The 121,924-nt window shown below is 41.4% G+C and overlaps 2 protein-coding genes and 1 non-coding gene across 3 annotated transcripts; 1 reads left to right on the forward strand and 2 right to left on the reverse strand.

Moving 5' to 3' along the window:
• The first annotated feature begins 25,111 nt into the window (after positions 1 to 25,111).
• On the forward strand, positions 25,112 to 93,673 carry MATN2 (matrilin 2). The gene is made up of 26 exons (XM_075706315.1): positions 25,112 to 25,244; positions 39,225 to 39,794; positions 44,074 to 44,196; positions 48,383 to 48,505; positions 55,438 to 55,560; positions 62,364 to 62,486; positions 66,369 to 66,491; positions 68,608 to 68,730; positions 73,695 to 73,817; positions 73,976 to 74,098; positions 74,461 to 74,583; positions 74,665 to 74,787; positions 75,000 to 75,122; positions 78,148 to 78,270; positions 78,365 to 78,487; positions 78,578 to 78,700; positions 78,868 to 78,990; positions 79,195 to 79,317; positions 79,460 to 79,582; positions 79,749 to 79,871; positions 82,004 to 82,417; positions 85,005 to 85,157; positions 89,247 to 89,318; positions 89,894 to 90,004; positions 90,237 to 90,332; positions 93,394 to 93,673. Exons 1-26 carry the CDS (start codon positions 25,112 to 25,114, stop codon positions 93,444 to 93,446), a joined length of 3,816 nt encoding a protein of 1,271 aa, XP_075562430.1. The 3' UTR covers positions 93,447 to 93,673.
• A 1,628-nt stretch (positions 93,674 to 95,301) lies between these two features.
• On the reverse strand, positions 95,302 to 99,357 carry RPL30 (ribosomal protein L30). The gene is made up of 5 exons (XM_075706318.1): positions 99,303 to 99,357; positions 99,144 to 99,194; positions 98,012 to 98,157; positions 96,764 to 96,894; positions 95,302 to 95,469 (listed from the first exon to the last, which is right to left on the reverse strand). Exons 2-5 carry the CDS (start codon positions 99,162 to 99,164, stop codon positions 95,420 to 95,422), a joined length of 348 nt encoding a protein of 115 aa, XP_075562433.1. The 5' UTR covers positions 99,165 to 99,194; positions 99,303 to 99,357; the 3' UTR covers positions 95,302 to 95,419.
• On the reverse strand, positions 95,718 to 95,852 carry LOC142593078 (small nucleolar RNA SNORA72). Its single transcript, XR_012830880.1, has one exon. It is a non-coding gene; the product is annotated as a small nucleolar RNA SNORA72 (small nucleolar RNA).
• Positions 99,358 to 121,924: the final 22,567 nt, after the last annotated feature.

Here is a 121,924-nt window from a genome sequence, read left to right on the forward strand (position 1 = left end):
GCATCTTTCGCACTCAATATGCAAATGTTTTCCCATTGGAATGTGCCTGTAAATATCGCAATGTTCTGCTGAGTGTGAACTAAATTATGCAGATTCTAAGATATATGTTCCCAACCTATGAGAAACTTATGCATGTAACTTCCTCAACTGTTAGCAGATATGTTTTGCGTGTTTCTCATATACATCAACATGGGGATTTTAAGACTCCTTTTATGACTGAACTGGTTGTGCTGAGAATCTTTCCCATGGGACTCATCCATCCATGAATGCTTGTGTGAGGTATTTATTTCTTCCCCAGAGAAGTGCCTCCTGCACATGTAACTTTGTTGTTCATGAAGGTTCTACTTTTAATTGAAAAGGAACATGAAAAGGGAATATAATGTGTGTGTCTACCTCTCATCGTTTCCCCCTGTGTTGTCTCCTCTGCATTTGGGGTGACTGAATAGGCTGAAGCTAGACTGATGCCATTGCACACTGCTCCAGGTAAAGGGCAGTGCAGAGCTGAGCCACAGTTTGGAGGGGCACCAGAAGAAACCAAGGTGCTGTCTCTCCTGTGACGGGGCTGGCATGTGAGTCCACACCCTTCCTAAGGAGGACACCCATTCTCACCCTCAGTGCATTGACTCCATTCTGCAGATTGAAGAAGAGTGGAGCTTTTCCTGCTTTTTTCTGGAAAAGAGCTTTCCAGGGGAACACAGGATGAACAACTTCTTTTCACGGAGGTTGCTGTTGTGACCTGTCCTTGCAGAGGCCAGGGCAGGAAGGGACAGACTGTTTCTGCCTGTCTCTTCCACACCCCTGAGAAAAGGCAGGTCCCCTTCTGCTTGTTGGAATTTTATTTCAGGGTTCATCTACTCTGAGATCAACCCAAGCAATGCTTTTGACTGAACCAATCCTGAAGTCCATCCATTGATCTCTGTCACAGTCCTATTGCTTCCTTCAGAATAACTCCATGTATTATTATCTCACTACAGTTATCTTCAGGAATAAATCTGAATTTGGGGGTTGGGCTGGCTGGCTGGTCTTCTGAGCTTCATTTTCTTTCATTCTTGACAGATTTGTGAAGGATTTTAAACAGTCATGTGTTTGAGAAAAGCCGGTTGTAAACACATCACATCTGTGTATACAAACTTCTCTACAATAAAAGGGTGTTTCCTCAAGACTATGGAAATAATTTTTGCTGGTCTTCCAAGCATAAACATACACAAATTCCTGTACAATCAATCTGACATGGCAGGATTTTCTCTGTAAATGACCTAAACAATAGTTTTGCAGTCCAATCACCAGTCCATTCACCAGCTTTCCCTCCATACTGTATAAATAGAGAATAGAACAGTAAGTTCTATAAATTATTGTACAATAAAAACAAGAGATAATTCAAGCTCTTAGTTCATTGTCCAGAAGTGCAGGCAGTTTTCCAGGTCTGATGAAGTGTGTGATACAGAACAGGGCTATACTGAGCTGGGGCTTCTCTTTCTCCACATCATTATAGGGATAATGTTATGCTAATTCACATTAAATTTCTGTAGATTTTAGCTTGTCTTGCTAAAGAGTCAAGACTTCTTCACACACACCATACGTGCATAAGTGCGAGTACATGTGTCCTGTCAGTACTCCTAATACCTTTTGGATTTTGTCCAATTTGAGATAAAGAGGGTAGGGAAGTTATGGTATCAAAACCATGACATTCCTACACATACTGTAGATAGACAGCTGGTTCGGAGGGAGCAGATAATGTAATATAAGTTCAGCTCTGCTGATGTATCAGAGGATCCAAGTGGGAGACGAGTTCCCCGGCTCCCAAAGAAAAATTAGATTCTCTGGGTTACATGAAGAGACACGAACTCCAGCTGAAGGTCTTTTACTCCGAGATGTTGAATTCATTCTCTATTTCCATGTCTAATACTGGGGAATTCACACCCAACTTTTCTCTAATTAATTTTTAATAGTCAGTCATCTGTGACACAGAAACCCATTAAAAACCTGGCTTCTTAAGTTTCTGTGCTTTGGGAACTGCTTGCTCTTAACAGTGCTTTTTCACTATTCCTTCCATTTTTTCCCTTCTCCCAGATATTAGGAGCACGTGCTTACTCAAATTCTCTCCTGTTTTCTTATCTTAAACTCTAATATGCCAGTTTATTATTAACAATTTCTAGTAACTTAAGAGTGGAAAGAAAATATTTTCAAGGTATGTCGACATGGAACATCATAAATATGGGGCCAAAACAAGCAAATAGGAATCTAAACCTTGATAGTACCAGAAATATAACTACCTCTTTTGCTGAAATCTTCTAATTTTTTGAAACACCTGTTATAAGGCATTGCAGGCTTCACAAAGCCTACACATGTTAAGGCACAAATCCCATTTCTCTCATCTGTGCCTGATGCTGTTATTCCTGACGGAACAATGCAGCTTCCCTTCATTCTACACTCATCCATACATCATAGTGGAGAAAGCAAAGAGGAATTCGTAGTGGTAACCCAACAGTGTGGCACTCGTGTTTGTAAGTACATTGAATTTTCTAAAACAGTTATTAATGACAGTTATTTTAGGTGTTAGCCTGTCTGTACTTCTTTGGGAAAACCTCTGGTTGGTAAAAACAATCCAGACTTGATATGTTACCAAAGGCCATATCAGATCAATTTATGGCCAGAGAAAAACTTGGCAAGGAAGCAGAGGAAACAATAACTAGTCTGAGACAAACTCCAAATTCTGTGCTTTCAGAATAGGGAATTCCTCACCACAACCCTGTTAGCCAAAGTAAAGCAACTAGGGATACCATGGCCAGTTATAACAAATTTTTGCCATTATCAACAAGTCTGCACACTGATGCTTGGAATAGGCAAGATGGAAGACTTGGCTACCGGTAAGGGCAGAATGGAGAGAGGAGTGGCAACAGGGACAGAGCAAGGGAAGGCAACATTCATGTATGTCCTTTAAACAGCACAGAGAGACAGATGATGTTGCAATGACAGGGTTCACTGCTACAAACCTGGTTGGCTTATGTGCTCTCTTTCTCCTGTGCTGAGGTCAGGAGGAAATATAATTGCTCCTGTAACCTGTTACATTAGCTGTTACACCAGCTCTGTTTTGGACCTTTATCACTGGAGTGGATGATACCTTGGTCTTACTTGTTGTAAGGCAAAGACATCTACAGATTTATATTTCTAAACCTAAAAGAGTATTGGTTAAATTCCTGCCAAACTGTCTAGTTTGACAGAAAGGCTCCAAGCTACTTCTCTGGAGCTAAGTTATATCCTTAGAGGCTACTCTCCTTAGAAGCTCTCTCCTTAGAGGCTTCTCTTCTTAGAGGCTGCTTCTCTGGAGCTAAGCTATATCCTTCCATTTACATGTCTATATTAGCTGCAGAAATTGCAGTCAGGTACCACAAAAAAGCATTTCTTGCAAAATTTCAGTGCCTATGGCTATGGAGATGTTCCAGCACTATCTCAGTTCACAGCTCTGAGAAACCCAGAACAGCAGCCATAGCTATCTAAAGGGAGGCTTGGCTCTGGTAAATCAGGATTAGAGTTCTTTCAGAGAAGGACTCTGGTATTTGTAAATGATGTCTCCACACCCATGGATTTGACCCAAAACGGTTCTGCAACGTGGCCAGTTTTTCAGCTGAATAGCTCAGCAGGGTGTGGAAGCCAGATCTGTGACCTTCTGCCTGCAGCCTGTGTCTACCTCCAGCAGAATAGGATAGTGAAGCAATAGGAGTGAAAACCTCATTGTCACCCAGCCAGCAGATATAATGTTATTTCAAAGCAAAAAGGCAGTTCTACAGCTATAGCCTAGACAATGAGCTACAACATTAGTTTATTTTAACGAAGAACTTATGTGAAATTTAATGCAGTAAATTACTTTTTTTCTTTCACATTATTCAAACCTTTCAAACAAGAAGGTTTTCAGAAAGTCATGCAAGGTTTGTCCCTTGTAGCCAGAGCTGGACTTAACTAATTAGTCTGAGCGAAGGACACAGGGTCACTTGGAAGGCTGAATAAACAGCAAGGAGATGAATCAGGCATGTAGCAGGGCTGGCTACTTGGCTTACAGGAGAAGCTTGCTAGCCAGCAGAGGCAGAAGAGCTGTAAAGCTACTCTGGGAGATGGAGCTGCAGTACAGCGGAGTCTCTGCAGCCATTTCAGAGGACTTCTGTTTGCTCTTTGAGCTCAACATGACCAGCAATGGCAGGGATGAGCCACACACAGCTTTTTAGCCCAGAACCTGGGTTCCATTACAGTACCTAAGCGCATCCTGCTAATAACTCTATCAAACAGGTTTCTGGTTTTGTATAAATTTTGCCCAAGTATCCAAATACTTCTGGTTTTTGGAGGGGTTAAGAGATTTTTTTTTTGAGATTCCTTCTACTTCATCATCAGGAACTCTGGGGAGTTGATCACCTGTAATTTTGAAACTGTTTCCCCCTCCGAAGTGCTCCATTTCAGGTCCCTTCATGACAGCAGAAGCAAGGATGCAATTAGAGACAGAGGTCCAACTTTGGTAGACTTTTAGCATCAAATCATCTGAGCACATTCAGTGTCAGGATGGGCAAGGTGTTCTTAAAAATACAGATACTGTCCTAATAAGACAGATATGTTCTACTTTGCGGATGGCAGATATTTTGGACTCCTCTCTGGGCCAGAGGCAAGCACAAAACAGGCATCCTGTCTCTTATGAAGAAAAGATGGCTGGACAGACAATTACTTTTATAGTTATATTTTGTGTATCACCAGTACACCAGCTTAAGACTGCTAGATAATAAATTGGTGGGACACTGAGAGATTGTTACTATTTGTATGAATGTGGTCATTCTTGGCAGTATCAGATGCACTCACCTGAGGGCAGCAAGGGCAATGAAAGTAAAGGAACAAAGGCAAGAGCTGACAATCAGTTACAAATACTTATCTTTTGTGAGTTCATAAAGTCTTTTCCCCTTCAAATCATTAGAAAATTGGAATGTGTTTCATTTCCTTCATTGCATTCGAGCTGAGGATGAAATTAGCTTTATCAGTTGCACAGGCCAGCTTAAATTTCCTGCTATTGTGTGATCCTGCTTCTTTGCTTCTTATAAAGAAAAAGCAACTAGAGAAATTCAAAATGCTTTTAATGAACCAGACTAGTTGATACAGTAGTTTTGGGGTTTTTTTTTCTCCAAAAATATTGACGTTTCCTTCTTTTTTTAATGCAAATGTTTTCCTTTTAAATATAGATACTTAGTAAAGGTATCTGTGGCCACATTTTCATCTTAGGAACTGGCTGCTTTCTGTTTCAAAGGTATATTTTCTTTGTGTTTTTTTATCTTGTGAATTAGCAGCAAAAAAAGCCCAAAGCACAGCGTAATACATCATTATCTTTCGGTTGCTTTTCCTCTCTTTGCAATTCAGTTTTTTTCAGCCTGGATAAAAAGTTCTGACAGGTAGTTTGAAAAAATAAAGTATAATAAAGGCAAAGTATCATTATGCTAAACAGACACTGTAAATGCTCCAGGGGTCTAGAAAAGTAGACACCCCCCCCCCCCCCCCGTGAAAAAGTGAAGCTCAGAAAAACTTGTCTGTAACTGTTGTACTCCTAGTAGCACCAAGTAACATAACATATGTTTCCATAATTGCCACTGTGCAGCTGTGCAGCAGCAACATTTAGATGTGCACTATGTTTAACTGCTAAAGCTGCCTTATCCATGGCCCTTGTACAAGGGGCTGCACAGACAGCACAGTCCCAGTTGAGCTGGGACCAGTTCATTTTACACGAGCAGCCTGAGCTACAAAAAGGGGTGTCTGAGAAAAGGAGGGAGGTGAATGTTTGAGGAAGTGTGGTCTTGCCTCAGGGTTTATCAGACCAGACAGAGTCACAAACTGGGAAAATTTTGAGATGTGATCCCTGATCATGTGTGTAATGTCTACATACACCTAACATATGATGTCTTTTCTGGACATGTTTTTAGTTTCTAACTAGCATTCCTGCATTATACTTATCACAGATAATGGAGTAGATAATTTGCTCTCCTTTGCTTTTGAAGCAAAAAGAGTTTATTCATCTTATTTGGAGTGTAACTTTTCCATTTGGGTTGGATTCAGTGGCAGTATTAGCAGTACTCTTTTACTATCTAGCCAGGTTTAACTCAGCTACAAACTACCAAGGTTACTACAGATCTTCCTTGGCATCACATACTTTTTCTTTTACCACAATTTTGCTCTGATGCCTTTTTCTGTGAAACATCGTCTTATATTTGGAGGGATTTTCCAGATATTTGGGGGCAGAGGGGTTTGAGGACTTTTTTTTAACATTACTACACATTACACATTAAATTATTTAAGATATTCTATATGTACAATATCTACTACTATATCTAGTATTATTTTCAAGAAGCCTTTCATCCTTTTGCCCTTTCACTACTTCTTTTTTAAAGTTTTCTTCCTCTTCAGTCTTTGAAAACACAGTGATCTGGTGCAGAGCCAAAACATTGCCAAATGCCACCACTACCACCAGTGGTGGTACTCAAAAAGCATGTTTTGGAGAGTTCCTGAATTAAAATTTCTAGACTTCAGGTATAACAGAAGATTCATCATACAAGGCTGTAACTTAGAGAGGCTGAACACCATCCTTGGGGATGTTTTTTAGGTCACTTCCTACCTAAATTTTTCCATAATTCTGTCATTTAGCGCATTACTCAGAAAACAGATAATAGAACACAGGACTGCTTGGGGAAACAGACTTTGTCAAACTATCCTTTCTTTTCTTTTTTTAAAGTGGTTATGAAATGGATCAATATGGGGTCAAGTGTAAACATTATACACTTGGGACATTTCTCAGGCACGTTACCTGGTGCAACAGAATATTTTGACTAGGGAACTAGAATGATATAGCAACAGCATTGCACATATGAAATAGATTGCAAAACAGCCAATAAATCTCAGCTGTATGTGAGCAAAGAATACTCAGTAAGTGAGTGTGTTTCAAAAGAAATTCTGCAAGGATCAATTTTTGACTCCATGGTGCTTAAAATTCTTCATCCATGACTTTAAAGAAAGCATAAATCATCAATAAAGAGGGAAAAAAAAAAAAGATTCTATTTTGCCTATACCTTAAAGCTGTGAATAATTCAAGCAGAACGTTTAAAAAACCTTGGAGTGGGTTAGCAAAGAGCTGAAAGAACCATTAGAGAGCTGGAAAATATGCCATCAAGCGAAAAACTCAGGAAATGCAATGCCTTTAATAACTCAGATTTAGGAGGTGACTTAAGGACACCATATAAGTAAGTACATAGGGAACAAAACTTCAATAAAAGGTGTCCTCAATGCAGCCAACAGAAGTGTAACAACACCTAATGATAGAAACCTGCAGACAGAAAAATCAGACTAGAAACAAGCTGTTTTCTGCTATTCTACATCTCCATCCTTCATATTTGATAATGTTTTGTAAGGGAGTTGTTTCTCCTTGGCAATTTTTTGAGTAATAAAGGATGTTTTTTGTAAGGCAATCCATAAATTAATTTATGAATGAATTAATTCAGGGAAATTCTGTATCTTTTGATATGTAGAAGGCTCAAAAAAGAACTTGGATGTTTAATTCCAAAACTGATGTCTAGACAGCATGTTCAATGGCTGCTGAACCTTTCAAATGCTTCAACTTGCTCGACGTTTTGCTGCTCCCTTGGTGCCTGCAGTTCTGCATTGTGGACCAGGGTTTCTCCAGCCTGTGGATCTTGACATTCACTTCCCGCCTTGGTCCCCAGGGGATCTGGTAAGGAGAAAGATCCGGTGATTAGGTTTAACACACCACCAGTTTGGACAGGGCTGAGCAAGCTGGTGCCCAGCTCATGCACAAGCTCCCTGAAGCCGTTCAGCCACCTGAGTCCCACTGCGTGCTCTTGCAACACACCCAGCACAAACCAGCAGAAACCTGCTCCTCACAAAATGCAGAAGTGGCTCCTAGTGTCTTTTGCAGGACAGGGCGGGGTGTGGGTGCGGCTTGGCTGTTGCTAACCGCTGTTTGCACAGAGGCTTGGAGCTTCTGCCCTGGAAGCCTGTCCGACAGCGAGCACAGGGTGACCGGCACAAGGACTCACGGAGAGCCAGGGCAGACCTGCTGCCCTTTCTCAGCTCCTGAGGTCCTCTGCACAGCCCTGGCAGCAAGCAGCAGACTTCTTGTCTTACGGGTGTTGGAACAGGATTGGCAACAAAGGGAATTAGCATCTACATTTCCTTATGCACTTCATGAAGCACCAAGTTTTCCCAGGGCCATTGACACAAACCTAGGTGTTGCAGGGCCAAACTTTCAGGAGTCAAATATTTTTTAAGGAGATGACTTTAAGAAACAACAAAAACCTCTGAACACATGCTTAACTTGAAGATCGTGAGCAATCTCCTTTAAATCCAAGTTCAGTGCAGGCTTTAGTGCTTCCTATTATCTCCTCAAGATGATTCACGAGCCAGACTTAACTGGGGGTCAGCATCAGCTGTACCATAGCCAAAAAAAAAGATGTTTCCAGTATGCGACATTTAATCAACACCAAACTGGTTCATAAGTAGCCACAGTTCTCTGTATTAATTAATATACATTACCATAATAGCCTTTTAACAGAACATATTTCAGTTGGGTCATTCAGAGGCAGGCAACTTTCACTAATCATATTTTTTGTATTAACTTTTTTTTAAAACACAGACCAGCATATGTGTTTAAGTTCTGCGGTTTTGTTGATACCTGCTACGAGACAGTCTGCTTCCTTTTTAAAGTAGTAATATCTAATTAATCTAGTAATATCTAAGTAATAACTAATTTCGCTAAAGATGAAATCAGGGTAAATCTCAAGTCAGGAGCCACAGCAATGACAGATCAGTCAGGCAGGTATTTCTGCTGCAAATGATACCACAAAAGCACCCAGGGATCCGTATGGATTGGTTACCATTTGGTTGCTTGGCATCTGAATCACCAAAATTTAAATGTTGATGTCATTTGCTTTTTTTAATCTTTGATCTATATAGTTCTGTATGTACACCATTAGGTCAAGAGCCAGACTGTCTAAATTCTGCCAAAGTTGTAGTTCAGGTGAAATTTGGGTGCCTATTTTGACCACACCACAGACATTGCCTAAGATTCATGAAGATCCTTGTTATTTCACTTAAGATCCAGACACGGGTGAAAATTCAAACACATCGCTACATTTAGAATATTTTTCGTTTGCAAGGACTGATTTAGAGCTAGCAACTCGCGTGCTTTCTGGATCATGTTGTAAGACCTAAGTTCAGCTCCTTGTGTATGTGATCTCAATTTTGTCCCAAGAACTGAGTAAAAAAATATTGTCTTGGATTCTGAAGGAGAGTTGAATTTAAGTATGGCATGGCTTACATTACCAAGGGAAATGCTGAAAATGCAGTTTTACTGTCCACATGTTGAAAGTTACAGCAAAAGTAAAGCCTGAGAATATACTTGGCAGAGTGGCAATCCCAGGACAATTTTTCAGCTAGTTAAAGTAGGTGAGTGCTGTCCGCAGATGAATTCAGTATGTATTTTATAAACAGCATATAACTTCATTGAGTCCTGCCTCTGATGATATCATATATAAATTTTTTTTCACCAGTAAACATTGTCCACTCTGGACAGTAATCATAAGCTACCACGCAGTTGTTCTGAGGAAAACGAAGAAAAAATGTAATGTATATATAATGCAAATGCTTGCTTTGCAGGTACCAGCTGCAAGAGTTCTCATTTTCTTCTTCCAAAATATTTTAAAGAGTCAAATAGAGTTTCCAAGAGAAATTCAGTAGGAAAAACTTTGTTAATTGCAACATCTGGGCTTCAATAAGCAAAACTTTTCCCTTTTACCCAGTTCTCTGAGGTGACTTTAGCTGCTATCCATGGCAACCAGAAAGATGGAAGTCTGCAGTGGTACAGAGACAGCAAACCAAAAAGGGCTGAACTGAGGCTGTATATTGTCTGGCCATGCACACCAGTGAGTTATTTGCCTTTTTCAGATGCCTTAAGAATATGAAGTGATTCTTAGAATTAAGTACAGAGCCAGACAAGATCCTAATCCTCAAACATCTGAAACTAAAACACAGCAAAATCAACACAGAAGTGTGGGCGAAAAGTAAGTGCACGCTCTTTACAAATTCATAGTCCTTCAAACCCTTTGACCTGTTTCAGTTCCCCTGGTTTTATAGATATATAATGAAGTTCACAAACCGTAAGCAGTGAACAGAACCGTGCAATTCATGTATCTTCGGTCCATCACTAACACTCAGGTGAGTCCTTTTTACCACAAGTGAGAAATAAACACTTTGTCATTACATCTGTGTTTGAATCTTTACTGAATTTGCTTTTAACCAGCAGCATGTTCCTGGAATTATGGAAAGTGTCAGCTGAACAGAAAGGATCCATGTAAGAAAACAGCATAGGTTTTCAAAAAATCTCTCTCTTCATTTCTTTTTACAGGCTCCATAGCTCTTCCATAAGAGATGCTCAAAACAGCAAAGAAGTTAAGCACACACCTGAAGTAGAAAGGGCTTGTGGACATAGCAGAAGGATAATGTTTTGGGGGGATGATAAGATGTAGCATATTATCTAGCTACTTCTTCAGGAAAACAGATTAGATACAGCCTTGAGCCCTACATCCTTATCTTCTATTTAAGTGGTTTTAAGTGGTAACAATGGAGAATCATAGAGTAATTGACAACTACTAACCAACTGTAACACACCTGCTTTACATGACAGTAGTTTCAACCACAACAGACATCTAAGCCAAAAAAAAAAAAGTTTTGTCTTTATTTAGGAAGAATAATAGAGAAAGAAAAGATTGATACAGTTTTACTTTCAAGCTACTGTAGGAATTCGAAAATCCCGATGTAACTAGAAGGAACTTGCATTGCATGTTTCTTAAGGTACCAAATACCTGATGATCTGGCACTTCAGGATTCAGTGGAGACAGCCTCATTTCAGTGAGCACTGGACCCAGGAAAGGGTCTAATTATAATTACATAATAATATAATTATTATTTTTATTATTATTTAACTATTATAATATGATATAATTATAATTAAGGCTGGTGCTTCCATTGATAGACTCCAATTTGCATATGCATTGGAAACTCTGCTTGATTAATTGCAGTGCAGTGTGGCTTATAAACCCTATGAGTTAATACATTATAACATTTCCAATCATAAGGCTGTCAGATACAAACTTCTGAAGTGATTTAAAAAATATAGTTTGATTTCTATATAGACTAATAAAGACACTTAATAGTACAACAGGTTTATGATCTTGTTTATAAACATTTCAAACCTTGCATGTCAATAAATAAAAAGCTGAATTCCTCCACTGGCAAAAGCCATAGACATTTTATTGCACTAGCAACCATTTTTATGTATTTATTTCAACCTTTTTTACTAAGGTCTAAATATTTTATTGTTTGCAATAGAAACTAACAAAATTTTTATCTAGTCCTTTGAGAAACCTGTCTTGCTTCTGCTTGTCTACCCAATGCTAAAAACTTTGCTATCTATAAATATTTTATTACAGTCAACAAAGACAAAGGCAGGATAACAAGTAAGAGCAGCAGCAACTACAAACAGAGGAGACATGAACCTTAAAACACATTCACGTCAAGGGAAGCAGACAATTTCCATTCCAAATGACAGCGCAAGTATCATACGAAATTTTCTTAACAATTGGATTGAGTCAGGTGGTGCCCAGTGGAAAGCAATTGATACCTTAGAGCAACTTGATGTAAACAAATGCGATCTCAGCTTTTATTCTGATCCAACTAGTACTAAAGACTTCAGAACAAATTTTGAAGCAAAGAATAATTAAAGATTTTGCAAAACATGAACAAGTGATAAACGCAGGATTAGTTTCCCAGCATTAGATTGTGCTCACCTAACCTCATGCTTTTTTTAGGCAAAGGAAATGCAGTATATCTAATCTGTCTGCACTTCAGAAAAGCATTGCCACAGAGGAAATTACTAACTGAAACAGGAACTAGGAGAAGGACTACCAGCTAAGTATGCACCTAGCTCATGGCAATAGGAAAATGGGATGAGGGAGTGTTCAAAAGGGAATGTTAGAGAAAGAGTTATTAGCAATTACTAAAAGATCAGTTTGGGAATCTTATTAACACTTAACTTTTTCATTCATGAAATTGGCAGGCAAAAGTGGAAGTTTTCTGATAAAACATAGGAGCATCAATAGGCATTGTAAAGGAGAAGGAGGATCTTGTTTGAAAATAACTGAATGATCTTAAGAATGAAAGAACTAGAAGAGATGAAATACCATAGTATAAAATGAAGGATCATGTATTAGGTAGGATTTATCCACTGGCAAACAGGTGCAGCTGCATATATAAACTGAACACAAAGATAACCATCAGCCATCAATGGTAATGTGGCCACTGAAAATTAAAATTAAATCCTAGACCACATCAGGCAAAGTATTTTCAATAAATAGAAATGTGCTGGTGAGAGGTCATACAGCATATCATGTTCAGTTCTGCCACACACCCACAGGAACCAGCTCAGCACATATGCAGTAAGAACTTGCTTGTTGAGCGAAACAAGAGTGAAGGCTGAAAGAGAAAACAATTCTGACACTAAATCCACTAGCTAGGCAAGCCTTGGAGAAGAAAAAGAGCTGCTTAGGTTGAAAGACAACATTGGTACTAGAAAACAAGTATAAAATAGCCATAAACACATTCAGGCTGGAAATCAGTAGGAAGTGCCTAACTACCAGGAAGGTGTGAAACAGCCCTCTAACAGCCGGAAGAAAACCAATTCACTGCTGTTTTAATAAAGCACCTGCTTTTAAGATGGAACGTACTTTCTAAAATGTGTTTTTTACATTATATGGTTGCCTGTGATAATTCAAAAGCAGCCTACATCACTGGGAGTTTCTTCCAGACTGAGAACTGTCCTTCCAGGCACTGAGAGAAGCCAAGAAAGGAAAGAGGAGACTCAGAAAGCCTCTGGTATCCAGTTAGCAATCTTCAAGAAGCTTAGCTTAGTAATTGTCTGCAGATCAAAGCATGGCTTAATAGAAGCCTCCAGCTTTTTCTAATTTAACATCTTCCAACTTTCCTCTACCCATCCTCCCAAATGTTGACAGACTGAACAATGTCTCTCCCAAATTGGAAAGAAGTCACCCCATGGGATGGGAGGACAGAAGCTCATCATTTGAGAAAGGACAAGTAGGGAAGAGACAGTGAGACTCTGTAATGTGGGGAATACACAGAACTTCTGGTATGGTATTACATAAATAGCAAAGTTGATTAATGAAGCCAAATAAAAATCGCCCCATCTTCTAAGCTGTCTCTTATGAAAGAAGTAAATGCCTTATCGTGCTGACTCACTGCCATCATACCCCTTCCTCAGATCTCCAACTGAGATACCTTCTGCATGTTCAACCTGTCAACAGCAGCAGACTGCACAGCCTCTGGGAAGACCTAGCGCTGGGATTTCTTACACATGAGTTGGAGCTGAAGCCACCCACCCCAGCCTCTGGGCGCTCACATCATCTTCTCACCACGCTTTCCCTCCTGCCTTTTGTCTTCCTCTGGCAATTCAGCTGGTGCCTCAAGCCACAGCACAGTGAAGTCTTCAGGGGTACAGACTCTGTATTTTGAGACAACAGAGCATTAATTGGGACCGTGGCTGGGGCCTTGTCCTATGCTACATTACAAAGGGTGAAACAGAACAGGTGAACTGTTCTGCATTTGGCTCTGCTGGGTGTGCTATAGTGTCTATCAATGCTCGTCTGCATTTTTATTTTTTCCCTTTCCTCTAGCTACAGAGAGGCTCAGGAGCCACTGCTCAGAATGAAAGATGGGGTGAATACAGCCCCTTTCAGTTTGAGATTTGCTCATCATTGACACCCCCCTTTTTATGGACTAGATTTTGTACACCCACCTCACAGAATTAATTGTGCCTTACAAAACTTACCCAAATTAGCTCTGCTGATTTCCAAAGTTTGCTCGCTATCCCAGCAACTCTGGGGGGTATGGATCTCCTTTCTCGGACCCCGCTGGCACCTGATGTACCGGAATTGGCATGGCTCGGTGATTTTATCCCTTTCCCGTTGGACGTGACAGTGCGCCTGGCTCACCTCTGCCGTTTGGAATGGCTTTCACTGTTGTTTTTTTCCTGGAAACAGAAACCGCAATTGCTTTGGAACAAAGCAGGAATTTTTATTTTTCTCCTTCATACATAGTAAAACTGTAAGTCTTGCTATAAACCTCACACTCGGCTTTTTCCACCTGGACCACTGACGGCGCCGCTGCCGTGACGGCTGAGAAGCGGCGGTCCCTTCTGCCTGGCCCGGTTATTTGGGGCCTCCCTCAGCCTTTTCCCCGACGGAGGCTCCCACCGGCTGGCCGCGGTGGCAGACACCCGCATGATTCACCAGGGACTGTTTGCCTTGGCCCGGAGGATCTCCGCGCGGGGAATGGGATTTCCATTCCCCCACGTTTCCCTTGGTCGGCTTCCCTGGAAGGGAGCGCGGGCCCGGCCCGGGCAGCACGGCGCTGGCCGGGGAAGGATGCCGCCGGCCCGGCGCTGAGCCGCCACACCAAAACCGCACCGCTCTGCTCTAGCGGGGTCCCCCCTCCTGCGGGGAGAGCCCCCTCGGCCGGGGCAGGCGCTCCCCCTCGGGGCTGCAGGAGCTCCCCTGGCCGCCCCCCTCGCAGCGCAGGGCCAGGTCCGACAGGGAGGAACCGGCGGCGGGGCCGAGGTGCGCGGCGGGGCCGAGACGGGGCCACCGGAGGGGCGGGAGGGAGCGGGGCGGGCAGCCCGCGTCCCTGGCGGGGCTGCCGGGAGGGAGCGGGTCCCGCGTCGCTCGGGGGGCAGGCGGGAGGGCGCGGGGCCGACGGCCCGTGTGCCCTGAGGGCCGTCGATCCCGTTCCCTCCCTCACGGGGCAGGCGGGAAGCGGCGGGACCGCGTCCCTTACACGGGGCAGGCGGGAGGCAGCGGGGCCAGCCCGTGTCCCTCACGGGGCAGGCGGGAGGCAGCGGGGCGGCAGCCCGTGTCCCTCACGGGGCAGGCGGGAAGCGGCGGGACCGCGTCCCTTACACGGGGCAGGCGGGAGGCAGCAGGGCCAGCCCGTGTCCCTCACGGGGCAGGCGGGAAGCGGCGGGACCGCGTCCCTTACACGGGGCAGGCGGGAGGCAGCGGGGCCAGCCCGTGTCCCTCACGGGGCAGGCGGGAGGCAGCGGGGCGGCAGCCCGTGTCCCTCACGGGGCAGGCGGGAAGCGGCGGGACCGCGTCCCTTACACGGGGCAGGCGGGAGGCAGCAGGGCCAGCCCGTGTCCCTCACGGGGCAGGCGGGAAGCGGCGGGACCGCGTCCCTGACGGCGGAGGCGGCTGAGGAGAGAGGGGCCCGGCCACCCGCCGCTGCCTCCCGGGGAAGAGCCGGCTCTGGAGGTGTGGGCAGGGAGGCCGCTGCCTCCCTGGCGGGACCCCCCCTTTGCCTCCCCTCGGCACGGCTGAGCCGGGCTACGGCCGCTCGGGGCCGGGGCTGGCGGGAGGCGGCGGCTCCCCTCAGCCCGCGGCGCTCCCGGGGGGGCGGGAGGGGGAGCGCCGTCCGGGGCCGCGCCGAGGGGGGAGGAGGCGCTCCCGCGCTCGCTCCCGGCCGCCGCCGCTGCCCGCCGCCGAGCGGAGCGGCCCCGCCAGCCCCTCAGGTAAGCCCGGCTGTGCCGCCCTGCCCTGCCCTGCCCTGCCCCGCCTCGCCTCGCCTCGCCTCTCCCGCCCGCCCGGCGGGTCCCCGGCGCCCCTCCCGGGGGCACCGGCAGCCCCGCTGCCTCCCGCGCCGGCCGGCGGGGCTCGGCATCTCTGACACCTCCGGGGCGCGGCACAGCCTGCGGGCACCCCCGCCCCGCCGCGCCGGCTCGGCGGAGGGACGGGCCTGCCCCGCGGCGGCGGTGTCCCGGGGGCCCGTCCGGGTGAGGGGAGGGCCGCGGAGGGCCCTGCGGCCGGCGGGGGCTGCAGCGCGGGCGGCGGGGCCTGGCGGGGAGCGGGAGGCCGAGGCGAGGGGCCGCGGCGGGGTCCGGGGCTGGGTTAGGGGCTTGCTGGGTCCTGCCGGAGTGGTTTGCTGCTCGTGTTTCAGCGGCAGGAGGAATGGTACCCTTTCCTTTGGACTGCATGGGACTGAGCAAGCTCCCCATGTGCCCTCTTCCCCCTGCATGCCTCAGTAACCCCTTTAACAATGCATGTGCTGTAAGGAAAAAAAAACACCGTATTTTAAAATCAGTGCAGAACCGGAGCCAAACTTTACCTAGAAACATTTGTTAGCGAGTAGCCTGCAGGTGTCTTTCCAGCAGGACAGGATGCGGCTTATCCCCGTGCAGCGGGTACAGCCTTGCAGGTAGCGCTGCGCTGGAGCAGTCACCTCTGACATGCAGCGTGGGAGCTGCCCGGGCTTCCTGAGAGCAGTGCATTTGTTGCAGATGGAAGGAGTGGGGAACGGTTTGCTGCGTGTAATATACTTATCCTGAAAACCCAACCTAGATGGTGCTCTTTAATCTTATAAAAATTGTGGCATCTTTAATGACCACATATTCCTGTTTCAGAGGAGAGTTCTTTCCATGTCAGAGTGGCTGCTGTCACTGCTTAACTGTGGGTTAGTGTTGACTGGGAGGGAAGAATGCAACCTACTGATTTATGTAATACTTCCTAAATGCTTGGGTTTCCTTTTGGGGCCATCATTCAAGGGGTGAATGATCCCGACTGAGATTTGAAAAGGTGACATGCTGTGTTACATGCTATAGCTGTGCTACTGTCAGGCAGCTGACTACTTCAGAAGAAATTATCGTACTGAATCCCATCATAAATTCTCCTGAAATCAAGAGCTTAATAAAATACGCATTTTCCATAAAATCCTACAAAATCTGCAAAATAATTTTTGAATGATACCCTTTTCATATAGGACTGTCAGCTTTAAGCACTGGATTTTTAAAACTTTTTTTCTTGTACTGTATATCAATATGATTATAACTATATTCATCAAATTACATTTGATTTATTTTGTATCTTAAGAGAATGTAGCACTCAGTTACACAAGGCTGCAGCTAAGACCCTAAATCCTGCACTCAATATTCACACCTAATTACTTTACGTGAGTCTTTCCATTGACTTCACTGGGATTTCTCACGAACAAATGCACACGCTAGTGTGTATGAGCTGGGACCCTGGGACCCAGCTGTAATAGTAAAAGAAGTTTTTGTCAGTCCAGGCAAACTAGGGAAAGGCTAATCAGGTCTAAATACTCTCCCATGACTTATAAACTATCTCCATGGGAGGGTAAAACACTAAGCACTGCTATTTAATTATAATCTGGACTTCATTAATAAGCTCCTTTTATGTAGCATACTCATTGTTAGATTGTGTTTTCATGATGAGTACAGAGTATTTGGAATGGAGTGGTTTTAATCCCCAAATTACTGTTTTACACTTGTGCTGGGGTCAGCGTGGGTTTGCAAATAAGTGTCAGAACTACTGTACCCTTTTTTTGGGGGAAAAAAAAGGTGCTTTTCTGCTTGCAATTAGCAGTCTGTTATGGTTTGTGACTACTTCACAGAGACAAAACTAAGCAGCCCACTTATATATTATATGTCATATAATATATGCTTTCATATAAATACCTACTCTTCGTGGAAAAGTGAAGCTTCTCAGTTTTGCCATGCTACTCGTCTGGGAACTTTGTGGAAACTCTGATGTCTAAATCAGATTCAGAACCAGAAAGTGCAAATGAGTCTTCCCCAAAAGAACAAGATAATGAAAAGGTCTATTGTCCAAATGGCAACTGAAGAAAATCATAACATGGAGATTGATGCTGTCATAAAATAAGAATTCCCACTGCTAAAGCTTGCTGTCTGACCACTGGAAACTATGCAGAGTAAGCCATACTATGGGTGTACTGTTCTACAACATCACCGTTAACCTTTATATGGCAAGTTTCTGAAATTACTGAAATGGTCATCAGCTTCAGCTCTGCTGGGGTTGGACCTGAAGACCTACAGAGCCTCTTTGTGACCTCAATTATTCTATGATTCTATGATTTAGTAGTTACTAGTTTTACAACAGGAAGTCTACATGTGATTTAGATGAATGACTTAAAAATAACTAATAGATCCTGTAATGTTCCTTATTTCATTAGATTTGTAGAAAATTAAATTATACATGTAGTGCATATACTCTGAGCCCTTTAAATAATTGAGTCCGTCGTGTAAAAGTCCTACCATGATATTTACACCTCACAGTAAAATTTAATGCAGAATTGAAATGCTGATCTTTGCTTTTTCCCATATGTTTTATGTTTTGGTGTGTATACTGATCAAGGTGTGTGTGCTTATCTGACCTCTGTGCTTGGACAGGCAAGCTTCTCTTCCCCCATCCCCAGTGCTCTTCTGATGGCTTCCAGAATGTGGGTCCCCTCCTGTATACTGTAGCACCTTCAGCCACACTCTGCGTATGGGTAGCCACTCAGAGTGCTGGGTTTGTGGGAATATTTGGCTGACTACCAAATATCATTCACCTCCCTTCTGTGAACTGCTCTATAATGCATTTTAGGTATTCCTTTTACTGTTTCAAGATGTAAGTTGAGTCCACTGTAACATTTGCTTTTATTACTCCAGGACACAACTCAGCTGTGGGCATTTGTAGCAGCAGTCAGAATAGTAAGCTACTGATGGAGTTCCTTTCAGCTGCAGCCCAATTGCTGTGGAAGGCAGGGCTATCGCTCAGTACAGACAGCACTGGAATATCCTTTTAGCTGCAGAGGTAGGGATATGTGCTGGATGAGGAGGACCACATGAAAGCACGGGAAACAAATCTGGGAGACTTCATGAATCTGTGGTTGTCATCCTGTCCCCATCCATGTGCGGACATATCTGGAACGGGCAAATTGCCGTCACATCCTAGGATCGTGTCCTTCTGCAGACACAAAACAATGATGTGTGGCCCTAAAACCTCCTGTCAAGGAAGTACCCCTTCATGGACCCATGCAAAGAATTTGTCCCAGTCTTGTGCTGGAGTTCACAACTTCTGGTCCTAAGCCCACTGCAGATTTGGGTTATTCTTACTGTCTGGACACTCATTATTTTAGACTGATAAAGGACTGTTTGATGTTTTGAGGTCAACAGTCAGTTTTGCTGTTGTGGTTGCTTGCTGTGCTATTATGAAAGCTGTTTGCATTTGGGTTGTCTCAGAATACACCTGTATTACTAACTGACTTTTAGATAATGGGCTTCCCAGATTCAGCTGATACTACTGACAGCATGAATAGCCAAAGTTAGCCTCTTAAAAGAAGCTGAAGAATGTGTTAACAAGGAGGGTACCGCTCTGCTGCTTTGCAGAACTTGGTGCAGTGGTGGGTAGGTTCATGTGGTCTTATGCACATAGTGCCTGTAGTCAGGGTTGGGGGGTGGATGAGGAATCGACAAACTCAGAGCACCTGCAACCTTGTTCCTTCTTAATGATTTAACCATATCAGTGAGATGCAGTTGACAACCATGATTTTAGGGGAGTTCTACCTGTCCTATGCTGCTGAGCCTAGTGAAGCCCTCCTTGTGCATTAAGGAGCTGCAGAAAATCCAGTGCCTCATTTGGTAGAACAGGCTGACAGTAAAGTGCTCCTTTGTAAGGATGAAGGCAAGGTGGTGCTTCTTGCTGATGTGTAAAATATCATCCTCCTGATTGCAGCCAGCTGCCCCCACACAACACCTGCATAGCTAGGGACAGATATTTTACAATGTTGGACTCTTGCAGGACTCTATAGCTATTTTTCAGAACTGGAAAATGCCTGTGTCAGCAATCTGGTTCAGAAAGATGGAGGAAATTACTAATACTCTGTGTCTTGACACCCATGCCACACACAGTGATTTCAATGAGTAATGGACTTGTAATGCATGTGCTGGCTTGTGGATAGTGAAATACCTTGGAACACGTTCTAACTGATAGTTAACAGGGCTTTACAGTGCCTGGTGTTCTTAATTTTTTTTTTAATTTCTGAGGTGATGGGATTGAGAATGAGGTATTTTGTGGCTTTCATGTAATATGAGCTCATTGGTTTTCCACGTAACTCACTGTGCTTGCTAACCTGGGGACACGGACTCTGATTTTATTGACTTGCATAGATCGCTTGCAGTTTCTTTTCAGTAAAAACTTCTGATTTGATCGCAGTTTCCTGTTGTCTTAAAAATGGGTAGATAGTAAGGAGTACTGAAAGAACTTCTGAATGTTTTCCCTTTTATGCGCTTACATTCTTTATAACTTAAAACCACTGAAGTTAGATCTGCTGGCAGCTCAATGAAAGTAAATGGCTGTCTCTTAACTATCAAACAAGGAAAGCTGAAGGCAGCCTCTGTAGTAGTAATAACTTCTGCCTTTCCTTCCCATCTATGATGAAACATTATATAGGGTTCTAGAGAGTGGATATTATCTTCAGTTATTACAGATGTTGATGTTCCAGGTAGCTGCTGAGAATTTCCCCTTCTGTGCATTGTGCCAGTTCTGGTGGCAGCTGGAGAAGGTGCAGAGGTAGGGGTTTGTGGAGTTTGTTATTCTGATTTAGCCTTGGAAGGAAACTTGTACTGCAAGATGAGGAAGAAGACCACATAGAGGAGCAGGAGGCGTAAGTTGAAATATTTTGCTACCATGTTTTTCCAATTTCTTTTTCATCATGATCTGCCCACCAAAGACAGGTACATTTTTAAGGTATCTGAATGAAAGAGGTGACCTTCCAGGCCAGTGGAAGGGTTTCCCTATTGTGTGTGGAAGAAGTTTCCCTGAAGTGGGGTAGGAGATGGAAGGATACTGACTTCAGCATAAGCCACAGAACTTCTCTTCTCTCTTGACATAATTTAAGAGTTATCACAGGAAAGAGGACAAATCTTAAGAACATGGAGCATGCAGTGGAGAAGGTCATTGATTTATCATGACTGACACTGAATATTCAGTAGTGTCTCTGTCCAAAACAGCCATCAATCCCTTATGAGGAGACTATGGAAAGATATTTAAAAGGGTAGAAATAGGCTTGTGTTGTTTGAGCGCTGTCCAACAAAGGAAATAGGTATTTTAAAGATGAAGTCCCGGGTTCATTTTTCGGTATTCTTACACTGTAGTTCATGAAAATTGAAAATCCGTAACAGTGCATCAGAAAAATTGTTCTGTTGCATGTGTATATGGCTAAGCAAGCACAGGTAAAATTGGTAAGAAAACACTATGGAAATATTTAGCTCTTGACTAACAACCAGTTAGGGAGCAAGGGAAGCCTGAAAAGAACAAGAGAGACTGTCTGTTTACTTGCTGTCTTCTAGGAGAATCTCCTCCTTTATACCAAACTTCTTCAAGACAGCTGCACATATTGCAAGCAGACCTCATCAGACTGTACCTGTGTGAGCAGAAGCTGCCTGTTCACTGTTAGGAGCTTCTTCACATGTCCATTGGAGCACTGACTGCTCCAAGATTGCTGTGAAAACCCTGCATAGGACCCTCTTCTTCCTCTCTCCATGGGCAGAAGAATGGAGCAGTGGAAGCCAGTGGATCTGGTGCTCAGCCTGGTTGAGCCCCATGTATTGCCACACTTCCTTTTGTTGTCTTTTGCTTTTGAGGTGTTTTGGGATGTTTGTCATACAATGACTTGGTCTTGGGTCTGCCCAGGGGAGTTGGCTCCCAATGGTATAATGCTGCATGCTCCTGCTGCAACAGCTGGAATCGAAGTGCTTGAAACATGTGTTCCAGGTAGCCACAAAAATATGTGTCTGTAAGTTTGGTACTTTGGGAGTATGTTCTCAGCTGGTGGAGCAAAGGTTAGCCAGCAATGTGAAGCTACAAAGGGCTGTGCCAGCAGCCTGGCTTAGCCTGCTGGGAAAATGAGGTGTTAAATACCAAATGTGGTGCAATAAACACCATCCATCTTCTTGAGTGAAGACAGGGGACCTTGCAGAAGACCCAGAAAATAAACAGAGAACCATGGGAGGGCTGTATGTGGAGAAGCCACGCAACCACAATACAAACTGGTCATGTAAAAATGCAAGCAGCAGTGGACACAAATATGTACCTGGAACTAGAGCAAAGCACACAAGTCCAGACTGTCATCACCTCAGGAAAGCAGCACAGAAGCTTTCAGTGTGGATGAAAGGGTGGCAACAGGCTTGGATCAGTGGTAACAGCCTTTGGCTTTGGGAACTTGTTGGGTTTTTTCTCATTGAAAATGGATGCAATTTTACTTTAATTTTTATTTTAGATTATCTTATATATCAGAACTTGTAAGATGAGGCAACGAAAGCTCTCCTCTGTTAAGCAGTGCTTACTCCTGAAACATTTTAAAACACTGTTTGTGAGGGTAGGAGTGTGTTGTTATTAGATTTTTTTTTTTTAAATGAGAATTGGATCATTTTTGGTGGAACTGTAAGTACGCTTGTTTTCTGGTTATCAGGCTGGTAAATATATTGAGACCAAAGGATCTAAGGTTTTTGAATCAAAATGAAATACTACTGGACAATAGAAGTTATGTTAAGTTTGAATAAAAAGATCCCCAGAAAACTAGGCACTGTTATTCAGTGCTTCTGTTTCTTTAGTACCCCCAACCTTACTTTTCAAAGGGACTGGTAAAATCACATAAAATTGAAAATTTACTGCTTTAATACATTTCAGAATTCAGTGACAACTAATGAATTATTATGTAGGCATTTTGGTTTATATGGTCAGCTAATCTTATGATATCTGCATGCTGTATAAGCATGTTCCTAACAGAATTCAAAGACTTAAAATTACAGCAAACAAACACTTTTTTTTTTTTTTTCTTATTTCTGAAGTTGCTTGGGGATGTTTGTGAGCCTAGTGAATCTGAAATTGTGACCAAGTATCAAAAACTGCTACAAAGGTGTGAAATATGCTAAGTGCCAGAATGTAAGAGTGTTTAGTTTGGGGTACTTTGCAGAGCTGGTAGGACTGTCCTGAGTCACTTCTTTCTCATAGTTTCCTTTGGCGTCATGCTGTTACTGGATGGTTCAGCAATGCGTTGTGAAAGGTGCTCTGCCACAGTATCCTTGATTCTCCGTTAACATGCCATCAGGAGCAGGTAAAATGGCTTTACTTAGAGATTAGCGCAATCTTCACAGCTGTTGAGGATGGATAGGAACGAGGGATGAGTTAGGCCACTGATAACTAGGTAACAGCCAGATGTCCCTCTTGAACAAACTGTTCATGCGTGGTTTCTGTGATAGCCTTGTAAGGAGCACATTTCTCTATGCGCCTTAGCTCTCTGAGCATGGCTTCTATGTTTCTAAAACATTGCTGCTACAACTGGCACGTATCCTTGAGGTCCATTTGCCTTGTGCTGAAGGAACAGGCCAGAGAGAGAGGAGGCCCCGTTGCACAGCCCTGTGTTTGTTGACGATGTTCTGAGAAGTGAGGAGACAACCTGGGAGAAGCTTTCATCCGTAATCTCCAGCAATAACAACTGTTGCCTCCAGCAAAATTTTGTTCCATTTTCAGTGGTGCATGCTGTTTGCAGTGTCCATCTGTTTCTGACTAGAGCACTGGAAATACTCTACCGATAATACTGTCCAGGTGTCCATGCTGCTAGGGCTCCAAAAATTTAATTTTTTGTGGCACTATTATAAGCACCAACTATTTACATCTGTTTCCTAGTTTGAATGTCCTTAAATTATGTATTGCCTGTTACTGGGTAATATTGAACATTTAAGCAAGGCTGGGCATTTTGAGTACAAAGACTCAGTTCATTTTGCTCTCTGGCATACACACCAAAACATTGTTTTCACATTTGGGGATGCTGAGTAGGATACACAAAAGGAAAAATAGATTGATAGACAGTAGATCAATGTGTAATGGTTGTGTGGGACAGGATGAACAATAATGTATAAAATCTCTTTATTAGAGAGAAAATACTTACTCAGAATTTTCTTTTCTGCCAGTGAGTACCTCATGGTGAGGAAAAAATCAATTCTCTTTCTGAACTCAGGCATTTAGTTGCTTTCTGTTACAGATCTGTGGCTCTACGTGCTTATCAAGACCCTATTAAAACTGTTTTCAACATCTTAGTTACTTAACCAAGAATTACTGTTAAAATTTGCGCTGCTTGTGAAGTTTCCACTCAGTTTCAGGTAGAACAGTTCTTTGTTGTGGAAGTGGGTAGTTTTACCCATCTCTTGCGCACCGAGCTTCACCCTATCACCAGTTCCAAGGCTGAATCTAGCTCCTGTGAGATGCTCTCTTCGCAACCCACAATAAAGTTTTGGGGGAAGATAGATGGAATCTCCATCTGAGGAAGCCCACCAACAGGGGACGTGGCCAGAAGATGAGCCTTTAGCATGTCAGTCTTAGCTTTCTCTTTGTGAGCACAGCCATGGCTTTTGATCGTGCCTTAACAAACTGCTGGGCAGGAATCATCTCTTAGTGTAGGAATTTTGCCTGTTAATTTGTTCTTCTGTATGACAAAACTTCTCCATAACCTATGGCAAGCTCCTTGCCAGTCCTCAGAAATCTCCTTGAGTAAAAAAGATTCATTCTGCACTGTTATCTTCATGCTAGCAACTACAGACAGTCTTCTGAAAAGGAAGCACAAGCTGTCGCCTGTTCTCATTTATAGTTGATGTTTCTGGAATATATTCCCTTCTCTCATTTTAATTCTCCAAGATTTTCTGAAGCAAGTATCCCTCAGACTACAAGAACCATTAAAATTCTGAAAAATGCAATGGAATGCTGAGCAGAATCGTTAAAATATATTTGTGTCCTCCTCGAACCTGTTTATGCTGACAGGCTGACTGAAACAGAGTTTCTTCTCTTGCTTTAAAAATACTTGACTATTACAAATGATTGTAAAAGTCAATACATTTTAAACGTTAACTATGAACTTCAACTAACAATACTTATAAACACTATGTAGGGTCTGGTAACTGCTACTATATTATGTAGATCTTCTTTCTTGAAGATGTAGGTATTATTCCATGCCAGTATATCTGCATGTTTGTATGTGATGGGAGGGAAGCAGTGCAGCTGGGTGTCTGACATGGTTACAGTGTATCTTTTTGTGTAATCAAAAAGGTCATCTCCTTCTTTCCTTTATTGCAGTTTCACATCTTTGAATGTCCCTCTATTTCTTGAAGATGAAGAAAATTATTGCGTGCTTCTTTCTGCTGTTTGGATATACTCTGCTTTCCACTGTCTCTGTCATGGCAAAAGATCTCCCTGGAGGACATTTCATCCGAAGAAGGGATGTTAACTCAAAATCTCTACTAGGTAAGTTACTGTCATGGTTTAACTCCAGCCAGCAACTAAGCACCACGCAGCCGCTCACTCACTCCCCCTACCCCGATGGGATGGGGGAGAGAATCGGAGGAGTAAGAGTGAGAAACACTCCTGGGTTGAGATAAGAACAGTTTAATAATTGAAATAAAGTAAAATAGTAATAACAATATAATAATGATAATAATAATAATAATATACAAAGCAAGTGATGCACAATGCGATTGCTCACCACCTGCCAACTGATACCCACCCAGTTCCCGAGCAGCGATTTCTGCCCCCCGGCCAACCCCCCCCAGTTTATATACTGAGCATGATGTCATATGGTATGGAATAGCCCTTTGGTCAGTTTGGATCAACTCTTCTGGCTGTGCCCCCTCCCAGTTTCTTGTGCACCTGGCAGAGCATGGGAAGCTGCAAAGTCCTTGACTAGCATAAGCAGTACTTAGCAACAACTAAAACATCAGTGTGTTATCAACATTCTTCTCCTACTAAATCCAAAACACAGCACTATGCCTGCTACTAGGAAGAAAATGTACTCTATCCCAGCCGAAACCAGGACAGTTACAAAAAAAAATAAAACCCCAAACCCAAACACCACCACCAAAGGCCTTTTTAAATACCAATGATAAAAGGCATGAGCAGCTGACCAAACCTTGGCCGAGTTAGTTTATAATAAAAAGCAGATTGCCATTTGCAAGCAGGAATATGACAAAGTTTAGCAGCTGTTGAAAGAAGGTGTTTACTTTTGGAGTACTAGATCTACTTTATGTAAGTGGTATGAAATAAATATTTGCTACAGGATTGTTGTCTTGGAAAAAAGACCTTGTTTTCACTGTTTAGAGATATTATAGATAATATAATGGAACATATTGGTTCATGGAGGTTCTGTCAAAGCTGCCTTTTACCATGCCAGCAAGTTTTAGCTGTCTATATGTATGTGCTGTGTATAATGATGATTGAATGGAAATCAGTGGCTATTGAAGTGAGGCTTGTCATTACATTACTTGATGTTTATCCCTTCATTTTGTCAGGTTAATTTTATTTATAATGAGTAGCTCATTTTTCCTCTTTTGCCAAAAATCTGAGGAGAGGATCTAGCAGTTTTAGCTTGTAGCTGTCATATTTTAAAACATAAAGTTCATGTCTCTCTTGTTGATCATTGCCTGTATGTCACCAAGCAGTTTGCTGGCCAACTTTTTCATCTGCTAACAATTCGTGACTTAAAATAATTTTCTTTTGCTCATTAGTTAAAGTAATTGTCAGATTATGAAAACATAGCATGGATGGGGCTTTGGACACAGCCCGTCATTAGGGATTCATGATACACATCGACAGTAGATCTAGTCAGATATCTCTCTCCAGCCACTGGGAGATGTTAAGTGGCCTGCCTCCCCATAAAGGTGACTTAACATAGGTGAACATGAGAAATGTGAAATGTCCTGCAGAAAATGTATTTGGAACAAAGAAGAAGAAACAAAGCCAGAACATGGGAGAATGGGTGACAGAAAGTGGAGCACTCAGTTTTATCAGTGAAACTCTTCTCCAAACAAAGGGTAATCCTTTAAATATGTAAAATTCCATGAAGTACCTTTCACAATCTGTCCTTTGTTAACTCAAAACCATTGGTTTCCGATTCCTATAGAACAAATTCAAGCCAAATGGCAACAGATTTCCCTTTCTTATTCATCTTTCTCAAAACTAATAGATGTGGTCTTGAGACACTTGGGGTTCTGCAACTGAAGGCTGAAAACCACAGCTCTGGAGATCTAGTCCATCAAAAAATAGGGATGTGGAACAGCAAAGAGAAATACCCACATTCACACCTTACTCAACAAGACTCTCAAACTTTCTGAAATCCTAAATTCTAAAATGTTATTAAATAGCAGCCCCTCCTGAATATTTTAGGGTCCCCGGCAAAGACCCTAAGGGAGCTTATTACTTTAAGAAATACACTACCCATCTCTCTAGAAAATTAAGGCAGTAGCAAGGTGTTATGTGGAGAAACTGAAAGATGTCACGTTCCCCAGCTTGCCTTTTTTCCCTATGATTTTTTAAATTGCTTTTATAGCCTCTTTTTCTTATTTTAAATGGTGGAAAATATACCAAAAGAATTAGCACTCTGTATAAATCAAAATGTACAGATTGAATTATTTCTTTCTTCTTTCAAAAGCCAAGCAATTTGTGGTCACTGCATTTGGAAAATTCTGGATCCCTATTCAGTTTGGCATGTGCCAGATGCAAACAATTTTGGCAGCTCTGGCTGAAGGAACCTTTTCAAGACATTAAATGATGCAAGAAACTTGGGACATTCTCTGGTCCAACCCATAAAAGTACGTGGCAGTTTGGAGTCAGACTCTTGGGCCTTGCATTCTGTTATAATAAATTAGGTCACCTGTTTCAAATTCAGCAGCACATATAAACAGCGGCATGGTTAAAACATGCGTCTCTGTAAAGAACAGAATGTGTGAAATGCATGCCACTCTGCTGGAAAGCTGTAGTGTTCCTTAAAAGACATGAGAAAAAATGGGGCCAAAGCATGATCTCAGTGACATGAAGCCTATTGACTTAGTAAAATCACTCCAGAATTAACAGCAATTTAACAGGGATTAGAAGCTGTCCCATTCTATATAGTATGTATGTTATAAACAGTGGTGGCGATGACAATTGCAGCTGTTGTGGAAAGACTTGGTTGGCAGGCAGAAGTGAACAATATAGCTGCAAAGAACCAACAAGATACCTGGAAAGGTAATAGAAGTTCAGTTTGGGGTTTTTTGGGGGGGTAGAGGTCTCTATGTTTTTAGGACTAAAATGAAGGATTATGCTATGTAAATATTAGTAGTGTTAAAAAAATTTATTCCTTTTTTCTTTGTTTTACCAATTTTTAAAACAAAAGTGTACTGCTGTGCTATTTACTCATAAAATACTAGTAGTGTCCATGTACAGAAATAAAAGTCCTTGCTCCAGGAAACTGACAACATAAATAAGCAAAATGGAATGGACAAAAAATCCTGTGGGATTGTCCACATAGAGATAAAAATACTTAGGGATCCAGCTTTAGGGGGATTTTATTTTTCAGCAGCCGTGCACTAATACTTCACAGATTTCTTAATTGTCTTGTTAGGGCTCATAGCCTGTACTTTTCAACAAAGGTTTCAGAAGGAATGGGCTATTTCTTTTCTGTATTTTTCTTATCCCCAGTCTTTCTGCTAAACCTCAATGTGTGTTGTTTTAATTTGGCAGATCTTTGCATCGTTTATTGTTGTTTAAAATTATTATTGCTATAGCTAATATTTTCTATTAAAGATCTGACATCTTTTGTGCAAGGATCGGTTGGCCATAAAGTTTTTGGAAGTCTCTCTGTGTGGTCCTTGAAAGCCAAACCGCTTTGCAGGTTTTTCTTTCTTTAAACACTGAATCAAACTTCAAAGTATTTAAAAATTGTCAGTTGTGCCAATTTGATTAATTTTTTTAGCATTTTCTTAAATCTTTCTTGCAGCATATTAGTTATAGAACGTGTAGTTGCTTTAGAGATAGAAAATGTACATGTATTTCTTGTAATAACAGAATTTGTATTAGATTGGTGGAAAATATTGTTTTAATGTAGGTGTATTTATGTGTTAAAGGATTGTTTCCATAGTCCTGCAAGATCTTGTGAAATAATGGAAAGAAAGAGGATGATCCATTTGTCTTTCCTGTAGCAGAGGGCGGTCGCCTCTCCCCTTACGTGATATATGAACTAAATTTTTCCTTCTCTTTCCCCTCATCAGTAATTTGATCCTGAGTATTGGATTTTTGGCCTTATCCTGTTTCCTTAAAGGAAGTTAATCTTTTGTTTTAGAATCTTCTCTTTTAAAGGCTTTATCAGAGCTCTGAAGAGTTTTTCCTTAGGTCTCTGACAAAATCATTGTGCCTGCTGAGCGCAGCTGCTTTCTCAGATTACACACAGATCACTGAAAGCACAGTTTGCCCACTTAGCATTGCTTTTTGGATACTAGCAAAAAGCAGTAATGGAAATATACTTGGCTACATGGTTTTAAAGATAAAATTATGTCTGTTACATTAGCTAATTCCCTTGAGATATAACTGAAATGGACTTTTGCACCTAAACAGGCTGACAAAGAGCTGTGTCAGTTGTCCAGAGTGGTGATTTCTCTACTGTGATTTCAAGGCCACGGTCAGAGGTCCACAGCACCTTTCAGCATGTTGCATGTTCAGAAGCAACATGTGCCCAGTCCTTGCAAGATGTAGCTTTTTTTGGTGTTCGATGTTGTGGGTTTTTTTGGTGGAGTGGATTTGGGACTTATGCCCTACTGCATCTTAGTCATTTATTATAAAACAAACCAAAGCAAAATTTCAACATTGTAGAAAAAACACAAGTTTTTGTGTTGTTTTTTTTTTCTTGGTGAACTCTGTTCTTGTAAACTGGGCATGTGTTTCATGTCACATGGGCATATTTCTTTGGAGAGCTCTGAAATGGATGCATGGGAATAATTTAATAAGCTGTAGAATAATATTCTAAGCAATAACATTGCTTCTGTTCCTTAGGAATATAAAACATGCACTTACCTGTTTTTGAAAATAACTATTTATGTGAGGGGAAAAGCTAGCTTAGGGGGTATTCCTGTAGATACTACATGATACCAGAAGAAAGAAACTACAAGAGATTAACTGATACTGTACAAAATGGAAACAGAGAGGGGAAAGGAGGCCAAGAAGGAAATGTACTTGGCTCCTGTTCAGTAGAAACTGCTGCTAAACGCAAATGTCCTTGTCTGTGTTAAATTATATTTTGCAACAAAATATATAATGATTTATCTCTTGGTTGTATACATATGATTCCACTAATAATATGAAGGGAAGTAATATGAAGTACCCAGGGTGCTCACTGAATTTATGAATCACTCGCTACAGTCAGTTACAATTATTCCAGATGCTCTTATATCCAACCCAGTTCTTAAACTTGTATGTATGTAACTTTAGGGGTCAAGAACATTATCAGGTTTACCATTCCGGGTTAAATTTTAGCAGCAAATCAGAGAAGAAAATATGTGACAGAAGTGAGTCTGGTCCATGATGCTTCTGTGGAGTGCAGATAAGATTTCTGTTTAGTTTTGATTAAATTCATTGCACATTTATACACTAAGAGCTGGCCAGAGATCTCTAAATCCTGCTAATGTGGACTGCTGAACCACCATGGGATGATAACTGCTGTAAGAAACTCATTCACAGCCTCAGCATATGCATGTATGTGTTATTTCTTCACATAAATGCAACCCTCAAACATGTTAAGTAGACTGATTGTAACTGAAGTCTGCATTGCAATTAAGTCAGAATTGTGTCGTGATAACTACATCATGTGTTTGACATACTATGCTGGTATAGTATTTGGGGAGGTCTATTCCAGGCAGTAGATAAAGGTAGAAAGAGGTTGCAAATTATAGCTTTTGAATTACCACGTATTTAGTTAAAATATAAGCAAAATCCTAGCCAAACTGTTATAAATACAATGTAATCAAATACATATCAATTTAGACTCTCTAATCAAAACATAAAATTGCCATATAAATAGAGATGTGTTATATTTGGAAAGAGAGAGCAAAGCATTTTACAGTCTGTGAAATCACCTGTTTCTTCCTCCTGAGCTGCATAGGCACATCGTACAATCGTTGTGGCTTAAGGCAATATTAGCAATTGCATGCTTTGCTTCCCAGTAGCGATTGTCTCAATAGCTGAGAGGTCTCCTGTGGACTTTATGTGAAGTCTCGAAACTTCGGCTTTCGTCTTAATCTTACGCTGTCAGCCTCTCCCCTGCAATAGCTGTTGTCCATTATCTACCTGGCTGGGGTCTAAAACAGTAGCAGGAAGGTTGTATTTGCTCAGACCACCCTGCTTTTTCAGGTTTCTGGGTTTTGTTTGCAGTGGGAGACGTGCTCTCTGTGTCTGTGAGGCTTGGTAGCCTGGCTTGTGCTGAGGCTGTGCCTCTCCAGCCCCTAACAGGGGTCCTGAAGTCTGAGAAGGTGAGATCTGAACAGCGATCATATCCCTGCCCGGACAGTTGTTCCCTGCAGAAGCTGTTATCCCTTAAGCAGGCCCAACTAATGAGCCACGAAGGCTAGCTGGGACCATGACAGACCCCAGGGATTTGTGTCTTATTCTGAGTACGCTCATCTGCAGCCAATTATCATGGAGATCAGAAAGTTTGGATTTTGGTCTGTGTTAGCAATTTTTAACCACATAACAAGTTTATGCTTGCCAACTGTTGTATTTAGTACTCATTATTAATTTTCAAGTCATGTATCAAAATAGCATTCACTTTTAAGCTGCTTAAAGGGAAGTTCAGTAATTAATGTTATATGGGATATAATTCTATTTCTAGCAGCACAAGAAATTTTCTTGTATTTCTTTAATGTGTATTTCCTCTAGCAAAGCCTTTTCTTTTCCCTCCTTCCTCTTTTCTCTCTTTTTTTGTTTTCTTTTATCTTTTTCCTCCCTTTTCCCTTCTTTTCCCTTTTCCCTTTCCTTTTTTTTTTTTTTTAAAGTGATTTGTAAGTCTTCCACAAAGAGGAAAGAGTATCTGCTGCTACAGAAAAAACTGTCATGTACTAAACTGCAAATGCTCCTTGTGTTTCTGAAATTGTTTGTTACAACCCCCACAAATTACTGTGAAATACCATTTCTGTTTGAAAAAGAGTTTGCCTTGACAGTAATTCACTGAGTAAAACTACAAACTGTTTTTATGTGTATATTCTCAAAGAGCTCAAAGCATTCTCTGTATTTTGTCTTGAAGGAAGATCACACCAAAAGAAAGAATACTGCATGTTCAAAATAGTGGTGTTTTTGGCTTCATTGTGAGTACTTTAGCTTAATAATTAATAATTAAAAAAGCACACGTGCAAAATTAACTTGAAAATCCTGGAAACAGCATTTGCATAACTTAAGGAACGTCTCATTTTGTAGGCATGAGTGGGTAATCGGACACTATTGTGAATGAAGACAACATACCTTTAAATTGCTTTGGAAGCTAGAAGACACTGTCTATTTAAGTACTGCTGAAGTGGTAGAACTAATGGTTTGCCAGAGGGCACCTTGTCCCACATATTTTTGGGGGCAAGGAGAAATGGTATATGGCACTATCCCATGGTGCTGTTTCTGAAACTATTCTGGAAAAGAGTCTAATACTTAGACCGTTACCAACAGATTGAAATATGTGGTTTCAGGTCAGCTGATCAATGAGTAATGTTAAGGTTGCTAACAGCTTTCCCCATAAACAAAGACATGGGCTACTTTAAAAAAAAGTATGGGTCGGAGTTTTTAAAACATTAAGCTCATGTCCTGAAAGCAGAACAGCACAAACTCATTAAAGTCACATTTTTTCACTCAATTTTCTACACTGCTACTAACAGTTACTTACTTTCTCTACCTGTTCCATCTCTAATAATTTCTGTGCCCTTCCAACAGCACCCCAAGTAGCTCAGGCAAGATAGGAGTTTCAGATCTTCAAGGAGAAAGATATGAAGATCATCTTCTTCCATACAACCACCTTTTTTTGTGTTGGTTGTGATTTGTTGTTTTACAGATGTGTGCAGGAAAAGTCAGTCACAGGCAGAGTCAATGCCTGCAGGTTGTCTGCAGGAACTGGATTCAAAGTAGCATTAACTGTGTGTACAACAAGGTTTCTCCATCATGGCTCTGAAAATTAATTCCTCCTCTCTCAGGGGTGTGAGCTATGCTCAGCTGAGAGCACCTAACATTTGTTTCTGTCAGGAAGTGGTGGGTAGATGTTGATGCTGCCTGGACTGACATGGGGATATCAGGATGCTTCATCCCTCTGTCCAGGAGCACCCCTGCCTGCAAGGGAAAGCAACCCAATCCCTGGTCCTCCTGACTGAGAAAGAAGGATTGACTCCTATCAGGAAACCCAGCTGAAATATGCAAAAAGAACTAAGAAACTTGAGAGTATCCTTACGCCATGCTTTGGCTTCATGCCAGAGACAGCACCAGTCTCAGTAAAGAAAGGGAGAAATATTAGGAGTCAGTTCGGGGAATCTGAAATTAGAGACTTTATATTAATAATGACCTTGTTATTTTGGAAAGGGTGACAGGGAAGGAATAGAAATAGTGAGGTGAAATGAGAACAAGGTAATGGACCCTCCTGCAGTGACTGATAATGAAGCATTTGCATGTAGAAGGAAATGGAAATCTGTGGACAAGAGCCTACTGCTGTACAGTTCTCCCAGAAATTTTGAAAGTTCAGAAAAGATTTTGTCAGAGGCAATAAAGAAATGTCTGGAGGCTGTGTTGCATTTAGAAAGTGTTCCCAGATGAAGAAATTTGTAAGGAGGAATGAGTGAGCTGCCAAACTCATAATGAATCTTTGGGTTAGGGCCAGAGGCCTGTGAGGTTGGGGAAAGGCTCAGAGCAGAGATGGGGCCAGGGAGTACGGGGGCAGGTCTTGGACCCAGGGTCTGTCTCCGAGCCAGTAAGAGGTGGAGTCACCTGCAGAACCGTGTGCAGCACGTATGTGTGTCAGGAAAGGGGTACTGAGGAGTTTCTAATGTTTACTTGAGGAACTAGGTATGATTATATCTGAAATGCACCATACCATCCTTTGCCCTTCCTTGAATTAAAATGAGAAAAAAAGAAAAGGGATGGAAGTTAACTTGCACAAAATGTCTCACCAGAGCCAAGAAGTGCTTGGAATTACTGCTATTCTCCATTTACTCTTGGCAGCAACCACAAAATGTGTTTTCCAAACAGGAACAACATTACATTAACTGCTATGTACTTCACGCTTGATCTTTGCAAATGACGCTACTGCAGTTTCCTAGAAGGTCTATGTAGGTAATACATAGATATGTCTTTCTTCCCATCAGAGCATTTTGCTCTTGGTATATTTATGAATGAATTGCAAGTCTGAGTATTCTTTACTTGTATGATTGTATGGCAAGAAGATTAAACCTTCTTGATGAACTGAGAAATCTTTTGGAAATATCTGAGAATTTGTCAAGCCCAGTCTTTCTAGGGAGAATGAAACTTAGCTAGGGAAAACCAGAATTCTGGACTTCTTAGAACAAATATTTGACATCCAGGAAGTTCATACGTTTTGAAACAAATTTGGTAGGAGTTATACCAAAATTTATAAAGAAAGAAATTGTAAAGAAAAGAAAGTCAAGTAAGGTTGAGGGCTAGAGGGAAAATGAAATAATAAAATGGCAAAGAAAGAAGAGACATTTAGGAAGAAGTTTTATAGTGTGCTAGCTGGGAGAATAGCTTTCTCCTCTTTTGTTTAATTCCGAGTGAAGACTTTTGTTTTGTTACTCAAAGATAAAATCTAGAAATAAACCTGGTGTTATTGCTGGCAATGTCACAGGACATGTAATTTTTTGTATATACATTACTGTGGAGTGAGCTAAGAAACACAACATACTGAGTCTTAAAATTCCCATTAATGCTTTGCCTGCGCAGGCAATAATTTTTCTATGATCTCATTTTTTCTTAAGTGATCTCATCCTTCTTTTTTGCTTAAATTGTCTTACTGTATAACAAACATCTTCATGGAACTAATATTTACTTGTTATAAATTACTTTTCCAGTGTCTTAACTTTGCTGTATTATTTACCAAATTGGGCTAACCTCCTTTTGCTTTGCCTACAGCAATAGCCTTCTTTAACATTTATCCATTCTCATGTATTAGGATAAATACCTACATAACCAAATAAGTAATATCCAGATTAAAAAAAGAAAGTATTAAGGAGTCATAAAGATGTAGGACAACAATAGAAATTAAATAACTAATTTTTAAACAATCAATCTTTTCAAGGGAGCTGACTTGCAAAAGCTTCTGAAAAATCACCATCTAAGACTTGGGTCCTTTGAATGTGTTCAGTTTGAATATCCCAAAATAGAAGCGTTTGAGGAAATTAAACAGTGCCAGGGGACATTCTTAGGCATTGGGACTCCACCATTATTGTTGCTGTTAAATTGCTGGAGCTGTTTCTGGCCCACAGTGATTAGCACTCCCCAGGCAATCCCTGTGTGTGGTTCAGAGGCTACAGGGGGACAGGGATTATTCCTAGGAGGCAGCTTGCATACAGCCACTCTATTTTAGCGGGAAGGTGAGTTTAATACTGTGGTTGCAGGACAGCTGGCCTCTGAGCTTAGCTTGTGTCTTAGATTGCTCTCTGGCACTGAGACCAGCAGTATAAAACGGCCTGCTTCTGTACTACTAAATACTCTGAGCTTAAAGAGTGGTTGCGTCCACATTGCTTATTAGGATGTCTCCCTGGCTCATGCTACTTCCCATATCATGCCTGAGGATTGTTTGAGAAAATGTTAATTGTCCTAGGGCAAACAATACCAAGAACTGTTCTAATGATTTAACAGCCTAGAAGAGTCAATTCCAATGCTCAGGAAAACTCCCTGGCACTGCTTTAGTTAAGGCAATGTAGCATTAGTTAGAAATAAGCAGAGAGGGTACAAACACACTCTCAGACAGAGAGCCTGGGTGGGTGAGCAAAGTCAAAGCAGTGTGAGCTTCGTCAAAGCCAAAGTAGGGGTTCAGGCCTGAGCTTAATTTGCTTTGAGAAAGGAGTAGAAGGAAACCTGCAGGGATCGGAGAAAATAATTTAACAGAATTTTCAGCTTTAGAGGAAATTAAGATGCTCAATGTGAAATATTCTTTTAAGCTTTGTTTTATGTATCTCTCAGTAATTGGATCCCAGCTGGATTCTTCCAAGTAGAACTGAAATTTCCTTGCATTGTTAATTCTGCAAAGGTGACATCACTGTAACTGTCATTTATAGACAAACTGGATATTGAGTGGAGGAGGAGAACATATTTACTATTGACTTGACCTTTCCTTCCCTTGCCTTGCCTGTCCTTGTCTTGCCTCTCCTGGCCTCGCCTTTGGATAATACAACTCACACTGAGGGTTATTTAACTTTTGTGTTGGCAATACAAAACCTCTGCTGACTTAGAAGCAAGTTTATGGATGAGTAGCTCTCTTCAATGAGTATGTCACTTTTCATAAGAAGAGTGGAAGGGAATTGCTTTTGGGTATGAGGACTTTTGCCAAAGTTGTGAGAAAGTTCCCTGTTTAAAATGAGAGCTGGTAAGAGGAAGAGGTTATAGTTTACAGGGCAAATGCAAAAGCATACATCTGCTAAAAAGGTATCACTGAAAGTTTATCTGAGGGGATGAGTGTTTGGATCTGTTAGTCATTACTGATTGCCACTCCTCAAAATACCACCGAGACAGAGTTTTGCTTAGTAAAAGAGTTACATTTTATTTTTCACGGAGCCCATCTCAGCTAAATCAACTTTAATAATTACAAGGTTATTAAAAATTCCCACCAAGTCAGAAGACAAAGGTTTTAAATACATTTTAATTTGGAAATGTTTGGTATTTCTATAGATAAAATTTTGCTAGGGAAAGTAGTTTTGAAATATACTGTATTACATTCAGACTGATAGATTTTTCTTAAGTAATTTAGCACAAAGAGGTGTGTTTCTGGTAGTACTGTCCACTAATGCTGTCCAGGTTTTTCCCACCAAGATTCATGCCTGACTTCAAAATACCTAACTGAGTCTCTTCAGACTAGGATCCAAATCTTTATATTCAAATTAAAAGGATTCAACACCATGGCTCTAGTTTTGACTTGTTTTAAGGGAAATAAAATAGCAGTCATTTTACCCTTCTCCCTTCTCTGTCCTTCCCCTCATACACACACATATTCTTAGCCTTTTTTCCGTAATTATCTTTCTTTCCCCTTGCTCTGCTCCCACAAATCATATCTTAGCGTTATCTTTGTATTACAACTGTGCTGGAATATTTCATATTAGTAAAAATAATTAATAATTAGATATGCCACTAAGATAATAAGATGGAAAATAGTTAATGCGTCAGGATATCTGTATCCCATTAGAACTGGAATTTTGTTTCTGCTCAATTTGGCTTGCATTCAACATCCTCTGATTTTGAAAGAATAAGCAACGCGAGCATATTCCTACGCTTATGAATAAAACCATACTATAGACTGCACATGAATAAATCCAGGCAGTCATTTTTATTGTCATCAAAGAGCATTTTTATTCTATGCCCACAAATGTTCTTGGTAATCTATGAAAGAGGCCTCTGAGTTAACAAGTGAAAACAGGCATCTTTCTCACTCCTTGCCTTGGCAGAAGTACATGATTAGCATTCATCAGCAGTCACAAGTGAACTCATGTAAAGGCTTGTCTACAGACAGATGTTTTTCCAATTGAGTCTTTGATTGGCCCACTTGTACTTGTGCAGTATGACATGACCTTTAATTATACGGTCAAATACTACATTTCCACCGAGCATTTGCCTCATTCAGTGCACAAGATGGGTGAGAGTGCAGTGGGAATTGAATTGGGTTGGGCAATAAGGGCAATTACTGATTAGAGGTATCACAACTTAGTAAGATGAGGACGCCACTGCAGTTTGATGAGCATTCTTGCCACCTTTAATCTTTCAAGCCAAGCAGACAAACAGGCAACTAGCTACCTCCCAGGTTTATTCATAGCCACAGGAATTCAAGAACATGAGCAGACACACAGATTGAAGCCATAGGTCTATCTAACCCAGTGTTCTGTCTCTGACAGCAGTCAAAAAAAAGTGGATGCATATGAAAGAGTTTAAGGACAAGACCTGCAGGTATTCCAACAATTGCCATGTTTTTGTGGCTCAGCAATTTCCTAATCTGGAGGGGTCTTTAATGTAAATATTAAACCTCAGTTGACTTGTCTTCACCAGCATCCCATTAAGCCCTTTGAAGTCCTTTTAATCTCTTGCCATATGCTGCCTTCTGTGGCAAGGCTGTGGGTCACCTCCCCCTGCTTGCCATAAGCCTGCCATGTGCCGGCTTCCTGTGAATGGTCAATCCCTATCCATTCTCATCATGCAACTCGTGTATGTCTCATATTCTTTCAAAAACAAAGGATGCTGAGAAGCCAGAGGACATACCCAGGGTCCCAGAAAGATTGTAGCATGCCCAGAAGGAAGCCAGCCTTCACTTCTGCTGTTATCCATGGTAGCTTGGCCTGCCCGCCTGTGCAATTGTCAGATATAGATATAGATACAGAAATACCCTGTGGTATTTCTGCTTCAGCGGCTCTTGGAAAAAAAGACTGCTGATGGCTGAAATAGAAGATTTCAGTAAGTGTATGAGTGGTCTTTTGGCCAAGTTGAGTGCCACTGTAGACAACAGGATTTTCTCTCCAGTGCAGCCACAGAATTTCTGTGTAATGCTGAGCTAGTCCAATAGACGAGACTTTTCCCAGACGGCCATTAATTATGCATTTGAAATCATGGGGTTTGATTTGCAGAAGTGCTGAGCGCTCACAGCTGCAGTTGACTTCATTGAGAGCTGTACTTTGTACATGCAAAGTGTTGCTTAATGCCAAGTTCCCTGAAAAATCAGTCACTTCACGTCTCATATTGGTCACTGCAATTAACAGATGCTTTTGACCTGAATTTGTCTTCTGTTTTCCCTGTTTGTAATGGAGGACTGATACCACCCTGCCTCATCAGGGTGTTAGATTTCTGAATTCTCAGGCACTACCACAAAAAGCATCACACTGCAGCCCACTCAGAGGCAGTTTCCATCCTGCATGGCATATGAGGTCAAAATCCCCATAACAATGACAAAACAGGGTACGGCACAAGTATCCACCCATTCCACTGCCATTAGCCATTCTGGGCACTGATCTCTCTCAAAAAAAAAAAAAAAGTATACTGATCGTGTAACAGGCAGCTTTTGTTATTTACTGGAGGCCAAATTGATATTGCCCAAGTAGCCTTAGTTCTGGCATCTCCTATTTTTCCTGTATTTTCCCAGCACTTGTCAGGGTGCTGTTTAGACAGCATGTCTGAGACATCAGGTCAACCTGAACCAATCTGCACTTTGAAATTCTTGTAAAGTATTTTTGTTTGTATTTTGCCTTCCAGAAAAGACTTGCAACAACAAACGTCTGGACCTTGTCTTCATCATTGACAGCTCTCGCAGCGTACGTCCTTATGACTTTGAAAAAGTGAAGGAGTTCATTTTAACCATCTTGCAGTTTCTGGACATCAGTCCTGATGCCACCCGCGTAGGTCTGATTCAGTACGGCAGCACAGTCAAACATGAGTTTTCGCTGAAGACATTCAGGAGGAAGCAGGATATCGAAAGAGCCGTGAAGAGGATGATGCACCTGGCAACCGGCACCATGACTGGACTGGCTATTCAGTATGCAGTGAACATCGCATTTTCAGAGTCAGAAGGAGCTCGACCTCTGAAGCAGAATGTACCCCGAATTATCATGATAGTGACGGATGGGAGACCTCAGGATCCAGTGGCAGAAATTGCCACTAAAGCACGTAACTCAGGAATCCTGATTTTTGCCATTGGAGTGGGAAGAGTAGATATGAACACGCTGAAGTCCATTGGGAGTGAACCGCATGAAGAGCATGTATTTCTGGTTGCCAATTTCAGTCAGATTGAAACACTGACCTCTGTCTTCCAGACTAAACTTTGTGGTAAGGTTTTATCTATAGATTTGAATGCATAGATGAAAGTAAAACACAGAAAAAAATTATGCATTGTAATTAAACTTTTTTTTTTACACAAAACCTTATCTGTTAGAATATATATATTGAAAAAAAAGGACACTAGCCAGACAATATTCAGAACAGCAGTCATACATATGGGGAAAAACTAATTCTACTGCTAAGTGCCATAAAATGTGATCTAATTCCTAGTGGTCATAAGCAGCGAGGCAAACACTCATATCATGATTTTCCTATTCATTGCATAATAGCAATAAATTTACAACCCTCTGCTATTTGAATATTAGATAAGTTGTTTCATCTATTGATTTTAAATGTGATCTCTCTTAGTACTGAAACTTCAAACTGATAAACAGTCTTCTGGTTATTTAAAAAATTCTATGGAGTTCATGGATTCCTCTTCCAAAGCTCACATATTAGTTCTATGCAAACAATTATCTCTGCACATGCCTTGTGACTGGAAGTGAGATACAGAGACATAGTAGTGTTTTTATTCCATCCATTTTAAATACAGAAAGTTAGGAAAAGCCATTACAGTGATAATTCATACAATAAAGTAAATAATATTTTAATAGGTATTAATTTACAACAGAGGAATTGCTTCCATCTGTAATTCCCTGATAAGAAATTACCTTTTACAAATATCATGGCATACATAATGCATTGTTTTCCAATCTGTGTACTTAATGTAATTTTCTTTTTTAGTTTTTTCCTGAGGTAAAGATGAAAGACCTTCATACAGATTTGGCATTAAGCTGAGGCATTTTCAGCAGAGTCCAGAAAAAGAATGCATGGTGAGATTGAATGCTCACTCATCTCTAGGGATGCTTTTGCCAGAAAAGAACTGAGGCTTATTGTCAGGATAGTCTGGAGAATTTTCCTTACTTGGTCTTTTCCAAAATTGTTTCAAAGGGCAACAGGGCTCCAGCTGAACTGCATCAGCACAAAACACCGTCACAGACATTCATCAGATAATAGATTTTTTTTTTCCTCTTTCTTCCTTGCTGTATTATTAGCTGGCGTAGTAAGATACATTTAAAAACCAAGAAAGAGTAAACTAAACATGGACTGAGAGTTTAAATGGAATGAACAGCAAATGCCTCAAAACTTCATCTTAATGGATTTTTTAATTGCATTTTAGAAACAAATCCAGTACAAATACCACTTACTTGGCTTTTTCCTGACTAGGCAGTGTCCAGTAGATGTATTAGAGTCCTATAGCTCACTTTTAATCCAAATACGTGTGATCCTCAATAAAACTACCCCCTCTGTGGATGGAGCAGTATGGAGGTGACAAGGATTGCTGCTGCCTCCTTCTCTCAGGGAATGCCTCCGCAACATTTGCTGTGTCAGGAATTGAAGGTGAGATCCAAAAACACACTTAAAAACCCAGACCCAGATGCAACAGAGAATTTAAGCTGTTAGATTCTTATGGATTTCAACTTAAGGGACTAAACTGCAGATAGGCCTCTTAATATTTTATTGACTCTGGGCTGTGAAGCAGCGTTCAGCTTTCTGAATTTCAAGAGAGCAATCTAAGCATCCGTAGCCTCTGCGTCCTAGAGCACCTACATTCCTCCCGGGAAATGTGGTTAGTTTTTTAGAGTCCTCCCCAGTGTGGACCCAGAGGCAATATCATTATAGCTGAGTCAAACATCTGGACACCTTGTTTCTTTGCTAGAGCAATTGAAGGCACCTCTCTGGTCAAGTCTCCTGGCATGCAGTCTGCTAGGCTTCATGCTGTGGGAAAAGATTCATGCTGTGTCTGGATTGCCCTTCTATCTGTGGGAACGTGTCTTCATGGTTCCTGTGAAGATAAGAGAAAAACCTGGCCAAGTGATGAAGCTCAGTGGAGGAAATAAAAAGTAAACCAAATGAACCACGGTTTACCCATGAACATCAAGAGATTACCCAGTGCCTAGCAGCTATATTCTCAGAAGAATCCATATAAACTGGCTGGGTCCATCCTCTGCTAAGTCAGACCTTCCCTACAGTTGTTGTCTCTGGCTGCTAAAGATTTGGGGGTGTCAGAAACAGCAATTGAAGCCAGGGGCCTCTTTTTATTACCAATCAGCAAGGTAGAAGAGAAGAAAACAGTATCCTGGGAAATCAGGTATGAGGAGTGAGACAAGTTGGAAACTCAGAAGAGGAATGGAAATGGGGACAGGATCCAGGAAAGGAGGTGGAGATTGAATAGAAGAAGAGTGAGAAAGACAGAAGTTGGGATGGAGCAGTCAGGAGAATATAAAGTCTTTATTATTCTCCTGTAAAGTAGATAGTGGTGTCATCCCCATTTTACATTGGAGGAATGGAGGCACAGAAACAGGGTTAAGACTGTCAAGATCACATCTACAGCCTTCATTTGCAGCTGAGAGCACCCTGCATTCTTGCAAATCCAGATTCAGGTGTGTCTAGCTGAACACATACAGTGTGAAGGTTGATGCTTGCTTGAAGATACTGATATGACTGGCTTGCCCAAAGTCAAGTAAGGAGCCTGTGACATAGACAGAGATAAAATCTAATTCACAAGGCTCACATTCGAATTCCTTAACTATGAGATCACCCTTTCTATTACTTCAGTCCCTGGCTGTCCACCAAACACCTCCTGCAACAAATGAGGTTGCTGAAATCATACAGACAGCAGCCTCCTTCACCACAGAAATCTGACTGATGACCAGAGTACCACTGATTCTTTGAAATGGGTGCAACAAAGACACTTTGGAAAAAATTTTATTTGATAATATATTGGAAGATTGGTAACAGATGGTAACAATATATTCTCAGAAGGGAATGAGTTATTGGGATGCCTATCATTTAATGCTTTTTTCTTTTTTTCTTTTTTTTCTTTTTTACTGAAATGAGTATATTTTTCATTTGTCATATTTGAAAGTGCTTCTTTGGTCATAACAAGCTATACTTGATATTGAAAGCTAGAGAAATATAGCCAGGAGGAAACTTCTGTTTAGAAAGTATCAGAGGTCATAAACTTCATTTTTAGGATGACAGAAAGATGAAAAGACAAGAAGTCCAAGCAGGTCTGTATTCACATAAAAGTACTTGAGAAGTTTTATTACAGTAGAAAATTATGAGATCCAAAAAGCTGATTAAGAGATTTGGGAATTGCGGTGGTTTGTATATTAGTAATAAGTGCCTAACTCTGGTAACCATGCCAAAGACCAGATACATAGTTTGTATCTCAAAACCACATTTTTTTCCCACAAGTACCACACATACCACATGTTAAGTTATTTATCAGGCTTCTGTTGGGGCTGCTAAGATATTACTATTCCATAAATTTTGAGCTTTGTCGACCTAGCACAATAAGGAGCACATTAGTCCCTAACTGTTGTTGAGCAAAAGAGATTATTTTCCACACAACGTTCTCTGAGAAGTAATTCAGCTGTATATTACAGAAATTACACACAAGCAATGCTCCAGTGGAAAGAAAACATCAAGGAGATTTCTTAATTCCCAAATACTGATCTGGAAAAAAATAGTTCAGCAATTAATTTGACAGAGTGGGCCCTATTCTTTTTCTTTCTTCCTGTCTCAGTCTGTTGCATTTTACTACTTGCTATTAGAGACATAAAATACAAACAGATTAAAAATAGACTCAGAAAGACTTATACTCTGGAGTGTAGCTCAGCTCAGCTCCCACTTACTGAATCTTGGAGATGCCTGACCTCAGTGTCATCATGTATTATTGCTTGTATGTTCCTCAACTTTAATAACTGTAAGCAAGCAAGATTCTTCATCAAGTTGTTTTCTAGTCATTCTTCTTTAGCATTGTGCTGTGTGGTGGTTTTCTTCATTCGAGAAATTGAATGTCCTCTAGAACAGTTTGTACTTAAATTCCACTTATTTTCTGAATTGGAATGTGGTAAGCTTGTTTCATTGTCTTCTTGGGACCACCAAGTAATTAGTGTTTCCAGATACTCTATTGTATATTTTTGTTTTGTTTATATCTCCATTCTACATGTAATTTCATGTCCAAAAACATGCCACCAATGTCAACGAGGCAGAAAATATCTAAATTCCTACTTTTTTTAGGAATAAATACATAGTACTGTTTGTTAAGGGTTTTTCTACAGTCTTATAGGCTTAAGCTTCCATTTTTGTCTTTACTGTCAATGTTTCGTTTGAAATTTCTAAATTACTTCAGTAAAATTTCCTATACCATTTTTTCTTCAGTTGTGACCACAAGTAAGAAAGACCAGCAGTAAATAACGTTTCACTTTTTTTCTTTCAGTGCCCCATATGTGCAGTACAGTTGAGCATCATTGTGATCACTTCTGCATAAACACCCCTGGCTCCTACATATGCAGATGTAAGCAAGGATACGTTCTGAATGCTGACCAGAAGACTTGCAGCAGTACGTTATTTTTCTTAACTTTTCTCTTTCATGCTCCAAAAAAGTGCTTAATGTCACATACCCTTTTTGTTGGGCTCATAAAGAAGGACTGAGCTCAGTATATAATTGATGGTAATGATTAGAAAGAGTCTGAAAAGATGAAGTTGTAATTCTTTTTCTCATTTTGTGTAAATTAAATTCTTAGAAACCTTTCTGAAATACATCAAGCTAATTTTTGTACACAGCTCTGCAGAGGTACACTGTAAGTATATAAAATTGCATTTGAATATTATTGGTGTAATAAGTTCAACAATGAAGCAACAATCAAAGAAAGAACTGTTTTATCATCTCACATGAAGTGAATCCAACTACTTCAGTAACTTGTCTAGATAGCAACCAGTACTAAAAAGTACAGAAAGGTGCAATAAACCCCATACTAGAGAACTGTAAAATAACTTGCCATTCTGAAAAGCTCTTCCTACTGCTGCTTGAAGTATAAGGGTTTGCAACCACTCAAAGAATAGTTTCAAAAGTCTTGCTTATGCTCTCATTTCCTTCTTTAAAAGGGTTGACTTTTTTCAGTTTTAAGTAATTGGCTTTATAGTTTATAATAACAAACTGTATTTCACTTTAATTGTGATCTTTGTAAGCAGCATTTCTTTTGTCCATTTTAACTTGCTTCCTAGTAATTAACAGCAGACTGCATTAGATAGGTATGCCAAATTTATTTCTGTATCCACCATTATTTTAAAGAAATTATGTAATACTATTTTTAAGTACTTGTGGAAAATGTACTTGCTAAAAATGCAGTTTCTTATCCCACGACAGTGCATGGATTCAAGTGAAATTTGCCAAACTGATTTTAGCCAGAAGAAAAATTTTGGAAAACGTCTTTTCAAAAAGCTGGAGGAGACAGTCATGGTGAGAGCATAGGATGTACCCCTCACAACTGATAATTTAGAATTAAGGTGAAGGATGCAGGCTCAAATCCTATCCTTGTGTTTGAACGCGGATGTTCCACATCCCAGGAGAGTGCCGTAAAACAATCGGGTAGCTTGGGATTAGAGGGTTCTTAGTCTCTCTTGCTTAGTGTTGTATTTTATATCAAATACTTAATGACCACTGAAACAGCGAGTGTATGTCAATATCTGAGGCGACTGCAGCTTGGGGATTAGAGTCCTTACATGTGCAGCGGGACACATGCTTTCAGTCAGAGCCTCAGTAAATAGGAATGGCAACAAAAGCATGTCAGCACCGGAGTGATTTGCGCATTCTCGCTGCTGCATGGAAGCGTCTTCAGACCCTTTGAGCTACAGTGGGAAACTGCTTTTGGGCTATTCACCTCCTATGCTGTCAAGCTATGGGATGAGTTACTTTTAGGAATCTCTGTTTTCTAGTCCTTCTCACCAGCATCCTTCACCAAATGTAGACATTTGTCATATGCATGTGTTTGAATTACAGGCGAATGATTCATGTTAAATGGAACAAATTTAACACTTTATTCATGTTTTTGTTTCCTCAAGAAGACGCAAAAAAATTCAATGAAATTTGGAATATTTCCTAATTATTATTTGGTTTAGCAGCTGAGCCAAGACAAGAATAGTGACAAGAACAATTTTTCACGTATTTCTCAAAGCCCATTGCTGCATTGCTTTACTTTTTTTTTAGCTATGACTCAGTCTTATATTAGTTTTCCCCACTTACCTGTCACACATGATTTGCTTGACTGTGCACTTGCTTTGATCATCAATCACATGATACTAGATTGCAGTTTGCTAAATATGAAAGGGAAATGAGTCATTCAGTGTGTTTGTAATGGACTTTTTTCTGCATCACCAAACTATAAACTAATTTGAGCGATTAGCACTGGAAATCTAATATTGAGAGCCATCAAACTGGACTTAAATCTGCTAGGATGGTGCAAATCATTGGTGAAGGAGGGAGATGATACAGTATCAGTCTAGACAAGGTCAGACCATTATGTCAAAAAACTCCCCAGAGAAGTAACAGAATTCATGAGAAAAGGGGACCAAGCCTGGACAAGCTGGACAGCTTATTTCTGGAGGGGAGGGGAAGCATGACAATAGAAAAAACAACAGTCTGTGACCATTTTAGTTACCTTCATTGGCTGTTGACTGTCCACAAGTGCACAGAGACAACATATTCCTCACTTGACCTCTAAGCAAAATAAATCTTAGAATCATAGAATCATAGAATCATTTAGGTTGGAAAAGACCTTTAAGATCATCCAGTCCAACCATCAACCTACACTACCAAGTCCACACTAAACCAATCAAGGGTAGACTAGACTAAACCATGTCCCAAAGTGCCATGTCTACCCTTTCTTGAATGCTTCCAGGGATGGTGACTCCACCACCTCTCTGGGCAGCCTGTTCCAATGCTTGACTACCCTTTCCGTGAAGAAATTTTTCCTGATATCCAATCTAAACCTCCCCTGGCACAGCTTGAGCCCATTTCCTCTCATCCTATCACTAACTACATGGGAGAAGAGACCAACACCCACCTCACTACAACCTCTTCATCATATTTATGTTTAGTGCAATACACGATCAACATAAACCAGATGTATTTATCTGAGGTTTGGATGTACTTGTCAGCTCTTTCATGAACAAATAAGTTTCCTTACATACATATTTTAACACTTTCTAAATTAAACAGTGCAGAAAAGGTGAATGGTATGCACCTAAAAAAACATCTCTTTTCATTCTTCTGTACCTGAAGTTATACTCTTTTTTCATTCTTCTGTTCCCTTTTTTTTAATGTTGTGGGAGTACACCATATCAGTATTCAGTTCTTAAAAGCCCTCAACCAAATGGCTTCAATCAGCAATGAATTGACAACTTTGCTTCAGGCTGGAAAAGGGTGCATTTCTCTTTTGAATAGATGACAGTTTTGTTCCTTGATGCTTTTCATTATAATATTATTTCTAAAAAAAATATTTCCTTGCATTGAAGAAAGAAAATCTGCCATACATGTGATTTGTTGCTTTCCATGTAAAAAAAAAAAAAAAAAAAAAAAAAGGCAACTCGGCTATCTTCCAGAACACAACTCAGGAAAACAAAAAGCTCTCTTGTTTAACTTGAAATATTCTTACATTTATTTCATTAAGGTGGTTTTGTATCCATGCAAAGGATGCTCCTTTCACATACTCTGGTCTAACTTTTCTAGAGAAGAGTGTTAGTGTCAGATAATGGCTATTTTTCACTCATTACACTGTATTTGTTTGTTTCACTTAGTCTCTTCCATTCTTCTCTAGAGATGTTCAAATCTTACATTAATACACAAAATAGAACAAAAGAGGAAATGTAGCTGAAACAAGCTGGAAAACTATCTGTTTGTGGGTGTTTATACTGGAACAAGAGAGTTAAATGACTGTTAATGCTGTTCATCGTGCTGCTTGATATGAAGCAGACAGCTATAAAAGAAAATTTGTATTTGCTTGGCTAGTTTCCTCAAACATGTTCCAGAAGCCTTTTTTGCAGCTGTAAGTGATCATTATGTGTTGAGCAGTCTTTGGGCCTGATCCTGAGCAACATAAAGTACTCTGCTTTCCAGAGATTTCACTGGGGAAACTTGGGGTTCTCAGAGAGCTATTGAAAAGAAGGCCCAATGTGCTTCATTTGGCCAGGTGCTGAACTGACCTCATTTGTTGTAGTAATTTTTCTAATGAGCTTTTTTGCTTGGGAGCAGTAACTTGATACGGTATTTTGCACAAAACTGAAAAATTATGAAACTCAGAGATGAAATATGCCCAAGTCTTTTAGTAGTGTGTTTTCCTTTTCTTTCCCTTTCCCACCTCATCATCATTTATCTGGGACGGTTATGAAAAAAAAAAAAAAAAAAAAACCAAGAGACACAAATAAACACTTTTAAAAAAAAAAGAACAACCTGAAGAATGCCCTTCAAACTTTTTAGAGAAACACAGTCAAGCAACTCTACTAGGCACCACTGGCCCATCCATAGTCATTGCCTTCAGTTGAAGGAGTGAGTTCCTCAGCTTTGAGTGATTGTTCCCTACTGGCATAAGACTTTTACTGTTTGACAGAACATTGGCACGATCTGTGTTAAAATGAGCTCATCTCTAAAGAGCTGTTCATAGCTTCCTGAAATTTATTTTTGATCTATAGTCTACCCGTGCATTACAGAAGGTCAAAGAATTTCATATTCATGCAATTATGTTTTGTAGCTCAGGACCTTTGTGCTGTGGAGAAACATGCCTGTGAGCAGATTTGTGTGAACACACCAGGGTCTTACGTCTGTCAGTGTTACGAAGGTTATGAGCTTGATGCAAACGGAAAGAATTGTGTTGGTGAGTATGAGTTTAGCAATTCACATTTATCTCTTGACAAAAACCAAAGGGAATTCCAATGTAAATTAATATCCAGTTTAGCCATAGACAACGATGGGAAGCTCTCTTCTCCTATATGCATGGTAGATAAGGAAGAATACATATTGGCATGTTCGTAGGCCTTTACTGATAATGAATGGGGACTTGGGAAAATTATTCCACCTAATTTCACACAGAAAGTAACATTGCTGTTTTGAAACAACACACCAGATGTTTTATTCTAGATGCATGTAGGTGGCCAGCAATGTACTGGCATGATACATGTGGCCATTAAAAAACAAAGCCAGGCAAACTCAGTAGCTCCTCCTCAGACAGAAGTTATACATGGAAAAACTTGAAAGTGGAAAATTTCTTGCCATTTCTGACTTATTTTTATGGCCATGCCAGGAGAGATTTCAAACTCTTTTTGGGAAGATGACTTTAAGGAAAGTTTAGCCCCCCCTCAAGAACCCATCCACTATGTAGCTTTAATTTTTGCTATGGGCAGTAAAGAAGCAAACATCAGGTCTAAGAATTACAACTCAAAACAGTGAGTGTGGAAATACTGTATGATAATTTTTTGTCACAAAACATACTTCCCTCTCTGTTACCATATAAGTATCTCACTCTTCTTCCCCATTTATACACAGTAAATACTTTTAGGATAATCTTTTTCACTAGCCTATTAGTCTTCTTGTAAACTTTTCATCCCATGCTACAGTTTGGGAAAATATTGTCTTCTGGTATCCACCACAAAGAAAACCTAGTGAGTCCTTAAAAAAAATTGCCTTATTTGTTAGGTATTCTTTTCAGGCAAGCACTTAAATGCATGCTTAATTTCAAACACATGCTGAAATCCCATGGAAGTGAATCCAAGTGAATCCTTGGCCCCAAGCCTGCCACAGGCCACCACAATGCTTTTGTCCAACAGATTACTCTTTCTTGTCAACTCTAACATAATATAATCTGTCTCTTATTATGTTCACAGAACTATTACCTTGCAGGATAATCCTATTTTGAGATGCAAAATAGATGACAGTTTATGGAACTGAACTTTGTGCATGTAGTTTCACATGGGACACACAAATGAGGTTTTGAGGTTTTTTAGATGTAACATATAGATATAGATATATAACATATAGATAACATATCCGGTTTTGAAGAACATTCACTCTGTACTTACTCTTCAGAAATGTTTCCCTTACTTATAGCTTCATGATCTCAGTATAGGAGTGTTTAAAATTCTCAACATAATTTATTCTCAGCATAATTTGGCCACTAATATACCATTTTAAGAACCTGCTTTCTGAAGTTGAATCATTTTGAAAATGCAGCTAATAATGGCTATTTAGGCAAGAAGGCCTGTTAGATGGTCTGGCCCAAATTTCTACATCTAACACTCCACAGAAGTTCATCCAATAACTTTAGCTAATCCTTATGACCTTTACCTGTGTTAGGATAAAGCATATTTTTCTCTGCTATTGATTTGACTGTATCCTGAGACAGAAAATCCATGACTTCTGTTGGTAGGTTCTTTCATCCCCAATTCTTTCCTACCATATATTCTAATCCGAAATATTCATGCTTAGTGTCCTCAGCTGTTGTTACTATTTTCTCTCTATTATGTTGAAGGGTCCTTTACAGCCCAAGGTATTCTTACCAGGAAGGCAGCTACCATAGCATCATAGGGATAAAAATAAATTTTGATGAAATTCTTTGTATGTCAAACCTTGTATTATCCTCTATAATAAATATGAAGTCTATTTTTCTTATTAAAAGCTTCAAAATATTTCTATGCCATTTATTAAATTTCTTACAGTGGCACTTTTCTTTTGCTTGTTAATTGCTCTGCAGTCTGAAGAGTGATATTTGGAGGTCTGATACATCTTTACATTTTTTTTCTTCCTCCTCACTGACTCTTTTTGGCACGGAGAGATACAGGCCTATTATAAGCTCTGTTGATGAAATTTGAAGCTTTCATATTCTCAATTATTTTCAAAATACAGTTCATTCATGGGTTCACTATGGTATCTTCCATTTTATCGCTGTCTTTCCTCTCCACTTGATTTCTATTCATTTGTACCTAGTTTAGCAAAAAACATGAACATACACTATTCGTACCCCTGCAATAATTAGCAGTATTAATTGTGATTTTAAAGCACATTATTAGCACTTATGTTTTTCAATTTTCTTTTGCATTTATTTGACCATTTAACTTTTTCTTTTCTTACTGATGCACGTGAATGGTTCAATATATATTAATTATGTTTCACCCATGCAGAACTTAGGCTCCCTACACTTCCTGATCAGGAAAAGGTTGCCTGGGTAATTTGCGGTTTTGATGCTAATTTGTCTGCAAATCCTATTAGCTGTCAGTCTCCAGAATTTGACTTTTCAGATTTGAACAATTTGAGATTTTTGAGGAATATGCTACTACCAAGGATGTACAGCTTCTGCAGATGTGATCACCAATGAATAATCATCCTTGCTGGAAAATCTTGTAAAGCAGACTTGTACAGTACTGAATCAGTAGTGATAACTTTCAGGTTTTGTTACTCTTACTCTAGTTAACCGTTCCTTTCTGTGAAGTAGTTATTATCAAACGAGCAGGATCAGAAGAAAGATCTTGATGTACACATATACCAGAGACCACTGAGTACAACAACAATTTTGCAAAAAGCAGTGACTTCATTAAGGTTACTCTCTCCTATTCATCCAGAGAATGAAGAGAGAATTTCAGTAGGATGCACACATCGCGGTTCTCTCAAAGAGCCAAAGGTTTCTCCCTAAGATACCTAAGACTTCTAAAATTTTAACTCCAGCAAAAGTAAATGAGAAAGTGCAGAAAACTCATTTCACAGGCAGGTTTATTAAGTTCTCTTCCTCCTTTCTGATGGATTAATTTCTCTAGTTAAGGATCAAAGACAGTACTAACTGCTTTATTGACACGTGTCAGCCAGTTACCTGAATAGCAATAATTAAATAAAATCTCACCACGAGCAGCTCACAACGTATCCATTCAAAGTGACCACAGAATGGCCAACCACTCTGAGTGTTTGCAACACATAGTTTATGAACAAATTTGTAGACTAAACAATATTTGAAACCATCTGTTCAGTGATAAGTATGGCTGGCACAGCACTATCACTTTGCCTTTTAAAACAACTTTTCACGTTAACTGCCCTCCTTTCACATGAACAAAATCCTGTCAGTTAAAGTTTGGTGGTAGTGAGGCATTCTTTCTCCATCATGTTGCTGGACACTCAGTCTCTGCACCTTCTTGGTGTTGCTGGACATGCTGTCCTCTCTTTCCTGGCACTGGTGCTAGACTGTGTCTGTATTGCTGCAGCTGTTGGGCTTGGGACCTCTTCTCCTGGCAGTGGTTTGGCTGCTGGCACCTCTCTGCAGTCCTAGCTCCACTAGACATTTTGGCTGCTTTCTGGGTTCCTTGGAATCATCCATGAGTCTGTTCTACTCTTCCCCCACGTTCTTTTTCATCCTCCTTATGCTTTTACTTATTCTGTCACCTTTTCTTCCTACCCTTTTCTTCTAGCCTTCTCCTTAACTTACTTCATCCTCCTAAGCCTGAATAACCTATATAAACGTCATAGGAGTAAAACAGCAATACAAGAGGAAGGTGACCCATGGTGTCCACAGTTCAGAGAGGGCAATGTAAGCACCCAGAGTGTAGAACTGGTAACTGGAAGTAAAAGATGGCTCTCATCACTTACCAACTAATTCCAAGCAAGAAAAACAAGGTGGAACAAGTATGGGTAGATGACAACTGAATTAATTGCTTGCTCACCAAAAAAGTAATTAATTCATCCTTTAGAAAAGTTTCTTATTGAAATAGGCATGGGCTAACATTAAAAACGGTGAGATCTCTAAGTGTTCACAATCTAGTGTATCTCTCATGACTCAGTACAGAAATATGAAAATTTCCTAAAAAAATTAGGAAAATATTATTGTGATCTTATACAAACTGTGTATATATTCTGCATACCAACTAAGGATTACAGTACTTCAATATAACAAATATAGATTTATAATTTTTCTCAGTCTTTTTAGGAAGATTTAACTCCATGGACAAATTATCTACTTGCTGACTGGAATGTTGTTGACAGGTTTCCCTTCTTAGCATGAAGCTAAAAGTAAAATGAATTTGTAGGTCAATTACTAGTGCCAGTCTGCAAGGCTAAGTCTGCCTGGAATTAGGGCAATTTGTAAACAAAAATTATTGAAGAAAGGGAATAATACTTATCTCTGGAAGCAACTGTCAAAAGAACATTCTCACTTCTTAACTGTATTAGTGGAAAGGCATTATTTAAATTGATGTGCTTATTATTCTTACAGGCCAACAGACCTAATTCTGTAAGTAAGAGGTCCCCAGAAGGCTATAAATGGAAAAAAGCAAGCTGGGAAATTTAGTTCTTTATTTCATTGGCATTTTTTCCTTTCTGTCCACAGTACATTAGCAGCTGTGTAGCCACAAGAAGGCACAATTCCTCTCTCAGGAGACTGTCATCTGAAAGTGCTTAGGGTCATAGTTGTTCAGATGTTGATAATAAAGCATTCTAAGACCTGTTTAGTTGTCTCTCAGACAACAAAGCTGGTGAAAGGGCTGGAAGAAATGCCCTATGAGGAGCGGCTAGGGACTTTGGGCTTGTCTAGTTTGGAGAAAAGGAGGCTGAGAGGCGACCTCATTGCTCTCTACAGCTTCCTGAGGAAGGGAAGCAGGGAGGGAGGTGCTGAGGTCTTCTCCCTGGTATCCAGTGACAGGACGCGTGGGAACTGTTCAAAGCTGTGCCAGGGGAGGTTTAGACTGGACATTAAGGATCCTTTCTTTACCAAGAGGGTGGTCAGACACTGGAACAGGCTTCTTAGAGAGGTGGTCAATGCCCCAATGCTGTCAGTGTTTAAGAGGCATTTGGACAATGTCTTTAACAACATGCTTTAACTTTTGGTCAGCCTGAAGTGGCCAGGCAGTTGGACTAGATGATCGTTGTATGTCCCTTCCAGCTGGAACTGTTCGGTCTGGTCTGGTCTGGTCTGGTCTATTCTATTCTATTCTATTCTATTCTATTCTATTCTATTCTCAACTTTATCATCATTAGTTGGGTGGTTGCAGGTATTGTGGTAGAAATGCATTTCGTTAGGGTTTAAATGCAGAGGAGGAGATGACTTTATGGAGCAATCCATATGGGCTGTTTTCTGGGTATGATGCTAGGTAGAAAAAAATTATATATTCTTTGGCCTACTTATTTCTCAATGTGTCTTTTAAAACACTCGAAAATGTGCATGTGGTTAGAATTAATTTAAGAGGAAAGCTGACTAATTGTATGACACATTATATCCTTGAAATATATATTCAGTAAGTACGTTTTTATATGAAGCTATTCAGTCTGGAAACAAGAAGGTGCTTGCCAGGAAAATGGTCTCCCATAGTAGCCAGTAAGTAGTCTAATTTGACTTGATTCAACACAATTATTCTGAAGGCTTAAAAGAAGCTCTTTCAAAGTAACTAAATGGATATTCTGCTTTCCTGACTAGATGACCTTGACTGAATATCTTCGCACACCTGAGTATACACATAATTTGCAAAGGCAGGGCTATTGAAGAAGGAACTGATTTAATTAAAACAAATTACTGCCTCTTAAAGCAGTTCAGGAGGCCAGCAGTATAAAGTAATGTAAAAATTACTCAGTTGGCAAAGAAGGGGAACCTGTCTCACTAAATGTCTCTGTGAAGCTGAGCACATTGCTGTCTTCTGCAGAAAGAATCAGGTAAACTTGCCTAATGTGGGCCTGGCAGCTCTTTGGGGACAGAACACCTGCTTTATGACTTATCTTTAATTTCTTCTAACAGTTTCTTTGCAAAGAAACAGCTTAACCTGCAAAGAAATTAAAAAAAAAAAATCATTCAACTTCTTTAGCACTTTTGAATGGGCTTGACTGAGTAAACTCTAAAGTGTTACCTTATTACCCTTTGGCAATCTATCTTGTAAATATGGGTTTGTGTAATAAATGACTGGACTTATGCTATAAGTGACTGGACTAGCTGTGATATTTCATATCTTTCATATAAAAGGCATTATATAAGCAATATACCAGTGGTGAATATCAGCCTGAAGTTCTCAGGCATCGTAGCTGCAGCTGCTTTCTACAGGATGAATCTGGAGCACGTTAGAGGAAATGAATGTGCTGTGACAGCTCTCAGTGTAGAAGGCATTGCTATAGGTCTGCTATATATTTAGGCTACGGGAACAGCTCTTAAGAACTAATACAGCTGGGAGGGAACTAAGGAAAAGTAGAGCAGTTCCAGGACTGGACTGGAGAGACAGAAGATAGAACTAAATCAGACAAACTTTTCTACACCCTGATCTACAGTGTGAACATCTGGACAGAGTTACTGACTGAAGCATGGTTTCCAGATCTGACAAAACATGTTGAGAAGGCTCTTGACAATCTGAGAACTGATAAATGTTCAAAGGGTAGGAGAAATGATCCAGGATGCATATCAAATCTGATTTACCAACTGGTATTGAAAGTGGACTACTTTTTGCAGAAAGGCTCTTCAGGACAGAAATTAGAATCATAGAATCATGGAATCATCGAATGCTTTGGGTTGGAAGGGACCTTTAGAGGTCATCTAGCCCAACCTCCCTGCAGTGAGCAGGGACATCTTTAACTACGTCAGGTTGCTCAGAGCCCCGTCCAACCTGACCTTGAATGTTTCGAGGGATGGGGCCTCCACTACCTCTCTGGGCAACCTGTTCCAGTGCAGCTTTTTTTTTTTTTTTATGTCAGCTTTTCCTTTTTTTATAGCTACTGTGTGTAACTAGTACCATAATATCTATGCATAATAGTTGTAATTTTGTTTTTCTAATTGTACATGTTGGTCTTGTTCTTTTTCAGTTGTAGACTACTGTGCTTTGGATAACCAAGGTTGCCAACATGAATGTGTTAACACCGAGGACTCCTATTACTGTAGATGCCACCCAGGGTTCATTTTAAATCCAGACAAAAGAACTTGCAGAAGTAAGTTGTGATAAGGTTTAATTATGAACAGTTTGTACTTCTTCTGTCTTCCAGTTCTCAGTAGTAATACTCCCACTGGTCCTGGGAACACTGAATAATGTGTCAGGTATAGAAAATGTTGGAGTGCCCTGGAAGCCAAAGCTCTTGAAAGCAATGCAAGTTGTTTTGGGGGAGGAAGTTTGGCTTTTTGGGGGAGGGGCAAAGGGTAGGGGTCCCTTCTATGAACAGGAAGCTTTTAACATGAAACCAGGCTCCTTTTCAACAGTAAAAGCCCAAAGCTTTGTCTTGCATAGTCTCTTTGATTATCCAGATTTTTCAGTTAGAATATCATCTTCCTAGCTGGGTAAACAAACAAGTCTGTACAAGACAATTTATAATCAGCTTAGTTTGTAAGACAAGCTAAAATTAGAGTAGTTCCACAATCAGAGGAAACGTTGCAGCCTATTTTCCTATGGATTTTTCTCGAGAGTGAGTTCTTGATTGTGTGCCAAAGCTCTGGCAACATCAGTATCTTCTACCATGCTTCCATGTTTCCACCAGCTTATAATAACTTTATGGCTTTGCTTGTTTGTTGTTTGTCAAATTTGATTGATACCAGGCTAACAAGCTCAAAAATTACCAGAGTTAGGAGTGGATATTAAGTGGAGGGGAACTGACAGACCAGAAAGTACTCTCGCCAAGGCTTCCTGTAATTGGGAAAAGAAGCTAAAACTTCCACAGTGTTTAAAGTCATAACTCACTTCCAGGAAGTATGAAGGGAAGACCTTAATGTACCTTCCTAGTTACCTTTCTTCATAAATATGGGCCTTCATAAAGAAATGTTACTATTGTGTCTGTAAGCAGACAAACTCCACTACTTTTAGGTGAGTGGAACTGCTGATGCCAGTGGTGAATTTAGCCCATAGTATTGAATAATGTGTTCAAACATTATTTCTCAAACAATGCATCAATATAGCACTGCATTTCTGTGCTTTTTACAGCCTTAGGGGTATTTCAGTCTTTATGATGGGAGACTATGTTAACCTATAGACTGTATTGTGTATTATGCTTTGTATCTATTTCACTTAAATTTCACATTTAGAAGGAAAGCATCTAATCCAGGCTGTATACCTGACCTTATGATCAAGGGAAAGAGACAGACACTTCTAGAAGGCAATTGCTCACAGCTCTGACACAAATTTATGGAAGTGCCTGTATTTTCCTTGACTATGCAGGGAGCCTGGATGACTTGCCAGACTAGACACCTAATTTTTAGATGGTCAGAGTCAGGGGAGATTAATTTCCTGCCTCCCCAAAGGTCAGAGTACAGTTTGTACTGGTTCATGTTGCTTGTAGATTGTATGAACTCACCCATTTGTCAAGTATCTGTCAGCTAAGGGCTGGCTAAATTCTCTTGCACGTCCACATATACTTCCACATCTATATATTTTTGAAATCTTACTATAGGGTGCTTTCCACTGCCCAAACACAAATTTTTGTTAATTCCTTCAATTTAAGAATGTGGATTTTAAGCAGTGTTTTCTCCCCCAGTTTGAACTGAACAAAGACCCCAAAACTGCATAAACATTTTATATGTCTTGAGTGATTTTTAGCTTATGGTCTAACTGCATGAATTATTTTAGCCTGTTTAAATTGATGATCCACAGAATGCTGGAAGCTGAGAGAGTGTTCTGAGGGTGTTCTGAGTGCATTTCAGGCTTGTCCTGTCTCTATCCTCCAACTTAGGTGTCTATTGCTTGAGACAGCACATTGGGCTGTGTAGACTGTCAGTCTGACCATGTACTGGTGTCTTTATGTTGGAAACACGAAAGCTTTCAAATGCTGGTTGGACGGGATCGCTGGAAGTCATCTACTCTAGCCTCCTCTTCAAAGTGGAACAGCCACAAACTGTGGATTGAGTCAGCTGTGGTTTTGTCTAGTTGACTCTCAAAAAGCTCCAGTGGAGAGTCCACAACCTCTCTGGGCAACCTGTTCCACTGCTGTACTATCCCTCTAGTGAAAACCATTCTTCTCATGTCCAACACGAATCACCCAAGCCACAGGTGGTGACCATTGTTCCTTGTTACATCATCTGGCACTACCAAGAAGGGTTCAGCTCCATCACCTTTGTAATGACCTACAAGAAGTAATTGTAGGCTGCAGTTAGATACCTTCCTTTTCACCAAACTCAGTAAGACCAGATTCCTCAAGTTCTCTGCACAAGTCAGGTGCACTGTTGTCCCAGCATTAGGTCTCTGTTGAGCCCTGTTCAGTTTATTCCCTTTAGTTGGGGGGAGAAGGGAAGGGATTGTTCCAGAATTGGACAGAGTATGTCAAGTGCAGTCTCCAGCTGGGCATGGCAATAGCCCTTGTTGATCCAGAACCTGACCTGCAGACTGACTTCCCAGCTTGACCACGGCCTTGCCCTGCCAACGTGGCCCTGCTCAGTGATCACTGGGCTGTGTCAGACTCTGGCTGCCCTCAACAGGAGTGGCTTCACCTCATCCTGACATGCAGGCTGGCTTCCTGGCTTGACCTCAGACCTGCCTCAGCATCATGTATTTGTCTGATGATCTGGACTTCTGGTTAAAGCTGGCTACCATTTCCAGGCCTGCCCTGCTCACCTTGCTTGGGTATCGCAGGGCAGTGCCTGTCTGACAAAGCCCCTACCCTGCTCAGCTGTATTATCGCCCTTGGCTCCCGGCTCCCCTTCCCTTAGGGAGCAGCTGACCTGTGCTGCTCCCTGACAGCAGGTCACTTCCCTGTCTGTACAAACTATGGGGTGTTTCCAACCCAGGTGCAGAACTTTGCAATTCTTCTTGCTGAAATTCCTAAGACATCTTCTGGTCCAATCGTCAAGTTTATCAAGGTTCCTCTGTATTGAAGTTCTGCTATTTGCTTTCAGTCACTGTCCCTAATTTACTGTCACACACAGATTTGCTGAGGGTGCGCTTTATGTCATCATCTATGTCACTGATGAAGCTGTTTAGCAGTGTGACCCCCAGTACTGTCCCCTGTGGTACTCTGGTCATTATCAGCAAGCAGCCAGACATGAAGCCATTAATCGCTATCCTTTGAGGCTGGTGGCCTGGCAAATTTTCACCCCACCTAACAGTTCTTTCTTCTAGCCTATACTTCCTCATCTTCCGAATGAGAATGCTGTGGGAGACAGCATCAAGAGCTTTCCTAGTGCCAAGGCGTATTACATCCACTGATCTTCCCTTGTCTACAGATGCAGTCATTTCATCATTGAAGGTGAATGGGTTGGTCAGCCATGGTTTGCCCTTGGCAAATCCATGTTGACTATTCCCGATAATCTTGTCCTTCATATATTTGGAAATTGATTCTGAGAGGATGTGCCCCATGATCCTGGGACTGAAATGATGTGATCTATAGTTCCCTGGGTCTTTCTTCTTGCCTTTTTTAAAGGTGAGTGTAACATCAGCATTTTTCAGTTATTAGGGACCTCTCTTGGTCCCCATGAATTTTCATACATGATAGACAATAGTGTCACATCACCTAGCTCTTTCAGCACCCACAGGCAAATACCAGTCATCCCATGATCTGTGTATATCCAGTTTCTCTAAGCAGTCTCTAACTGATGTTGCTAGCCCCTCTCCCTCCCAAACTGTGCTGGTACACATGGAAATCTCAGAGCAGGCTTTCTCTGAGAGAACCAGGAATAAAAAGGGCGTTATTTTTTTCAGCTGTTTCTGTATTGTTCATCACTTGGTTGTTCCCCCAGCCAAAAGACCCATGTTTCTGTGACTTTCTTTTTGCTACCAGCATGTTTGGAGACTCCCTTCTTATTACCCTTAGTGTACCTAAGTAGTCATAGGTCCAGCTGGGCTTCATTTTTGTCCCAAAGTACTTAAGCAATGCTTTTATACTTCTCTTTTTTTCTTGGTCCTTCTTTCTCCCTCTGCTATTTTCCCTCTTTGTATTTCAGTTCACTGAAAAGCTCTGATCTTCTAAGCAGATTTTCCAGTACAATGGCATCATTTGTTCCTGAGCTCTTAGCAAGTTTTCTTTAAAAATCATCTAGCTCTCCTGGACATCCTTTCTCTTCTTGGCTCTTTCCCAGGGGATTCTTCCTAGCAATTCCCTGAATAAGTTGAAATCTGAGCTTGTAAAATATGGAGTCCAAGTACTGCTGTTTTCCCTCCCAGCCTTCTGGATTGTGAACTCAGTCATCTCACAGTCACAGCAGCAAGTCAAGAACATCACCCCCTCAAGAATTCACGTTAGGCAGTTGTCACCAAGTCTGTACAGAAACCTCCTGAGTTGCCTGCACAACGGTGTCTTACCCTCCCAGCAGGTGTTTGGCTGGTTGAAATTTCCAATGTGAACAAAAGCCTATGAGTTGGAGACTTCTGCTATCTGTAGAAAGCCTTATTCACTACATCCTTTTGGTCAGGTGGGGTAACAGACTCCACCACCACATTCCCAGTGTCATTTCCCATCTGATCTTGACCAGAAACTCTCAGCAGGCACATCTGTGGTTTCATGTTGGATCTCTGTGGAATGGAGGAGGTCTTTAACATATAACACAAAAGTATACTGCTCCACAAGGGAGAGCAAGCTGGGAGCTAAAGATAGCTACAAGGCAAGCAGGGTCAGTAATCTCTCTGACAAGGGAGATTGGTCTGGTCTGACTGGTCCCCCAGTACCCAAAGAAGAAGAAAACAGGTCCTGTGACAGTAACCAGGCTCATCCAACAGTCCAGTGATCACCAGACAAGTCCATAGAGTCAAGAGAGGTCTAAGGTCAATTCAGGAAATGAAGTCAGCCAGTCAGCAGGTCAGGATCAGCAAAATGCAAGGCTAGGCACAGGCGTAGCTACACCATAGCTCAGGCAAGAATCAAGGGTGAGAGCCTGACATTAAGTGCAGCTCCCAAGCCAAGGAGCAGAGGCCACAGACAAGGCTTCTCACAGCTCTGTGCATCTCTGCCATGTTAACTGCATTCTGTTTTGTTGTAAATGCTTTAAATTAGTTTAAAATTAAGGGAGAAAATTCATCAGGTTGCAATTACAGAAAAATTAAAGTGACTGGACATGGTAGGCCATAGAGATTGAATCAGAAGGAGTAGTCAGGGAGCAGTGAGCAAACACTATGTCAAATCGTTCTCTCTCCAGATGAATGTCCTGAATCTAAGCGTAAATAAAACTCAGTAAGCCACTTTTCCTTACACTTGATATCTTCTGAACCTTGCTAGTAAAATAAAGCATGAACGAAAGAACTGTGTAGGTCTTAATGCTGCAAAAGTCAAGAGGCATGAGAACTCTTCAGAGCAAAAGTGTCCCCTAGCTCCCACATGTTATGAATCATGCTGCCTGTGAGTCAGCATAAACAGTATGAAGAAACAAACTTCACTCGATTTAAAATGTTTGTAAATTTAAAACCTTTAACATAAATTTCTACATACTTGGCTTATGTACTGAATCTCAGGGATGATTGCCAACTAGCCAAGACTCATACCCATGCCAGACCAGATCTCTGCATCAGCAAGCAGACCTGGGCCTGGGGCACAGGATCTTGAGATCTTGTGATTATCTCAGAATCCTGGCTTTCCTTTAAAAATAGAAAGTAAGCTTTCATGCTCATGGCTACAAAGAAAAGCTTGAAAATGTAAATGTTATCAGTACGGTCATGCATATGTGACAAATGTTTTCTCTGGGAATTACTCCAAACTTCTTAGAATGAAATACAGGGAACACAGCTCATGAGGGCAACCCTGCCAACAGAGCAGAGTACTCCGTGTGGCTGGAAGAGAGCTTTGGTAAAGGAAATGTTCTATAAACATATGAAGTGGAGTTCATAAATGATAAAATACTCTTCTCAGGTTTTCTTAGAAAGTCACATTCCACTTTGTTTCTCCTGAAAATATAGGTGGCTTATTATTGCTAAGGGCTTTCATCACACATAAAGGTTCAATTGCAGTAGGCCACTACATGTACAAGGAAAGAACAGTTGCTGCCTCAGGAAGCCAGTTACGTCTGGGAATAATAATTACCTCTGAATGTCAGTTTTCAGGTTGTGTAATGAGGTGTTCAAAAGTGCCTGGATGTCTTTAAAAATGTGACTTACTTGTTTTGTGACTTGCTTATCTATTTTTAGCAGTGCTGAGGGGTTAAGACCATTCTTTCACTAGTATAATTAACTCCACTGATATAAAACTGAGTGGTGGCCAGACACTGCATCTAAGTGAATGTCGGGTTCTTTGACTTCATCAGTGGTAGTAAACACTACGTGGTAAATAATCCAGTGCTTACTGCGCAATTACTTTCCTTTTTAAGGTCCTTTATACGCAAGTAGTAGCTGTTTCTAGACTTTGCTTGTCTTCCCTTTCATGAGCATTTTAAATGGAAGAGCTATGTAGCAAACGCCCAGAGCTGTTAAAACACCAATGCTCCTGATGACCTGATTGTCCTGCTTTGATCTAATGAATGGCATTCAAAAGCGTGTTTGTGTATCTATTACAGATCATATCTAACTTGCTCTGAGTAAAATAAAGAGGCAATGTATAGGACTTAGCTCCAAAACGTTAAGAAATATTTTAGATTCTAACTTCTCTACTGCGTGTAGTACATGTGTTCTCAAAGAATTAATTGAAGCATACACATCAGGAATACCTAAGTATAGCAGATATTTGGAAAAAAGAAACATTTTCTTTTTGTAGTTTGAAACAATATGGTAAAAAGTCAGAATGGTGCCTAGAAAAAAAAAAAAAAGGCTAAAGAAAAGAAAACAAAGTAACTGGTTTTTACCAAGCTTATTTCTGAGGAATTATATTCCTCACTGACACAATTTTTTCCTATTTAGGACCAGACTATTGTGCTCTTCAGGACCATGGCTGTGAACAGGAATGTGTTAATACAGATGATTCCTATTTTTGTCAATGCCAAGAAGGGTTTAGACTTAATCCAGATAAGAAAACATGCAGAAGTGAGTAATCCTTTGGACATAATAAAGTTCATCTGCTTTTATTTCTTAAACCTGCTGTGAATGGTTTCCCTTCTGAAAGGATGAAAGTTTTCTCCATAATTAAGGTTGAAACAAATGTTTCTTTATAAACTTGAATTTTAACTGAGCCAGTCATGCTGGAAAAATATACTCTTTGCTGTATTGTAGCCTAGATTGTATATTAGATGTTTTATGAAGAGATTTATGGAAACCTGAGGAGTAATATAGGAACCAGAGTGGCTCAAAAACAGTAAGTTCATTACTTATTTGAAACTTTCTGCCCTTGTCTTGTAGTGACACAAACAGATTTTAAAAAAAAAAAAAAAAAATCACCTTGCTTTGCCCAGTTGGTTTAGCCAAGGACAGATGTATTTCATTAGCTTGAGAAAGTACTGGGTAGGTAATGTAGCTATTAAAATCAAGTTAAAGTCGCACACAAAACCCTACAGTTTCCTAAAAAAATTGTAAAAACAGCCTCAGCAATGTCTGGGTTGTAAAGCAATCACACACGCTAAGACTTTCATGTTACAACTCTTCTTGAGTGGGGGCCTGGAATCACAGCAGATTTTCAATGTAATGTTGTTAAACTTTAAGGAGAATATATTCAGCAAAATGAACTAGCCTGATCTGGTGACTCAGTTCTTGGGGGGGAGAATTGTACTGCTGATATTTTATGAATAAGAAGCTTGCCTGGAGCAACATAATTATATTTCTAGACGCTCATAAAATTTATCTGGTTTTGGAACTTTCAGTCTTAAAGATGTGTTCTCATAAAGCATCTTTGTCTACACAGTGCTGTTTTATAGCAATCCATGCTATTCTGTTTTTTATTATCTATATGGTATTTTAATACATTCAGGTTTTCATAGATTGGATGTGCCTTGGTGAGTATAGGAGCAAACGAACAGCATTGTGTAGAATGCTTATTGCCAAGGATGTAATTGCAAATTAAAGGCAAATTGTAATTCCCATTTAGGGTATTTTTCCTTAACCTTAGGAGACTTTGGATTTGGCTGTAAACCTGGTAATGTTTCCAGGATTAAACTCCTATTCCAAATCTTGTTATAACAAGGCTCATGTTAGATAAGCTCATAAAATAAAGCAGAACATTTGCATATATGCCCTCTTTATAAGTCAGGGAGAATGCATCACTAGTGACTGGCACCAGGCATTCCTCCTTCACCACGATGCATGACTTCTGATGACTAAAGGAGAAAGCCTGTGGAAGTCAAAGTGAAGTCTTGCATAGCCAAGTATTTGCAATCCACTCTCAGATCCTCAGCTCACTGTCAGCTTTAACAGGTGTCCAAAGCACAGAATCCAGTATCGTTTAAGAAAAGTGAGTTTTTCTAAGTCATTTTACTTCAGAAACCCTCATGGCTGGCTTGAATTCTTCACTGCTTTTCTTTCCACAGAATTAAATTTCTGTGCTTTAGGTCAGCATGACTATGAACATGAATGTCTTAACTTGGAAGAGTCATTTGTGCGCAAATGTCATCCTGGATACACCCAACAACATGATGGCAATACGTGCAGAAATGAGTGTGTCTCTTGAACTGCAGCGACTAGTTACTGCAGTGGGGCGAGGTGTGAACAGAATGAGAAAACACTCCTGGGTCCCTTTCGAGATCTTTCTGAGCTATGCAAACCTATGTTACTGTAAAGTCCACCATGAGCCAGGCCTAGTGAAGTAATGCTATAGTGAGATCCCTGATCCAACAGAGAACTCAAGCATCATCTTCTCCAATCCAAATAAGTGGGAAAAATGTGTTCAGCCAATGTGTCTAACACAAAGGAAGTGCTTACTGTTGAACATCTGTATCATTGCTATGGGCTATGTAAACTGCAGCACACCTGATACTGAGGTATGCTGATATGTGGAGATATGTAGAGACTTCCCCCTTCTATATGTTTACACTTTCAGTGATCTGTTTGATAAAATGTCCTCTTTTAATAAGAATGTTACTAAATGAAGGATCAGTGTTGCACCAGAAAAACCCAACAACATTGCCCACTTGATGTCACCCGGTTTTTAGAAAATACTTTTATTGCAGGGAACCATTTTGCACACCATCTAAAATATTGGCAGCGTTTTTCCATCATGTACTTAAGGCATATTTTTCCAAAGGAACACTCAGTCACTGAAATTGAAAAAGTTGATTGGCTAGGGAGTAATTATTTTTAAATAAACTGTTTGTGATAAAGCCATATTTAAGGAAACTTGGATGTGTTGCAAGAGCTCAGAACTTTTTAACAATTACAGTTTTTGACTATCGCAAGTTGAATATCTAAAAATTAGTATATCCCAACATGTTCTTTTTTTTAAAAAACACTGAGCCTTCCCCTGTCCCTTCCCCTTCTTACATTTTTTTTTACATATGTAATGAAGCACACATGATGACCAAATTTACAGTTGTACTAATTTCTAAAGCCTGGTAATTAGCAGGCTTGTGATTACTCCACTCTTTGAAAGAGTGTGTTAAAAGATTCTGCATGAGAACCCAATGTATTTAAATGTTAAAATTCATGTTAGTGTGTGTGTTTGTATTGTAAAAGATGGTGCCAAACAGATGCAATTTTTCACAGATAAAACTGGGGGGAGGTACTTTCTTTTTTTTTTTCCCACATTTTTTGTGTGCTTTGAGAAGTTACACAAGCTTCTTCATGATGATGTAAACTCTTGGAAAAAGGAGAATGTTCCAGCTGGAACTTGCTTTAGCTAGTAAAACCCTTTTTCAAGCCAACATTATCTCCATCTATGTATAATGGTAAATCTGGACCAATTACTGCAAACCCGTTGCTTAGTTAAATAAACTAATAAACAGCAGTATTTTAGAACTAAGTAATTTTACATTAAGTACAGATTTTTTTCAGGTAAACAAATAGCTGCAGACATGCATGTTCACATCTGTAAATGATTTGCAAATGGAGACATATGAGACTGTGTTTGTGTCTGAGGGAACTCCACTATTTTTGATCAAGTTAAGCTAAAGTGATTTGGGCCTATATAACTAAAAATAGCCATGTAGAAGTTGGCAATAAAATATTATGAGGAAGTTCAGTATAAAGCTTTTTTCCTAAAATGTGCTTTTCTATACTTACAGAGTCAGCAGATTACATAGTACATCTGCAAGTGCACGTATCTCACCCTACTGCTTTGCTGTCCATTCTATGAGACAATATAATTTTTAAACCCAATTCACACCTCTCTCTCCCTTCCCCCACCCTTTGTCTTTCACACAACCAGTTGCATATGACTAAAAAAAATATTCCATTTTATCTTACTTGGAATAGGAAAATCAAAGAAAAGGAACATATTAAGACACTCTCACACTCATAATTTGTATCTGTCCCCCACTAAGCTTTAACTACTTGAACCTGTTGGCAGGTTAAAGTTTTAAATTGGTGATTTCTCATCCTGTTGAAAAAGAATTTACTGTTTGTGGAATAATCTGAAACCCATAATTTCTATTTCAAGAGTCAGTAATACTCGTATTTTCTCTCGGAGAAAATTTTACGGTGAACAAAAGAGAGTTGCTTTTTAAAGAAAGAAAGCATGATTCTGCAGGTAAGACCAGGCGGGACTTCAAGGTTCTCCCTTCACTCCACTTCGTGTTAGTTTCCCTTTGTGATTTTTGGCAAGGGAGATCTGTACTTCATCATGTTTGTTATCTGCCAAGTGGGGTGGTTGTATTCATTTCACTTAGGTGTTGTTACTCAAATAGGTGGGGATGCTGCATAAATAAAAAGCTCTACTGATCTTTTCCTTTGCTCTGCAAAGGCATCGTGTACTAACTACAGTGTCATAGTGTATGTATCTAAGGCTCTGATATGATTTCTTCAATTATTAACACAAATCAATAGGAGTGGACCACTGTGCTGAAAGCAATCATGGCTGCGAGCAACTTTGCCTAAACACTGATGGCTCCTATGTCTGTCAGTGCTCTGAAGGATTTGTCATCAACGAGGACCTAAAAACCTGCACACGTAAGTCTTGTGAGAACCTCCTCAATCTCAGCTCACCTGGGAAAGGTTTCTGTTTTCATACAGGGAAGAGGATGCACCTTCAATTTATTTTACTTTAATAATGATTTGAAAGCAGAAACAGACAGATAAAGGACTTAGGAAAGGGTGCTTGTCAAGACAACTGTAAATCCTCACGTACTCAGAAAAGTTTTGGAAGATCTATTCATCCCTCGGTGTTGAGGACAGTTTTTCAGTCACATGACAAATGTGCCTGACTGACAGGTCACCTTGACAGCAGTGTCCCCCAGGCAAACTGCATCAGCTTACCTGGGGCAGGAGAAGTGAGAGTCCCACACTGAACTTTACATTTTGCATAGGAACCCTTAATAAGTGAACAAAAGCTGTCCTGACAGCTCTCCACCCTTTATAAATCTAATGATCATTGAGAATCATTGCAGTTTTGTGAATAGCAGAATTGCATCCTTCACTGGAAAAATAATATATAGAAAGGGCCAGGAAAAGAGAAATGTGAATGCATTTTGCCTGTTGACTTTTTCTGGACCTCTTTGATGAGAGGGTTTGGCCACTTTTTTTACAGATTTTGGATGTACATTATTTTTCAAGCTTGTTGAGTGTTGGAAAAGCTCCAGTTTGCTCCTTTTCTTGCACTCAGGCAACAGTTTTAACAGAAGTCAAACTGCAAGTGCTCAGTCACAAAAATGATCTAGGGAGATGTGAGGCAAATCGGCAAAGGCAATTTGTCTTTGTCTTTAATGTTGTCTTTGCCTCCGTACTAACCTTTTTAGCCCCATCCAATACCTTGACAGACTTTGCTTCTGTCTGCCACTGCAGCTCTCTAGAAAGGGGCAGACAGTAATGCAGAAGCAGAACTAGTGTACATATAACAACGATAGGGTCTGCTAGAAACAATTTATCTAGACATTTATCTAAAAGAACCACTGGAAATTTAGAAACAGCCAAACTATGGAGTTTTATCAACTTGCAAATGGAAAATCCCTTTTCCTTTGTAGTAAAGAGAGGTGTTTTTTTCACTCTTGAGTTATTTTCCTCCAGGCTGTACTTGGAGACCTATCAGCAGCATTAAAATAGTGCTGTGGCTTCTGGAATCCCTCTGTGCAATGAAACTGAGCCCTTTTGAATAGCTCTTCTTCTTGCCAGCATACCCTTCTCCTTATATATATTTAGGAAAGAGATTTGTCCTATTCCTGAGCTCCAGATGAGTTGTTGAAACCTCGTAGACATTTTTAGGCTATCATGAAAAGAGTTTTGGCACTTTGGGATTTCCTGAATGAGCAGCTGAATGGAAGGGATTAACATATACAACTCCTAATGGGAAAACATCTGGGAATTACAATTCTGGTGTCATATACACAGGCATAAGTATCTTAAGACAGCTGTGGGAACACCTGAATGGTAAACAGATTTCTACTCTGAGAACTAATTACAAAAAAATGAGTGACACTGTGTGTGTAGCCGATTGATGGTAGCAAGTGCTGCCTGCAGGATCCCAGGGGTCCTATGTCTTTGTATTACGGAGAAGAAACACTTAGGAAACTTGAGATGAAAAATGGACCATATTTGACAGTACCTGACATTTGCAATTCTTTGCAAAAGCTTGAATAGTCTAAGCCAAAGCCCACTGAGGTCCCTGAGCGGTTTTCTGCTTGCTGCCACAGCAGCTGGGTCAGGCACACAAGTGAGTTCTGGGGACTGCCACCTTCACACTGGGCCATATAGAGACTGTATTTAAAGAAGAATGTTCACAAGGTAGCTTTTATGTCTTTGCCACTGTCTTATATAAAATCATTGCTGAAGTGTTTTGTTTTGTTTTTTTTAAATTCAATTTGTAAGTACTGAGACATGGACTCCACTGAGCTATATTAAGCATAGGAGAGTATGATTTCTCAACTCTGCTTAAAGTAACCAATGGAAAGTATACCACAAGGCCCTCTTACATTTTAGTGAAGCTATATTATTATATAAGGAACTGGATTATTGTTTAAACAGTTCAATATATTTATATTTACTTGCTTATATGCCATGCAAATCCAAGAGATGAAAAATAATTGATTCATTATTTGTTATTTTTTTTTAATAACTTCAATTGCTCCTACAGGAGTTGACTATTGTGCTCTGAGTGATCATGGCTGTGAACATTTGTGTGTAAATGGCGAGAGATCTTACACCTGTCAGTGTTTTGAAGGATACAGGCTTCGTAATGATGGGAAAACATGCAAACGTAAGTTATTATGCAGCAACTCAGAGTTAGATTTTTATCACACATAGAGGAAATCTGTAAGGTAGGATTTGATTGCCTAAATGTTGCTGTCCAGTGTCATTTTAGGTGCTCAGGGATTCCAAAAGTTCACTCCGTTGGTGTCATATTTGCTGGCAGAATGTCAGTATCTTGGATATACTAAGTCATCTAAAGTGGTACTGGATGCATACTTTTAGGCACCTGAATCGCACCCTAAATGTCTGTGCCATTTAAAAAGTAGCCCTGAAATTGGACTGTTGTGGATCCAAAACTATTTTATTCTGACTTACATCCTTATGTGGGACAACTGTAATTCTTTTCTCAAATCAAGGCAAAAATATATAATGTTTCTAAAGTCTTATACAGCATGAAGATTGAAATATTATTAATGGAAAGTTCATTTTGTCCAGCATGTGGTAAGGATGATTGCAAAAGAGAAATCAGAATTGCGTTACACATTTGACTACATTATGCAGTTATGATGAGTGGCAGATATCAAGAAAAAATTAATTGCAAATTTTTCTCCATTTTTATAGCTTTGATCACTAAGTGATCAAAGAAGAATCATGGATAAGTCTCTGAAAAACATACAGGCATTAAGTATTTTGTAACTGTAATCCCAATAATATCCATAGATCTCATCAACATCTGCTGTTAAAAAAAAATTTACAGAAAAAAAAATTAAAGCCATCCAGATATTACCATGACAAATGAAAAGCTCCTTATTCTCAGTTTGTGTATCACAACAACATCCTACTTTGTCGTTTCATACAAACAGAGACAAATTCTGCTTGTACTGACACTCTAAAAGCAAGTGAACTGTTCTGTCCATGCAGAAGTCCAGAGGGATCTAGATAGATTGGAGCATTGGGCTATGATTAATGGGATGAAATTTAACAGATCCAAATGCCGAATTCTGAACCTAGGACAGAGTAACGCCAGGCACAAGTATAAAGTGGGAGAGGAGGGGCTGGAGAGCAGCCCTGCAGAAAGGGATCTGGGGGTGCTGGTTGACAGCAGGCCCAACATAAGTCAGCAGCGTGCCCTAGCAGCCAGGAGGGCAAACGGCACCCTGGGGTGCATCAAACACAGCATAACCAGCCGGGAAAAAGAGGTGATTATCCCACTCTATTCAGTGTTGGTGTGGCCTCACCTTGAGCACTGTGTGCTGTTCTGGGCCCCACAATTTAAGAAGGATGCTCACGTCCTTGAATGCATCCAGAGGAGGGCAACAAAGTTGGTGAAAGGGCTGGAAGGAATGTCCTATGAGGAGCAGCTAAGGACTTTGGGCTGGTCTAGTTTGGAGAAAGGGAGGCTGAGAGGCGACCTCATTGCTCTCTACAGCTTCCTGAGGAGGGGAAGCAGAGAGGGAGGTGCTGAGCTCTTCTCCCTGGCATCCAGTGATCGGATGCGTGGGAATGGTTCAAAGCTGCACCCAGGGGAGGTTTAGACTGGACATAAGGAAGCATTTCTTTACCGAGAGGGTGGTCAAACACTGTGTGCTGGTTTTGGCTGGGATAGAGTTAATTTTCTTCATAGTAGCTTGTGTGGGGCTATGTTTTGGATTTGTGCTGAAAACAGTGTTGATAACACAGGGATGTTTTCATTATTGCTGAGCAGTGCTTACACAGAGTCAAGGCCGTTTCTGCCTCTCACCCCACCCCACCAGTGAGTAGGCTGGGGGTGCACAAGAAGTTGGGAGGGGACACAGCTGGGACAGCTGACCCCAGCTGACCCAAGGGATGTCCCACACTGTATGACATCATGCCCAGCAATAAAAGCTGGAGGAAGAAGGAGGAAGGGGGGGGAGGGCATTCAGAGTCATGCTGTTTGTCTTCCCAAGTAACCGTTACGCGTGATGGAGCCCTGCTTTCCTGGTAATGACTGAACACCTGCCTGCCAATGGGAGGTAGTGAATGAATTCCTTGTTTTGCTTTGCTTGCACGGGTGGCTTTTGCTTTACTTATTAAACTGTCTTTATGTCAACCCGTTAGTTTTCTCGCTTTTACTCTTTGCATTCTCTCCCCCATCCCACAGGGGGGGAGTGAGTGAGTGGCTGTCTGTGCGGTGCTTAGTTGCCAGCTGGGGTTAGACCATGACAGTCCTTTTTTGGTGCCCAACGTGGGGCTCAAAGGGTTCAACATAACAACAGATTGGAATGTGCTAGATCGAATCTATAGCTGTTATTTCTGTTTAGCTATTAATCAGCAGGCTTCTGTGCTTGCCATGGGGCTTGCTTGCCTTATTGTATATTAGCCTAACGCTCATTAGTGGCTGCTTTTTGCTTTCACTGCTTGCTGTACTGCTTATCATCTTACTCTGCTGTGCCTGAGAACATTTTGATAGCAGCAATGGCAATGTGCCTGGACTGGCAGATGGCCAGGGCATCGCTGCTGTTTCCATGCTGCTGTACTGGACAGGCTGGAACTCCGTTGTGAACTCGAGTTGAAGGGACTGTGACCTGTGGATGAGTCCACACAGGAGCAGGACACCTTGAGGTATCTGTGGCCATGGATAAGCCCATGCCAGAGCAGGGATGGAGTAGCCATAGTGCCTGTCACAGGGTCTGGAGTAACCTCAGTGCCTGCAATCAGGGTTGGAGTAGGTGCAGTGCCTGTTATTTTGTCATCAGATCCAGAGACCTTCTCTTCCCCTTGAGGGTACTGAAGAGTGTTGAACAGGTCTTGGTAGGCATGGGCTGGGCCCCAGCATGTTGCAGTGATTTGTGTCTCTCTGGAGTTGCTAGGGTGACAGCATACTTTTTCCAAATACTTTACTACTTTTTCAGCATTCTGCACTTGTTCAGGGGTGAAGTTCCAAAACACTGGAGGTACCTGCTGTCCTAGGTACTTGCCCATACTATCCCACACACCCTGCCACTCATAACTATCCAGCCTCAGGGTAGATCTCTGGGTGGTATTCTTATATAGTTGTTTAACTTTAAACAAGACCTGAAACACATTGAGGAGTAGGAGCAACAGGAACATGCCGGTATGAACATCCCAAGGATATTCAAAATTCTCAAGAGCTATTGTAACTAGCCTGGAGGAGAAGGGGAAGGTGAAGGAAGGTGTCTCCCCTGTAAATTGCCTCTCCATGGAGAAAAGGTACAAAGTGTAATTATTAATAGTTTCTGAGAGAGGGCTCCTGAAGTACGGAGATGATGGCAATGCGGAGTACAAATACCAGATTAGTCTCGCAACCAGCTATTTTATCATACCATAAGCCAGCATTACATGGTACAGCAAAATGATAACCTTGACCCAGCCCCCAGAGATGATAAACAGCACAACAGGGAACATGTATGGTGAGTAAGGTGTTACATAACACAGCTCTGAGAAAGAACAAGCACAACAACTTTGAGAGCAAATTAATCAACACTGCTATCAGCGACTATCAAACTAACGTAATGAATGTTTATAACAAATTTGTTCTAATGCGCTCTGGTCAGATTTGTTGTTGTCTCAACCCATCGAGCCCCACGTTGGACACCAAAAAGGACTGTCGTGGTTCCACCCCAGCCAGCAACTGAGCACCACACAGCTACTCACTCATTCCCCCCCGAGTGGGATGGGGGAGAGAATCAGAAGAGTAAAAGTGAGAAAATTCGTGGGCTGAGATAAGAACATTTTAATAATTGAAATAAAATAAAATAAAATAGTAGTAGTAATAATAAAGAATATACAAAGCAAGTGAAGCAGGATGCAATTGCTCACCACCCACCGATGCCCAGCCAGTCCCCGAGCAGCGGCCCCCCCAGCCAGCTTTCCCCCAATTTATATACTGAGTGTGACGTCATATGGTATGGAATACCCCTTTAGCCGGTTTGGGTCAGCTGTCCTGGCTGTGACCCCTCCCAGCTTCTTGGGCATCTCCAGCCTTCTCAGCCGTAGAGCACAAGAAGCTGAAAAATCCTTGATTTAGTGTAAGCACTACTTAGCAACAACTAAAACATCAGTGTGTTATCAACATTATCCTCATATTAACTCCAAAACACGGCACTATAGCAGCTACCAGGAAGAAAATTAACTCTATCCCAGCTGAACCAGGTCACACTGGAAAAGGCTTCCTAGAGAGGTGGTCAATGCCCCAAGCCTGTCAGTGTTTAAAAGGCATTTGGACAGTGCCCTTAGTGACGTGCTTTAACTTTTGGTCAGCCTGAAGTGTCCAGGCAGTTGGACTAGATGATCATTGTATGTCCCTTCCAGCTGGAACTATTCTATTCTGTTCTATTCTAAGTCCTTCCAGGAAAATAAAGGGTGTGGGGAAGAAAGTAAAAGCTAGATGTTAGTTTATCTAACATTAATTAATAGATTGTATTTTATTTTATTTTAAAATACGAATTCTATCTAAATTTTGTGCAGAAAATCCCACTGAACATCTGCTTGCCCAATTATAACTGACAATTTTCCAGAATTTCACAGCAGGATCATATAATTTGTCTTCCTCGCTACTGTTAAATACTACATACACCAAACTTTTGTAATCCTACTTTACAGAATAATGACAAACACCTTCTGAACTTAAGCACAGAGAAAAAAAAAGCATAACTGTTTCATGTTTGAGCAGGTTCATTACTGAAGATAAAAAGATGTTGACAGAAAGATCTGTTTCTCACCAGAAAGTTTACTTGAAATGTGGATGTGGGATTTAGGTGCTTTTGTAAATCCCTGTGGGTCAGTAATCTGCATGCTCAGGACACATGAAATTCTACAAACTCTAGAACTGGAACAGCGCACTTTTCTGTAATAGTAAGGTTGTAAAATTAGCAGGACAAAGATGTACCTTTTTGTTACAACAAAAAAAGACAGCAGGTGGTATAAATGATTTGCAGGATGGAGTCCAGTATACTAGCAAGGACAAGAACATTCAGTAGCTGGGAACTTAAGACTTTGAAGATCTTGTCCTTAACTAACACAAATTTTTATCTATTAAATTATTCCCAGGTAAAAATGTCTGCAAATCAGTCAACCATGGCTGTGAGCATATTTGTGTTAGTGCTGACAACTCCTACCTCTGCAAGTGTCATGAAGGATTTGTATTGAGAGAAGATGGCAAGACGTGCAGAAGTGAGTGACTGGTATCTATTGAACATTTTTGCATATGCATCAGGCAAGATAAGAAAGGCTTTTTTCACTTCTTCCTGGAAAAAAACCTTCCTTTTCATATCTACATTTTGTTTAACATGTTTTCATTCAAAACCTGTATTTATATCAATCCTTCCCAGGACGGGACATCTGCAAATCAGTCAGCCATGGCTGTGAGCATATTTGTGTTAACGAAGATGACTCATATGTTTGCAAGTGTCATGAGGGTTTTCTGCTGAGAGAAGATGGGAAAACATGCAGAAGTACGTACTCTGATAATTACTCATAGACATTTATGTACAGTATGTAGATTTGTGGAAGTGTTCTAACAAATACAACAGCAACAGTTTACAGTTATAATATAGGAGCAGTATTGTTATACCTGCCAGAAGCTTGTAAGAGACCCTGTGGACAGAAATAGTGTATTTTAATAGCCAAACTGATATGATGGGAGACAAAAAAGACTCACAATTTTTCAGGTACCAAGAGTTAGAAGTGTTTGCTGCCTAAATTTTTGCCCATTTCTTCCAGTGATATCAGTCGACCTAATAAAAGCTATTACTTCTCCCTGCATGGTACATTTGCTGTAGATGTGCTTTAACCAAATACCATCAGCTATTCTCAGATAAAGACATTTGCAGTTCAGTTGACCATGGCTGTGAACATGTTTGTGTTAATGCTGATGAATCATACATCTGTCACTGTTATCAGGGATTTGCACTAAGGGAAGATGGAAAAACATGTAGAAGTAATATCCTTATCTTTAATAGAAGATTTCCTTTATAATGTGTGCATGTTTTAAATACTGGCAACCTTATTTTTTTTCCAGATAAAGATGTTTGCAATTCTGTGGCCCATGGCTGTGAGCATGTTTGCGTGAATACTGATAGTTCATACATTTGCCAGTGCTATGAGGGTTTTGTATTGAGGGAAGATAAGAAAACGTGTAAAAGTAAGTTATTTTATGTTACTGTATTTTTTGCACTCAGCTGTCTACTGAAGAAGTATATTGTGTTAGAGGTAAGTCTTCTTATAGGGGATTTTGCCTGACAAAAAGGAGGATAAATTATTTATTTCCTAGGAGTTTCTTACTTTTAGTCTTTAAAGTTTTGGAAATGTTCTCATTCATCAAACTGTAGTAAATAAAATCTAAATTATTCCTAGATAAGGACATCTGCAAATCAGTCAGTCATGGCTGTGAACACCTTTGTGTTAATAATGACGATTCATACACTTGCCAATGCCATGATGGATTTGTACTAAGGCAAGATGGGAAAACATGCCGAAGTAAGTAGCCTATGAATAAAAGAAGAAATTTCATTTTCCTTTTATTAGGAGATTATTCACTGATTCATAGTAGTCAGAACGGAATATTGTTCTCTATAGATCATAAGAGTTCTATCAATTAAGTATGGTTTGAACTGAAGATACATTTCAGAAAATCAGCCAATTTTAAGGTTTGAATATAGCTTCTCAAATGTGAACTTCATTTCTAGATTGACTATGTTGAGTTTTAATCTTGAGCATAGGATGTTGCTGCATTTTACTTTGATGGGTTGAAGTTCTAATTGCCACTGTGTTGTTCTGTGTATATCCATGCAGATCATGACTTACCCTGTTCCTTAACTTAATGTCTTAGCATGTTGTTTTGTAAATGATAAGCAGATGAACCTCCTTCAGGCTCTTTATATGTTTTCTAATCTTCTCGTAGGCCCCTTCTTGCTCCCCTAAAACCTTTGCTATTTATCAGCATCCTTGTGGGGGCACCACAATGGTACAAAGTCTTTTAATAGGAGACACAGCAGGGTCCAGGGTAGAGGAGCTATAACCCACCTAATTCTTATTTGAATCCACCTACCTTTTTTTATCTTCTTTTTTTTTTTTTTAATCTATCTTTGTTATGACCAAAGATAGCATTAGTCTGTGACCAAAATATTCTGCTAGCACTTGTGTTCAGTTTGTTATCTACCATGATCTGGCTATTTTAAAATACATATGATTTGCTGTTATCCAGCTTGCAAAAAGATTCAGGACTCCTTTTATCAGCAGCTGCTCTATTTTTATTTGCCATTCTCTCAAAAGTGGAGTAACCTACAAACTTTGTCAGTGATTATTTTGTATTTTCTTCTGGGTTGTTCATAAAAATGTTAAGTAGTAGAGGAGCAGGGCAAATTCTTAGAAAGCAAGCCACTTGATGTTCCCCCATTTACAATTTCTTCTGAAGACCTCTCTAGCCAGTGTTAATCCATATAATGTCGATTCTGCAGTCTGTTTTCTTAACCAAAATATACCAAGACTACTGCCTTACTGAATGCTTTGTTGTATGAACAGCATGAGCTTTATGAACCAGCATCATAATCAATTAAAAAAGATATTTATTTAGCTTTCCAGAATCTATTTTTCCATAACACCAAATTGATTGATATTAATTCTCTTTCTTTGATTTTACTGTGAATCAAGTTCCACACTATCTATTCCATTATTTTAATGCAGATCAATGTCAAGCTGATGACTTACTATGAACTACTCATCCTTTTCAAACACTGGAACAATAGTATTTTTTCAGTGTGTGTGCATATGCTGGGGATGGAGACTGCTCAGTGTTTTGGGGCTTCCTCAGTGTTCTAGGAGTTACTGAAAAATAACACTAGCATCCAAGATGCTCTTCAGCTCTTTTACAACTCTTTGCTGCAAGTTACCTGGAGTTACTGATTTAAAAATGGGTGTGTTCAGTAGGTGCTGTGTGACCTACTTCTCAGCTGGTGAAACTCTTCAACAATATCATCAGTACCCTATTTCATAAGTTCAGAGCTGAATACACTGAATATTTTTAACATTTCTGCATTAAGATTGGCAATTCTACCATTTCTATTAATTAATAATACATTGTTAGAATGCTTTTTGTTCCTAATAGTCTTTAAATAACTTGCTCGTACTATCCTTTATTTTGTTGGCCATGCACCCCCTTGTCCTTTATCTTATTATTTCAGTGTTTTCAAATTCCTAATATTTTCATGTTCAGTAAATACTGTGAAAGTTCCTTTCTTGCAATCATTATCCAAATCTTACAGGTGTTTTCAATTTCAATTTCTAAATGAGGTTGCCTTTTTAACTACTCTGGCATTCTTTCTAGATTATGGGACTACATTTTGTGGGGGTATCTAGTAAAATAACCTTAAATAGTGCAATCATTCACTTTTTTTATTATTATTATTTCTCCCCATCCCAAAATACTCTGGCTCATATTTGCTTTCAGCTATGTGAAATTCATCCTTTTGAAGTAATAGCTATGTCTGCTGCTGGTTTGTATTTCATTCTGTTTATAAACAATAAATGTGTCTGAGTTACAGCTCTGTATAAGCAGATGCTAATTTTCACTTACATGATAATTTCTTCTTTACCTGCTATAATGATCTAGTTTAAATTGCCATGTCTTAAATGTAATGCTTGTTGAGTTAGAAGATTGTCCTCTGTAGAAGTTTTTTGAATTTTTTTATTGGCAGCATGAGACCTCCAGGGAATTTGCTCAGATTGAAGTTCTTGTAAAAATAGAAGTTCTTCTTCCCTACACATTAAACCTAAGTATTTTGCTGAAGAGTCAGTCTGAACTTGGCTGTCAGTAGCGTTCTACTTTCTATGTAAAGGTAGTTCTCCATTAGCAATTGAGAGTATTTTCTTTTGTGTTGCAGTGAAAAAGGAATAGGGAATGCTTGATAGAAGGCTCCAATTCCTTCTGTACTTTCTCCCCTTCTATACTTCTTGAAGAGGTTTTAACCAACTGGTTTTAACATTGCAGTCATACAAGTCCTCCCATCATTTTCCAACAATACCAGTTAGATTTTATTTATCCTTTTAAACGAGTAGGTCCTATTCTTCTGGGTATAGTTTATGCAGACTCTTGGCATTGATGTAAGGAAGTTAAAGAATTATTTTGCTTCGTGCCCTGTGTTTTTTTGCTTAATTTTGTTTTTATCAACATGAATTTGGGCTAAATGACTGTACTAAATTATTCCCTGCTCTCACTCTTGCTGCTCTTAATGTAAAGTCCTCCTCCTTAATCTAGTCAGATTAATCCTAAAATGATTTATTGTCAGTGGGAAGCCATCTAAACCATGCAATTATTTCTGGTCAGATTGTAAAGAATTCATACTCCATGTAAGCTAAGCTGTCTATCATTTAACTAGCCAGAGATTTGCTTTCAGTTTGCAGGCTTCCATCTTTCTTTGGTCATGGGATTACTCCCACAGTCTTTGCATTTATAAAAAAAAGTTTAACTAGGAAACCACATTAAATATTATCTAACTGTTCCCAGGCAAGGATATTTGCAAATCAGTCAACCATGGCTGTGAACATGCTTGTGTTAATGCTGGTGATTCATTTGTTTGTAAGTGTCAGGAGGGATTCCTGCTAAGAGAAGATGGAAAAACATGCAAAAGTAAGTAGTCTGATATTTATCAGCACACTTTTTATCTGCAGCTTATGCTTGTGTAGAAATGCATTAACCAGCACAAGCTGTCATCTGTTTTCAGATAAAGATCTTTGCAAATCAGTCAGCCATGGCTGTGAACATGTTTGTGTTAATACTGATGATTCGTATATCTGCAAATGCTATGATGGGTTCCTACTGAGAGAAGATGGGAAAACCTGCAGAAGTAAGTAGCATGAGAACTTAATTTAATGGACTACACGTGTATTTGAGGCCTCTGCTGATATATGTTCACTACCAACTCTTCTGTTTGCAGACAAGGATGTTTGCAATTCAGTCAATCATGGCTGTGAACAAGTTTGTGTGAATACTGAAGATTCCTACATCTGCAAGTGTCGTGAAAAATTCATACTGAAGGAAGATGGAAAGACATGTAGATGTGAGTAGCCTGAGCTATAAAAGTATGTTTTTATTTGAGGCTTTTAAGTGTTGTGGCTGTGAGTGTTTGCACATGGGTATGTTTGTGATTTCCAATTATTTGAGATGCTTAATAAAAGATATTATGTCTCCCTAATGAACCTCACAAACTCCATCCACTCTTCTCAGATAAAGATGTTTGCAACTCAGTTGACCATGGCTGTGAACATATTTGTGTTAATACTGATGATTCCTATATCTGCAAGTGTCATGAGGACTTCATACTGAGGGAAGATGGGAAAACTTGTAGGAGTAAGTTGTTTAATCATTGTTTTGTACTTCCTGATCTGTTAATGAAACACACTATGCAATGGTAGTGTGTTATTTGTGTCTTTAATATAGAATCAACTTCATGGAAGTGAGCTCCTTTGTGGAAGATTATTGCCATAATTTTTACATTTTGTGGAAGTTATTTACGTAGCTAACTGTGCTAAATATAATTTTCATTATTCCAAGGTAAAAATATCTGCAAAACAGTCAACCATGGCTGTGAACATGTCTGTGTTCCAACTGGCGATTCATACACGTGTCAGTGTCACAAGGGATTTATATTGAGGCGAGACAGGAAAACATGCAGGAGTGAGTAGCTGAAACTTTTATGGGGAATGTGTTTTTTTCAGTCATAAAAGAAATAACAGACTTAATTTCACTCAAAGCTTGTTCATGCCAGTTTTGCATTTGAGAAATGGTCTAATAAGGAAATTCTCTTAATGATTCTCAGATAAAGACCTGTGTAAATCCATTGACCATGGCTGTGAACATGTGTGCATTAACAATAACAATTCATACAGCTGTCAGTGCCATGAGGGTTTTGTCCTGAGACAAGACGGGAAAACATGTCGAAGTAAGTAACTCAATATGTCTGTCAGCCGCTCTCCTCTAGCATTGCTACGTAAACGAACAAAGATATTATACTCCTTTGTCATACATTCTTCAAATATCATGTTTGGAGTGTTTGAATTTATAAATATGTTAAATAGAATACATACAAATATTTCAACTTTTCCTAGATAAAGATGTCTGCAAATCAGTTGCCCATGGTTGTGAACATATTTGTGTTAATAATGACGATTCATACATCTGCAAATGCCAGGAGGGATATGTATTAAAAGAGGATCAGAAAACATGCAGAAGTAAGTACATTTTATATAGAAAGCATTTGTTTATCTGATTTCTAAAATTACTTGACCTCACTTCAAATGCCTCACTTCAAAAAATGCCTCACTTCAAAAGTGATGTAATATTTGAAAGCCCAAAGCATATGTGTGTGTGACGGAAAATGTCTTGAACAATTAACCTGATGCTCTTGTAAGCAAAAAACTAACAAATTGGAACAGTTGTTTTGGTGTAGTATCAAGTATGATAATAATTCTTTCCAAACATCATGAAAAAAGCCAAAGTGAAATCTTATTATCAAAGAATGTGCACTTTAATTAGATTCATATACTGTGGAGCCTTTATCTTTATATACTCCATTTTAAAATATCATTAATTCTATTTGCTCATCTTCTAACATGACATGCTTAGAGTATGACTTGCATTTATGTCATCACTCCTTAATACTTGGAGGAAAAATTCTTCTACTGGAACTCCATAAAAACATTTATTCTGCAAAAATGGATGCCTTAGCTGGGGAGACTATTATTACCAACAGAGTGGTAACATGTTTGTGGCTGATCTCAATCCTAACTAAAACCATTCACCATGAACTGCTGCCCTATCTTGACTTACACAATGATATTGTGGTGGTTCTGATATTCATATTCATTGGATTACCATTGCCTTAGTAGGTGTGACACATCTTTTCCTCAGATGACTGCAGAAAGGAATTCTTGGACAGCAGTTTTAAAATAGAACTATTGTCTAAGAAGAAAAGCCTAAGCTTTAAAGCTGAAAATTCCTTATTCCTAAACTGATTTGGTAACAGACATCTTCAGTAATTTCTGCAAAGTAATTTCTGCTGCACAATTCTCTCTCGTATAGTGCTTACAGCATTCTTATATACAAACATCAGAGATGAGTGGAGGTGAAAGTTCATTTGGTCCAGACTAAGATGCAAATCTCACATTCCTTAGTATGGCAAATTCTCCCTAGAAGTCACACTGATCAAATACGAGCTGAGCATCTCTGCAGCCAGCCCCTTGCACAAAGTGCACTAGTCTATGACTGCCGGAGGCAATTGCTTTCCAGAATAAAAAAAAAGACCTGGCAGAACCAGTCTGCAGCTTTGAAGATACTCTCCAGTCCCTAAACTCCCTAACCTTGTCACGGATGCAGAGTGCCTACAAACTGCTTTGATTTTTGCATGTGCACTTGCCAAAAAGTATGAGAACTCCAAATTTGTCAGTCTCCTGACAAACTCCCAGCTTTAGTGGGTAAACCAGAAAAGGTTAATTTCAGCAATTCATAAGCCTTCTTATTACAAGATTGTTAGAGAGCTACAAGCAAAAAAAACTTACATAAAAAATTCTCATCCATGCTTAGCAGCTGGGCACATTTCTAGCATTTACTCTCTCACCTATAGTTTTTTAGCTGGTTTTCTGCCACTACAGGTTTAAGTTTGTGCTATAAAAACATGTGCATTGTCTAAATTTTGTCCCCAGGCTTGAACCTCATCCTAAGGTCTAGGGCAGGCTACCTAACCTTTCTCTTTTTGCTCAGCCTTCCCCAAGCCCTTTGGCTTTTGTCTCACTGTTCCCTGCCACTCTAAATATGATGCCTAGATTTTCACCTTATATACAAGTGTGGCTTCACTGACTCATTTCTTTGTACCACCTTTACCTTTTTGCTACTTCTGCAACACAAGTGCAGCTCCAATGATTCTCTTCCATGTCTTTCAGTGATGGTCATATACACGAATGTAAAGCTAGCATACTGGCCTATCCCTGGAATAAAATGATGGCATCTCTGTCTCTATACCCTAGCTATGTTCTTCAGTTATACAGTTCTCTCCACTTAACAGTCATTCTTAAAATTTGCTGGTTGTTGCTGTATTTTTAAGAGTTGTAGTATTCTACAAAGTAGTATGTCTCAGTAAGTATTCACTGTGATTACATTTTTGTTAAACTCTTGGTCATAGGCACACTCTTAGCTTTTGATATAGACTGTACACAACATCTTTAGACACATTGGCAAAGTTGGATGAGCCAGGAACAAGGTACTCTAGATGATCTCTGAGTTTATGCAGTCCCTTGGTATCTAGGTCCCTTTTTCAGCTTTGTGGAGTTTTTTTCATGACCTGAATGCTCTGCTGCTTATTTCACAGGATGCACTGAAGGCCCAGTTGACCTGGTGTTTGTGATTGATGGATCAAAAAGTCTCGGAGAGGATAATTTTGAAATTGTAAAACAATTTGTCTCAGGAATCTTGGATTCACTTGAGATTTCACCCAAAGCTGCTCGAGTTGGTTTGCTTCAGTATTCCACTGAAGTCCGCACAGAGTTTACGTTAAGGCAGTTCAGCTCAGCCAAAGACATGAAGAAAGCTGTATCACAAATGAAATACATGGGGCGAGGTTCCATGACAGGACTGGCTCTGAAGCAAATGTTTGAGAGAAGCTTCACAGAAACAGAAGGAGCAAGACCATTTTCAGCAAATGTCCCTCGAATCTCCATTGTGTTTACGGATGGACGAGCCCAAGATGAAGTCTCCGAGTGGGCTGCTAGAGCAAAGCAAAATGGTAAGTGGAGGTGGTTTTGACTCATTCTAAAAGGCAAATATTGTTAGAAATAAGATGTGGTAAAGTATGGATATGCTATAGTAGGTGCTAATCAAGAGACCATTAGCCATAGCAGTCTGGCTAGTACAGTGACCACTGTAGCAGAACATCGGATCTTTGGTGTTCACAGGAGCCTTTGCTACAAGGCATGTACGTCATCCCAAGTGCAGGACCCATGATGAGTGTCTCACCGCTGGGGTTCTGTGCCATCCACAGGTAGTGGTACTACCCACCTGGCATACCATGCAGTGCCCTGAACATATCCACTAAGGGCAGACATTTGAGACAGAGATTTGGGAACACTGGAAACTTCATCAAAAATTCTAAGAAAACAAAAAAAAAAAAACCCAGCCTGTCTCTTCAAAATACAGAAATCTATCCTCCTGAGAAATACTATGATACTAATTGGGTGTGTTACATTTTTATTTACATATATTCTGTACTTTTAACTGATTTGATAGTGCTGACTGTTCTGGAAGGAAGATGGGTCCTCTTTACAAAAGCATAGAGCTGTAGTGCTGTCTATCTTTCTGTTTCTATGTGCCTTATCAGGTGATATGCTGAAATGTAACTGAAAAAGGTTGATTTTTAATTTAGAATATGTCTAGGCAGAAATCCATCTTCTAGGATACCTGTACCACAACTCAGAAACTTTTCAGCTGTTTAGCAGCATCAGCTGAAAATTTTCAAAACTTTTCAAGAAAATAAAGCATCCCTTTTTTCTTTGCAAAACATTTTCTATTTTATGAGAAACTACTTTAAGAACCATGGCTGATGGCCCACAACACAGAGAAAATAGACTTTAGAAGATGCTGCACATTGGTTTTTCTGTTCTTGTTTTATTGACTTGATATATCAATCATAACTTGATACATGATTAGTATAGCGTTGGTCAGGACTGATACCTCTCTGTAAGGAGAAAAGGAAAAAATGTCCAAGGATATGAGAAGAGCATGTGCTAACAAGGGTGCCATTACATGAAATATAAACAAAGTGGTTTTTTAAATATTAAAAACAAAACCAAAGATTTATATGCTAACTAGAGAGATCTGTGAAAGTACATGGAAGATTTACAGGACTGAAGAAGGAAAGAAGTACAAGCCAACCTTGCTTACTTGCTGAATGAAACCTCAGCTCCAGACTGCTTGCACTGGTATTTGTAATGCTACAAGCCAAATCCATCCCCTGTGTAATTGCAGCGTAGGCAGTGTAGTAATGCTGAGTACGAAATTGGCCTTGAATGCTTTATCACTGATAACTCCAAGTCTTTAAAAAGCAACAGACCTCAGCATGACTGGTCCATTAATTAAATTGAATCAGCTTCTGGTGAATGTTTTACTTGCCTGACTAAAGTGCAATGGTAGGCAGATTCATGACGAAAAGTAAGGAGATGCTTACGTTAAAGAGTTGGAAAATGCATAGTTTATGATGTTATCAGGCCCAGGATTCTTCAGCAAAAAGGTTAAAGTTGCAATTTAGTGAGTGTGTAGCTGTTATTACCCCGTGATAATAAAAGAGATATCAAACCTCCTCATCCTAAGTTTTATCTGAAACCAACCACCTGAGAAGGCAGCTTCTGCTCTTAAATCTTATAAAAGAGCTTGAAATACTATGAAGCTAGTAGTTGTATTACAAATCACAAAATCAGTACTAGTTGTAGACACTTTCTAAGCCAGAGTTAATGTAAAGAGAAATGTTGTATCAGATCATATGTCAAGAGAATAAAAAAGTAACTGCTGAAAAAGTGGATATTGAAGATCACCATGTTTTTTTATTCATTGCTTGTTTAAAATCTGTCTGGTGGGACACGCTTCCTCCTTCCCTGCTTTCAGAGTGAAGAACACTACAAATCCTCATTTACTTTCTCCCTAGCACCTCTGCTGGGGAAATGCTTTTCCTAAGCATCCCTATTGTAAGGCTCGCTCTTTCCTAGCCCCACAAATTGTTTCTTTTCCCCTGTTCTTACCCTCATAGGTCTGGGTGCCTTTGCAGTGCCTCCCAGCCTACTAGTGTCACTAGATTGTAAGACTCTAGTCTCAGTATGCTCTGAGGATTTCGATGAAACACTAAGTATTTACATTTTTCTAAAAAAATTACTGCCATCTTTCCGGATTCTGCCCTATTTGCTAATATATAATAGGTCTTCCCACCAACGCACTAATTAGCGTTATTGCACACACCCTACGTACACAGACACAATCCAGGAACTTTCAGTGCAACTGTAAGGCTGACTTGTGTGATTCTCTTGGATGTCTTGCAGTACTCTTTCTGGGTTCATTTACAATCAGCAGTGTCCAGACAACTGTCATCTCTTTAACTTAAAAACTATCAGTCAAATTACAGCAAAGCAGTGAGTTTCTACACATCTCTCAACTAAAGCATATTAAGCCTGTTCAAAACCAATTTTGAAGTTACACAGCATATACATTTCTTGTGCTCGCCCTTCCTCTCTCTCTAAAACGACTAATGCTCATATTTTCCTTTCATGGAGGAACAAGGGTTTAGAACTGCTGATGTAATAATTATGTGCAATTGCTTTTGAATCTAGGTATAATTATCTATGCCATTGGAATAGGAAAAGCAATTGAGGAAGAACTACTGGAAATTGCTTCTGAACCATCATATAAGCATCTCTTCTATGCTGAGGATTTCACAGCTATGGAGGACATAAGTGAAGAGCTAAGAGCCCAAATCTGTGAAGGTAATAGTACTCCACTTGCATTGAGATAGAAGAGGAATGAATGCTTACAGATTTTTGCAGGCCTAAAAGGACAACTGGTGTCATAGTATAGGTCATAGATCACTGGTGTCAGACTTGCAAAGTGTTAAGTCACTCATGGTAATTTTTCTGCCCTTTAATATGTGAGGAATATATACCTTTAATCTATCACCAGGTAAAGGTATATAATAATTGTCTTTATTTTCATAGGTTGCATAAAATGTACCCTTCTGTGCCCAGAAGAATCAATTGCTCCCTCCCCTTTCTTTTTCTACAGTCAAGTCAGCCATGCACTGAACCCCACCCCACCAAAGAAGCATGATCTACTTCATCGGGAATGTGGGAAAATAATCAGGGATTTGTAATGTCTAAATGAGAACAAAAAATTACTCTTAAGACCAGTGGCAAAAACCTAAAACACAGCAAAACAAATCATCAAGAACTGTTGTGTGTATTTATAGAAGACTAAAAATAGTTCATTGAACATACAGTCAAAGCTACAAAGAGTGGATCTCAGTTATGCATAAGCTCCAAGTTTTGCTCCACAAATGTGGAAGGTTTGTTCCAGAAAGCACCCTTCCTCACTGTGGCGCAAACAGCCTCTATATAAACATTCCCAGCTGAAGTTTTGCAAGGGGAAGGGGGAATTTGAGCTGGGACAAAAGCTGTTCAGCCAGAGAGAGGACAGCATGTCTCTCCTACTCACACATTCCCAGGACTCAGTATTATTTCTACATTCAAATTAGTACCTGAAGCAAAATTCAGAAACGTCACTGTGAATAATATTAGTCATAGCACTAGAATTATGCAAGATGATTTCATTTTCACTAGCTTTTATTTGGTTGTTTTTCTTGGAATTAAATGCAAACAGGTTTTATTTTCTTCTTTAACATTACTGTGTGAAATTGGCTGGCAAGCAGCAGTGCATTTCTTCCTCATACAGATGTCAAGGAAGAATCTGAAAAAAGAATTGGAGAATGTTTTCTAGCTTATAATATTCTTTGTGATTCTCTCAGTCCTAAGAAGGCCTAGTTCCATCTTTCTGAAACACAAAATACTGTGATAACATGAAACCAAGTCTGTTCAATTAACCTTCTTATTAGGCAGATAATCTGCTGATGACAGCATATCATCTTAAAAGCTTGGGGAGATGCCAAAGCCAAAACTATCTGTCAACTGGTATAATTCTCACTTATTAGCAAACCCCAGAGCTCAGTGATGGAAATGCATCCTTCAGGTACCCATAACTGTGTTTAGCAACCGCGTTTGTTTTTTTTTTTTTAAACTACATTACTTACCATCTGAAAAATAAGTCAATCCTGCCCCTTTGTGGCCGTTTCTAGACTACACCTCTAGCAATGGGGCAGAGCTGGTGCATCTCAGCTTCTGTCCTCCTCCTCTCTCACCAACAGGCAATGCCTCACACCTGTGAACTAAGGACTGACCCAGCCTTGTTTTTCTGGACACTCCAGGACTACCTATTGCTCATCAACTCACTGCACCAGAAATTCTGCCTCCAAGCCTGTTACACAAGCTGAAAGTTCTTTTTTTTTCCCCCCTCTGTTTCAGTTCATTACCTAAATTTTTTTCCCTCCTTTGCAACAGCAGTAATTTCATTTTTCCTCCAGCCTTGGTCCTTAGCTGAGGACTTCTGAGGCTCCAGTCTGTGAGGGCAGTGGGAGGACCCTCTGAACCTCATGGACTCCACTGACAAAACCACTCATCCTCAGTCCCAGCTGCCGATGGGCTGCATGTTTCCAAGTAAAGCAGAAGCCCTCCAAATCTCTTTTGGGGTAAGGCTTTTTCCTTTTATTCTGCAAGAAAGCATCAGCCTTGTAGAATAGCTGCTGGTTGCCTTTAATTATTCTTGATGACTAGTAGTAAAAAAAAAAAAAAAGTGGTTTTCTCTTTTGCTTCTTAAGAGGAATTCAGTCAGACAGTTCCCATTCATTGCCTTGGTTAATCTTCATTTCTCATCTGACTGGAAGCACTAACAAAGCTACAGCAATGTCATACATAATACGTACTCCTCATGATTGCCTCTTCGCCCCTGTTCTGAGCCTTTAATTACATGGTCATATACTATTTTTGTCAGAAGACCCCAGCCCTGATCAGATGACAGTACTCAGTGGCCTGTTGGTTAACATACTGTTCTTCCAAATTGTGGATCATTATCACTGCTGCAAATAGTCAGCCACTGCTTTTGAAGACACTTTCTCACAGGCTTTTCCTAACAAAATCTTAGGTTTTGTTACAAAACAGAGCACTAAAAGCAAACACCCAACATAGCATTGTTCCCCAACAAATTTTGAATATTTATGTTCACTGGACTGACTTCACCAAGGGACTCTGTTAGGGTTAGCAGCCTCTGTCACTACTTCTCTGATTATTCACAGCTTTAGAGGTGATGAGATCAGAAATCTGGGCCCCAACAAGTTTCTGAAGCCTGAGTTGTTGTTTCTGAAATGCCCAATTCCCCTCCCAAACTGGAGACCTTCTGCCCTACCTCTGCCAGTGTACCTATCAGTCATCTTTCCTGTCCCTTACATCTGAGTCATAATTACTTGTCTATACCAGCCCAGCATCAGGGCTCAACCTTTTCAGGTCAGTTTCTCTGCCCTTCCTAGTCAGCCTCCTCATTAGCCTACAGCTCTTAAACAACTTCTAGAGCAAGTCATTACCCAGGGTCGAACACTCAAGGTTCATCTTGAGCCCTTAATTGGTTTAGTGGTGGACTTGGTAACATTAGGTTAATGGTTGGACTGGATGATCTTAAATGTCTTTTCCAACCTAAACAATTCTATCTTACCTGTTTCTTCCCTCCTACACTGGAAGTCTCACCATCCTTGTTCCCAGTTGATCATTCTTCTACTAGACTCCTTACCCATTTTGGTTCATTCCTTACCTCATGATCTCATCCCACACCCCTCTGCCCTGAACTCTGCTCCAAAACCTGTGTTCCTTCCACCAGCTGGTTCCCACGCAGACTTTTTGATACATATATTATAGTTCTGCCCACTGAACTCTGGTCTTCTTACTCAACCACTCATCTCTGTTCATTCCCTGTTCCTCATGCTCAGTCATTCCAGCCCCCACCCAGAGGGTCTCATCTCCTTCCCAGTGCAACTTAGGACAGCTGCAGATTGTTAATGCATCTGTCAAAATTCACTTGACCCAAGAGATCCCAATAGCTGTAACAAACCTGTGGGGCCCAGAAGCATCTTCCACCTCCCTACTGCATCTTCATGGCAGATCACCCACTCCCCTGGCATAGTTGATCAAGTCGTGCAGTTGTTAAATGTATGTTCTTCAGCTCATCTGGGCAATTAAGGACTCCACAGTTAATTGAAGGTGAAGCATTTATTTTCTAGAAAAGAACCCATTCTTGAGGAACCAAAGCTGCCTCTACATTACCCTCTTGCGGCAAGAAAGGGGTAGTGCACAGAGTGACTCGAGGTGGTTATACCTACATATGAAACAGGGTCTCCAGACACCCTTTGACTAAAAAGGTATGTAGAGTCTGAAATAAATTCCTACATTTTAAAGGTTGTGCTTCATGAATTAGAAACTTGTAGTTTTGCTTATAACTGTAGTGCATCAAATAAACTCTACCGCACCCTTCTCCCCTAAACACTCCCAACTCCCTGATCATTTCCCATTATGAAGGAAAAAAATTGAAGATTAAGAAATTTCTTCCTTCTCCAAGCAGTTTTTATTCTTATTCAGTTCACCACAAAGGAGTGATAGATGGCAATGCAACATGCAAGAATTTTCACTAAAGGACACAAAGTAGGGTGCTGTCATTTCAGCTTGCTTCACTATTAATCTATTGATAAAGCACTTCTGGTTTTGGAAGAGTTCTTCTGATAGTCTGAGTTGAAGGGCGAGTCCTGGAGTCTCCAACGCTGGACCGCCTCTAAACTGCACAGGTATGAGGCATTCTCCATGTGTTATGAGAGACAGAGAGAAACACCAAGTTACTGGTAACAAACATCTCCATTTCTAGGGAATGTGAACATTTTTATTGCTCCTTTTGTGATCTCATTTCCTTTGGCAATTTCTTTCCACCAGCCTTGAAAGAGTCAGCTCACCAGCAGCATCCATCATCTGGGAAGCTTCATAAGTCTGGTCCGCAGCCTTCAGGTTGGCTGTTTTAACTCAGTGTCCTGCTGTCTCCCCAGATCATTGCTAAGTTGCCTCTTCACACCGCCTTCTGCAGAGAACCCTAACAATTCACCTAGGAGAGAGTTGTTCATCCCATTCCCCTTCCTACCCCCCTCCAAGCGACCCTCCTTTCTGCAATTCAAATCTGCTTTGTACAAAAAATTTGGGATTCACTGTAACAAACGCATGGCTGCATGCTTCTTACACCATCCGAATGAATTACTTCACGGGGAACCTTGTATTTCAATGCTGTGCTTGATATTTTAAAAAAGCATGTTCAGCTTTCAGTCACTTCTGTTTCTCACAGGAACCTTCAAAACTCCCTTTCAGTTCTGCAACCCACAACTTAAATCATGTACAGAGTTAAATACAGCCTAACAGCTCAGTTCCTTCACATCTTTGTATCCCTAGTCCCCTCCATGAATGATCCTCACTGCAATTAGTGAGACTACTCACTAATTAAGTAGAACTCTGTGCATGTGAGTAGAAAAAAAAATACTGTATAATTAAGTGAAGTGGGTTTGATTTTTAGACTTTTGGGGGGTTTCCTGCAGGACCTGAATCAACCACAATAGCCATCACAGATGTCATTGCCTGTCCCAATCTTGCAATACACCACAAGTATCTTTTTGAAGACAGTCACACTCACTCAACAAGAACAACAGGTAATCAGGCTACCTTTGTTTAGAATAATCCAGACTGCTCTTTGAATATATAGGCCTAACTGTTGCGGACTGTTTTCCAGTATGTACAAAATCTGCCCTAGAGCATTCCTTTGGATGTTGACCTGTTTTGAGAACAGGAAGCTGTATCAAACCTGCTCTGCATTTACAAGTCCTTGTCATTTCCTCCCCCATGCCATTCAATTGATTATGCTTGGCTGTTTCTGTTTTTCAGCAAAAGCTTCAAAAGACAAAGATGAGTGCAAATGTGAAAACCTTGTGACATTCCAGAACTATGCAACCAATGAAGTAAGAAAACTCACCCAGCGATATATCCTTCAGAGTAATTGTTTTCTTACATATAAGACAAGCGGGGCAGGTTAAAAGACATGATTATTATAATGCATCAAGTCTAAGCTGTCTCCATAGCTCAAATCAATCTACTGTAATGAAAAGCTAAACTACTTAATAGTGTTAACCTCTGAGAAGCAAGGCTTTTAAGACTTGAAATCTGCCTCTCCTTCACAGAAGGGACCAAAATATTAGTAAGGATCTTAACTTTTAATAATCTCTAGCAGTAAACACCTTCAGGGACAGCAAAGAAATGGCTGGTCAAATTCAAGACTAACACTTTGGTTTGGGTTATTTCTTCAGATGGTATCGAAATAGCATTTACTGGCTACACGAGTCAGAATACATGAGATGTTTCCCTTCTGAACTGCTTGATGAAGCATCAGATGCAGTGAGTCATGAAGAATTCAGAGGGCTGAGGTCTGATTAATTTTGCATGAACAAATGTGCAGATAAAAATTAGCCAAGTGCAGATCGATAACTCCCCCCCCCCAAGTTAGTCTGTCTTTTCAAGGGAGCTGTCAGTACAGTAGCCTTTACGCTATCTGTAACATCCACCAGATATCTCGGGAGACAACAGCAGCAAGTTAGCAATACAACTTTCTGCAATACTTTGCATCATGCAGTATTTATGCAGCAAATTCCTGTGTTTTCTTCATGAAAGCAGCTTCTGCCTAATCAACTAAGTAGTAAGAAGACATCACATCTATTTAAGTTTTGTAACTGTGTGCAAGATCAATAAGCACTTATTTTCTGCACAGAAGAGTGTGGTGATATCAAAAGTTCATGACTCTGCTTCCTAGAGAAGAACAGCTTTAGACTGAGGGACCTGTGGAGGTAACAGTCCGTCCAGAGTCAGGCTAACAGAGCCCTCGGTGGCCGTGGCAGCAGGCAAGCCCGCAGAGGGCCCTGTTAACCTGGTGCAAAATACTACCTACCAATCCAGATCTTACCTCCAGATATTTTGCGTCAGCCTCCCTGTATCTCTCACCTTCCCAAGTGAATCCTTCAGCAGGTAGCTCAAGGAATCATGTTCTGATCACTTGATTAATTTTAAATTATTCCATGCAAAGTAGAATTACTTCATAAAGGGGGAGAAAGCCATCACATAAGGTTTTGCTAGGTGCTTCAAATGCTCATCAACATTTACACTCCTCTGCAGGCACTTCTCCCAAGTCTCCAAGTGACTTCAGAGAAAAATCTCTAGGCTATTTCCCACATCCTTAAGAGCATTATCGACACACACAGTTCCAACCTAGATGCTGACAATAAAGGAGACCACTCCTTCCACCTTCAGCAGAAGCCTTAGCCTCTTTAGTGTAATCTCCTGCAGTGGGCTATGAGGAACTCAGAGCTTACTCAGAATCAAAGAAAACAGAGCTTAGCAATGTGTGCTTTTTTGCTTTACAATTTGAGCAGGCAACCCTGTGATTTTTAGAGTTCAAGAAGGACTCAAGGTGATGGAAAAGCTGCTGACACTGAGCCAGAGACCTACGCATTTTGACAGGAGCAGTGCCATGCACTTCCCCAGAGCACTGTGCAACCACTGCTTTGAACAGATTAAGAACCATCCAGTTGCCTCTCCATTACAAACCTCATTTCTCTGCCTTATCTGAAGAGCAGCTCAGATACCGAGCGATATACTAGTTCTTGATAACTGCCAAAGACTCTGATGGCCAGTCCCATCCCAGGGATCTGGGGGGAAGGGGGAGAGGGAGAACTGGCTAGAAAACTAGCTCCAGGTACAGAACATAAATTTAGAGGGACCAATCCAAACTGTTGATGATTTGTATCTAACTACATTTATTTTTTCTATCAGTAGACGAATACAGTTTCTACTGCTTGAACTTTGCCTCTGTAAACACTCAAAAAACACTGATGTTGCATAGAAAGCAGCTCAAATGATGCTAGCATGCATATAGTAATCCCTTCCATATGACAGACAGTTGAGGAATTGCCAAACGTAAACCTGATGTACATGTTAGTCCCCACAAAAGCAGCAGAAGCAGGATTCCCACTCTTGCTCCCTACTAGCAAGAGGACAGATTTTCTTGCTGTCAATGCGACATGGGGGCAGGGGCAGCAGCACATGGCTGTTCTGAACTCACAGGCTGAATTCAACTTGCCTGTCTACCCCTATCAACTTCTAACAGCCCTTTGTCGAAGATCCCGCTTTTATACTCAGTTCTCCCTTTTTACTTACGTAAGACCTTTAAAACATTGAAATCAAGACACTAGGCACACAAGCAAAGGGTGGGGTGCAGCAATTTAGTCCTTTTAAGGTGGGCCTCAATGCCTTCAGTTCTCTTGATGCTAGGCCCCTGCTCCCTCTTCGCTTCCCCTAGCTCCAGCCTTACCACGGCTCTTGGAGGGAGGCGGTCAGGTAAATGGTACCGATCCAACCTCCTCCTGCAGCAGACACAGCACTGTCAGGAAAGCGATGCTGCACACTGCTTTGCATTGCTACAGCTTCTTGCTTTCAGTGGAGCCAGCCCTAGATCCCATGGAGCTTGTCGTGCTCTACTCCACATCTGTCTGGAAACCACCGGCTTTGTGAAAACAGGACCCTATGCTATACCACCACAGGGCAGGAATACAAGATCAGCAGCAGACATTCATACTGCAGTCATGGAGCTACATATGGTTTTACAATCTACTGTTAGCTTACATGCAGTTTTCCATTTGATTAAGTGAAACTTTTTTAAACAGCATTAACTAAGATAAATATTTAGCTTCCCTTTGAGATAGAGTAAAACGGCCAGTTTTCAGAACCACCAGCCTTTTTAATAAGCTGCAGCCTGAACTCCACATTGAAGTATGCCTGTTAATGAACAGGGCTTCACACGGCTTTCTCAACTCAGCTGATCAAAGCAGAGTAAGAAAATACAGGGGAGTATTGTATCAGAACCTACCAGAAGTCAAAGAGGGTAACAAAGAGGTGAAACAAGAGCAAGTTTACAGACCACAGCAATCAGGCAGCTGACACTGTTCTTCTATTAATGCATGCTATCAGTAGCTCTCTTTCCTTAACTTTTGTCTACTGGAAGAAATGACAAAGAGAATGGAAGACTTGGAAAACAGGCTAAAATACTGATCAAAATTTAAAGTGTATACTACATTGTATATTTATACATACAAACTTGTCAGGACTGTTTTCTTAAACTGGTTCAAAGTAAAATAACAAATCCTTGTGTCTGAAGTTGAAAAGAATATTTTGAATCCCTGCATCTATATACTATGTGTTCTGTCTTGCATTGATTGCGGATAAGAAACAGTGAAAATTTTTATATATAAACGATTTAGTAACTAGCAAAAATCCTAATTAAGCAGAACTAAACAACCAAAATAAGCTATGCAAAATAATAAATTGCTATTATTTTTTGAAGTGAAACCTCCATGTTTTGAAGTACTTTTAGGGTATGGATTTATTTGGCTTGCTTTTCTGTATTTCCCCCCTCCACTCACTCTGCTAGTATTTTAAGCACCCTATCTGTGTGGATATAGTTCTATATATACATACATAAAAAAGAGAACAAGTAGGACAGTATTGACAGCAATTAGGTTTCACTTCTATTCTTCCAACAAGAGTAGACTACTGAAATCAGTTGGAGGTAAACACAGAAATTTATACATTTGTGTTGAAACTGTGATGGAAGTAAACGAGCAAAGTGGGAAGTCTGCTGGATCATCAGGGTATCACTATCTGAAGTTTCAAGTACTTTTTCTCTTACCACATGCAGACCACGTAACTTCTCCCTACTGTTCCTTGGTCAGCATTCAGTGATTCCCTAACTTTCCTGAACGTAACTAGTATTTTCATTATGAAACCATTCTTTGGGCAATACAACTAGCTGCACACCTGTATGTCAAGCACTAAGACACAAATGAAACCAGCAAATTGCTTCCAGCCATTCTGGCCAGCTGAAGTGCCTTGAAGTTTTACTCCTTCCCCTTGGCAGCAACAGCACTCTTCTGCTACCTTTACTTTCACACTAAGAGCAGTATCTAAACTATCTCTTGAACCAATCCAAATCTGGGGTTTAACAGGTACAGACACCAGCACTTCCTCCTTTGCTTTGACACACATTGGTTTGCCTATTTACTGTGTCCAAATGGAAATGCACAACTTCATCTGTGCTATACGAGAAGCGGAAGTAGTTGCAGCAAAACTAGATTATGTGATCTCGGATAAGCCAATGAGTGTCCATGGATACACAACAGCAAGTTTTAAAAGGTACCCTGCGCTTTCGCATACTCTGGCAAACAGAATGCAAGTTCTACGAGGATACCGGTACATACTGATTTTCATTAGCTGTTTCTTTTACTACATGTCAGCAAAGCACTGGCACCTCAATTGATAATCACTCATAATAAGGAACATCCTGCAGTCATGGTCTCGCACAAAACAGGCCCAAATCTGCAAGATACCAATGTCTTCAGCAACAGTGACTTGAGAACACCAACTTGTCTGTCTCTAGCAACATCTTCCAAAAAACAAAACACAAAACAAAGTACTTTAAAATCAGCGTTGAGAAGTTAATTGGTATCTTATTGAAAGTATGATCTTATTCATCTGTCTAGCAGCTATCCTATTTGCCAACTGACAGATATATATTCTCTTGGAATGAAAAGACAAAGGGGATAATTTGCATTAGTACTTTGTGATTGATTTGGTAAAAATAGTGTGACTTTTTTTTATTTTAAGTAAACCCTTTGGGGTCCCCCCCCAACATCCCAAATGTGTTACTGTACCTCACATTACAATTTATTTTTGCATTAACACTCCAAAACCAAAAAATAAGGAAACCCTAGCCTGTTGGATTTGGCACCACGCTTGCCATGATCAAGTCTAACTCCACTTACCTCTCAAGATCCACAACTTCTAGAGAAAGAAACAGGCAAGTTTTGTCCTGTGAAGGTTATTTCTAACAGAACAGGAAACACAGCAGTGATAATGAATCTTCATTTATATAGTTTGTTGCTTAAAACCAGCAAAGGTATAATACAAATTTTTCTTAAAACAGATCTGTAACCAGTTTTATTGTAGAAATAACACCTTTACAGCATTTACTTCTCACTGGTTTGTTCTGGCATGCTTCTAATGATGTCAGAGTCACCTGTAAAACAAAAGTATATTGTTACAAGAGGACCCACAGAAAGATCTGTTTTCAGGAATAAGCCAAGAAGTTTAAAAAAAAAAAACACAACCCACACACTGATTCTACAAATCAAAACCAACTTAAAAGCAATACAGAGACAGTCTGTTCAGGAAAAAAGCAAGTAATTTTCATGGCTTGATAAAGTTACAAGTTTTGGGTTTTTTTTTATTTTGCTAATCCACACAGTATTTTTCCGATAATGATGTAGCTGTCACTAGCATTTACAAAGCCAGTACTAGAGCAACAACCTAGTCCTGGAGGACACAATGCATAGTTTTAATATAGCGAATGTCTAGCCTCCCCTGATCACGAAAATATCAGGACAGCGAGAATATTCGCATTACATTACACAGTGGTAAGATTTACTTGCAGTTTCTTAGCTTACAGTTAGCGCGCGCACACACCCCCCCGCCCAACAAACCTAAAAGTAACATTCTGAAAATTAAGTTTACAGCTAATATTTAAATACAAGCAAGCTAAATAAAGTTTTCTGAAGAAACACCAAATTCAAACCAATGTCACTTTGGGAACATTCGGTAAAAGTTATTACAGAAATCATTAAATCCATGTGTGTGCATTTTTTGGTCAACAAACAGAACAAGAGACTGATTCTTCTCTTAGAAGATTTTGGAAAGAGGATGAGACGTCACCTAATTAGCAGCCTATATGAGGAACCTGAGCAACTCTCTGGGACAAAGAGTGCTACCAAACCACCAAACCATAGTAACTACACACAGGTTTACAGTTTTAAAATGTTTAATATGATTTTCAACCCCGGGTTAGTATCCACCTGCACACAGGTTATTTTTGTAGATATCATTCTGGGAAGCAGGATAACTCACAATTCTTTGTCTTAGATTAAGGACAGTCAAATAAGGCTGACACACACAGCATGTTGCACCAGCTCATATTCTAGCTGATGGGCTCAGAAACACACACCATAAAGTTGCTTTCCAGCCACTGAAACCTCATTACAGACCAACAGGTAGACAAAACACACTCACAGGGTTTAGCAGTAATGGGAACTATGCGCAAACATAAGCAACAGTAATTCCAGGTTCTAAGAATCTAGGACTCTCAAAAGAAGAACAGGATCTTGGTCAGAGGAAATTATGAGTTAAACCTCACAGAAAAGGACAGCAAAGTATGTCATCGCCCCTGCATGTTACCTGCTCAGTGTTGCTACTCACAGGTGAACAGAGGAACCACCTATACAAACCCATTTGGTCACTGTCCTGTAAGAGAGACGTACCTGGGTCAATGATAGCCAGCGTGCACACTCTGTAGTATTTTCCGCACGCTGTGCCCAATTCAATGTTGTTGCCGCTATAATGATGGACGCCAGTCTTAGCAAGCATAGCGTAGTACTCGATCTCCGATTTTCTGAAATTCAAAAACTAGGTGTTACAGTACTAATAAACAATTCTGACTGCAATACAGCGAGAGCAGCTTTAACTCCAATCACACTTAAAGCTTACAGTTTTCCTTCCCACCCAGAAAAACACTTCTGTTCCTTGCCAGCAAACATCACTACTGTGTTGTGGCCCAGGAACCCTCATTCAGAAGCATGCTGAAGGCACATAACAGCAAACCCACTTTTGGAGTGCAAATCCTTGAGGATACTCCTACACATGCTCACTTCTACAGGAAGGGGATTCAGGACTTTCAGATTTCCAAAAGGTTGTAGGAACTAAGCCAAAGTGCATAAACAATGACCCTTATTAATGCTGATACCCAGCAGCCAGATGCTGAACAGATCTGACTGCCCCTAGCTGTGAAAAACTGTATTTTTCTAAAAAAAGTCGATCTGTATTCCCTTCTCTTCTGACTTCCACCAGGAGATTCTACTAGTCGATACTGTTCCTCAAGCCCTTTTGGGATCCCCACTAACATGTTGCCCACGGTAACAGTCCTGCAATTTCTCAAGCATCTCATTTTGGTTTTCTGCATTTACAGTTTCCTCAATCCATCAATATCTCTTGAAGATAAAGAGGGCCCAGAAATTCAACAAGGAAAATGTCAGGAAGTTAGTAAAGATTTAATTTTCAGAAAAGCAGTTTCACTGGCCAGGAACCTAAATTTATAATTTACTTGGACAGCACGTTTTGTGTGCTTCAAATATTTTAAGTCGGTGTCAATTACTAGTTTTCCTACCTATAAAATTATTTTCCAATATACTACTTTGAAAAACCACAGGAATTCATCCCCATTATACTTTTAATGAATGCTATCACAGTGTGAAAAGCTCACATATCTTCGCTAGTGCAAACTCTTTAAGTTAGAAAAGTAGAAAAATGTTGGGAAGCATTTCAGCACATCTGGACCTGAAATCATTACACACCAAACAACCCACCACTTACTTCCTAGCACTCTGGAGTATGCCAGCAAAGTATTCTGCATTACTAATTCACTGCAACAATTAACATGAAGTACACGCTGTATCTGTACAAAGAACCTGTCTTAGTTTTAAAGAGAACTGTTTTTTCATACATCTGCTTACCTCAAAGCAGGACAGTTGTTAGCTAGGATGACCAACTTGGCTTTGCCCTGCCGAATCATTTTCAGAGTCTGTTTGTATCCTAGCACATATTTACCACTTTTCATAACCAGCTGAAGCCTAGAGTTTATGGACTCTAGGGACTTTTTCTGAAAAAGGTGTAGAAAAGCATTATTGTATATTACTTTACATTTTGAAAAATGGTGGAGAATGCAAGAAAATTCTTTTAATAATTTCCCTATAATTTGCAACACAGAATAAAAAAGCCACCCTACCATATGAATATGAGAAAGCTTGTGGATAAGGGGGTTGCTGATACTATGTTTTCCCAACTTCATAAAAATACCCCTTACCCACATTACCTTACAATAGGAAAATACATCTTAAAGCATTGTCACTACTATTTACGTTAATCAGTAGCATCCGGGTGTATTTGACAGGCCTTTGTCACAGGAAAATACATTTTAAAGCATTGCTGCTGCTATCTACGTTAATCAGTAATGTCCGGGTATATTTGACAGGCCTTTGTCAAAGCACAGCTAGTCAAGTCCAAGTAAATACTACTTCTGCCTTACAAATCTAAGCCACACTTGGAGTACATCTTTTCCCAGGGTACATACTAATAGTGTTATATCGGTCAGCAGAAACAAGTAATCACACGCAATATGAACTGACACTCCAACAGGAGAGCGTGGTGCTCATAACAACAGGTAAGTGCATGTGCAAGGACGAGCACCACCGTCTAACAAGAAAACCATACTTGCCGGACTAACTCCGAGAAAAAGGCAAGATCATGACAGGAAACGCGACAGTGGAGCTCCCCCTTCCTCCAGCGAGCACAGGGGCCCCGTGAGCAGCCCGGGATAGCGCACAAGAGGGAACGGAGGACAGAGAAGCCGGTGGGCGGCGACTGCAGCCTGTGCGAGGCGGCCACGGCCCGAGCTCCGAGGGCCGGGAGAGGCGGCTCCGGCTGCGCCCAGGGCCCTCCGGCCCCCGCCCCAGACGGCGCCGTGGCCCACGGTGCCTCAGCGCAGCACCACCCGGCCCCCTCCGCCGCCCCGTCCCGCGCAGCGCCCGCCGCTGGCGGAGGCCGGGCCGCCGCCACGTGAAGCCGGCGCGGCCCGCTCCCACTCACCGTCTTCTTCGCGGCCACCATGTTGCTGCCTCGCGTCGGGTCGGGCAGTGACTGCAACAGAGGGACGAACGGGGGAAGGGGTTAGCACCAGGCAGCAGCCCCCGCACCCGGCAGCGGCCCCAGCGCCCACCCGCGCCGCCCCGGCCGAGCCCCACTCACCGGAGACGCGCCGCCAAGATGGCCGGGCCGCCAGAAAGGAGCGAGCTCCCACAAGGCACCGCGGATCCCTGCGCGGCAGCTCTCGCGAGAGCCGCGCGCGGCCTCCCTGCCCCTCCCTCCGGCTGCCAATGCGCCTGCGCCCAGCCGCTGGGGCGGGGCCTGGCGCCGCTGGGGGCGGGGCCTGGCGTCGCTGGGGGCGGGGCCAGCGGCCGAGGCGGGGCGGCCACCGCCATGGCAGCCGCGCCGTGCTTCAGTGGGTGGGCGCTGCTTTGCCGCCCGCTTTCCTTCGCCCTCCCCTTCCCCAGCCGCAGCGTCTCCCGTGTTTCACAGAGCGATTTTAAGTGCCCTTTTTGCCGTCCCAGCCTTGCGGGAGACCTCAGGCGCTGATCAAGGAAGCCCCTTGCGGGGGGAGTCCCCAGAGGCCTGAGCCTCCCAGGGGCCTGAGCCTCCCGTCCCGTGGGGGCTGTCACTTCTGCCGCGGGGCTGATGTGGCAAGTTACGGCATGGAGAAAATAAATCTCTCTGGCATCACAAGCCACCGGAGCAACAGACACACCGGCTGGTCTGACTCCCCGTTCCCCTGCCGTAAGTGCTGAGCATGCTGGCTTTCTGCAAAGCAGCGGTGCCTTCGTTTCGCCAGGCCCGACAGCATCTGCCTGCCCCCAGTTCTGCACTGCAGTCATAAATAAATTGTCCCGGTGAGATACAGCCCCGGACCAAGCAGACGCCTGGATTTCAGGCGCGAAGCGTGCCGCTGAGCTTGGGAATAGCTCTGGGCCTGAGGCTGCCTGCGTTAGCGGGTTCAGCTCTGGGCTCCCTTAGTAAAGCTCCCAGGTTTGCTGGGGGCTGTGGCACTTGGCTCCCACCTGGCTCTGCGGTGGCCTCGGCCCGTGCGAGAGCAGCTCGGTCCTCTGCTGTGCTGGAGTCGCAGTGCAGGGAAACCTCCTCCTGCCCCCCGTGGGCTCTGGAAATAGCTTGAAAATTAGGTTGCTGAACACACAGGTGCTAGCTATGAACATGGCTAGGGCATGAGGTGCTCAATTTCAGGCTAGGAACAGCTGAGGTTGATCCCGCAGTGGTGTCCAGCCTAGGACAGACAGCCCAGGTTGGTGCAGGGAGGAGCAGCGAGCACGAGTTCAGCTGACACCTGCTTGGGCGTTGTGGGGATGAGCAATGTGGGTGCTCAGGGTGTGAGTTTGGGGGGTTCCCCTGTGACACCCACCCAGGAAGGGGCCCAGGGTTCCACCCACAGGATAGCAAGTCTTCTGTTGGTGCGACTTCGTGCTCAGGACACACCGCACCAGAAAGGCACCCCCAGCGTATACATTTTCTTATGAAATGACAAAGCTAGCGTAAAAACTTTTCTAGACTTGCCTGGGTTAGTACAAGCATGGGAGAGCATTGTGCTTGTTGGCTTTAGGAAGTTTAATGTCTTTGCTGATACATGATATGTAGCAAGAAACTAAAAAGCCAAGCCAAAACATGTTGTATTCAGTTATTCTAGTATGCTCATATTAATAGAGCTTATTTCCAATAAGGGAAATAATTTATAGCAATATACCGTTACGCCTTTCTACTGGTATGGCTGCCTCCATGCTGACTTTTTTCTGGTATGTGATCACACACCTTACCAAAATATTTATAACAGGATAACCTTCTCAGAGACAAGCAGCCTTTGGTCAAAGTGCACACCATCATCCCAACCATTTTTTCTATGTAGACACTGGGTAACAACCTTAGGTTTTGACAGATCAGTTTAAGCACCTAGATTAAGATCTAACCTGCTAACACTGAGATAAAGATGAGATAAAGGTATGTTAGAAAACATCACCAAACTGAAGTGGAGCTTAAATATCCCAGGTGAAACTCAGACATTGGTCCCTCTCTAATTGTAAAGTCCTCTGGCAGTAATTTCTAGATTAAGCACATATAAATAATATATGTGCTATATAAATAATATATAGTATCACGCCCTACGACGAGGCCATGATACAGCAAAAATAAAAGAAAGGGAGGGAAGTAGCAGCCAACGTCTCCATCTCCAACAAACAAGTCTCAAGATGGAGAGATCCAGGAAGCAGCTGGCAACCTCAGGATCACCCGTGGGGTCTCTTGCAGCAGTTCAGCTGCAAGGAGTAACCACTGGGCATGCTGCAGAAGCCGGCCTGTCCATGCAGCACAGGCACACATGTTTCTGTAGAGAAATCACAAAGCAACTTTTTCGCCACGTTATGAAACCCCAAACATTGCCCCCTCAAATGCAATGGTAATAATACTGTCAGCTTGTTAATAGGGTGGTCTCATTGCTTATCTAAAAATGACATGTAATCCGATGACAGTAAATGAGGCACTAAGAAAAACGGTATGTGTGCTAATTGTGTGTGCTGTTGTAGATGGTGTATAGTTAAATGAGAGAAAAGGCTGGGAAGAAGAGAAAGAGAAAAGAAGAAAGAGAAAAAATAATACTGAAGTCTAAAAAATGAGCAGTGCATGGACACCCTATGGCAGAGCCCAGGATGGATCATTCTGTTTAATTCTCTGAACTTCTGAGATCTTCAGATCTCAGAAGCTGAAGCGGCAGCACTGCTGACCCTGAGAGAAAGTGGAGATCACCCTGACAGCTGGGGACACAGAGGAACGTCTGAAGCTGTACCCCCGCTTACCTCCTTCCCTGAGCATCAGCAGGCAGCGGGTAGAGCTCAGGACTTGCTCCTTGTCAGAGCTGCTGGGTCCTGAGAGGATAACAGGTACTGGCCCGCTGCCAGCAAAGAACCAGGAAATGTTAACCCTGAAAGACAAGATTCAATTCAAAAACAGGTCTTTTGAAAAGCTAGGCCTACATCTTTATTTTACCAATATGACCAAAGCATACTGTTTTGACAGGATGAAAATATGCAAAAATACACTCCTGTTCTTTCTTACATTTTCAGTCCTGTCAAAATCTCTGCACAATTACACAACAGCGTTGTGTGAACACCTGCAGCCATTGTTTTCTCCTTTTGCACTTGTCAGGGCTATTAAAAGTGACAGACTGTGTTCTCTGATAATCATCGCATTTACAGCAAATGCAAACATGTTCATCGAATTTTCACAGGGTCATGCACCAAACTGTCCCTTGTATTGCCAGACAGACAAATGCAGCTCTCTGTTTCAGATCGCTGGGAATTTGGAATCCCAGCAATGCACAGGTCCGCTGGATCTGGATGCAAACCTCTCCTCGGCCACCCTTCCAGCAGCTTTACTATGAGAAAGGAAGGAAGGAAAAGAAAGACCTGTAGAGGAAAATGGGCCAAATGCGGAAAGGTTATCTCATTAGGGAACAGGGAAAATCTTGAGGTTAAATACTGTCTGTCATGGGTACCTAGATACTTGCACATCTTGGATATGTTTTTAGCCAGTAAAAGGATGATAAGGAGTATGTGTGTATGCACATATATAAATATGCACATATATAAATACATACATTTGTTTACCTATATGTGTAGCCAGCTTAAATGTAGTGCCAGTACAGTAAGATACTTGTGTTTTCTAAGGGCCAAATTGTGCAGAAATCCACAGGTGCAGATTTCTAACAATAGTAATTAGTCTGATAAGGAGATCTTCAGATTCCCTCCTTCCCAGAAAATTACAAGGTATGTCCTAAGAGCTAAGTTTCAAGGCCATTGCTATCCCAGGCAAAACAAAAATAGCAGTTTCAGAAGGCAGTTCTCTGCAGTTCATAAACTAGCATCACAGAGCAGCTTTCAGTGGAGCTACACAAATTTGCATCAGTGGAACATTTGGCCTGAATTATCTGCCACAATAAACAATTCAGAGTATTTTATTGCCTGGTCAGTACTGGTCTTTCTGTACAGAATAGCCAAAGAGTTGAGAAAAGGAGTCACAGTTTAAAAAAGAAAACTCATGATTAATAGAATGTTTTGAAACGTCTACTGTGATTTGGAAAGTCCCAGGATTTGGATCTGTCAGAAAGTAGATATAAATTTAATAGCTGCAGCAGGAATCATATCTAAAATATTCAAAATTATTAACAGCTAGTGAGCTCTGGAATGAGTGAAACAAGTTTGATCATGTAGTACTGGCCTGGGGAACGTAAAAATTGCCAGGACCTTAGAGAAATCTTTATGAAGTTGGCTTTTGAAAGCGTATTTCTGCTTGTGTGTAAGAGGACATAGGTATTTGTTGATTTACCTCTGGAGATACAGCTATCCCTGAACACTCCCAGTTTACATTTTATTTTAATTTCCCAATTTATATTCCTGAATAAAATAGGTTTTTTACTACTGCCTTCATTTGGGGCAATACCAGGGTGGTTCAGATTAGAGAAGGCAGGGAGTCTCCGGAGAGGTGCCCTGCCCAGGAGAAGGGATGGGAAGGCTATCAAGGATTTTCATCTGCCAGCATCACATTGCAGGCACTGGATCACTTGCAGTCATTGTTTTGGGACTCTGTAGAAGCACAGGGCATAGCTTGTGAATGCCACTGCCACAGCCCGTGCTCCCATACCCTCTCACTCCCCACCCCTGCCTTCTCCCACTGCCTGTCACACACCCAGGAACCTCATTTCATTTTCAGTCACATCTCACTTCTCCAACCCGGGGACTCCTCAAAGATCCTGCATCTTCACCTGAAAGTGCAAGTCACTACGACTTATCCTGGCCAATAGGTGAGCATGCCAACACAGTGATGCACGCTATCTAGAAAGTAGAAATAAAAAGTTTGAGCCTAACTGGCGTCAGCCCCAGCCCTATCTTGGCCTCAGTGGTGATTGCTTGGACATAGAGAGGCTTAAAGAAGGGAGCATGCACCAGTTCGTGTTTGCACAGTGAGCTCTTGATCTATGTCAGCATGTGTAACCTGCCCCCATGGTAAACCCATGGAGTTACTGCTTTTGGTTGCAGGGGGGAGCATCTTGGTGCTCCCAGCAAGGCAGGACAGTGGCACAGAGGCAGCTGCAGAGCAGCACGTTATCCCGCGGGAACGTGTTTGTGCTGAATGATCTGCAAAGGGCACATGTTGTCCAAGCCTGACCTGGTACATGGCAATACTCGGCGCTGGTGAGGCCGCACCTGGAATCCTGTGTCCAGTTTTGGGCCCCTCAATACAAGAAAGACATTGAGGTGCTGGAGCGTGTTCAGAGAAGGGCAACAAAGCTGGTGAAGGGTCTGGAGCACAGGCCTTATGAGGAGCGGCTGAGGGAACTGGGGTTGTTTAGCCTAGAGAAGAGGAGGCTGAGGGGAGACCTTATCGCTCTCTACAACTACCTGAAAGGAGGTTGTAGTGAGGTGGGTGTTGGTCTCTTCTCCCAAGTAGTTAGTGATAGCACAGGAGGAAATGGGCTCAAGCTGCGCCAGGGGAGGTTTAGGTTGGATATTAGAAAAAATTTCCTCATGGAAGGGGTGGTCAAGCATTGGAACAGGCTGCCCAGAGAGGTGGTGGAGTCACCATCCCTGGAAGTGTTCAAAAAATGGGTAGACATGGCACTTTGGGACATGGTTTAGTGTAGTCTACCCTTGATTGGTTTAGTGTGGACTTAGTAATGTTAGGTTAATGGTTGGACTGGATGATCTTAAATGTCTTTTCCAACCTAAACAATTCTATGATTCTATGAATATGGCTGGTACACTGAGGTGCAGCCTTGTCCTACCACGACCCTGCCCATGTCCAGCTCCAGCACTGGCTCTGTTGTGTCCAGTCTTCCTGCTGAAAAGACGCAACTTCTCCTTTACTTGTGAGAGGCGGGAAGAAGACCATGAAATTGTTATTTAGTGATTCTGGGAGTCACCTGCCAAATGATCCTTGGGTTCTCATTCCTATTTTTGTACCGTATCCAAGGCCTGTTTAAAAAACGTGAAGTACAGAGCAGCCCTGGCCCCTCCGGTGAGTGCCCTTGGCTGCCGATACATGCCCACACACGTTCCCTCTCTCTGGCCTTGTAAATCTTGAATTCCTTTCTGCGCTGTTTCAGTAAGATGGATGGTAGGTGCACTCCACACAACTTACCCTTTGGTTAGGACATGGAGGGAAGCAGGTACAAAGTTCCGCAGGCCAGAGAAGGAACTGAACGTAGCTTTCCCTTTTTTGTTTTCCTTAGTGCCCAATGCTCGATGAGTCTGTCCTGGTGGCCCAGCCTCCTTGCTTTGTTCTCTGAAAGAACGTCGTAGAAGAAAGGTGGGCTATCTGGTATGTTTGCCATCCCTCCCTTGCGTATGCGCTGTCTGCAGGCAGCTTCCTCAGCTGTCGGGACTCCTTCGCAAGCACAGACGCTTCTACATTCCTGTCTGCGGCAGCGGATCCCATCCCAGTTGGCAGGCGATAGTGGGGTGCCTGGGTGGCTTCACAGGCACATCCACCTCTGACGCTGAGGCACCCGCATCTGTGCTGTACACGGAACCCTCAGGTGCTGTGCAGGGAACCAACCCAGCTCCCACCACAGCGCCGTCGGGATTTCACACCAGCAGCATGAACGTTAGATATTTCTGAAGTTAACTGTTCAGTTGCCAAGACCTTCATTGCACTTCTGCTTTTGTGCTTACACAGCAGCATGCTTTGCTAATACTAAAGTTACCAGCATTTCACTGTCTATTGTCTGGTAGAAATCTTATATATAGCCACAAAGAAATCTATACAGCCTACAGTTTTTTCTATTATTTTAAAAACTGTCCTAAAAATGAACTCAAGCTGAGGAAGCAGAAGTTATTATGTTTAGGCTTACGTGGTATATTCCCTCCTGCGTTGCTCCTCATATGTTTGCCAGGTGATTTCCCAGAGTAACGGGTGCAGCGCATTCAGTGTGCACTGCGCATGAAGTGACTCTGACAGCTCCAGGGTACACCTTATATCCATACAATACATACCTTATCTGTATCAGTCTTTCCCAGGTGTGCCAGGGCTTGACACTCATGCTACAGTGACAGTACGCATGCCATACGGTATACCACATGTGCCAGGATTTCTGTATGTCCTGCAGTCTGGCTGGACTTATTGCTCTACCTTGCCTGCAGAACATCAACAAACCCTGGACAAATGTCTAAGGACAATATGATTTGTCTGGACAAGTTTCTGGATGGATGAAACCCGTTTATTTAGAAGAATGGGTGATTACTCTAAATTTGAAGCACATAGTGAAACAAGTTTTGGGTGCAATAAATAAAATACACCAGACCTGCTTATGCAAGCAAATATATGGCAAAAATTCTTTGTTCTTACTCTTTGGAAAGTTTCTAAGCCACCTGGACCTCCCTGGACATCTGATCATTTGCCTATATGCAAATATAAAAACCATATTATCTTTATTTTACCTTTAAGGCTGATGGTAAGGATGTTACAGGTGGTTGCCGAATCCAAAGGACTCTGCAACCGGGGGATTCCTTCTTGCGTCCCAGCTGCTGAGACCCCAAGAGGTCTCCCCATCCCAGTCCCACAGATGCATCCGCTGCTGCTCCCGTTTGCAGGGGGGGCCAGTAGCGCGGCTGAGCCCCCGTGCATGTACAAGCACACCCCCCCGGGACGCTAAGGCAGAGCACTGCGTTTAGCAGCATCTATATGTACCACACTAAATGCAGACAGCCCAGAACTGCTGCTCCTCTCCGGCTGGTCCGGACGGGGGTTCCCCACAGAAACCCTGCACCCTCAGTCTCATGTTCACAAGCACAGCCACGCTGATGGACCCCCAAAGATCAGCATGGCCTCCAAGCCTGTCTAATACCCCTGCCCAGACCCCGGGACCTCTTACCCGGTGCACGGGTCTCCCGCTACTCGACGCTAACCCGGCTTGAAGTTTGCTAGCGAGTTTCCCCTACGGGTAGCCGCACCCGGGATGAAGTTCACGGGTCTGCAGCCGCTGCCACACAGCCCCGCGGTCCCTTTCCCGGCTGCTGCCGCTTAGACCTTGTGGCAGCGGCACACAGCACGGAGAAACGCCTCAAGGTCAGCAATGAAGCAGCCGGGTGGGCCGGAGGGAGCAGGGCAGCCCCGCCGGCCCGGGGGGGGGGGGGGGAGTGTTTTAAGACACCGTCGCCAGGGCCACCCCTGCGGCCCCCCCGGCTCCGTCGCTGCACGGCGGCACCTCCAGCCCCTCCTCACCCCGCCCCGGGCCGGGCAGTCGGGAAGAGGCAGCCGCGCCGGCCGCCGCGCCCCGCCATGGGCTGCTCCAGCAGCGCCCGCGGCCGCCCCCAGGAGCCGCCGCCGCCGCCGCCGCCGCCGCGGGGTGAGCGGGCCGGGGGGCGGCGGGCCGGGCCGGGGGGCGGCGGGCGGGGGGTGCCGCGGGGCTGGCGGAGGGTGGGGAGCCGCCTTGCTGCGCCCCGGGAGGGAGGGCTGGCTCCCCACACCGCTGCTGCTTGTGAAGGAGTGAGTTCCCAGCCGCCCTCCCTCTCCGCAGGCTTTTTTTTTTTTTTTTTTTTTTTTTAATGGGCTTAAGCTGCGCCAGGGGAGGTTTAGGTTGGAAATTAGGAAAAAATTCTTCTCGGAAAGGGTGGTCAAGCATTGGAACAGGCTGCCCAGAGAGGTGGTGGAGTCACCATCCCTGGCAGTGTTCAAAAAACGGGTAGATGTGGCACTTCGGGACATGGTTTAGTGTAGTCTACCCTTGATTGGTTTAGTGTGGACTTGGTAGTGTAGGTTAATGGTTGGACTGGATGATCTTAAAGGTCTTTTCCAACCTAAACGATTCTATTCTATTCTATTCTATTCTATTCTATTCTATTCTATTCTATTCTATTCTATATTCTGTTCTATTCTATTCTATTCTAAATTTACAGACAGGTCCTGCGGTTGGTCCTTTTGCATAATGCCTTGTAAATCCAGTGCTTCCCCCCACCCGCCCTTTAAAATAATAGTGAACTAGCAGTACCTGACCCCGCTATCCTTCCTTTTTCTTACAAAATCCGTACCTCCACCCCAACACGGTTTACAGCACTGGCAATACTCTTGTGACTTTGATTTGGCTCAGGTCACAGAGGGTTAATTTTGAGTGCAAGGAGTATTTGTAGGATGCTCCATAAGAGTATCCTTGCTGTTCAGCGAAGGTTAAATAAAACTTTGTTTCCATATTCATCATACTTAGTTCTTTGCTCCAAGAGCAGGTTGGAAACACTTTTATAAGAACCTGAATGCTGCAATTACACATATCCTCTCCAGAAAGATACCATCCTGAAGATACATAAAAGTTGTTTGCATTTCATTTTGCTGCATTTGTTTCCTGTGTTCTTGAGTTACAAATATCGTCTGTTGCTGTTTTTCTGGCTGCAGCATCCGTGTTTTCTGCGGGGGTTTATTTTCCATTTGTTGTCTCGCGGTGTTGTGGTTTGTGACTGCAGAGGTGATAGCAGGTTGTATGGGGTGAGTGTTGTCTGGGCCACTATAGAGCCAGCACACATCTGCAAACCGAGGAGCCCTGCTGAAAATATCAGCAGAAATCTCTTTATAATCTACCTGCTGTCTCATTCACCTGGTCAATGTAACAAATTCCTCTGCCTTTCCATCCTCTACTGAAAGATACTTGCACAGGAACACAGAAGGGCTTGGGGAAACAACTGAAGTAATCTATTCTGAGTATTTTAAGAATTCTGTCTAAAGCCCTGTTCATGTTAGGCTAGGTTATGAAATGTACTAAATACATAAACTGATGTCATGGTCATGATAAAGTGCAGTTTGTAATTCCAGCTGAAAGATTTCCATTAATTTGACTGTTACCAGCCAGATATGTTGGTTATTTTCTAATTTAGTTTTATAAGAGAGGATAATTTGAAAGCAACTTCTCTAAATGTGTTAATGGAAAAATATGTATTTAATGTCCTTCCATTGATGCGTAACTCACAAATGTGAGGCTTTTCTGAAAGGAATGAAAGAAAGAAGGCAAAGAGAAAAATACTGTAGCCATGGCCCACTTAAATTCACTGTGCTTTTCATTGTTTCGCCAGCTGAAATTGTCTACAGCAGGGAAAATAAAAATTATAAATTTAAAAATAAAACAAAAATAGAAGGCATCCTAGGAATGTTGACTGCCACGTGATGGTCATTCTTCTTGGGGATAAAGGTATTGAACAGATGACTGGGAGGATTTATTTTTTCCATATTAGAGAATTCTTTGCATTTCAGATGAGAGTGGAGGAATGCTTCCAGGGTTTCCAGCAGTGCAGATCTCACAGTATTTTATAATCCACTATGTATAAAACATCTTGATGAAGAGAGGGCTAGCTGGAAGTTACAGCGCTGATGTTTATAGGAGCTGCAGGAGATTCCTAGTAATAATGGTTTTGAATTGTTTCTTTTGCTGGTGACACCAACTGAATATTCTGTATAACATGCTAGTTTTCATGGCTCATTTATTTCTGTCTGTAGGCTTTAAATGCTCCCTGTTCACCTGGTACCAAGCAAGGTGAAGGCATGAGAAGTGTCTAAAGATGTCGTGGTCTAACCCCAAGTGGCAACTAAGCACCACACAGCCGCTTGCTCTCCCCCCCCGCCCCTGGTGGGACGGGGGAAGAGAATTGGAAAAAAAAAAAAGTAAAACCCGTGGGCTGAGATAAAAGCAGTTTAATAGGACAGCAGAGGAAGAGATAATAACGATAAAAGAATATACAAAACAAATGATGCACAATGCAATTGCTCACCACCCACTGACTGACGCCCAGGCAGTCCCCGAGCAGCTATCACAGCCCCCCAGCCAACTCCCCCCAGTTTATATACTGAGCATGACATCATATGGTATGGAATAGCCCTTTGGTCAGTTGGGGTCAGCTGTCCTGGCTGTACCCCCTCCCAGGTTTTTTTTATGCACCTGGAAGAGCACAGGAAGCTGAACAAGTCCTTGACTAGCATCAACGCTACCTAGCAACAACTAAAACATCAGTGTGTTATCAGCATTATTCTCATACTAAATCCAAAACACAGCACTATGCCAGCTACTAGGAAGAAAATTAACTCTATCCCAGCCAAAACCAGGACAAAAGGGATAAAAAAGTAAAGTATGAAAAGATCAAGTCTCTGGTCTCTGAGCATACGCTCCTTATTTTTAGTCACTGTTTAGAGTAGTTTAAGACTTACTTGCTCTTATTTTGTTGCATATCTGTTTCATGTTGAGCTCTGTGTTAGGAAAAGGAGTGCCTGGAAGACAAGGTGTGATAGAGACCTAGAGAAGGTAACAGGGAAATATATTTGCTGCTTCTTGTAACACAAGAACTGTGTCACTTGATGAAATGACTAGCATCAGCCTTAAAACCAGCAAGAATGTGTTTTACAGGGGATGTAAGCGGGCTGTAGACCTCATTGCCAGTGGTCATGGTAGAGGTCAAGAGCATAAATGGATTGAAAAGGGGCTTGGGCAGGTTCACAGAGGAATGTCCTCCAATGGGCTGAAACCCGGAGCCGTGGGCTGGGTCCCTCTGCCCCTTCCACTGCCCCTCGGCAGCTGTCAGAGGCAGGGTGCCGCCCCGGGCGGGTCTGCGGCGTAGCTGAGCTTGCCTCCTTTTTTGAGTTGCATTATAAATAGCTATACCTCTGTGAATTTGGAGAGGTTGGTTGGATTTCGGATGGTTTTACAGTTCCTGGGACAAATGAGATTTTACATGTGCAATAGTCAAAAGTTGCTTTCTATCTGTCTTGACAGTCCAGATTCCCTGTTCTTGGTCTTCTCCTGACTTAGCCGTCCTTCCACCGGGCCTGTAGGCACATGCTGACTAGGTGATGCTTGCTGCGGAGGTGTTTTGCTTGGATGCCTCGAAAGAACTGTGAAGTTATGTTAAGAGCAGCAGTATTCAAGCAGCTGTTTTAAAAGCAGGATGTATTACATTTTTTCGCTGTTCATCTACGTGTGTATGAAGTATCATACGGTTCTGCTCACTGGCTTTGACACTGCAATCATAATTTTCTCAGAAAATACAATTTGTCCAGTTTTGTAATTATTATATAAACAGATTTCATGCATGAATTCCCAGGGTTTTCATCTTGACATTCCTTTGGAGAAGGTTAAGTACAAGCTCTTGTCAAACTGAATTTAATCGGAAAGTTAAGTCAGTCTGATAGGTAGGTATACCTCATTTTGGGTCTTCAACTCTTATCCTTAAATACCTGTCAGAGTAATTTTGCTATTTCTTTATTCATCAACTTTGTCAGCCAAAAAGGCCCATTGCTTTCCTTAGCCAATAAGTTGATGAAAGATGAAGGAAGCAGAAGTTTTAATTTTTTAGGCTTCCTGTTGTTGAACGTTTTATTAGACAAAGCGTATTATGAATGGTAGTTTAGTATTTAAAAAGACAGACAAATCAGGTTTTGTTTTAAGAAATGGGCACTGCTCACCCTCTGGGATAAGAAAGTTCTTCTTGGTGTTTTTCGTTCAGCCCACCCACAGGCACCACCAGAAGTTTCCCACATGCAGCCCAGGGCAGCGGCTCCCTTCTGCTTGGCACGTTGATTCTGTGCTTGGTTTGGGGCAGGAAAAGGTGCTTCCTTGCATAGCATCCCGTCACCAGCAAACCTTCTGCACGCTTCAGATCCATAAGGCAAAATGTAACAGGACATTGACCTGTAAACAGGTCAGCTGTCTTCATACAAAAATATATGATGTGCATCAAGCCAAAACTGCTTTTATTTTATGTAAGAGCAGCACCATCCTGTACTGGATATGTGTAAGAGCTGCAGACCCGTGAAGGAGTATTGTCCGTAGCCAGGTGGGAGCTTTTTGACAGGTAGTGCTTGTGCAGTCCCCTGTGGGTCTGGTTCTCATCCAGCTTACATGCCCACTCATCAATTGTCTGTAATTCTCTTTTTTCTTTCCTTGCTCTGCCATAACTAAAAGCATCATCAGGTGAAAACACCCTGACTGCAGATGATCATGAAACCATAGCTGACCAAACACAGTTGGACCCAGTGGAGGATGTGAGCCTTGCCTCTGAGGAAACAAACCCGGGTGAGGACCCGCCAGGAGAGGAGGCTGCAGCCGTGGTTCTGGCCGAAGAGGGAAAGATCGATTCAGTCAGCAAAAGGGAGGAGCCGGAGGGCACCGAGCCCCTGCCTGCTGGAGCAGAGGAGAGCTCTGAGCTGCCATCTGCGTGGCGAGAGGAGAGTGCTGGTCCTTCGCCTCTGGCACCGGGAGAAGATGCTGGGGCACCATCGCCAGGAGCAGCAGAGGACAGTGGGCTGGTAGAGGGCAGTGACAGCTCTGTAGTGGAAATCATCAAGAAAGTACATATTACTGAAGAGGACCACCTCATTGAGGGTAATATTTGTGCTTTCATAAATTCAGGAGACCAAATGATGCCTCCAGGGACTTGTGTTTGGGTCCTTTTGACTTTACCGAGAGCCTCACATGAGCTTCTGGAGTCAGAATTTGGTCCGGGGAGTCTGTACAATGTGGGGCGTAGAACATGGCTGGGAAAGCCTCAGACTCACAAGTCCAAGCTGTAATAAATTTAAATCAGCATTTCCAGTCATTATCTCTGCTATTTCATTTCATGCCCCTTTTGTTCTTAGCAGGCATAATGGCCCACCATACCCCTCATTTAAAATGCTGTGTTTCTGTGTAGCTCAGACACGTTCCTTAATATTTACAGAGACCAAAGGCTCTATTACTTAGTTCCGTGTATTAATTATAAAGCAACTGTCCCTGTGCACATGAAGTTGGAGGGTCCATGTCTGGATGTAGAAAAAGCAGCATCTCTTCGATGCACCCTTGGCATATCCAGCCTGTCCTAGAAGCTTGGCTACTACACAAGCAGAATAGAAGTAGTAGTGAAGGGACACAGGGATGGGCTTTCCAAAAATGTTTGGAGCTGTTTAGCTGGGGAGGAAGGCTGCGTGAGGAAGCAGTGGTGTCTGAGACGGCAGGTATTTCCGTGTGCTGTGGGAGGGACCTTTACTGGGAGGTATGGTCATTGCCAGAGATTGCAGGCTGTGCTCATCTTTGGGTTAGTGCCCGGAGGACGTGTGTCTCCCGTGGACTGCACAGGCAGAAGGTGCACACTTCACAGGAGGAATCGGATTTCTCCTAAATGGTGCAAAGCAGCTCCGTGAGGAATTGGATACTTCGTGGGGGAGCATTTCTTCAGGGAATAAGCAGGTGAAACACGTGAGAAGTGTTCTCTGCAGGGAAATGCGGTATCAGCAGCCTTCCTCACTCCATATTTGCCTTGAAGAAGTGGAAGATGCAGGAGGACTGATCTGTGTGAAGCCCAGAGCCAGTTACACACACTGCCAGTAACCCTGTGGCTTTGCTGTGCATGTCTGAACTGGCTACATAAATCTGACTCCTTGCATCCCAGTAGCTGAGCATGGGGGTTGGCTTGTCCTCTCCTGTGTCTCTTTGCAAAAGAATTTTGAGGTTTCTTCTACATAAAATGGGCATCTATCCTTTGGAATGAAGTCTTGTTTTAGGTAAGCAGTAAATGGCTGGACGCTCAAGAGTAACACACATAGTCTTGTCCAGCTGGACGCTCCAATTTCATTAATGACCGTTTCTAAGCTTCTGGAGGCAGAGCAGTACGCCCTGAACATTGTGGTATGACCTCATGTCCATGGAAACACGTTTGCAACTGACCGTTTGCCTGAAGATCAGTTATGGGGCTTTGACCACCAAGTGATTCATGCTGCTTGCAGGGCGAGTGAACAAGACTTTTGGGAAAAAGAGTTTTGCTCCTATTTTTTCCAGGCTAGAAGTAATTAACTTAACTTGTGTGCATTATCTATCCATGAGGCATATGATGAAGAAGGGACCTTCCATTTTTATGCTGTGGTGCTTATGATACTTAGCACTTATTCTGCTTTCCTTTATTCTTCAGTAGCTGTGCAAGTAAATTGATTAGGTGCCAGCTTCCCAGGGAAAGCACAGTTTCAGCCAGACTGGCATGTTACAGTGTTTTCTATTTCTGTTTTGTTCCAATTGCAAATAAAACTGCATATTTATAAAATAAAATCCAGGAAAAATTATTTGAACAGAAATAGTACTCAAGATGTGTATTGAATAGAGCGTCAAGGGGATTTTGTGAAAGCATCAGGAGAACTTTATGGGCATGAGGCAGGTATGTAGCTATATGATGGAAAGTGATTGGGATCATCCTGTTTGTTCCCTACGGATTCATTCAGGGGGTACCTTGGTGAGGGGCACTGGAGAGCTGACAAAGTAAAGTCAGGTTTACAGAAAGGAGCTGGGGTGCTTTTCTCAGTGGATCCTAATTCGATCTCCATGGTTACTGTTCCCAGGTGAGACGGGAGAACAGGTGGAAACTGAGCTGCTCAGTGAGATAGTAAGTGGAGGGCCTGAAACAAAAGAAGAAGAAACAGGAGAAGCTGTGGATGGTGCAGCAGCGACAGAGATGGGTATGTTGACAGAGGAGGGAAGGACCACATGGGTTATTGTTTAGGAGACAGAAAGGACTGTGCTGTCCTTAATGAGCACATCTTGTCACCCCCCCTGCCAGCATACAACTGCTTTCTGCATTTTAACACAAGAGAGAGAGTCATAAATATTTTTGTTTACATGAAGAGATGTTTTTGGAAGCAATCAGTTGGAAGTCATGCTTTTTACATGGGTTGTCTTTATATAATACATCAGTCTTAACAGTGATAAATTATCCCTGTTTGGGGAGAATGCTAGACTATAACATGCAGTCTTGGAAAATAAAAACCTATGCTAAAATCATGACTCTGCTTATTATTATTTATTTGCAGGCTTGTTTTTATGAGCTAATGCCTTAATGCTGCTTTGTGATTTCCATTCTATGACAGACAGTCATTTTAGATCCCCTTGTTCTCCTTATCAGCTGAAATCAGCAGTGCAGTGCTGGGATGAAAGCACATTGCACAGCAAATGCAGTCACATGGTGGGAAGGAAAAATCACAGGCCAAATAAAATGCCTTTGGAAAATCATAACACCAGTGAAGAGAAGAATTCAAGGGGATAGGACTGTCCCTCTAGCAGACTTGGAAATTATGTTGACAATTGTTGTCGTCACAGTCTTTCTGCAAAAGTTATTTCTTCTTCCTCCACATTAACTAAGAATCCCACACTCATTTATTTTGAGTCCATCATGTAAGGTATTTGCATGCCCCAGAAGGCAGAGGTTACCCCATGGTATTGCCAGAACGTGGAAAAGGATGAGCAGGCAATGCAGACGCCTCCTCCTATCCCCTGGTGAACATTACTGCAATGATTGAACCCGCTGCTCCCCTCTCCCCTCCCTCCTAACCACTGGTCTACGTAGGCGTGCTCAAAACCTCTATGGGCTAGTGAGTATGTGTGTAATTCAGAAGAGGACAGCTTCAGCAGGAAGGGTGGGAGATATCTTGACAACAGCACCTTTCATGACTTCCAAATGAACCTCTTGCACCTGGGATGAGAGGTCTTTGGTTCCTTCCCCATGATAGTATATGCTCCAGCCTTTGAGCTGTTGAGTACAAAGGGTGAGGGCTCCCTTAAACAGACCAGCAAGGCATGTTACATCTCTCATCCTTCTTGATATGGTGGGAGGATGCGGAGTTCTGTTTGGTGGGAGATAAATGTGAAGCACCAAACTCGTGTGTTCCAGCAGGGCGGAAGTGTCCAGAAACATGCATTTGAAAGGATTGGCAAGACTTTTGCAGGCCATCTTCTGTAACTGGTGGAGAAAGACAGGTTCTCCTCAAAGTGGGGAGACACTGAATATCTGCAACGGTTGCCTTGCAGGGAGCAGCCATGTAATCTTAAACAAGAGGGACTATGGGACAAAATCTGAAGAGCCACTGCTCTACAGGGCATTTCAGAGCAGCCCCCCATCTTACTCATGGCTGCTGGCACTGCTGAGTCTTTAACACACCGAACAGTGCCCAAGATAATTTTATGTCTTAGCTGTCCACAAAAACTTGTAGTCAAGAGGGTTGTTCAGTGAGTTTTGCCATATGCATTAGGCATGGCTGTGCTGTTCTGTCTTAGTTACGCTGACAGCAGCAAGCCAGAGTGTTCCACCTGTGCTACAGGATTAAGGAAAATGGTTTGCAGCGTGAGCGCTGCAACCTGGCAGACCAGTAGGGTGGTGGTCAAGCTGTTTGGTCAAGGTATATGTGCCTTTATGACCTTGTAATTACTCAAGTGGAATTATATAAGCAGAGACCAAAAAAAGGCACTCACATCCCTTTAATTCTCATTTGTTTAACTGTTGGTGATCTTTATATTGTTACTTTTTAAGCTAGCCTGTGAACACAAGCTATCCTTGGCTGTTGGCAACTGTGCTCTTGCAGGATCTTCAAACTTATGTCATACAGCTTTGCCTATGAAGCCCAAAAAAGTTTATTCACTCAACTTGTTTTTAATGTCTTGCCCCTATGCTTTTGCAAAGAATTATCTGTCTCTGTTGTGAGTTCAGCAAAGCGCTTAATTTGCTTCTGGGAAACATCAAAGAGCATCCTCCTCCTCCTCCCGAAGAATAAGAGATTTCATCATGTTATGATTACAGCTTTATTGAAATACTTACTTTCTGCATTTGCCTGCCTTGACAATATACTTCCTAACAGTTTTGTAAGGAAGCAGAAAGAGCACCCCTGCTTCTGTGTCTGTAATACATTTTGGATGATAGGAGTGTACTGATGCAGACAGCTCAGAGAACAGCTGTGGACGAGAAAAGCAAACAATGTTAAGAATGGCACAGTGGCCATTTAAATCTGGGATGCTGTTGTGTAAGGGAGAAATTCTTCCATCTTGAAAGGATATTGAAGAACTAAAACGAGATTCTGGGCAGGGAAGCAAGATTGCTAAAGGGAATGGAAAAATTCTTACTTTGCGAGAGATCAAAAACATTCAGAGTCTTGCCTCTGAGAGGGTACGACTAAGAGGATATGCGCTGATCCTAGTGCAAAATAAACAGTGCTCTAGAGGTAGCTGAGGTCCATCTCTGAAGAAGAGAATGCTCAGTGACACACTAAGCATGTTGAATTCAAAACCACTAAAGGGGATTGATTTTTTTTTTTCACCTTATGTTAGCCATGTTCATGCAGATTAACTGTCAGACTCTTTGTCACAGAGAATCACTGCAGTTGGACATCTCTCTCCTGTCACCTGCATTCCCCTGCAAAATTCCCACCTTCCCTGTATTCCCTGCACAGCCTTGTGGTAATACCACCATTCACTACAAGGACGTTCCATGTTCCCAACCTATCCTTGCAGGATCTTCTGGCTGGGAAAGAAGTACCTTGAGCTGGAGTGGTCCAGCACTATGATTTCTGCCAATCATCCCCTTGGGGACCATCTTTCAGGTGTCAAGCAAGCCAATGAGACTCGCAGCTTCTCAGCTGCTGATGGCCAACACATATTTTCAGGGGCTGGGTGCAGTTCCTCAACTGTACGTTCTCATGGAATAGTTGGGGTAGCAAGGTACCTCCGGAGGTCATCTAGTCCAGCCCACCTACTCAAAGCAGGGTCAGCTGGAGCAGGTTGTCCAGTTGGGTTTTGAATAACCCCAAGGATGGAGACTCCACAAACTCTGTGGGCACCCTATTCCAACCTGTCAATTGCCCTTACAGTAGAAAAACCCAACATTTTCTTACATTTAAATGTAATTTCCTGTACTTGAATTTACGCCCTTTGCATCTTGTCCTTATTTAAGACTACTGTAAAATTTAATGTCCATGAAATCTTTGCCTCTGTATCAAATATGACTGAAATTATTCAGTGATTTCAACAGTTAGAAGAAAATGCAGCAGGGTGGGGAGGAGCACAAGACTGTTGCAGCATAACTGGATTTCAAATAGGTGATATTAATGTTTGTAAGATGAAGACTCTATATGAATGTCATGGGGGAAGAGGAAGCAGAGCCAGTGGATGCCTGTGGCTGTTTCAGGTCCACAGAATACCGTTACAGATCTGGGAGAAGAGCAGATACCCCTTTCATGCTGTGCTGCTTCCAGGGAACTTTCACATTTAATTCCTGTAAGATTTATTGAATATCAAGTTGTACCCTCAGATAATTGTTAAATTAACTTTTTCCATGTGTTTCAGAGACAGCCAATAACAAGGAATAGAAGTTATGTCTATGAACATCCTCTTCTCGGACCTGCTCTTCTGTCCACATGAACATTTTTTAATTTTATTGGGTTGGGAAAATAGAAAAGCTTTTATGGATTAAGCCAGAAGCCACAAACATGAATAAGAGGCATCAGAAAAAGTTTTATATAATATATTTTTTTGAAGTCAAGCTGCCAAGACTTCAAGTGTTTGAAATATCTGAACTTTCACCTCCCTGCCACAGAGTGCCTTCTGTACACATCTAGCACAGTGGGATCATTTTCCGACATCAGTATAACCATTCAGTTTTCAGTTAGGATTTTTTCCAGGTTCAGATAACTAACTTCAAACCTTTGAAACCTTCAACCAGCATTATATAGGATAAAGAATATAGCGTAGCTTTTTTTCTTTCCTTAATGGTAGTATGCAGGCAATTTCTCTTAAGTGCCTGGACTACCAGTGTATGGGGCTGCTGAAGCGTATAGTACGTAGAGGACTGGAAGATGAAAGTGGCCATTTACCAGGCTGTGACTAAGTGCAGAGGTTAGTTTTGCAGAAAATGGAAGATATACAGGGTGCAGTGTCCAGGACCCAAGCGAGTGTCTGCTGCTCACTCTCCGTTTTCAAATGCAAATTTATTGCAAGGCTAGTAGTACAATATGTGTGATGACTTCTGCAAAAACAGGGAGAAGAGGACATTTTTAACTATGAGGAGGATGTTTTAGTCTTATAAGTTCTAGCACACTTAAAATGTAAAGATAACTTCGCAGCTGTTAACATTCATGGTGATTAATAACCTGTCTTTAGCTGTGTAGCTCCTCATATGCATTTGTGGCTTCTAACATAGATTTTTAACCAGGTACATATATAAGCAAGTTCCCAAAGGAGAGGTCATCTGTTTTATTTCCCTGTAGTGCTGTTCTTCAGAAGAAGTATGCTATCAGGGACTGTCTTGGGTATTTTTCCAAAATGCTAAATAATCATTTTAGAGCTGAAGCTGAATGGCAAAGCTTTCAAGCAGATTTCCTGTGAAAACGGGCCCCGAATATAGTTGATGTTACGGATCTGATAGAGTAGAAGTTTGTTCTGATGGTGAATGTTGCAAAGGGACTGTATGTTGTCATCGAGGACTGTGTTTACAGGATTCTCTGGCATAAGGAAGTAGAATACAGAGAAAAGGTCAGTTATCGAAAAAGGGCAGGCACATGTTGCTATTAGGTTTATTGTACAAAAGGACTTCACAAAAATTTTTCTGTCACTAGCAAATTATACAAATCCCTTCTAAGAGCTAAATTTTGTGCTGCATGTGCACATCTGACTCCAGCTGACTTTGGTTTGTATTAAATAATCTAATTGATAGTCCTGGCCTATCAGCCTTTTGTGTAAGCTGGTATTCCTCAGCTAGATCACTAAATCTAAGGTTTTCTGCTTATGAGCACTCCTACAAACTTGCCAGCTTCATTTAATGTCAACTTTCTGTAAGCAATACCATAAAGTTTTAGAACCAAAATGCATACTTTTGGGTTTTTTAGGAATTTTTTGGTAGGTGGATGTTGCAGAGTTTTATTTTTACTAGCCCTCTATAATAGAGAAGTTAAAACGAGCAGCTAGTACTATTAAAAATCTATTGACATTAAAGCGGGAATTAAAAATTCAGACAGAGGTAGTCAATCTTTTTGTCCGTATGCCCAAATCATTCCATGACAAAAAGCCATGAGAAACATACTGTGCACTTGGGAGAGCTGAGGAGTGGGGGAACAGGTACTGAGTGGGATGAGGACTCCCCGGGGTGATACAGGACTGGGCTGGGCATACAGCCAGGGTCCAGGACACCCCAGGAACTTCCACCGTCAGCTCCTTCTGGTGGCTGGTTTCCTCCTGTGAGCTGGGAATTCAGTTCAGCCACCAGCACCTGTGCCAGCACAGTCCTGCTCCCCAACGCAGGAGGTGAAATTGGCAGGGGAGCCATGCTGACCACTTGCAAGTTGTGTGTTAGATGATGAGTTACCGGTTGACCAGCAACACTGAACAATTTAAAAGCATAAACCAAGAGGAGTTCTGTGACAGAGATCAGTAGTATTGATAGCAACAGAGGCGACTGCCCTTGGAAAGAAAATATGAAGATACAAGGGAGTTAAGATAACCTGCTCACCTCAGAGTCGCTCTTTCTACCACTGTTGTTACAAGGAAGGCAGGTGACAATAAATGTCCTTTCCTCACCGTTCAACTTTTTCAGGTCATTAAGCAATGCTAATTGGAAATGAGGGGTTACAAGTCAGTCACTGACTTGACAGTATCAGCCCTTCTCAGTCACCTTCAGTCGTTACATATTCTGTGATTACAACAAATGAAAGCTATTTTTCCTTTTCCTTTCGAAAAGATGAAATATGCTTGACACTGTGCTAAACATGAAACGTTAATCACTTAAATTACCACAAGGTCAGAATTTGGCTGCTAGATATATGCTGAACATCCCTACCTTGAGAAATACATTGGGGCCTAGCATTCCTGGTCCGTAAGCTACCAAAGCATGTACTATGCATAAGGGACCAAAATATGCACAGTTACATGCCTCTGCAAACCTTGGACATCATAGAGATTGCCTAGGACAGAAATTGGTCTGTGGGTCCAAGAGCTTTCTCATGTTAAAGGCTGAGAAGAGGATATGCTCCAATGTATGTGTCTACAAGATATACCTCCAGAGATAGGGCAATATACCTTAGCTTTTTTTTTTTTTTAAATATAATCAAAATACAAAACAATCTTCAGAAACATTTATCCAAAGCTAGACAATCTTCAGCCCTTAACTTCATGCAAGGTGGAGGTAATCATTCCACGCCACAGGGAGTGCTGGGTAGGACACTGGGAGGAATAACCTCAATTTCCAAGCTAACAAGAAAGTTCTGGTAGGAATTTTGTTTCAATTACCAATAAACACAGCCCTAGAAGTTAAATTTGCACTTTGTCAGCTCTATGCAGATACATACACACAGCGTGTTAGGATTCCAGAAGATACTTGGCATTCTGGCTGGCCAGGGTTGGCTCTTTCACTCAGTGTGGAACTGCTTTCAGGTAAAAACTGCAGCAAGAGCAAGGTGCTTGTAGCAGAAGACTAGGGCAGTTTAAGTTTGGCTGTATGTTTTAACAGAGAACAAAGTTTTATTAAAATTATGTAATGAGCTTTATTTTTGCATTGTTTCATCTGTAGAGAATATAATCTTTTTGAGAAAAAAAAGCCCTACTTAAACATCTGGTAGAACATGCAAATTTAAGTGTTATGTTACATTCACAGAAATAGAGGGCCTGTTTTGTTGTTTTTTTAAAAGTTAATGTGATTGATACAAATTTTAAATGGTGAAATTAGTTTGCCACAAGGTGAATTACAACTTTGTATTTTTTGCATGTTAGAGGCTCAGTCTAGCAAACAAAAAAAGCTAAGTTTAACTTAGCTCTAGTTAAAACAGGAACTTTTAAATGTCTGTGTACTTTGCTGAGCTAAGACCTAAGAGATATCCACAATACTTGCTTTTCATGTTGGAGAATTATGGGGCTGAGCCTTTTTGTCTTAAAGAATAGAATCCAATAATATAACTCTGCTTAAAAAAATAAAAGTTTTAAACATCTCTATGGAAGGCTGATTGTTTATGTTGAGAAC

This window comes from Pelecanus crispus, chromosome 2 (assembly GCF_030463565.1).
Source record: "Pelecanus crispus isolate bPelCri1 chromosome 2, bPelCri1.pri, whole genome shotgun sequence".
Classification (NCBI taxonomy): domain Eukaryota; kingdom Metazoa; phylum Chordata; class Aves; order Pelecaniformes; family Pelecanidae; genus Pelecanus; species Pelecanus crispus.

Coding starts and splice junctions, on each gene's coding strand:
- MATN2 (XM_075706315.1), top strand. CDS start 25,112: ATGAAGAAAATTATTGCGTGCTTCTTTCTGCTGTTTGGATATACTCTG. Junction 55,561..62,363: donor AGACAAAAGAACTTGCAGAA/GTAAGTTGTGAT, acceptor TTTCCTATTTAG/GACCAGACTATTGTGCTCTT. Junction 74,584..74,664: donor AGATGGAAAAACATGTAGAA/GTAATATCCTTA, acceptor TTTTTTTTCCAG/ATAAAGATGTTTGCAATTCT.
- RPL30 (XM_075706318.1), bottom strand. CDS start 99,164: ATGGTGGCCGCGAAGAAGACG. Junction 96,895..98,011: donor AACAACTGTCCTGCTTTGAG/GTAAGCAGATGT, acceptor TTTGAATTTCAG/AAAATCGGAGATCGAGTACT. Junction 95,470..96,763: donor GCTGGCTATCATTGACCCAG/GTACGTCTCTCT, acceptor TTTGTTTTACAG/GTGACTCTGACATCATTAGA.